Source organism: Acipenser ruthenus, chromosome 7, assembly GCF_902713425.1.
Source record: "Acipenser ruthenus chromosome 7, fAciRut3.2 maternal haplotype, whole genome shotgun sequence".
Classification (NCBI taxonomy): Eukaryota; Metazoa; Chordata; class Actinopteri; order Acipenseriformes; family Acipenseridae; genus Acipenser; species Acipenser ruthenus.
In genome coordinates this window covers 23,964,763-24,108,941 of record NC_081195.1, presented here as the reverse complement: position 1 = coordinate 24,108,941, position 144,179 = coordinate 23,964,763, and the positions used below count along the sequence as shown (strand labels likewise).

General features: G+C 38.9%; 1 protein-coding gene across 3 annotated transcripts; it reads left to right on the top strand.

The window, feature by feature from the left end:
• The first annotated feature begins 27,350 nt into the window (after positions 1–27,350).
• On the top strand, positions 27,351–96,690 carry LOC117415027 (leucine-rich repeat and fibronectin type III domain-containing protein 1-like protein). 3 transcript variants are annotated; one of them, XR_004546347.3, is made up of 8 exons: positions 27,352–29,381; positions 34,658–34,899; positions 53,472–53,638; positions 65,675–67,076; positions 80,237–80,880; positions 86,620–86,731; positions 89,296–89,569; positions 94,412–96,690. XR_004546347.3 is itself a non-coding variant. In XM_059026674.1 (7 exons), the coding sequence occupies exons 4-6, from the start codon at positions 65,695–65,697 to the stop codon at positions 86,685–86,687; spliced, it is 2,094 nt and encodes a 697-aa protein (XP_058882657.1). In that variant the 5' UTR covers positions 27,351–29,381; positions 34,655–34,899; positions 53,472–53,638; positions 65,675–65,694; the 3' UTR covers positions 86,688–86,731; positions 87,448–89,284. The 3 variants fall into 3 exon arrangements, 1 of the variants encoding a protein (XP_058882657.1); XR_004546346.3 differs by having other exon boundaries at positions 34,655–34,899; XM_059026674.1 differs by lacking the exons at positions 89,296–89,569; positions 94,412–96,690 and adding an exon at positions 87,448–89,284 and having other exon boundaries at positions 27,351–29,381; positions 34,655–34,899.
• Positions 96,691–144,179: the final 47,489 nt, after the last annotated feature.

The window sequence follows — 144,179 nt, the reverse complement described above, 5'->3', positions numbered from 1 at the left end:
CCATACTCTCCTCTACACTCAACCACGAGTGCAGAGAGCTGCAGGTTTATATACTCTGGCCGAGGGATTAACTAGTAGTTAATTATCTTATTATCCCTCGGCCAGAGTCTGCACACGTTTGGTAAGGATGCATGACTGTCAGCTAGTTAAATAATCAGTAGCTGATCAGCCATGCATCCTCACGGGGTTTTTAAATATAATAAAAGATGCAGCGCTTTTATCCGCGCCGCAAACAAAAATACAAATAATAATAAATAGGGGCGGGACACTCCGCCACAAGGTCCCTAAGCAAGTTGTGGGCCTTCTAAAACAAATACCATAAATGGTTTTCAGAGACCCACTGTACATGTAATTTGAATGGGTGAGTTGTTTATTGCTGATGTTGTCAATAAAAGAAAAAAAAAATAACACAATATGTTACTCATACTTTTATGAAAATTGGCTATGTGCCAAAATGAGTGCAATACAAATCATACTGCACTGTTGCTTACAGTATATAGTAAATATGGACTGAAGAGGAGGGCTATAGTAGAAAATTATTGACTCGAGGGAAGACCATTGTTACCGACAGGGGGCTGTAATCCCCGAAGTCACAGTCTTTCCGAGGGGCAGTTACATATTTAAAATGAATCAGTCAAGAAAAATAAGTGAGGCAAGGTTGGATAGTATATACTACTTTACATATTTTGTTTAAATATAGCTGATACAGCATATGTAAATAAATATCGACTTATATATTTTGTTTAAATATAGTTGATACAGCATAAGTAAATAAATACATAACAGAAATAAATAACAGAAAATGTTTTTGAAGTTTTTCTCTGTCTCCGTCTGGTTTGTGACTGCTGCATAATCCAGTTTATATTTTTGCATGATATACCCCTAATCCTAACACTAACCCTTGTCTGATACAATTGTGTACTAACATATATTGTGCAAAAAAGTACATTGTAACTATAGTCCCTTTCACATTGGCAGTTCTACGCGGGATCGGAACTGGGTTCTGGCTACCCGAGTCACAATCCCGCATAGTGTGAAACCACATACTTGGGTCGTACCCAGGTTAACCTGGATCCCAGAGACCCATCTCACGATGTGGGTCAACACGCTTTGACCCGGGTGGGGCGAGACAAAATGCATGACGGCCGTTCGTGAGCCACCAAAATAACAAACAGCCACGTCTGCGTGAAGGTTTCACTTCCGCAAGGAACATTTTTGTTCATCCTGTTTAGCCATATTTTTGTTGCTTGAGACACACCGTGAGCCAGATTGCAGCAGGGATGAAGAAACATTTTCTCTAATCAAAATTTGGTCCAACGGTTCAACCCAGAGAAGCTTGGACGGAAGCGTAAGTAACAAGCTGCTTCCGGGTCATTGATACACGTATTGTTTACTTGCGTCTGTCACCCAGGTCAACCCTGCTTTATCAAAAGCAGTGTGAAATCGCATAGCTGACCCGCATGGCACCGGGTAAGTTCTAACCCAGTGGGAAAGGGGCTTAAGTGTAATACCATTGTAGTTAAAGGGATTTTAATCATTGTCGAAACTTTTACATCAAAATAAATCATCTTTTACATTCCTTAATCCCTGTTGCTGTGTGAAAACATAATGTAAATCCAAGTGCCTTTTCTTGATAATTAATACAGACACAATTTGACCATCATGACACATTGGATATGGTGAACCACTCTGGGTGTCAAAATCAGCTGGCACTTTTAAAAGGCCTATCCCTGTCGCTTAACTTAAATTAAACCCTTTTAACCATTCTGATGGCAAGTTAATTAGAACTATATACTTTGTGGAGCCACAATAAAAAATGCAACTTTTCAATAATAGCAACTGTAAACTGTAGTATTACAAACTTTCATCCATAACTATAAAACAGTCAATAGCTTTAAATTAAAAACCACTGAAAGAACTAAAAGAAAAGTTATAAAATCCATGACAACCTTTTTGACTCGATGTCTTACTCAATCCCTTCAATTAAGAAACTATAAAATAACAATAAAAAAAAAAATCAATGACAATAATTTTGACTAGATGTCTTTCTTAACGACTTCAATGATGAAATTTGTTTTTTTTCAGTTACTTCTGACACTGGGTGATGTGCACTCCCCACACAATGGATAAAGTGTAAAGGAACCCCTAACAGGCTGGCTATTTTACCGGCAGGTAATGGTTTTAGATGTGATTTTCCGTCACAGATATTTACCAAGATATTTTATGTAACCATTTGTCAGAGGTATTGTGGCAAAGTGCCCCGCCCCTGTGTGCATTTGTGTGTTCTGTGTTGTATGTTGCGTGTGTAAATGTTGGTGTATAGTCATTGGTACACGGGATATAAACGGGTCTGTGTTTCACGTGTATTTAAAAAGTGTATATTTGTATTTAGGCACGGGATTGCACATCACTTCACGTGCTGGTTAAATGTAATATGTGAGCACGGGGTTGCACAGAATTAATTCACGTGCTGGGATTCAAGTGAATAATTAATTAGTAATTGAATCCCAGCACAACAGTATATATAGATGCACATTTTCACTCAGTCGGGGTTAGGTGTTCGGTGAGTGGAGAACGGGATTGGAGACGGAGGTAATAATAATAAGAAGAAGAATAATAGTTAAAGTGTTTTCACTCACCGTGTTTGTTCGTCTGTGTGTTGTGCACTGTCTAGTTCGTTTCGTTTGTCTATTTATTTTGGCGCAAGTGCCGTGTCCCGTGTTTTTGTCTGTTCCAACCTTTTATTTTCTGTTCTGTTTATTAAATGCTGAATGCGATCACGCGTTCAGCCTCACCAAAACCCCATCTCTCTGTCGTTTGTGTTCCTGTTTCTGGTCTGACGCCACCCACTCCGGCCGTCTTTGTGACAGGTATACAAATGAGAGTGCCGGTCCAACACCACAGTCTATTTTTGCATTGCACATTTCTATAATGAAGAGAGTTGCAGAGGAATTATGCTGCTTCAGTTCTGTTCTGTACACTTTAACTGTCTGGCAGCTACCCTTACTCATTTCTGGCGCAGTGATGGCATGAATAAAACCTTCAATGTATTGACCCGGCAAGTGTCGACGACTACTATTTTTTATTTTGATTTTTTTATTCATGGCTTTGTCAGCACAAATCAATGCCCTTCCTCTGCAAAAACTGTAAATTAGAGCGCGAGAAGATGCTCAATGAATATTTCATGGTCAATTAAATTCCAATTCATCAATATTTCAGCCTGCTAACCTCTAAAAGCTTTAATAGCAGCAGCGTATTTATTGAGAATATTGAATGCATACAATTAATATACGCCTGTTGAGTTTGTTTGTGTTGGGTTTTGGGTGTATGCATGTTAAAAACTAGTTTTTTTTAAGTCGTTTATTTACTGGTTTATATTGGTGAGAGTATGAGAACACTGTGGTGGAATTTTCTGCATACAACCGAGCAGGCACCGGTCCCGTACTGAGGGAATGATTGAGACAGAGACAAGTTGGAGCAACTCACACTTTATTAGTCTGCAGACTGGAGCATTCAACAAAGTAACACAGACTCTGCAAGCAACCGCAAAGAAAGCTCAAAATACACTAAGTCAAACAGTTCCTTATATAATCAGTTTTTGCACAGAGTTCATGACTTGTGGTAATTCTTATCTCCCTTAGTCAGCTCAAACCAACCTTGTGGTATTCTTGATACTGTTGTCTACCGACTTTTCTGATTGGCTGATTTTTCTAGTTGCTAGGGAGAGAGTGTCTGTCAGGTCTCACAAAGTTGATTCCCCTAATACAAGAATATTAGCTAAGTGACTGGGGAGAAAAGAGGAATTATCGCTGTCTCAAAATATTATCATTTGAGACAGTGTCCTATTCTCATGTCGCTGACTCATGCACTTCTCTGAAAACAGGGCTGCTGACCCTTGGCCACATTCCAGTGTGTTAGTTCAACATTGTAAATCTAATACTTTGTTAACATCAAACTTCATATAATATCATTATTCAGGTTATACAAATCACAGAGATCACCCAAACATATTAGATTAGAACTCTTCGTGCGATTATTCTATCATTCTTCTAATCACAACACCTCCAGGATCGTCTTTGGCAATTCAATGTGAAGCAACAATGGCATAATGCTGACAGTGGAAACCATTTCATATTTAGATTTCACAATGGAACAAAATGTTGGTGTCAGCAGCCTTGAAACAGAATGACTGGGAGAGGGACATTCATTGCACCTCTTATTAACTAAATATCTTGGTATCCCAGAACTTGCTAACCCACATTATCAATTTACTGTAATATGACGTGTTCTTCATTTTATTCCAAAAACACATGTTTCTGCAATGGTAACTCCCAAGGACGATACAACTTAGAATTGTGTAGCAGTCATGGCATTGCAGAACTATGCTTTGGAGTGAAATTATGACAAAATGTTCACACAGTCATTTTGCATTGATAGTAAAATGATAATATTTGGTTTACCAGTGCAAAGTTGGGACAGATTTTTAATTAAAATATTTTGCATGTATTTAAAGAGAAGGTAATTAGTAATTAAGGGGTCTGTAGGTGAAGAATGGGGATATCAGTTATCTGTTTCAAGGATGGCGAGACACCAATGCAATTTTTCAAACTTTCTGTAAGGGTATTAGCGACTGATAAAGGGATGCATGGCTGTTAGAATTCAAAAGGTCTTGTTTCAATAAAACTAAATATTGTGTTCCAGTAACCTTTTCTCAACTTAAATGGAATATATCAGATAGTCACAGTTACAAATTGCATGTTCTTCAATGTCATTTCGCCAAGGTTGCATAATTTATGCTTACTTGGCAAAGTATTTGTTGGAATAGGAACATTTACAATGAAAGTTATTGATAATCTTTGAAAAGCTAAAGAAACTTAGTCTGGAAGAAAGAAAAAAAACTTTTGTCTACTTATTTACTGAGATAAAGAACATTACAATTAATTATGCAACATCCAGACACTGCTCTTCTATGGAGATCAGCCTGTTATTAGCCAATGACGGAAAAGATGACACTAATTAACAACTCCTATTCTAAACAACTGCTTACTGATGAAAATAATGCATACGGCCTCCACTCCTGGACTTTACTGATTCAGGGGTTTCATTATTGCCTAATAACACACCACAGCAAGGCCATTATCTCTGAAATATAACCTGGCTTCTAATTATATTATACAATATCGAAGAAAGAAAGAAAGAAAGAAAGAAAGAAAGAAAGAAAGAAAGAAAGAAAGAAAGAAAGGCTACAACAGTGGTAACATGTTCATGTTTTGACAAAGCAGCAGTAATTTGCATTGCTATACAGCCTATGCTGGCTCCGATCTCTCCTGCATTATTCAGTGCCCATCTCAGGCTTGTTGACTGTGGATTCTGATACAGCCTGAAAGACACCCCCCCATCATTAAAATAAGCTGGAGTGAACTGGTGTTGTCTCTAAACGAAACCGACATGACCAGTGATCGCTCCACTTCATGGCACAAAGCATTAATCACTTTAATGATGGCTCTCAAATGTAGGTCACAAGATAGGTCACACAAAGTCCTGGGTTTCACACCTTGTTTAGGTGTATTACCAGGTGCCAGCAGTCTGAACAATCCTGCTAAATCTGCTCTGAATTGATCACTCTAATCAAACCATGAACAAGTCACACCTGAGTCAGAAGGTTTAATAATAGGATTTATTCATACTTAAGGACAAACAATGTATTTAACATGTTCTGACAACAGGATGAGTCTATGTATCCTCAAATTCTCGTACTCTCAATAACTTGTCCAAGTTTCATCACTTCTGAATTCAAGCTTCTCTAGAATACGTAAAACCTTAATTATGACGTGCGCAAGCCAGATATCCCAGATCCTGATACTCTTAACAACATTTGTTAAAGAATGATTAATCATAAGTAGATTGGTGGTTGGTTAACTATTTGACAACATTAGTAGTTCTGGATGCTGTTATTCAAGTGGCTCCAGTGTTGAGTTATTATCTTTGTTGTTCTTAAATCTGTTTTACTTGGCTTTGAGATTGTCTGCAGAATCCAAAGTTTGGGCACTAAACAACCTAAAGGGATTAGGTGTGGCTGGCAGAGTTGAAAGGTAATTTGGTCACATAATTAAAATGGAATAAGGAAGACTATTCACTGCTGGAATTTAAGATTATATATATATATATATATATATATATATATATATATATATATATATATATATAGACACACACACATTTAACATATAACATTTAGAGCTATTTACTATTTACCAAGATTTTGGAGCATAAATATATTATCAAATGCATACATCACTGTCTACACCACATTCACATCTCATTTCATCTTGCAATCTTTTTTTTTTTAACGCAAGAAGCTCAGTTGCACTTTTGTGTGAGTCAGTCCCCCACCACAACATCCACTTTTACAAGCTTGAAGAGGCTTTTACTCTTTGACTCAGATTCTTTGAAATTCTTGCCTTCCAGACATCCAAGAGAAAAAAAAACTTATTTGAAAAGGGCCATTAATACATCTTTCATTTTGTTTCCATATGCTGTGAGCGCTGATCCCTGTTGATAGCATGCTGTTGTCTGCTGGGCTTCTCATTACAGGTCTAAGCACCATGCTGTGTCTCTAAAACAGAGGCTTACAGTACAGAGGCGCTGAGAAAGTCAAAACCGTTTTACTTTTGTAAGGCAGTGCTTAAGCCACACACCTTTTTAGGTAACACTTTACATTGTTTCTAATTACTGTGTATTTACATGGTAGTTACTTAGTAAATACATGTGTACTTACACACAATTACACTGTTATTATGTATCGTTACACTGTACCAAAGGTGTAAATCTTTTTGCACAATAGATGCTAGTACACAATTGTATCAGAAAAGGGTTAGGTTTAGAGTTACCATTAGGGTTATATCTTGCAAAAAGATTGACACATTAAATACCTTGTACCTATGCTTAATAACATTGCAATTATGTGTAAGTACACATACATTTACTAAGTAACTATAATGTAACTATGCAGTAATTAGGGACACTTATGGTGGTAATGTCTGGCCAGTAAAAAAAATTACCTGGCAGTATTTAAAACTATGACAGCCAGTAATGGTTTTAGATGTGATTTTCCGAGATATTTTACCAAGATGTTTTATATAACCAATTGTCAAAGGCATACCAGTGAGCCATGTCCCCTACTTAAGGAGTCAATGACATACATCCTCTGTTTACACCATCACATTATAGCTCTGGAGACAGGCAGGTTGTCCGAAATAGAGATGTCAGTTTTAAAAATAATAATAATTACACACCAATTGTTGTATATCTTATATGCCTTCCTGAAAAACAACTGTAACTACCAGAAATGTAATGTGTTGTCACAGCGCATGATATTTTACTTTTAGTTGTGAAAAAAAAGACCCTCTCATGTTAGCACATTTTTCCTTTGCAGCACAGAAGGCAGAAGATCGTCAGCAAGCTCTGGTTATTATTCTCATAATATTATGTTTAAAACTTTCGTTTGAATGACACATGGCACATTAAGACAGCACCGCAGTTACATTAAAATAGAAGTAATAGTTAAATGGTAGAAAAATCGCCTGTGCTTTTATTTGTTACTGTATTCCCTCGGCTTGCAAATACCTACACAATTCATTCAAATGCAATACATACAATAATCTCAAATCTGTTTTTCATACAGTACACCTTACCACATAACATGATTCTTTTAAACTAAAAGAAATAAATAGAAAGAAATAGATTGCTATAAATAGAAAGAAAGATTGAAAATGCGCGTCAAATAACACTACTCGGTTTCACAGCGAAATTGGATTAGAAGACGCTACATATTTATTTGAATGTATTTGTAGTTACAGCTTCTTGCACTAACTAACAATCCCGTTTGACTCGAATATTTTCAAAATACAGTTCTGGACCAACGTTATGCATCACCTAGTATTATAGCATTGAGACCATTTAAAAATAAAAACAATAAAATCCATAATTGTAGTACAGTATTTCATGTTAGATTTCAAAGTGTCACATTGTTTGTCAGTTTTTCGTTAAGTATATGGAAAAATACAAAGCGGTGTGTAATTCAATATGTTAACGTAACATTATTCAGCAGGTTTCATTTGACTTTATGAAGCAAAATTATTTAATTCAATAGTGTGATGCAAAACATTTGGGCATAGCTGTAAATAGTAAACACACGTGTTAGGGGTTGTAAGAAAATATAATTTACTTTAAAATGACTTGAGCTGCCTCTATCGATAGATGGAATGCTATGAAAACTATGTAAAGCAAAGTAGCTTCCTAACTTCCTGTGCACGGTAGTGATGAATATACTGCAGGGACGAAAAATAAAACTGACCAATGAAAAATAAAACTCCCCAACATCAGAATTCTAATAATGCACTGAGTTAATACGCATCGATACGGGAACCGCCTTGTTTCTAGCAGTTTGAGTCTTCAGTACATGTTACTTCTCCAAAAAATTGAATAATTGTGCTCCTGTTACATCGATACCTGCTATGAATCACATCATCAGAGCAAGTCACACGTCAAATCTGTAGGGTCTTCTTACTCCTCTCGATGTACAGTCCATACAAGCACGCCGAAGCCTGGCCTCTTCTTAGAGCAAGTAGGCTTCAAACAAGACTGATGTTTTCCAACCAGTAAGCAACCTATCCTGTTCAGACGAGTTAGCAATGCGTTGCAAATAACAACATACTTAAATTACGTAATTCTGGGTTAATTAAACATTGACGTTTGTATTATTATTATTATTACTATTGGCTTGACTATATGTTCCAAAACGCAGAAATTATGCTAGGAAATGATACCGTTAAGACGCGACGCATCTCATTCATCGCCTGGTCTGAGGCACGTGTCAATTAGGATGCCGGTAAGGTTCAATTAAGGGCACAATACAGATTTATGAATCAGACGAATAATATGCTAAGGAGAAAACTGGTCTCTAAGTGCACGTTATTCTAACTAGTTTTTCTGACGGTAAATGGCGTTTAATACTGTCATGTTAAACACTGTCACTGGTACAATAAAGGAAAAGGTACGTTTTATGAATATGGGTCTTAATGTCGTTACCAATAGCAAGAGTTTTAAAGTCTACTGTAGACTACTAAACAAAAAGTGACCCCTATTTGTTTAAAAGCTCAATTCATAATTTCTCAGCAAAAAAAAAAAAAAAGGGGGGGGGGGGGGAGGGGGGTTATTTAAATTGGCTTCAGAACGCACTATTTTATACAGTGATACAGGAAATATAGATGTAACATTATAGTCTCCCTAGAGATGCATTAAAAATCATATTGGGGGAAGTAGATGAATGGGATACAATGAAATACCCTTAATAATGTAGAAATAGGTAGGATTTCAGTTGTAAAACTAGGAATACATATTACTTATGTTTAAAGCAACACTTCAAGTCTGATAAAGCCAATCCATTATACAACATGTCACTATGTAAGAGACCACAATACAATGGATCTCATTGTAATGGTTGCCTGAAACCAAAATTAGTAGTATCTTACCAAATGATTTAAGAACATGAGTGTGTATAGTTAGCACACCATTCTTCCTCTACTGCAGATCTGATTCAATACAAGAAAATCCAGACTAAGGGTTAAAAAGCGTTAGGTTTACACATTAAGTACGTTTTAATTATGCATAATAACATTGTAATTATGTGTAAGTACACATGTATTTACTAAGCAACTATTATATCAATACACAGTAATTAGAGACACAATGTAAAGTGTTACCTGCAGCAGTACCACTACAATGGAAATCGATCTGTACTAATTGGGAAGTCACTTTCTGATACAGGGGGCTAGACTGTCTTGGGTGGTATCATTCAATGGACACTAGCCTAAGCTTTCAGAAATGACCAGGTATGTCCGTTTATGGTACTGTTTCCTGTCAATAATAGCCATTTTTAATCAGCCCCCAGATGTCAAAATTTGGCATTAGGGGCCTGTGAGAAAAATGTCACTTTCTAACCAGAAACGGGGATGTTGTGGGTGTTATCATTCAATGGACAATAGCCTAAGCTTTCAGAATAGTATGAGGTTGACCATGGGACACCATAATGGTAACATTTTCATATGTTGCCTAACCAATCAATAATAGTATAATGTTATTATACCAGGATCACCTCTGTGCAATTAACTCACCAATATACTGGAATTATAATGCAATTATATTGAATGCTGCAATTCAATTGCAATTAGAATATAACTACAAGCATGGTATGCATACACCATTTATTTCCATCTCCAAGACAGATGGATGCTACATCTCTTATTTTTGCAATGAGGTGCACAAAACAGGGTTGAAAGGTTGGATTTGGTCGTCCTAATTGTCAGTTTCCTCCTCGTGATACTTGAGTCACTCTCCAATGTATTTCAAGGAGAAACTGTTTGAGCAGCAACCACTCAATTCCTTGTGTACCTTAAGAGGTTAACAAACTAAACAATGACAGCATTGAGATCCACCACTGTTCAGATCAAGTGAACAGCCTCCACTTTATGTCTATTCAGTTTGTATGACTGTGAAGTCTTTTTCCACACAATATTTTATTCAAAGCTGCCAAATTGAACAGCATTTTATGGATAGGGTTGTGAGATCCATACCATCTTCAACGGCTCAGTAAGTTTCACTGATGGCAGCCTGTTGCTTTTTTAAGTTTCCTTTGACAGCTGTTGACCTTGCACAACACAGCAGATCACTTTCATATCTTCTACTTCAGTTAGGACCTGACCTTCCCACTACCATGCAATATAAATCAAAGTCCTGTGTCTTGTAAGTGTGACTCTGGGTAGTGGTGGTTCTTAATGTGAATTGCAAGGTTCTGTCTTTAAATGCTCGCCACTCATTTGATAGCATTATAATTATGTAATGGCAGGTCTCCAGGGAGACAGCAACTAAGATAACATCAGAGCTTATCGCTGGCTTTCCTTTCCTTTAATTCCCTTCTGCAGTAATACAAAGAACCTGTACTCAGAGCGCCAGTTAATTATAGTAATGTATAGCCAACCTAAGATTCTACCTGAGCTTGTCACGCAAGAGAAATACAATTTTTACCATTTCTGTAGCAAAGTTTAAGATTCAATTCAATGAACTTGGCAAATTCAAAAACACACTTAAAAAATGCAGGTACAGTAGATTAGGAGCATTGTAGTTAACATGTGTATATGGTTATATTTAGTAAGACAATAGATCTATTGAATACACTGTATTTTAAAAAAGTAAGAAACAAAACAAAAAACATATACTCTTTGCAAAAGTCTTCAAATACAATTAAAATATGCACATGCTAGTAAAAAGGGACCAGGGCAATACATTGATCAATGCATGTTTATTTGAGCAATGCAAAATAAAACCCATGGCTTTTTTTAATGAACCATCTGTATCATCTCTATGGGTTAAGACTCCCTGTTTAGAAATAAAGAGCTTTGATCAAAAGTATTTTATTTTTTAAAGGAGAGAAACTAATGATAGATAAAACACTTTCAATTGTGGATACATTATTTCCTGCAAAGAGTTTGAAGATCATTTAAGGTCCTTGAATTTATTATGATCATTACACATTTTTTTCTGGTGTAGATAATTCAGTTTTAATAAAGCTTATTAACGTTTTACTGCGAACGTTGTTATGTACATGTTGTGTTTCTAATTTTTCTAATTATGATTTTTAATAAACTAGCTGCGGGTGTCCAGAATTAAAAACAAATCAAACCTGACAGACAGTGATGGAGGAAGGGGGTACGGGATGAGACGGGACGACAATGTTATTGTATATATGTATCTTCCAACACTCAATCATGAAACTTCCTTCCTTATCATAAGAGCGTTACAGACAAAACGGTTTTCTTTACTGGTCTGGGGTGCTCCTAGAATTTTTAGGTGCTTTAATGCAGTCTATCTATCTAGTCTAATAATAGACCCTTTCTTTAAACACAGCTTTAGAAGGGCTTTTGTCTGAAACGTCCTGCAATACACTTTTATAATTATTTAAACCTTTTTTGTACATAAAAAAATGATTTGTTTCTCTCTCACTCTATATACACACATACACATATATATTTTTATTCACAGGGGACAAAACTAAATTGATGATAATGAAATAGAACAGTAATTCTAAACAATTTGAGATGGGTTGCATGAAGTGAAATCGAAGTATTCATTGATCTATCTTCTAGTGGGCATCTCTTGTGATGAGTCCTATTCATTCCATGCATATTTACAATGTGTAAATTGTTTTGCATGATATAACACTAACTCTAACTCTAAACCTAACCCTTTTCTGATACAATTGTGTATTTACATATATCATGCAAAAAGTGTTACACATTAACATTGTAACTATGCCTAATAACATTGTAATTATGTGTAAGTACACATGTATTTACTAACTACCATGTAAAAGCACAGTAATTTGAGACACAATGTAAAGTGTTACACAAATATTTAACTTACATTAAAATGTAAAAACCTGAAAAGATATGAAACCTCCATTTACAAGTCGGAATCCATTTATTATGCGATTTTTTTGTTTGATTTCGACAAGTGCTTAAGATCTATCTGTATAAAACAAACAGCTAGATTAAGTTGTATAATTAAGAGATACACACACCACTTGAGGCTGACTCTGTTTAAAGATGACTAATTAATTAGCTGATTATTTCTGACCTCCCAGAAACAATTTCATTATCAGATAAACACTTATTAGGGTTTTAGCACTGGAGGTAAAAGAACATGTTGGAGTTAATCAGTTCTACTTCGTCTACAAGCATTATGGTTAATTTGTTTTACACTTAGTGTCACTGCGATATTAACAATACTATCTGTTTGCACCTTAGAGACCTGTGGAAACACATTCCATGTTTAAAACCATGTTTTGTACAGTGAAATAAAGTCTGGAGAATAGCAGTTAATGAATGTCTCTTAATGAAGACTGTGTGTAGTTACATTGATTTTCCTACCCCTCCCTCTACAAGAACTGGGCTCTTTCAGTTTTTAGTATGGAGATACTGTGTAGTACTGTCATCCAGCATAGGGTACCTATTTAAACATTTAATTCAATGGGTGAGATGTCAATCTATTACAACAGGCTGGCTCAAAACAAGGACCCTGTGATGGGGTGCAGCCTATTTTGTGGTGGTTCTGTGTTTTTTGTATTGTTTAGAGTGGATGTGAGGGAGTTTGGGGTGCGGTTCAGTGAGTATGTGTGGAATGTGTGGAATGTGCCTGGGCTAATGAGGTGCGAATTGCCCAATTAGCCCATGCACCTGTATAAAAGGGAGAGTGTTTGTTAGGGGGAGAGTGTTTGTTAGGAGGAGAGTTGTTTGTAACGAGGAGAGTGTTTGTAACAGAGAGAAGACGTGTGTTAGAGAGAGAGTGAGTGGGGTTTTTTTGGGGTTTGTTTAAAGCCTGTTTTGTGTTTGTCTTTTTGGTTGGCCATCGTGCCTTTTTATTTGTGTTTTGTTAATTAAAATATTTTGGTTTCACTGCACTTTTTGTCTCTGAGTCTTCCCTCTGCCGCTATCCTGCCACAGGTTGGTGTCAGAGTGGGATAGCGCCCCCTGGAGACTCAGAGCGGAAGTGCAGTTTTTTTGTTTTGTTTAAAAAAAAAAAAAAAAAGGAAGACAGGATGAGGTGGAGGGCTCGCGGCAGAGTTGTGCCCCGGCTGTGGGGCATATGGACACACAGTGGCCATCTGCCCCACCCAGTATGAGGAGGAGGAGCTGCCGCTGCAACAGCCCGAGTGGGAGGAGCCCGAACGTCCACAGCCCGAGTGGGAGGAGTCGGTGCGTCCACGGCCCGAGAGGGAGGAGTCGGTGCTTCCACGGCCCGAGAGGGAGGAGTCGGTGCGTCCACGGCCCGAGAGGGAGGAGTCGGTGCGTCTACGGCCCGAGAGGGAGGAGTCGGTGCGTCCACGGCCCGGAGGGGAGGAGCCGGTGCGTCCTAGGTCCGGAGGAGAGGAGCCAGTGCGTCCTGTGTCCGGAGGGGAGAAGCTGAAGGCCCAAACCCCTATTTTTTTTTGGGAGGGACGAGGGCGTGAAGCTCAGGGTCCACAGCAGCCACTGTTTTTGCTGCTGAAGGGAGCCCAGCGGAGACACCCGCCATCAGCCCTACCCCCGCTGTCGGAGGAGCCGGCAGCACCACCAGCCCTACCCCGCTGTCGGAGGAGCCGGCAGCGCCACCATCCCTACCCCCGCTGTCGGAGGAGCCGGCAGTGCCACCAGCCCTACCCCCGCTGTCGGAGGAGCCGGCAGCGCCAACAGCTCTAACCCCGCTGTCGGAGGAGCCAGCAGCGCCACCGGAGGGAGATGAGCTGCTGTTCCCGCCTCTGCCACCAGAGGGAGACGAGCTGCTGTTCCCACCACCACCACCCGAGGGAGAGGAGCAGGAGCTGCCTCTGCCTCCACCACCACCACCCGAGGGAGAGGGGCAGGAGCTGCCTCTGCCTCCACCACCACCCGAGGGAGAGGGGCAGGAGCTGCCTCTGCCTCCACCACCACCACCCGAGGGAGAGGAGCAGGAGCTGCCTCTGCCTCCACCACCACCACCACCCGAGGGAGAGGAGCAGGAGCTGCCTCTGCCTCCACCACCACCACGTGAGGGAGAGGGGAAGGAGCTGCCTCTGCCTCCACCACCCGAGGGAGAGGAGCAGGAGCTGCCTCTGCCTCCACCACCACCACCCGAGGGAGAGGAGCAGGAGCTGCCTCTGCCTCCACCACCACCACCCGAGGGAGAGGAGCAGGAGCTGCCTCTGCCTCCACCACCTGAGGGAGAGGAGCAGGAGCTGCCTCTGCCTCCACCACCACCACCCGAGGGAGAGGAGCAGGAGCTGCCTCTGCCTCCACCACCACCACCCGAGGGAGAGGAGCAGGAGCTGCCTCTGTCTCCACCACCTGAGGGAGAGGAGCAGGAGCTGCCTCTGCCTCCACCACCACCACCCGAGGGAGAGGAGCAGGAGCTGCCTCTGCCTCCACCTCCCGAGGGTCCGCTGCTGCTGCCGTCTCCTCCCGATGGTCCGCTGCTGCTGCCGTCTCCTCCCGAGGGTCCGCTGCTGCTGCCGTCGCCTCCCGAGGGTCCGCTGCTGCTGCCGTCGCCTGGGGTCTCCAGGGATCCTGCTTCGCCTGGGGTCGCCAGGGATCCTGCTTCGCCTGGGGTCGTTGAGGGTCCTGCTTCGCCTGGGGTCGCTACACTGTGGTCGGAGCCCCACGGAGGGGAAATGCCGGCCATGAAGAAGGGGGGGAAGGTCAGGAGACCAGCTCCCCCAGCTGTACTTTTGCGGCAGGATAGAGTGTGGTGGGAGCCCCGGAAGAGGGAGCTGCCGGCCACGAAGAATTGGGGGGTGCCGGACCTCCCACCATGGCCACCCCCATGGACACTGTGCTTCCCCCTCTTCCGGGACTTTGAGACTGAGGGGGGAGGTGGCCATTTAGGCCATGTTGTGCTGCACACACGGAGGGGAGGTGTGTGATGGGGTGCAGCCTATTTTGTGGTGGTTCTGTGTTTTTTGTATTGTTTAGAGTGGATGTGAGTGAGTTTGGGGTGTGGTTCAGTGAGTATGTGTGGAATGTGTGGAATGTGCCTGGGCTAATGAGGTGCGAATTGCCCAATTAGCCCAGGCACCTGTATAAAAGGGAGAGTGTTTGTTAGGGGGAGAGTGTTTGTTAGGAGGAGAGTGTTTGTTAGGAGGAGAGTGTTTGTAACAGAGAGAAGACGTGTGTTAGAGAGAGAGTGATTGGGGTTTTTTGGGGGTTTGTTTAAAGCCTGTTTTGTGTTTGTCTTTTTGGTTGGCCATCGTGCCTTTTTATTTGTGTTTTGTTAATTAAAATATTTTGGTTTCACTGCACTTTCTGTCTCTGAGTCTTCCCTCTGCCGCTATCCTGCCACAGACCCGTATTTGGGTCTGTAGGTCTTCTTTTGATGATTGATTTCTAATGAAATAAAGGTCTTGTTTGCTGCCTTCTGCTGTTGGGAAAAGCTTGATTGATAAGAAACTTGTTTTTATCATAGAATCTATGAAGTTATGGAAGAACTGCAGGTAGAAATGTAGCACAGCAGGTGGAAATGTTTTTTTGGGGGGGCTACGGTACATTAGATCATCTGCACACACTCAATATTGCGCCCCGTTAATGGAGTGATCATCACCAAGGCTTAAATGTACTTATCTTTCTTGTAGGAATCTTACCCTTGCTCCCCACTTGTGATAATGATTTTTTTTTGGTTCTTGTAGATTTTTTTAAATACAGCACTATTTGTTCTTTTTACCTAGCTGTTTCCTGTGCTGTAGGTCATGCGATCCGATCGCAGTAACACCAGTGGTAAATCTGACCTGCAACTCAGAAAATGATTAGGTACCAGGAAGCAACAGCAAACATGAGTCGTATTCTGGATGAAATTAATTTGAGCCATGAAAGCCTGCCTTCTTGACAAAGTACCGCCATTTATCCTCTTTATGGTTTTCATCCACATTGCCAGCAGATCGTTACCCGAACTTGTAAAGAATCTCATTGGTAGTGACTAATCAAAGGCTGGCAAATGTGTGTCCATGTATTATTTACACCTACACGTGGTGCACAGCTTGTTATGCAGAACACTTTCTTCATTCATTATTCACAACAGCTTTTATTCTGAAATAAAAAGTGAAGCCCCCTCAAGATTTCCCTTTTTTCTGCATATTTTTCACGTCATACTGCATGTTCAATGTGTCCTTGTGCTCGAAATATACAGTAGACTGTATTTCTGATTTAAAAAACAATACTGTTATAGTACTGTAATTGCTGCTAAAACCAGCTATAGAAATTGAATTTCCACAGGTGAAATATTACTGCAAAACAGAATGTAATAATATTAAAAGATAGAAAAGACTGTACTGAAGTTCCAAATAACATAATAAAATCAAACCGCTGCGACTGAAAATCTTGGAAAATTGTCAAAATCTGCAAATTAGTGATGGTCTAATTTAATTGATGACTTTAATAGTCCACACATGCATTTCATTTAAAATCAGAAGAGAAAACGAACACAGAGTCAGAAATGGGAAAACTCATTGGATTTTTTTAGAAGTTGTTTAAGATGCCTAATTAAAGAACAAAGCGGTCTAACATTTGCACATGCTTATTGTTTCTGTATCATTGATTACTGACTGAAAATTGAAATTCTCACACCCAGAGGTTTTCATGCAGGTAGGTACAGTATATAAAGGATATACATGACAAATCTTGAGGTGTTCTAATAAAAGTGCACACTACTGTATAGGTTTAAAAGGTGGCAATATTTAGGTCTGCCACTGTTTAGATAATGATAACAAATGACTTTGAGGTGTAGTGGCAGGGAATACTGGCATGCGTTCAATAAGCAGAGCAGGTGTCCCGTAACATATTCTATCAGTTATTGAACAGTGTGTTAGGAGCAAGGAGTTTCACAATAGCAGGCAATACATCACTGTGTAATACAAAACATCACTGTGTAATACAAAACAGTTACTTTAAGCCAGTTTTGCAATTTTTGTATTTTTTTAATGTAATTACTACTACAGTATTTTTGTAATAAAGTTACTGACACTTGTTTTGGTTTAACATCTTGAGGCGCGAGTCAGATTTCTCAAGTTATAAATAGTCCACGTTTCCTTTTCTAATACAATCGTAAAAAAAACCAAAAACATAATCAATTTTAAAAAACTAAAAATGACAACAAAAAATATTACTTGTCACACGTGTTGGTCATACAAATCAATATTTGAAAAAAATCAATTTTCAGCCACAGCACTGATAATTCAGTTGGGCCATTTTGAACCTCCAGCGAGGCAGCTCTGAGCTTGACTAGCTACTGTTATGTAGCGCTCTCTGTGTGCAGGTCGTTCATGTAACACTCTGGAACGCTCTGCCTATTTAACGCAACCTTGGCTTCATTTAATACTTCACACACATTCAATCATATATTCTAGAACTACATTTCTTGGCTCAAGGTCAGCCATAAAATTAGGCATCATGACCGCCCTCTTTTGACCATTTTATGCTTCTTAGAAACCTCCCCTCGACCCTTTTAATATACAGTACAGTGGCACAAAGTCTGAAGCATGTGTGAGAAAGCTTTTATGTTAAGTTTTTCATATGATAAAAAAATCTAATAAATAAATATAAAAACTTTAATTCCATTCCTTAGCTCACTTCCACCAGATCCTTGTCTTGTTAGTAGAGAATGAAATGCCAGTTAAATGTCATAGCTGGCTTTAAGAGGCACTGGACAAATAGTATCTTTGCTTCTTGCAATGCATTAAGAGCTTCATGACTAAAAGGAGTTCTGCAGTGATATACAGGGGATTATAAAGCCAGTCAGTCACTTTGCAATCGAGTTGTGGTAAAACAAAAACAAAAAAAAACATTCCTAACTAAATTTGATGCAGGCTGTCTGACTTGAGATGCATCCCAGGGTGCCTGCAGCAGTGTGCACATTTATAGAAACACCTCCAGATGTGTCATTTATGACCTTTATATACCTACCTGAATTAAAACCTCAGGGTGTGAGACTTTCAATTTTTCAGTCAGTAATCAGTGACATAGAAACACAAGGCACTAGTGTGTGAAAATGTTAGAGCGTTTTGTGCTTTAATTAGGCATCTTCAACATCATTTGTGGCTATGTGTTCCTTTTCTCTTACTATTTTAAATTAATTGCATGTGTGGCCTATTAAAGTCATCAATTCATTTAGACAATCACTAATTTGCCTATTTTGACAATTTGAATATTTTCAGTTTCACTGGTTGGATTAAATATGCACAACAAATCAGAACAACAGAAGCAATGGGGTGTTATAATACATTTGCACACTAATGAATATTATGTATATCATGCAATAGTATCAAGTGCCCATCAAGTGGTATCTTGACCTCTCCTAGGTGACTATAATAACCTCCCTGTAACAGTATCTGTATATCTGGAGTCGCATTGTCTCTGTACAATAGCATTGACTGGAAATAACTTTTCATCTATAACCTCAAAATGCTTCATCAGAATTTGAAGGTGAAAATGTAAGACACTAAGTTCAGTATTCAAACATTTTGATGAATGCCTTCTTCTGTATAGACTATGTGAACACTGAAGAACACACTAGTTGGCCTGTTTGTCTACTGCCCTTTTAGTTTTACCATGGTAATAATTGTTGTATAGAACATGTGGGACATTCCCTTTTAAAGTTTCCAGTAGTCACTGTGTACAGCAGTTCCTCTGCTTAAGCTGTGCATTTACCAAATGATTTATCATGGTTAAGGTAAGGATGTTCTAGGTTAGTGCTAAATCAGGCTCTGTGAAACTAGAAACACACAGATTAGTAATTAAGTCTCCATTCCAGTATTTTGCTCTTATGGTTTGTAGTCACGAGGACCTTGGTGGCCTTGCATCCTTATTGCATGCGGTTTGGTTTAAATATTAACTTTTTTTAAAAAAAATATTATTTTGATTTTTCACATCAGAGTCTCCTAAATAGTACACAAAATAAAATGCCTATTTCTTGTTAATTGAATCATATTTTTCTTTTCTCCTGTGCAGTCAATTTGTCCCTATTGTAAGTCAGGCATGAATTAATAAGGCTGTAGGCATTGACGTCACCTTAGAGATTGTGGTGGCCCTGGAAAACGCCTAAAATCATGCTCCTCAAACCATTCATGTACAAATCTGGCACCGTGCATGGGTGCATTTAGAAAGCAGGCATTGGCATCAGGGTACAAGTGCAGCATTATTGGGTGGGCCAGTTCCATACACATGCTTAAGTAAATCCAATCCCGGTAGACAGATCCTAATAAAGTGGTCGCCAGTGTATGTACAAACACTGCGTAAAGAGCAATTTAATTAGCTGCTGGTTTAGGCAAGCTGTCTCTTAACTAACTGAGTTCACCACTTTCGACACTTTTTAGGGAAGACAAAACTTTACCCTTGTGGGAGTAATGAGGGCTTGCCACTGAAAATTAAAAATAAACCTTCAATAATGAGCAATAATAACGTTATTGGAGAACCAGAACAGGTCTTCAGCACTCAATTAGTCTGCCCAACAGGTAACTGAATTGCATTTAGAGTTTGGTTATGTGAGCATAATTAACATGTCAACTGTGGTTTCAGAGCCCTAGTATATCTCTGACCTATAGTGTTTTAGCACTGATGAAACTCTCAAAAGACATTCTTTAGTTATTAAGAATATCATAATCTAGAGGTATATATGTCTGTTGTTGCTTACATACACTGGTAATCAAAATTACAGTGTCACGAGCCTTGAAACAGAATGAACGGTGGGACAGTATTATTTCCCCTTTTGTACCACTCAGACCTTTGCCAACTAAATATCGTGGTATCCCTGAACAGCTCTTTAAAATATGCAAAGGATTTTAGCGATCGAGCCATTTCACAAATGCAATGTTCTTCTTCTTAGATTCCCATCCATCAGTAGCGCCAATGGGTCTGAATGAAGTCCCTCCACTTCTTTCTGTTTTGCACCAACTCCAGGGCTTCGTTCATCTTTAATCCTTCCTGCTGCAGGTCATTATTAATGGTATCTATACAGTGAATTTTCTGTCTTCCCCTAGGTTTCATCCCATGTACCTGTGTGTGCATTGCCGTGAGGAGTATTCTATCAGTGACTAGGGGTGGGGATTTGTGCAGTTGCTAAAAGTGACTTTGGCATAAATAATGTTGCTAAGGTAACTTATGTTTAGAATAACTGAAGTGATAAAGCATGTGCAAGAATATATGGGAAAAGAGAAAATATAAATACATAAAATTAACCACAGTAACTTTGTAAAAGAGAGTAGTTAGTGGTTGGTTGCACTTGAATGGAGTAACAGTGGAATAACTCATTTCTATTATAATTAGTACGATAACAGAAAGAAAGTGTAGCCTAGCAGTCTTTGAGCCTACTAGAGTATAAATACCAGGCATAGAGGTGACACAGACATACAAACTTCCAGATCATCCGGACTATCGGTGCAGCTTCTGAAGGCTCTCCCCCAGGGAAGATTATCTGATTAATTGCTTATCTCTGTTAATACTAGTGACACGTATTGTATCTAAACTATAACGTTCAATTTATCAACGTTCAGGGCAGCAGTGTGGAGTAGTGGTTAGGGACTGTTGACCGGAGAGTTGTGGGTTCAATCCCAGGTGGGGGAACACTACTGCTGTACCCTTGAGCAAGGTACTTTACCTAGATTGCTTTAGTAAAAAACCCAACTGTATAAATGGGTAATTGTATGTAAAAATAATGTGATATCTTGTAACAATTGTAAGTCGCTCAGGATAAGGGCGTCGGCTAAGAAATAAATAATAATTTAGAATGTAATGTGGGTATTTAGAACTAATAAATGATAAACATCGTTAAGATTTGAAATATGGTCTGTTCCCATCCTTATAGTGTAACAAAGTAGCTAATTCCAAGTTTACCTGAATTCATAAAGTTTACAACTGAATAGATAATTGTATCTTCTTTAAATATATGCAACATATTTTAATTTAAAATTAGTTCCATGGGTGCAGCAACACCCCAGATATTTACTTCCCTTGCAGAATGGCTGTGTGGGACAATTGTTCTTATTTAACCTCAAAACATGTTTCTGCAATGGTGACTGCCAAGCATGATACCACACTGAATTTTATTCCTGTGTCTATCGAGAGAAATGCTTTTCCAATTGTAATTGAATCTGGCACTCACGAAACACAGAGATTCTCCTGCTAAATGCAATTACTGAAGGATTACAAACCCGGGCTCTCCCTCTATTTAAATTAATGCTGTTCTCTCTATGTCTGGAAGAAGCAAGGCCCTGTCTGTATTTACAAGGCATATAAATACCAAATAATCAAGTGGCTTTAATATCAGATAAAGCAAAAAAGAACTGTTGAACAGAACCGCAAAAAACAAGTGGGGAAAGAAGGGTAAAAGTAGAGCAGGGCTTGGTAATAGAGGTAGGCAAAATAGCAGAGATGCAATCAGCAATCAACAATGATAAATGTGTTGAGAGCACTTTAGTATTCAGAAGTAAGAAGCACACACACTGAAACCATGCATGTGCATTGAGAGAAGATATTATTAAAACGCTAGAAGGATATTCATGGAGTTCTGCCATTACTCATCACATAACAAATACTTTAATCCAGCAAAATGCAAGAAAAGCACATGTTTCTAAGAAGCTACCTGCAGCTCTGAAGATAGTGATTCATCGATTAATGTTTAATTGAGGCTAGTGGAATAAAAGACATGGTGTTCGAGTGTTTGACAACTCAACTGCAAGGAAGGTGCATCTCTCCATATACAGATTTTTCATTTAAAAACTAAGTAACTAAGTTGCAGAGGAGGCACAAATTACAGGGAAAAAAAGAAAAGACATGCTTGTGTTGCAGTATTTTGCAATATTTAATATATCCGCATCCATGCAACAATAGATACTAGAAAATAATCGAATCTTTAAATATATGCATTATATGATTTTAATGAACCGAAAATATTCCACATTTACTACCAATGAAGAACTAGGTTTCTGCAAGACTGGTATAATGTTATACTGCAGTTGTGAGAGGGATTGCTCTTTAAATCTTAGATTTGGAGATGATTATCAATTGAGGCGTACAATATTTTAGAAAACAAGGGGTCTGAAAATGACAAGACATACATTAAATGTGCACCCATACAATAAAACAGCCACATGTTTCCTTGTTCTTGAAAAGTACAATTATCAACGCTTTGTTTTGCTGCTGTTATTTGTCAGTGCGTCAAGGAATAACATCCAGTCCTCTGTGACATAAAACTTTAAAGAGAAGCAATACAAGCCTGGTATCTTCCACACAGGAAAAAAAAAACAATGAGGCTTACAATGACAAACAGGGTCAAACAAAACACCTTAATACTCAAGCCTGTACAACTCTTAAAAATCAATTTCTGACAGTACAGTGGTCTTCTAACTTCCAAGACGGCTGAAGCACAGCACACTACAGTGTTCAAACAGAGAAGGAAAGCACTGTTTCAACATTGAACAATGCATCATATGAAACATTTATTTGTGTTTGTCCAGTTGTTTCATTTTCATACCGATGATAAATGGAGCATTCAAGTGAAAATCCATTGTGTATAAAATATATATTAAATTCAGTCATTCCCATGTGTCTGTATACTGTATCTAATGCAGAAACCAGGTTCTAGGCAAACACTAGATCACTCTACTGTAGGAACTACAGAAGTACTGGAAGGCATCATTAGCACTAACAAAATAGGCAGCAATTTCAGCTCCATAGACAGCTCACCAGGAAGCAAATCCACCATATGAAATACATAAAACATTTACTTTATCTTGGAACATAAGAACATTTTCGGTCAAGGTTATTTGGCCCATAATGCTTGCACGGTTCCAAGTAGGTGATTGTTCCCAAAACTTTGTCAAACTGGGTCTTAAAGGATCCCAGTGATTCAGGATTAACAACATAGCCAGGTAACCCATTCCATACCTTTATTGCTCCTACCATCTGTCCTAAGTCTGTCTGTCTGTCTGTCTGTCTGGCTTGACATTTGACCAGGTGTATAGGCATACAAAACCAGTCATGAATGTTATTCATTTTTGTCCTCATTTAAAACTCAATGGCTTCAAGTCTGTCCCCAATGTGTGTGTGTGTGTGTGCTATTGTTAGTGAACAACTTCCAAGATGAGTTCTATCATGTATCTTTGTAGTACCATACAAACGCTCCCATACCATACAAGAAGAAACCTTGTCTTGTCTTTTCTTTTTTAAATAGCTTATGTTTCAATTGAGTTTTTTAGTATTACAGTTGGTTACATTTAATCAAAGAAAGAAAGAAACAGATAATACATCACATGACATTACACTGTACACTGGGAGCTGCAGATTGATGAATGGATTGTAGCACTGCATTTAATATTACAAATGAGGGAGGTAATCAAGACTGTCATGCCAATTATTTAGAACATGCATTCTGAGGATTCAATCAAAACACAGAAAACACTCAGGAATGTTTGGGTCCTCAAATAAATAAAATGTCCATCTGTATATCTGACTCAACATGTTAAATTGTTTTATTTTTGCACCAATCATCAACAAACCCTAGTCTCCTTGAAATGTCTTATTAATCTTTCCAAATGACCTTCAATTGCAATGCAGTGGCCATACAATGGTTCCTCACTAAGGTATGGAAAACCAATACATACTGCTGGTAATCCATTACTGTTTTAAAAAGCAAGCAACTGTAATTGCTTGCTTTTTAAAGTACTCCCTGCCCAATACTGGGGTACAAAGGAGTTGTAGTTCATCAGTAACTGTGATAGTTCAATAAAAACTGCTGTTGAGCAACAAATTAAATACACAACTGTTTAATTACACCAATTACCTTTTTATTTTGTTCCTAAAATCTCTAGTAGTTACAGGAATGTTTATTGAAAGGTTTTGAGCACCATTGGAGCCACTATGAACCTATATAACTAGAAGAGATTACAATAACATAAACAGTAGTGGTTTCTGTACGTTTGTGGTTCATCAGCACATCTTCCAACATTGACTGCACTCAAACAAATTCCCCAAAACTTGAGCCATTTATTAGTATAACTTCTAATTGTTATATTGACACTAAGATGATCAGTGCTGTATAGGGTAATGTTCTTTTGTAGGTCAGTTGTTTGTTTTGTCTGGGCTTTTCAAATATAGGAATCAGCAGCACTTATCAGCTATAAGTTTCTCCTTCAAAATAATAGTATTTCCCCTTAATGCAAGTGGAAAATTGCCATCTTAACCTCTCCCTTTTTCTGTGACCTTCTCATAAGGGGAAAAGGGAGAAAGGGAAAGCTTTACCGAGTGCAGACAGCTCCCTGAAGTAACCTTCATCTCAATGTAATCACTCAGTTCTGATGGTGTAGTTTCTGTCTGGAAGTTTTGTTTTTCCCACAGAGAGCTAAATTAACATCTCCCCACAGATCTGTAATAATATTCCTGTCATACACATACTTGCATGCCTTGTGGAGTGGATGGTTTGTGGGGGAGGATGCTGCTGAATTTATTCCAGAGCCGTGTGGCATAATTTACAATAATATGGTCTGGAACACAAAGGTGGCTTGACCCACCAGTGATAAAGTTGCAATGTTAATTGAAAATAAACACACTGTTGTGTTATAGACCATATGCTCTACAAGTCACTGGAACCCTATTACCAGGTGTTGGTCTACCTAAAAGGTTTGGATGCGGAACCTGATAGAAACAGCTAGAGAAATTACATTTGTAGTGATCAAAGACCATACCTCAGCAACTGTCCTTACAGAAAAGTTTACCACTGAGATACCATTATAATAAGAGTGCAATGGATGTGATGAGTTTAAAACAAGTATTGCTCAGTCAAAGTCCTGCAATGGTACTAGAATGCACTGCTATTCTTTTGCATTGTAATGAATTACCACAATGGCCAATTGGAGTACCCTGTCACTGGTTCTTGAGTGCATGTGTGCCTTTATTGAAGCAGCTGGGATATGCAACAGGAGATGTGTTGCTAGGCAACCAATTGAGCAGGTAGGCTTGCCCGGTGCTGAGCTGATTGGAAGGTCCTGATTGGTTGGGGGGGCATGTCCAGAGAGGCTGTGGGCAGCTCAATAGGTGTCTGTGCCACAGCTCAAGGCTACTGCGTGGCCATAGCCATACAGCTTGCTGTGTTGACATCGAGGAAGACAGGTTCTGCTCCATGGAGAGAACTACTACAAGAAACCCTTCCACCACTCCAAGATGGTGCTGGTGAAGGCATTGTCCAGCCGAGGCCATTTTAAGAGGCTGGAATCGCCGAGAGAATGCCAGGACTCCAGGAGTCCAGAAGTGGGCCAGTTTAGAGGATGTTTATCCCAAACAGTATAGAGAGGGTTTGCATAGTGTAGTAGGTTCCTGGAGCGGGACGTTCCTTTTAGTGGGACTAGCACTTGTCTTCTGTGGAAAACTTTTGTTTTTATATATATTGCCATAGTGGGAAACACAAATGCAATGAAATATGGAACAAAGTATAACACCTTACATACATTACTGTGTATTTACATTGTAGTTAGTAAATACATGCATACCAACACACAATTACAATGTGATTATGCATAGTTACAATGTACTTAATGTCTAAATCGTTTTGCATGATATCATTCTAATTCTAACTCTAACCCTTTTCTGATACAATTGTATACTTACATACATCGTACGAAAAGATTTACACATTAAGTACACTGTAAGTATGCATAACAGAATTGTAATTGTGTGTAAGTACAAGTCTCCAAAGTAAAATATTTTATAAAACAACCATAATTATATTAGTTAATTAACATCCATTATATATTGACAATATAATTAGGTACAATAGTGTGCTAAAAAGGGATCAACCTTAATAAGCCCAAACTTTGTTTGTTCTAAAAACTACTGTTCCTTAAAAAAGGCCTGTAACGTTTTGTGATTATAGCCCATTGAGCGTTAAAATAAAATATGGCCCCCTACTTAAGCACAGATTAGTCTTTTGTTCTGTTAATTGACCCTGGATTATGCATTATCAAAGAAAAAACATTTAAGCATGCTTTATATGGTGTTGGCTGGGTAATCCTGAGCATCACATTCATTTTTCCTCATAGCTTACGAATTATGAACAACCCTCCCCCCGCCCCCCAAAAGAAAGTTATGTATTCAACGGCACCTGCCTGGCTAATAACATGTTAGATATGTACAGTTATTTTAAAATCATAGAGTTAAGTACTTACATCTGTTTTATTCAAGCGTGTGTAAAGTTGGGTATGACCAGCTATATTCAATCTCTATTAAATGATATGACAAAGACTAATGCATTAATTCATTTGCTCAATGAAAACTGGTTGGCAGATTGCAGTCTCCACTCCTTTTTTTTTATAACATTTGATTAGGCGCTGTCTATGGTTCTGAAACTGTTTTATTTTAATGCCCACCACACCGCCTTTGCTTCGATAAGCTGGAGATAGGAGCTTCTCGCTTCGAAGCTTGAGATAGAGTTTTCTTACTTAGAACCAACCGCTTCCACTTTCCACTTTCTCAGCCCTGACTACAGAAATTTAAAGGGAAATTAGAGAAAGAAACAAAATACAAACAGTCATTCTTTAAAGCCTGTCCACCAAATCCTGCTCCTCTGTGCTATGGTGGAGGAGCAGTTTAACTATATAAATTGATAAAGTAGGAAGAGCAAGCCTTTCTTATGTTCTTTCTTATCTTCTGTCACGTCGTTTCAGACTGTATGCAGCATGGTTAGAGAGACGTGAAGCGGATCAACAGCGAAGTGCAACCAGACAAGAGACAGGCATCCGATGAACTCCAAACTGCTCTTACCTGGGTCGTCACAATGGCACAAGGAGGGTTGCCCTGTAATAGGTGATCGCTCGTTCTGCGTGTAAAACAGGCGTGCAGTTGTATTTTATTTAGCCGACACAAGGACTTCGCCCTCGTTTTGAAGATCAGAAGAGGAAACATGTTACTGTCTTGTTTTCTTTCAACTAGTCTGGTCCGTGTGGTTGTTTTGACTCTTTTACCAATTGCTGTAGCACGGTGAGATGGATTTATTTCTGATGGATGTTACGCTTTTGGTTGAGTTATTAAACATTTTTCAGTTTGTAATCTAAAAAGTAAAAAAGTAGATATTGTATATGCAAACACCTACAGTTATTTTGACTTTTTGACGTGGATTTATTTGATTTTTTTAAAAATTAAATGTAATCTTACCTGGATTAGAAAACGGTTCTGTGGTAATTTCAGTAATATAATTATAGTGTAAAAGCGTTGGCTCCTTTGTTTCTGAGCTAGTGTACAGCTTTATCACTTTAACAACATCATGTTGACTTGTATAAAGTGTATTTCATTAAACAGCAGAGAACTGAGGAGATCATGAGTGGTCATTGGATTTAGTTTCTCCCTTTTTTCTATTGGAAGTCTTGTCAATGCGTGTTCGTTTTGAGTTCACCTGAGAAAGAAGAGTGTCTTTTTCCCTCCTCAGTATTATATTTCAGGATCGAGTGCTTGCCATTTCTATTCTCCGTTGGACTTCCTTTGGATAACAGTTCACACCGAATTCTCTACATACCCGATGCACTGCAAAGTTATCGCGTTTATTTATTTTTTTCTGTGTGGATTTTTAATAGGCTGGAAATGACAACTGGAAAGGTGCGGTGCCTTCACGATTTGATATGAATGCGGACGTCCGGGGGTCGAATCGATGTTCCTCAGTGACTTTATTGGACAAAACAGAACAATGTTCCTCAATTCAGGAATTGAATATGTTATCCTATGGTTATTGATTTCGTATTGAGGAGTAAAAGGGCGATTGTCTGTAGTCGAAACACCACCGCCGCGTCGACTTGGCTGTTTTATTCTTTATCAAAAAAACGATACGTCAATAAAAGTTTAAGAATCGAATGCTGATAATTGGTTGACGGCGTCTGTTGGGATGAATCACAAACGCTATTTGATTTGTGTCTGAAGAAAAATAACGTTCGAAGAACCGATGGGGATATACAGTTTGTGTACAGAAGGAGATAAACTCAAGGTAGCGTTTACCTTCATAAATTAATGTTTACCACTCATCTCTAAGGAGAGCTGAAGGAGTTCATACCCTCTTGCAGTCGCTATACAGAACAAAACGGCTCTGCCGTGTAATATGGGAGCATCTACTACTGGGAATATATATTAAATGGCGATACCAGCATTAATGAAAATAATATAAATGCTGAAAGGTTAAGGGATACACCAACTGTGATCTCGTTACTAGTCATAGTATCCACATTTACGGGTAGTGGCCAGTGAATAATCTTCAACACACTTTACAACACGATTCTTTTGAGAAAGATAGGCGGTATCAAAAAAAAAAAGGAAGACAGTTCTAAAAAGCGAGCATCTTCTCCTATGCAACCTACACATGTACAATGCACCCCTGCCTTGCGCTGCCTTCTGTTGCGAGAGGTGAGCGCCAGCGCGTGATTCTTGCATTTCCTCTACCTTCTCTGTCGCTCTTGCCAAAGGCAAGGCGGCGTTCTGATGTGCTCAGGGGTAGTCGCCCTGCATCAGACTGACTGACAATCCACTCGAAGAACTCGTAATAATATTATCAGAGTGGAATCCATCAGGAGAGAGAGAGAGAGAGAGAGAGAGAGAGAGAGAGAGAGAGAGAGAGAGAGAGAGAGAGAGAGAGAGAGAGAGAGAGAGAGAGAGAGAGAGAGAGAGAGAGAGAGAGAGAGAGAGAGAGAGAGAGAGAGAAGCGGAAAGAGGGAGGGGAAAATAGCAACCTGCTCCTCTCCGTGAGACGAGTCGCTAAGAAATGCAACCACGTTCTTTAAATGCACCTCTTCTGCAAAGGTAAATGTCTGTTATGTGTAATTTTGCTAAGTGCCTGGAGCTGGGTGTGGTTATATATATATATATATATATATATATATATATATATATATATATATATATATATATATATATATATATATATATATATAATTGCACTATAAATGCAGATTGAAGATGACTATAATAATGGGGTACTGATATCTACTGAATTGGGGATACAGTACAGTAGCGCATTGGTCAGCAGTGCACTATAAAACAACACCATACCTAACCCATTTCCAAACGAGTAAGGAGGGGGGCGGTTTAATAAAAAATACGGTTGTACTGCACTAGGATGTGGTGTCCATAGCTTACAAATAACTGTAGTTATGTAAGTTGTTTTGTTGTTCTTCGCCGATATCATGAAATGAGTAGCAATAACGCTACATTTGTGTTATTTTCATCGTGGTTTTTATTTATGAACAAGGTCATCTTTGATCACTGGATGTCAAGGATTTGCATTCCAAATCTTCAGTCAATAATTTATTGCGAGGTCTGATCAATGCTGTCTGATACAGGAGAGCGTGGCAGTTTCGCTTTAGTCTTTTCTGTTGCAATGTTGTAGTGGTAAGTACATGCGTTTTTTTTGTTACTATCAGACTAAGGCGAAACGTAATGCCCTAACTGTTATTTAGACTATTTGTGTACGTGTAAGTTCGACAATCAATGCGGTAGGGTGCCGAGCTGTATTACTGGTCGCAAGAAAATGATACCAGTAGCTAATACAGCAGCTGGGTCTATCCTGCTAGTCAATTACATTCTAGTTTTTCTCTTTGAACAGAACGGGCGAATCATGATCGTACTTTACTCTAGAAGCGCTTTTCTTCACTTCGATTAAATGTTAATACCGCATTCCATTGAACACTGGATTAAATACAGATGTTTAGGCTATTGTAAGTGTTCTGCCGTGTTTCCTTTGATAGCTGGCAGTTTCTTTGCATATCTGTGTTGTACATAGCCCCTTGGTGCGCATAACTGAAATGGACGGGCATAATTGGTATTTAAGTACTTTCTAATGAACGGTTTACTTATATAATAAGTTATATAATGAGGGCAGCAGTGTGGAGTAGTGGTTAGGGCTCTGGACTCTTGACCAGAGGGTTGTGGGTTCAATCCCCAGTGGGGGACACTGCTGTTGTACCCTTGAGCAAGGTACTTTACCTAGATTGCTCCAGTAAAAACCCAACTGTATAAATGGGTAATTGTATGTAAAAATAAATAAATAATGTGATATCTGTATAATGTGAAATAATGTATAATGTGATATCTTGTAACAATTGTAAGTCGCCCTGGATAAGGGCGTCTGCTAAGAAATAAATAATAATAATAATAATAATAATATCACGGTGGCAAGCTTCGAAGCTAAGGGCACTGCATGACATTTTAAATGCGTATATCTGATACCAAACATAACAGTACTTTATGTGTGTGCATTACCATTACGTTGCAAAATTGAATCCAACATTTTCAACCTGATCTATGTGTGTCTGTGATTATATATATATATATATATATATATATATATATATATATATATATATATATATATATATCCCCGCTAATATTATTGAATTGTTACAGTGTGTATGGCTATAAATTATGATTTGAGTTTCCTGAATGTTCATGCATACTGACACACCTCTATGCCAAGACATACAGTGCCAAGGTATGAGCAAGAACAAAACAGAGGCCCAACATTGGGTGCAGCAAAACATTTAGTCTACCCATTTTAAAAAAAAGTTGTGTTTTTGAAAGGTTTTCTTGAGAGAATTGAATGTCATTTGTCTTTAAAACGTATTTAGCTGATGTGAAACACATTATTTCTTCTCAGGATTGTTAATTTATTACACTATGATGAGCAAAAAAAAAAGTATGCATGTATATATGTCCGTTTGTATGTATGTATGTATGTATGCTTGTCTGTATGTATGTACATTATGTACAGTGCATACAGTATGCATGTAGTCACTACTGCTATGAGCTAGAACAGCTACAGCAAGCTTGCCTTATCTATTGGAACAGGCAGGGGGCTGTGTGGTACTGTTCACTGCAATGGGATAAATGCATTGCCTGGCTTTCCATCAGACAGATATTCTTTATTCTGTTTTATTATTTTTTTATTTCTTAGCCGACATCCTTATCCAGGGTGACTTATGGTTGTTACAAAATATCACAATACAAAGTATCACATTGCAAAATATCACATTACAGATAAGAGCAGTTATAAAGAACAGTAAAATAAGCAGAAAGTAAGATCACATTTTAATAAGCGCAAAATAAAGAATACAGTAAATAATTACATTTAAGAACGAATTTGACTAAGAGCAGTTAACGTATATATAAAAATGTTTGCATATAAGAATTAATTCCAATAAGAGGCATATAAGTACTATAAATGGATAAGAACGATTTCAAATAAAAAAAAATGTGAATGCAGATAACTTTAAGAGTAAAATGAAGTACAAGACACTGAAAATAAGTATAATTAAGACTAGTAGTAGAATACGGCAAAATATGGAGCAGTTCAGTGCAAGTACAAGATGATGCAAGTACTGGTACAAATGAGTGACATAGTCCATTATAATATTGTGAGGTTTATAGATGCTGTTTGAGCAGTTTGTCTTGAGTGCCATATGCCTTCACTGTCCTTAAAGCAGCAGTGTCCTGTGCTGTCATTGTGTTTCATTTACATCATCACACTGTTTAACAATCCAGCACATTCTCTGCAATATACTTTATAAGAGAGCAAAACTTATTAATATCCCAAATATAGATACCAGTAGGGGCAAATGCTTCCCATTGCTTGAATGTTGCTTTCCACTGCACTTCAGTGAAGCAAATATACATATCTCTGCTACTTTTTACAGTTTGAAAGTTATAACATGAAAATATCAATGAGAATTTTAAAATTGCAAAACTTTTAAAAGGTAACAACCAGCATTTGAAAACATTATTAAGGTATAAACACTTTGAAGTACCCAATTCTAAAGCCAGCAGTCATATTACTAGGGATCCATTAGGCAGTACACGTGTTCAAACACAGTTCCTGACAGAATGACATAGTGCAGAGAGAGAGAGAGAGAGAGAGAGAGAGAGAGAGAGAGAGAGAGAGAGAGAGAGAGAGAGAGAGAGAGAGAGAATGAACAATCTCAATGTATTCAGTAGAATCTAGGGCATGGGGCCTCCCATTTTCTATTGCATAGATATGCAGTTACAAGACTATCCAATTGATTTTTACCACGTTTTTCTCCCAATTTGAAATAGCGAATCTATTATTTTTAAGCTCAGCTCACCGCTACCAGCCCCGTGCTTACTTGGGAGCAACAAAGACGAACACACGCTGTCCCCCGAAATGTGTGCCGTCAGCCGGCCACTTTTTTTTTCTCTTATACCTCAGAGCTACAGCATCCGAGGACAATGCAGCTCTGGGCAGCTTACAGTCAAGCCCGCATGCGCCCGGCCAGTCTACGAGTCACAGGTACGCGGTGAGCCGAGGACACTCTGGCTGACCTAAGCCCTCCCCACCCTGGCGACGCTCAGGCCAATTGTGCGCCGCTCCTTGGGAGCTCTCGTTCACGGTCGGCAGTGGAATAGTCTGGACTCGAACCGGCGACCTCCAGTCTATAGGGCACATCCTGCGCCACTCAGTTGCCCAATATTACTGCTGCTCTCAACCCTATATTGACAATGTTTTCTTCCACACGATTCTGTACATTGTACATTTGTTTTTACTATAGTATGTTCCAAACACTGCTCAACAGCTAAATCTGATTAGGCACAAACTGACTTATTCAGCATGCTACCTCAAAATAAATAATAAAAAAAACACAATAAAATGTAGCTTGAAAGGCAATATAAGGTTAAAGGTGTAGGCACTGATCTTTTAAATCTTTACAATATCCACTGCAAGTCTATTTCTCAGATTTCCAGTTATCTGGACCACTAACTAGTCCCTATGTTTTTATTGGGACCAGGTGTTAGATGTTTGTAGATGCACACCTGGCTTTTTGCAAGCTACAAAAGTTACACAACTGGCAGAGCCTCTTGCACAGTCTTTTTCAATAATATTTCTATTCAATTTTACTTTCAGCATATAGGTCAGTTATACTGAAAATAATTGAACCAAACTGCTTTCACCCCCATTAGTCCTGTTACTTAACATTGTTATGAGCTCTACTCTTCAATTCACCAGTACAGTACATTCACAGCTACAGCGTAACAGTTCGATTGAAGTGCCCATTTAGTTTGTAAGTACATTTATTCATGCCATCGCAAGTGCAAGCAGTTCAAAACATTGTTCAAATACCTGGTCTTATCAATAATATACCTAAACCAGATAAGTTCTGAAACCCAGGACTGGCTGCAGGGCTTACCCAAGTGAAGTCAATCCAGTCTAGCTACCCTCAGTTCTGGAAAGATATCCTCAACTACAAGGTGTGCGATTTTCTTCAGCTGTGACTGAATATATATTAGTTTGATCTCCCGATGGTCAAAACAGTATCTTACTCTGGCAGGAGCTGCAATAGCTATATCGAACCTGAAGAAAACTCATTGAGATGAATCATCTACTTTATAAGGGTGTCCAGGAAAGATCACATAAGGTAGCAAAGCATTTAATTTCACGTTACATTACTTATCCAACAATCCAGAAAATAATTGCAGAACACACATCTGCACTTTTGGGAATAACAATACAATCTAACTGTGACAATACCATATGACGCTCACATACATTTTGATCAGAGATTTAAACAAATGATGATTGAAGAGGTTTTTTTTTTGTGGTTATTTTAAGAAAAAAAGCTAGATTCTCTAAGACAGGAGTCTGCAACCCTGGTCCTGGAGAGCCACAGGGTCTTCTGGTTTTCATTTCATTCAATTACTTAATTACACCTATTATTGGTTTAATTAGTTAAAATTAACAGGTGTTCCAGATCTTTAGCCATTGATGACGTAAAGACACCTGTAAAACCTTCTGGATTGGGAAACTCCAGGATTGGAGATCCCCCTGCTCTAATCTCTACTCCAAATCATCATCAGCACATTTTATTTTCAGATAGTAAAAATGCACCTGAAGTTATCAACCCACCTTTCTCAAGTAAAGAGATGTATATAATGGGGGCCTGCTTAAAAACAAACTTTAAGCTGAGTTATTTATTAAAACATTGTGAAACCTGTTCATTTTGCAATAGGTTGCAAGGGCTTTGTTGGTTAATGCAATGCATTTCAATTTATTCTTTGCTTCTGACCAGCAGTTGACCAAATGCAGCTGGAGCAGAGATTTCCAAGCAAAGGAAAATCACAGCAAATGAAACAAGCGTCATTCATACCTGACACTTTCCTATTGTTGACTTTGGACACCAGTATCTCTGCAAACCACTCAATCTCATCTGATCAGAAACAACTCCTGAACTGAAAGTGGCAAAAACCTGTTGTACAATTAACAATTATCATGGCATTCTAATGAAGAACCCCAGTCAATGCATCCTTTAAAAAGGTGAGTGATTTATTACAATATTTTGTGAGTCCCTGAAAAACAAATGCTAACAAATTTAAATTTATAATCCAAATAGATTTTGAAAGGACAATTTCTCAATCCCTTAGAGTTTACAAAAAAAAAATCTAATAATTAATTAAAACAAAACTTGACCGAGAGGGATGTGGTAGTTTGTCTACTTAGTTTTATTATAGTTTTCCCTTAGAATTCTGACTGAACGTTTGGCTGTCCAAAACAGTACCATTGGCTGTCCAAAACATCCCAATCCCCTTGTATCTACCTTTATGCAACCATTGCCCCTAACTACAGAACTAATACACTGTCGTTGACGCTGCATTGAAGATAAATTCCTTGTTTGTTTAATGTGCCCGTGATTCCCCTCTGAAGACTGCTATGAATTGTGTGTAGTAAACGGTACATTTATCTCCCTAATTGACTGATCCATAATCTCTGAATGGAATACAATGCTGGCTGTGTTCTGTTCATAGGAATGACTGCAGTAGAAGGCTGTGGACAAAAGAACCATACCTGTTATCTCCATCCCATTTGCTTTGCATTAGCACATACAAACAGCTTTGTGTTGGTAGGAATTGGATCACATTTTACGAGTATTGTAACATTGGTAATCTCCACTGCTGTGCTCACAGCAAGCGTGGGGTGTGAGGGTCTCAGAACCCCTCTGTAAAATGTTGACCCCCACATACATTATTGACCACCCACACAATGATAAATGATACATATACATACCATTTTGTACTAAACCTTATGGGTACAATTTTGCCAAAGTGACAGCTAAAAATATTTGCTATGGAAGCTGTTTCTTCAAAGAAACTGGATGAGTTTGAGGATGGTCAAAATTAAATAAATTGGATGCAATTTATCTGATTGTGAAAACACAGCTTAACCTTATTTGGTCCCGCCTTATCTTCGCGCCGTATGTTAACACATGCCGTCGAAAAATCACGTTGGAACCTCACAGGACTCCTAGGTCCCAGTCTGAGGTGTTCTCATGTATATTCACTAAATAAGTCTACTCTTCAGCTAGGCAAAACTAACTCAGTTAAAACAGAAACAGTTAACACAACACTGCATATATTGGGAAGGAACAATTCCACAAATATTCTAATATGTGTTTAGTAAATGTGACACAGTGAATAGAGGATGGGGAAGACATTATTAGTCATGAGGGGTTGACAGGTTTTAAGGATACTGTGATAACCCAGGTATCAATAATACAAAAGCACCTTGAAGTTTATTGACACTTGGTACCGTGCCAAATCTGCAGGCAGCAATCCACCGACTGCCCTTCCCCTAGCATTCCTCTGACAACCTACCTCTGTGCAATGAAGGAATAGCAGGCAGAACAATCTTGGCTGTCTGTACATCTTTCATCAAAACCCTGTATGCCTTTTAATAAGCAACAGGTAAAGGGCAAAGACGTTTTGAAACCGCAGAGATAAACAGACACAATTAAAGAGTGGAAAGAAGGAAATAGTAAAGTAACCGATGATAAGTGGTGTTTGTGTATCATAGCTGGTTTTCACTTTGTTTTCTGTAGGAGCGCCTTCAGTTTCAAATTCAACTTTTGGTTTATTTGTATTTATTTATTTAGCTAAAGCTGCTGTAGTATAAACCCTTCTATAAGTTTACCACTGTAAACTTGCACAGTATTTTTGCATTTACCATAGTTTACTGTGATTTGCTATATTTTTTTTTTTTTAAATGCTTTTCCGGTAACACTTTACATTAAATGTCTCTAATTACTGTGTATTTATATAGTAGTTACTTATTAAATACATGTATACTTACACATAATTACAATGTTATTATACATAGTTACAATGTACTTAATGTGTAAATCTTTTTGCACAAAATAACACTAACCCTTTTCTGATACAATTGTGCACTTACATATATCGTGCAAAAAGATTTACACATCAAGTAATGTATTTATGGCGGTATAATTATGTTGGATATATATATATACAATGCCTTGCGAAAGTATTCGGCCCCCTTGAACTTTGCGACCTTTTGCCACATTTCAGGCTTCAAACATAAAGATATGAAACTGTAATTTTTTGTGAAGAATCAACAACAAGTGGGACACAATCATGAAGTGGAACGAAATTTATTGGATATTTCAAACTTTTTTAACAAATAAAAAACTGAAAAATTGGGCGTGCAAAATTATTCAGCCCCTTTACTTTCAGTGCAGCAAACTCTCTCCAGAAGTTCAGTGAGGATCTCTGAATGATCCAATGTTGACCTAAATGACTAATGATGATAAATAGAATCCACCTGTGTGTAATCAAGTCTCCGTATAAATGCACCTGCACTGTGATAGTCTCAGAGGTCCGTTTAAAGCGCAGAGAGCATCATGAAGAACAAGGAACACACCAGGCTGGTCCGAGATACTGTTGTGGAGAAGTTTAAAGCCGGATTTGGATACAAAAAGATTTCCCAAGCTTTAAACATCCCAAGGAGCACTGTGCAAGCGATAATATTGAAATGGAAGGAGTATCAGACCACTGCAAATCTACCAAGACCTGGCCGTCCCTCTAAACTTTCAGCTCATACAAGAAGAAGACTGATCAGAGATGCAGCCAAGAGGCCCATGATCACTCTGGATGAACTGCAGAGATCTACAGCTGAGGTGGGAGACTCTGTCCATAGGACAACAATCAGTCGTATACTGCACAAATCTGGCCTTTATGGAAGAGTGGCAAGAAGAAAGCCATTTCTTAAAGATATCCATAAAAAGTGTCGTTTACAGTTTGCCACAAGCCACCTGGGAGACACACCAAACATGTGGAAGAAGGTGCTCTGGTCAGATGGAACCCAAATCGAACTTTTTGGCAACAATGCAAAACGTTATGTTTGGCATAAAAGCAATACAGCTCATCACCCTGAACACACCATCCCCACTGTCAAACATGGTGGTGGCAGCATCATGGTTTGGGCCTGCTTTTCTTCAGCAGGGACAGGGAAGATGGTTAAAATTGATGGGAAGATGGATGGAGCCAAATACAGGACCATTCTGGAAGAAAACCTGATGGAGTCTGCAAAAGACCTGAGACTGGGACGAAGATTTGTCTTCCAACAAGACAATGATCCAAAACATAAAGCAAAATCTACAATGGAATGGTTCACAAATAAACATATCCAGGTGTTAGAATGGCCAAGTCAAAGTCCAGACCTGAATCCAATCGAGAATCTGTGGAAAGAACTGAAAACTGCTGTTCACAAATGCTCTCCATCCAACCTCACTGAGCTCGAGCTGTTTTGCAAGGAGGAATGGGCAAAAATTTCAGTCTCTCGATGTGCAAAACTGATAGAGACATACCCCAAGCGACTTACAGCTGTAATCACAGCAAAAGGTGGCGCTACAAAGTATTAACTTAAGGGGGCTGAATAATTTTGCATGCCCAATTTTTCAGTTTTTTATTTGTTAAAAAAGTTTGAAATACCCAATAAATTTCGTTCCACTTCATGATTGTGTCCCACTTGTTGTTGATTCTTCACAAAAAATTACAGTTTCATATCTTTATGTTTGAAGCCTGAAATGTGGCAAAAGGTCGCAAAGTTCAAGGGGGCCGAATACTTTCGCAAGGCACTGTATAATATATATATATATATATATATATATATATATATATATATATATATATATATATATATATATATATATATATATATATAAATCTTGTTTTTCCAACCTTAATTAAATTTTAAGGACACTGTACATGACCACACATTTTAATAGCAACTTGTACCTACCTAGTAAGGAGCAATGGTAGCACAATGGCTTTTTATTTTAAATAAATACTAAAAGAGACATTTGAATATGTGTTTTTAATGTTGAGCTAATTTCCCAACGTTTCTGTATGTTTCACATACCTTTGTCAAGGGAAAGTGTGTTTGAAAACAAACAGTGGAGGTACTTTTAGGCTTTTGATGCCATGGTAACTAAACTTACTTATTTCTACTTAAATCTCTTAACGTGATTCTGATTTACTATACAGCTCATGATGTAACAATCTTCTATTCCTTTCTATTTAAACCTTCAGCCATCATAGTATTGAGTATGTATCCATTTATTGTCCTTTATGCTTTTTATCTAATTGTACTTCTTCTTAAACTACAAATTATGTATATCATTAGGTGGTGAGGCAGTTGTTGATAGAATAGCAACAGAGACAGTGGTAACAGTATCACATTGCAATTGGTTGACCAATACATTGAGGCACCATGGTAGCATATTCGTATCAGACTGTACCAGGACCACTGCTTGTACGCTGGGATTTAAACAGGATCCCAATAGTTTTGTAACTCCTTTTTAAATTCACTTTGAATGGGCTAAGGACATCACATTGCTTCGTCTCTCTGAAATGGTGCTTGTTTTCCACTAGGGTCTTCACTTAGTTCCTCTATTCTGGACAAATTCTACTTGTGAGCTGTGAGTGTTTTATTTCCATATCATCTTGACAGTAAGCAGGAAAAAAACAGCAGAATTCTCTGCAGAGCAACTTGTGAAGCTGAGCTATTTTAAGCCTTTGAAAAACTAGCTGTGAAGACAGACAGGTCCTAATCTCCGCAGCGCATGATGTGAAGCAGTAAATGTGACTTTCTGCACTTAACTCGACTCACATTAGAGTAGTGAGATGGATATATACCAAATCCACTGCCAAGGAAATAACACAGGTACGTGTCTATACCTGTTTAACTGCTGCTACATAATCATGGCAATAGAAACTGCTACCTGTCCTGTAATTTCGAACTGTAATTGCTATCTGCACTTTATTTTCTGACAACTGTTAGTAAGTAAATGAAAACTCACATTGTAAAAGAAAAATAAAATACAATCTAAAACCAACTCTATTTAGAAATGAATCTGTTTCAGTGTTTGGTTCAGAGGTGGCCAATCCCGGTCATTCCACTTTTAACAGATAAAATAAGAGAATTAACCACTTTAGGGTTTGGATAGAGGTTAAATTGGTTCAGTTAAACACTTTAGACCAGGTTTGGAATAAAGACCAGGACTGGAAGGGCCAACTTTGTCCATCTCTGGTCTGGTTAATAACGATCTAAACCAGGGGTGTCTAAAGTTGGCATTTTGATTTTTAAAATGGAAAGCGCAAATGGGAGGAGATCGGCTATGAAACACAAGGCTCCAGCAGTTTCTATTTAGAAATGCTCATCTGAGTGGAACACCACTTTCTGTAGATCTCAATGTAAGATATATCCTTTCTGAAAGATATTAGTTTGTGGCAAGGGGACAAAATACATTATTCAAGTAAAAGCAACGAGAAATGCACCACTGGTTTTGCGCCTCCAGCTGTGCAAATTAAGTTTTTTTTGTCCCAGAATTCAACCTTTTTGACCATCATGCATAACTAAAAGAACACTCAATAATGGAAAATATATACTTAGTTAAATAAACTTTCTAAATGCAATAATTAGACATGTACCAATTGTATGTGTTCCATATTTTAAAACACATAAAACGACCCACGGTCAATCTTTGTGGATGCCACTCTGAATACGTCAGGGATGGAAATAAGACTCCTATGTCATTGCAGTTTCACCCATTTCAGGTTTTACTATGAGCTTGATTAGCATGTAGGTGACAAGCTCAGGTGTTTCTTAATAAAACTCATTGTAAAACCAGGAATGTATCAAAGTGCTATGTATATATATAATGTACAGAAATATGTTTGTTCACTGCTGTGGTACGAGACACACCTTGTGTTACTTGCAGACAGTATTATTTAATATTTATGATTACAGCAGTACAGTGTATCTTTCTTGTGTTTGTGATTTGCCTTAGTTTTCAGCTGGGGCTTCTTATTCAAAATTGGTCTAAAAAAAGTGATCCACCAAATAATAAAGATGATAACCTTTTTGTTAGAACTTAGGCTATTGGACTTGCTATCTCTATGTAACAGGGCGGAGACTGGGAGTGAACCGGCAACACTGTGCACCACAAGCGAGAGTCTTAACCACAATGCAAAAGAGCTAGGCACTCTACATTCATGGTTTTATCCCAACACCACCCGTTACATCAAAACACATATAAGGGGGGGAAGCATGTTATATACAATAGCAACAGTTACCTCTCATTACTTCGCAGTAGGACAGTAGTTACAATGACTGCTTTAGTTGTGTGGAAAACACAGCCAGCAACATTGACACATTGCAGCCTGCTGAAGCTCATAATGAATTAGAATGTTGTCCTTAGCCTGATAGGCACCCTATTATCATGGTAATTGTCAGGGCAACCGGAACACAAAACAGATGTATATTTATTGGACCTAATTAAAGCTATTCGTATATGCTGAATTACACATGTCAATGTAAGACAAAATAAGCTAAGCTTAAATGAAGATGGAAAGTAGTGTTATTAAATATAGTGCAGGTGTGGGTTGTAGCTGTGGAGTGTTTAAAGCAAACAACAGGCAACTAACAGTGTCTTTACCTTATTCACACTACCTGCAGAAACATATCAGGAACACATTTCCCCTGCCATGCCTGCCAATTCAAAATGAGAGGCACAGCATGTTGAAAACACTGATGGCATTTAGCAACAGTATGTACTGAATAGTAAATGAATAGTTTAATGAAAATTGTATAACTGGCATTTAAGATCCAGATGTCATAATGTAAGCCAATGAGGCGTTAGTATCATGGTAAATATATTAAAATGACTGATTTACAGTATGTGACAGAGCTTCTTCTGTTCTCTCTATACTTCTAGAATCTAATACCCTGAATAATCTTTGCTACATAATGTTAATACTAAGCTACATATATGGTACTTATGAACGCCTATTTTATATTCTTGACGCCAGGGATTTTCACCTCTGTAGGCGGTAATTATGCAAGATACACGTGTATTGAAAATATAATTGTTCTGAACAGTTCATGCTTTTATGTATTTATCTATCTATGTATATTAGTAGGGCTGTTCTGAATCGTGCATTAAACGCGCATTCTGGGTAGAGAGAGAAATGTGTGCTGCTACTCAGGGAAGTGCTGATTTGAAGCGAGCGCTCTCTCCCATGAAGTGGTAGGACATGTTGGTTTTACGCTTGTATAAAAAGGGGTTAAAATTGTGTAAAAATCATAATTGTCGTCTTGTTTTGTACAAAGGATTGCTGATAGTGTGCTACAGATGTACATATGCATTTAGAACTGGAATTTTTATCTGTGTTGATTTGAATGATTGCCAAACTGGGCCATCAGGGTATTTAATACATGTATTTAGGTATAAGGACAACTGCATAACTTTCAGACATGCAGAGTAATTTAAATTTGAAAACCTCAAACTGTCAAAATGACTGCCGTGGCGATTCTAGTGTTTAGCGCCTCCCATTATACATCTTCCAAGCTTTTTCTATTCATACTTCTATGACATTCTTTTTTGCATTTTACCAAATATTTATATTGTGATACAGCTGTGGCTGCATATATGCAACTACATTTATCATAAGATAGTGTGTAATAATTCTGAGTTCAGGAGCTGCTCTTCAGTTCTGGTGGCCTGGCATAAATACATGTAAGTCGATCAGCAAAAAAGTGTCCTTATAGAAGCAAATTTCCCTTTTGTATTTCTGCCAGTATAGCTGTGCTCTAGATGGTTCTGCGAAATAATAATGCTACCAATGGCAGCATAATTTGCAATTGTAATTTGAAGCTAACAAAAAAATTATATAAATATTATCCATAGCATTTATATCAGTTATATTTGCTATGTAGGTCTCAAATGACCAGTTGTTAAAGCTTGTTAAAGTAAACATATTGTGCTATACTAGGTTAACGAAATCTCTATTTGCAACCCACGCCCAGGAAGTGTATCTCATTTCCTGAGAATAAGGTATAGAAACTGAGAATTTTCTTTAACCTTCTTTTAAAAAACACATCAAATCAATAGGGATGCATCTGACTGGAAATAAGCCGTTGAAGTGATGGGAACAATTTCATCCTGCAAATGAAATGACAAAGGCAGTGCAACACTAAAAGCAGGGCATGCAAACAGAGATGCAGTTTTAAAATGAACATACATGTTTACTATAATATGTGTTTATTTAAATACTGCACATTTGAGACCTTTGTGGTTAAAGGAAGTGTAAAACAGATTTTTGGAATTATTCTGTGAGCTACAACTGCTTTAAGTAACATTAACAGTTGATTTTGCTTTTTAAAAATCACTGTAGTATCAATGATCCTTGTGCTTCATGAGATACAACGGTAAAAAAAAAAATCATGCCCATTTTTTCGGGCTTCAGCAATAAACCTGACCATATGGGAATTACAGTGTCAGCATGATCTCTGTATCCAACACATAAGTCCCTTTGATGGTTTTATGTTTGTGTTCTTCACTTGTGTTGCTCGGCTTTGATTGACTTGGATGTGGGCCCAGGAGAGATATAAACGAAAAGCGATTCCCAATTTTCCTTCAAAGTGTCTGTATCCTCAAATGGAACCTGCTCCAGGCTTAATGCATTGATTCCTGTTGAAACAACCTTTAGTTTCCTCCCAAATCTGTCTTTCTTAAAAACATCTACACTGTAATACCGGCATTAGCTGAAGGAAATGCATCCCGCCCCAAAACTAGAGCTGAAGGAATGGAGATACAAAATGTAATCCTAATTTCAAAGTAATTTCTGGTCAGATTAGGGGAATGCAGTACAAGAGAGATGTGCTGTATCAAATTAACCTCAATGGCACTAATACAATGTACTATGGGGTAATGGTTTCACATAGTGTTACTAGGCTGCCAGTGGTAAAACCAATGCATAGCAACACATTTCTTAAACAGCCCTTAAAGTCAGGTTAATTGGGCCCTGGACAGTACATTTCTATACAAAATGTAGCTCTCAATTTTCCATTTGACAACATTCACATGAGCAGATACACCCTAATGGCTTTGAGAACTAATGCGCTGGCATGGCTTTGTTAAAATCACTCAAGATCGTTGATGCAGATGCAGAGGGAGTTAACACATTATCACAGTTTTCGATGCAGATGTGGCTAAATACATCAGCAAAAGGCACACTAACAAGTTGCAGGTTTTCAAAGAGTTACTCAGGCATGGTTTCCTAGTTAGCTGGTGGCAATAGCTGACATCTGACACTACCATCTGTACACCTCTACATGGTGAAATTTCCTTCAGTTACAGATAGCCACATCATCCAGATCATGATGAGAATCACACTGTTAACATATGTGTTCAATCCCACAAGCCTGACTGTGATTCTGTGCATCCCAGACAACTTCACCCCAAGGTGACTTCCCTGTAGGTTTACACAGTAGAGTTGTTAAGCATGTTGTCTTATAAAAGCACATTTTTAATGGTGAGTGTAAAATGGGCTGATATCCGTCGCCAGTACCTGACCTGTTGAAATATTGGATCAGTTGCTTCTCAACTAGTATTTTGAATAGACTACTATTATATAACACGACTACTTATACAAGATCATAATGGTTTGATCCTCCTTTGTTTTATTATAAGTAAGAATCCATTGAAAACAAAACAGAGGTCTGGAACAGTTACATTAAAAAAATAAAAGCATCCTAGAACAATTATTATACTCTTTAAACTCTTTCCTTCCTGCATAGTTTAAAATGATAATGCTTAATTTACTGGAATTCAAAAACAGCACACAGCTCTATATCCAAGGCGAACCAGGATCCAACAGGATACTCATGAATCACTAGAAATACTTAATGAAGAAAAGTAATTAACTAATTGAAAACTCAGTTTAGATATTGTTTATAAGTCAAGGCATCTGCCAAATAAATACAATCTTGCATTCTGTTTGTGATTTCATCTCTGCTTTGCTCCGCGTAACATGTTGTGATTAAAATTATACCATCCTTCTGTATGTACAAACTTAAGAGAAACTCAATAGTCTTGGTTCAGATTTACTTAGAAACATTAATGGTTATGTTAAAGTGTGTACCTAATCCAATGCTGGCCGATCTGGCCAGTCGGTTATAATAGTGTTGCTATAATTACTTGTTTCATTTTTACAACTTGTCCTACTACATTCCATCTGCTAAGAAGTGCTTGCCTTGCTCCAGAAATCAGGATTATTGTTCCTAAACTCAAGATTGAGGGACCTTGACTTGACCACAATTGTTCAAAAACAGCTGAATTAACTTATTTTAAATCTGATTGAGCGGTGACCCTATAAGTTGTGCTGATTCGATTTTGGACATGATCTGATCAAAGGTGACTGACCGGTGGCTTTTTAGTTAGCCGGTAGGTTCACAATTATGTGCTGTATGTTTATTGTCTGAATGAATGTGAATTGTAGCTCACCTTTAATACCATGGCACACCCTCCAAAACAACATAATTCATTATGGGAAGTGTAGTCCTTCTGTGAAAGGTACTCGAGACAGGTAAAACGTACCACCATGCATTGTGATGAGAGTTGAAAAGCCTGAACTGTCCCAAACTGTCCTAGTGTACGTGGAGTCGTATGGTAACCCTACCAATGGTCTTTCCTGAACTGAAACATACATCAATAAATATAAACTCAGATTTAGGCTCTCTGTAATATTATAACATGAGAAAAGCCCCAAATCATTACACAGTACACAAGGGGTATTTGGAAGTGAGATTAGGATGACCTTCTAATCAATGTCTGTCATATTGGGATATTGACTTTTGTGGAGTCGTGGTAGGTTATTTTACAAGTCGTAAAGTTTAGTGGTTTAATGAAAGCATTGCATAAGATCCCAGCCCACTAGCGAATAAAATAACAGCCCTAAACACAGTGAGTTCTCAATTCTCTGTTTGAAAAGGCTAGTTCTCTGGTCTCTGCATGCAATACAGCCTTTGATATAGACCTATACTGTTGATATTGAAAATGTCAATTGTTCCCACTTTCAGGTACGGTTTTAAAATCCTTATCTCCATGCACCAGTCCTTGAAAGAATTCAGGCCAGGGTTGGAGTGACTTGCGATGTGATGTAGCCTGCAGGTGGGTGTCCAATTAGCTATGGAGGGAAGCTCATCCTTTATTAGAGGGTTACTGGAATCTCCATTTTAAATTCAGGTCACCTTGGTTTGGAGTGACAGAGATGGTTGAAGCTAAATTAGATTTAGAAACAATGAATTAAAGAGAAGACAGCTTCACAAAAGGAATGTGTGTTTCCGACCCAGGACCCCAGCGGTGAAAGGTTGTTAAATGAACATGTTCTGAATTGAATGAGGAAGGCTGCTCTGTCCTGTCAGTCCCTGGACTCAAGTACAAAGCAAGTTCAAAACCAGGTAAAGGCAGATTTAGGAAGAAAAAAAAAACTCAATATTGCAGTCAAACTATATTGCAACCTAGAACCATTGAGATTGATGGCAAACATAATAAAATAATAAGAAAGATGTCAAATGCAAACATTATTCTTTAAACCAGGGGTGTCCAAAGTTGGCTCTTCCACTCCACCTCCATCCAGATCCTGAAGCAGTTAATTATCTCATTTTACCTGTTAAAACTGGAGTGAAGTTTCCCTCCAGGACTGTAATTGGACATCCTTGATTTAAACATTTAATCAGAGTGGTCCTGAGTTATGCTTAAATATTGTACTTGAATCTTTTTCTATAGTCGTCTGCCAAGTAAATGCCTCTTGCTTTATTTCCTTTTCAAAAATGTTATGCTTTCATCTTGAATAATGTTGGCTCTGTATTTGCCTGTGTTTGTCTGGATTGGAAAAGAAAAAAGAAAAACTAGCCCACAAAATACCTGTTATTCATGAAAATGTTGTAAGTCACAGTAATTACGTTTCACTTAAACTTTAGGTAGGTTTATGTTATATGACAAAGTACGCTTAGTTCTGAATAATTCCTTCCACTGTCACACCTATGTTGACATATCCCATAGGACAACTGAAGTATGCATTAATTTATTTTTTTTATTCATTCAATTTTTCATAAATGATTCTGGGAAACATAGGTTAGTGGCTATGATGATTATATGCAATTAGAATTTCAGTGACTGTTTTTTTTTAATGTAGTGTGGGAGTTTTAGCAGACCATTAATTGATTGGATGTAGGTGACAGTGGTTTATAATACATTGTGTCCTTACCCTATGGGGTCAAAGAGCTCCTGAATATATTATGAATAGGGAGATTTATTTTGAAATATGTAAGTGTAACAGGGGAGATCTGGACTGACTGTCTGGCACATCCGTATTACTGCAGGTAGAGGTCAGCAGTCTCGTGGGATCCGCCTGTCGGTCATGGCGATGACACGGAGAGGTGGGGAAGAGGGTGTGTGTGCTTTCCCTCTCTCTGAGTGGCTGAGGGGCGGGCCTTGGGAGACTGCTCGGCCCATAAGATCTGGTTTGGTTGGGCGCTCGGGTGGCCGTGTTTGGGGAATACCCAGTGACACTGACGAAAGACGTCAGTTTTAAAATAAAACGAGGCAAAACTGGCTGAGAAAAACAGCCGGCCTTAAAATAATTGATCGGGAAAAGAAATAACAGAAATCACCACGTACCCGAGGGGACGTGCTTAATTGTACGGGGAACTCCGGCCATCCCAGTGTATAGAGGGTAATTGAGCGTAGGACGGAGGCCCGTTCTGACCGGCTTAGCGGCAGTGGGGGCACTGCGTAAGCAGCACTTTTTGTTTGTAGTTTTATTACTGTGTTTTATTTTCCCTTTTTCTTTCGCCTTTGGTTTTCATTATTATTTGCGAGCACTTGTTGTGCCTATACCTGTATTGGTAAACACCGTGATTCTGGTTACTGTTGTCAGTATCCAGAACACGGACAACAGCGCCATCTACTGCCTCAAATAAATCAGTACGCCTGAGCGGCGCTACAAATAAAGTACTGTCTCCTTGTGTCAGTGAATTGCCCACCACCCTTCCACACGTGGTGTCAGAAGTGGGATTCACTGGCACTGCCCACATAAAGCAAAACCAGGGAGCAGAATGGATCCCCAGCAGTTCACCACCTTAATGGATCTCCTGCGGGAAACCCTTACTGCGGTGGTGCAGGGGAGTGCAAGAGCTGCGGGGCCAGACCCATGGCTACAGCAGCCCACGAAAATGACGGCAGAGGACCGGCCAGAAGCATACCTGGAGGTATTTGAGGCGATGGCGATCTCTGCCGGGTGGGCCCGCGAGCAGTGAGCTAGCTACCTCCTGCCCCAGCTGACAGGGGAGGCACAGGTGGCGGCGAGGACCCTGGATCCGGCGGCAATGATGGAGTACCCCACGCTGAAAGCTGCCATCCTCAACCGCATGGGTGCGACTCCGGAGGGCTACCGCCGCAAGTTCAGGGAGGAGAACTTCTCGGCAGAGGAACACCCCAGGGTCATCGCGCATCGTTTGCAGGATTACGCACGGGGATGGTTGAACCCGGGAGCCACCACCACTGCCAGGTTGGTGGAGGTAGTGGTGGTCGAGTGGTTCCTGCAGTGCTTGCCTCCGGAACCGCGGGTGTGGGTGCAACGGCAGGCACCCGCCACCCTAGAGTTGGCGATCCAACTGGCAGAGCAATACCAGGCAGCGGAACCAAGCCCGCTAAACTGCCTGGAAACCGTGCTACACCAGCATCACCCCCTCTACTGGCCCCATGGAGGTCGAAGGGACTGGGGGGGAGTGGTAGCAAAGTCTTTGGATGGAGTGTGGCGGTGGGAGCTCCCGGCCCGAGAACTGGGGCAGAGTGGGGTCACCCACGGGCTGCTGCGGTGTTGGACCGGGGTCTCGCGCGGCCACCCTACCATCGATCTCCTTTGATGGGTCCTGTGTTTCGACCTCCTGCTGAAGCTTCATGGTGAGAAACCAGTTCACTGATGTGTGGAACAAGCTGGGAGGTGAGCCACATCGACCGGGATTGCCCCACTATGGGATGTGACGTCATTCGACCAGGTAAGACTGTTCCATTACATCAGTCACTCCAGCAGACGGGTTTTGTGATTCCTGTGTCAGTGGATGATACACAAACCCAGGCTCTCTTAGATTCAGGGTGTAGTCAGTCCCTGATACAAGAGAGCTTAATCTCACCGGGGCATAAGCAAATAACGGGACAGGTGCATATAAAATGTATTCATGGGGATGTGCGCACTTATCCTAAAATGTACGTAAATCTGAAAATTGGCCAGCAGGTGACGCGAGTGCAATTGGGTTTGTGTCCTCGATTGCCGGTACCGGTAGTTCTGGGACGGGACTGCGAGCAGTTTAAAAATTGGTTGGCTGCTGTGGCGGCCCCATCCTCCTTATTGGCTAAGAAAGAGGAAGTAATTGGCGAGATCTTTCCCTTTCGTGACCCGGATTGCTATTGCCACAGATTTAGACCCCGCAAAACTAAACGGGAACGCCGGGCCACTAAGAATGAGGGCTGGCAATGGAGGGAGTCCGAGAAGTTTCAGGTGGGGGCGATTGGTGAAGAGACTGGGGGGGAGGCCGCGGAGTCAGCGCAGGGGGCTGGCTCTGCTGCCTCCGCTCAGGACCGACCTGATCCCGAGCTGGAAGCCATGGGAGCTGATTTTCTAGCTCGTTCCCGTGACTTCCGACTCGAGCAAGGGCGTGACGACGTGCTGGGCAGGCTCTTTGACCAAGCAGCGGTGGTTAATGGTCGTGTGGTCGAGCCCAGACGCGCCGCCACGTACCCTCACTTTGAAATTGCCCAGGACGGGGGAAGTGCGTCACCAGTTGCTCATTCCTCAGCCCTTTAAGGAGGATTTGTTGCAGCTTGCCCACACTATTCCCCTGTCTGGTCATTTGGGAAGGGACAAGACTAAAGCGAGGCTTGTGACACGGTTCTATTGGGGCTGGATGGTGACGTCAGACGTTTTTGCGAACGCTGTGGGGAGTGTCAGAAAGCTAGCCCTAGAGCCGTCCCACGAGCTCCACTGGTGCCATTGCCCCTAGTGGAAGCTCCGTTTGAGCGTATTGGAGTAGATATAGTGGGACCGATAGAAAGGAGTGCGGCGGGATACACACACCTATTGGTCATTTTGGATTATGCTACGCGTTATCCAGAGGCCATTCCCCTCCGATCTGCGTCTGCTAAATCTGTTGCCAACGAGCTCGTGAAGGTTTTCTCCCGGGTGGGGATCCCCAAGGAAATACTGACCGACCAAGGCACCAACTTTATGTCCCGGCTAGTCCGCGGAACATGTAAACTTTGGGGGATTAAGACCATTAGGACCTCGGTTTTTCACCCCCAGACTGATGGTCTTGTGGAGCGCTTTAATAAGACCCTCAAAAACATGTTGCGCAGATTTATTAGTAGTGATGTGCGTTACTGGGACCAGCTGATTCCTCCCCTTCTCTTTGCTATCAGAGAGGTACCCCAGGCTTCCACTGGTTTTTCGCCATTCGAGTTGCTGTATGGTCGGAGACCCCGGGGTGTGCTCGATCTGGTCAGAGAGATGTGGGAGGAACAGCAAGACAATTCGACCAATACTGTCCGGTATGTGTTGGACCTGCGCAAACGTTTTGAGTCTGTGGGAAAATGGGCGCATGACAATTTGCAGCAGGCTCAGCACAGACAGGAGACCCAATATAACAGGGGGGCCCGGTTGCGCACGTTTCAGCCGGGGGATAAGGTGCTTCTATTATTACCCAGCTCTGAGTCCAAACTTCTGGCGACACCGACCTGGGACCTGATCTTTCTGTGTTGGCGAAACAAGGGTCGGTATAGATTGCAGATTATCTGACACCAACACAGAAATGTCAGGCGCGGGCGCTGGTGGCGGAATTTCCTGATGTGTTTTCTCCCATCCCGGGGCAGACTCGAGAAGCCCACCAACACATTGAGACTGAGCCGGGGGCGCTAGTTCGCCAGAGGCCGTACCGCATACCTGAGCGCAAAAGGCAGGTAGTAAAGGCGGAGATTGACGAGATGCTCAGACTGGGGGTAATAGAGGAGTCCCAAAGTGATTGGAACAGTCTGATTATTTTAGTGGATAAGCCGGACGGGTCAACTCGATGTTGCATTGACTTCAGGCAGGTTAATGAAAAATCGAAGTTTGACGCTTATCCCATGCCCCGGGTGGATGAGTTGCTGGAGCGTCTTGGCACGGCTCATTTTATGACGACACTGGATTTAACGAAGGGGTACTGGCAGATACCCCTGACCCCGGAATCCAGAGAGAGGACGGCGTTTTCGACTCCCTTCGGGTTGTACCAATTTAGGACCATGCCCTTTGGGTTGCACGGAGCACCAGCCACTTTCCAGCGGATGATGGATCACATTTTGCAGCCCCATCAGCAGTATGCCGCTGCTTACATAGATGACGTGGTTATCCACAGTGAGGACTGGCCGAGTCATCTGCGTAAGGTAGCGGCGGTGCTGCAATCCTTGCGGGAGGCTGGGCTCACTGCTAACCCAAAGAAATGTGCCATTGGGAAGAGTGAGTCGGAGTATTTGAGGTATCGAGTAGGGAGCGGCCAGATCAGACCGCTGATTGCTAAGGTGAAAGCCTTGGCTGACTGGCCAGTCCCTACGACCAAAACCCAGGTGCGCTCTTTCTTGGGACTAGTGGGCTATTACAGGAAGTTCATCCCGAGCTTCGCCACGCTCGCTGATCCCTTGACATACCTCACCCGGAAGGCTGCCCCAAATACGGTTCAGTGGACAGAGCTGTGCCAGAGGGCCTTTCTCGCTCTGAAGCGAAGGCTGTGTAGCAAGCCAGTGCTATGCAGTCCTGATTTTAGTAGGAGGTTCACTCTGCAGACGGATGCGTCAGAGACAGGTCTCGGGGCAGTGTTGTCTCAGGAGGTGCGGGGAAGCGAGCACCCGGTCCTGTACATCAGCAGGAAGCTCCTTCCCTGCGAGAAAAACTACAGTACCATCGAGAAGGAGTGTCTCGCAGTAAAATGGGCTGTCGAGTCACTCCGGTACTACCTCCTGGGGCGACACTTCACCCTGATTACGGATCATGCCCCCTTAGCATGGCTTCACCGGATGAAGGATAACAACGCCAGAATCACGCGGTGGTACTTGGCCCTGCAGCCCTATGCCTTCAGGGTAATCCACCGAGCAGGGAAACTGCATCAAAACGCAGATTTTTTCTCTCGGGAAGGCATGGGGTTGTAGGATTTTCGAATGGACCGGTGGTGCCATTCTGAGGGGGAGGATGTGTAACAGGGGAGATCTGGACTGACTGTCTGGCACATCCGTATTACTGCAGGTAGAGGTCAGCAGTCTCGTGGGATCCGCCTGTCGGTCATGGCGATGACACGGAGAGGTGGGGAAGAGGGTGTGTGTGCTTTCCCTCTCTCTGAGTGGCTGAGGGGCGGGCCTTGGGAGACTGCTCGGCCCATAAGATCTGGTTTGGTTGGGCGCTCGGGTGGCCGTGTTTGGGGAATACCCAGTGACACTGACGAAAGACGTCAGTTTTAAAATAAAACGAGGCAAAACTGGCTGAGAAAAACAGCCGGCCTTAAAATAATTGATCGGGAAAAGAAATAACAGAAATCACCACGTACCCGAGGGGACGTGCTTAGTTGTACGGGGAACTCCGGCCATCCCAGTGTATAGAGGGTAATTGAGCGTAGGACGGAGGCCCGTTCTGACCGGCTTAGCGGCAGTGGGGGCACTGCGTAAGCAGCACTTTTTGTTTGTAGTTTTATTACTGTGTTTTATTTTCCCTTTTTCTTTCGCCTTTGGTTTTCATTATTATTTGCGAGCACTTGTTGTGCCTATACCTGTATTGGTAAACGCCGTGATTCTGGTTACTGTTGTCAGTATCCAGAACACAGACAACAGCGCCATCTACTGCCTCAAATAAATCAGTACGCCTGAGCGGCGCTACAAATAAAGTACTGTCTCCTTGTGTCAGTGAATTGCCCACCACCCTTCCACAGTAAGCCTATAATTAAACACAAATCAACATGATCCACTCTGTCCGAATGCTTTTAATACGCGTGAAGGATTAACGAGGAGTTTGTGATGTTTAATAAGGCATGGAGATAAGGAATTAACAGGGCTGGCATTTTACAGTTTTATTTGATACTTAAACCCTGTGTATTACAGTACATCCAATACATACACAGAATGCATGCATTATTTATCAACTGGTTTAGCTCCACTATGTCGAAAAATCAAGTAAATGTCTGCACTCATATTTCTGGATTCAATCATCCATAAAGTTCCATAGGTGGTTCTTAAAAGCTTACTACAGTACATTCTCACTTTAATTTAGCATTTTTCCCATGGTTATACTGTTACCATAATTACATGTTTTTACTTTACCATGTTTTCACTTCGCTTAATTGGACCAATTAAGTAATTAAGGATACAGCTGGAACAAAAACCAGGAGGGACACCGGCCCTCCAGGACCGGAGTTGGGAACCCCTGCACTAGAAGATTATAAATAATCTTTTCAGTCCTGTGTAATAAATAAACATGGAATGAATATGGGTAATTAAATCCAAATGAATGAACAGTGGCAGAATTCAAAATTAATTACTTCAGAACTCAGAGGAATTGCATATGATATTCAAGGGTTATTGCTGTGGAATTCAGCTGGAATTAATTAGGAACGTGCAGGCATTATTTTAAAGTGTTATCGTTTTTCTCTATTCTGATTTTCCTTTTTTCCCCCCACAGACCCATGGAGAACACCTCACACTGCAAGATTTGCGCCTAGCTCCCCACAGAGTGAACACTAAACCCCACCCAAACCATCGCCACATCACCCCGACCCACAGTCTGTATGTAGCTGCCTGGACTCCAACCCCACTCGCCAGCCTCGGAGACTCAGCAAACAGATAGAGGTGAGAAGTGCCAACTGTTCTTTCACTAGTTTAGCCTATTTCAGTGAGATTAACTTAAATAGTTTATAACTAAATACCATGTATGGAAACAGATTAAATGTTATTCAACGCTGATAATTTATGTTTAAAAATCACTCTAATTGCTGTGTATTTACATAGTAGTTACTTAGTAAATACACGTGTACTTCAACAAAATTACAATGGTATTATTATGCATAGTTACAGTGTACTTAACGTGTGAATCTTTTTGCACGAGATATAAATACACAAATGTATCAGAAAAGGGTTAGAGTTAGAGTTAGGAGATTATGTTTAGATTAGGGTTAGTTAGGGTTATATCATCTAAAAAAATTCACATTAAGTACACTGGAACTATGCATAATAACACTGAGTGTTTCCTATCATTGTAGCTAACAAAACAATCATACATTACGTCTAAAATGTGCAGTTTTGAAAGAGACACGTGTTATGGAAGACATATTTTACCAATTTAAATATTATACCTTAGTCTACTTGCCTTCCTAGAAATCTGCTACTGTTACCTTCCTAGATCATTGTACCTGTATTTTGAGTATTGTTGTCAGTTTTTATTTATGGGAAGTACAGTAGCTGGTTGATCACAGACAGGAAAGATGGTGCTGGGGATTTTGGAAATAAATATATAACTATTCTGTATACATTTGAAATGGTAAGAGCCGTACTCTATTTCAGTTCCTCTGGTGTATTTCAGGGAGGGGGGAGGGCACTTAGAAAGCACAAATGAAGCATGTTATCCATGTGGGATCTTTGCTGCAGCAAAGCATTCCCTTCTCTGCAATTGAGTGCTGTTTGTGTGCTGTGTCTTGGGAGGGCCAGTCAACTTTAGAGAGATTCTTAGACTGTCTCATAGGGCAGCCTGGTAAAATCCTGCAGACTTTTCAAAGTGTTTTCTTTTATTTTATTTTTTTATATTGAAGTAGTTATTCTTCTTTCACCAGACAGCGCAATCCTCAGTCTTGAACTATTATGTCCACCCACAGATACCCAACTCCTGGGGCATAGATGGACATAGATGCCTGTGTCTGGCTATTTGAAATTGAATCATGGGTGCTAAAGGGTGTAACCATTTGATCACTTTGTAACTGATTTTCAGTATACAAGGGCATAAAAGTATGATAGTTACCGTTACCTTAAAAAGAACGAACATTTACCATGGTGCTGTAATCTTGAGTTTAAACCCCAACAGTTAAAGCAATGATACCCAAGTTTTTGCTGAGGGCTAATTCACAACATTTTTATTACTGGAGGTCTGAGACTGACCCAGCCATCAGTCGCTTTTAGTTCAGAACTTAATTTGGCGCAATGTTAAACTCTGCTTGAAAAAGGCCCTGAACTCAATTTCAGTAACTGTGTAAAAATGGACCACTGGAGCAAAATTGAACTACAGGAAGTGATTAGGTACCAGGAAGCAAAGGCAAGTTGCATTTAAAAAAGCATACATATTACTGGTGCTTATAAGAAAATAGATTTAAAAGCATTTGTCAGTATGGCTTTTCAGGGTTAAATGACTTAATTAGTACCACATTGGTGTACATTTATATTAAGAAATTAATATAAATGGTGCAGAAAAAGGTGAGCTGAGTTTTTGCTGCTCGACTAACTTTACATTACCAGTGAGGAGTGTAGACGGACAGCAACATTGCAGTATTTTTTTTTTTTTTTTGCATTTGACTTTGCAGATTCTATTTTTAGATGGAGCCGTGCTGAAATTCACTGGAAGGAGCTAATTGTGTTTTTTTTGCTTTGTCTCATTACATGGCTCTGTGTTGAGAAGTCTGCATATAAGAGTGCTTCTATTTATCATATCTATCTGCTAGTAAAATACTGGTATTTTAATGGTACACTAACAATAGTATTTAAGAGTCTTCACTGATCCTATTTCAGAACCATAGACAGCTTCCCATAGATAATTCACCATAAGAAAATAGACTTTCTATATAACATATGCATCATTTGCATGTATCCCAATAATGCATCCAAAACCATTGTGTCACACTGTATTTTTTTTTAAATGCTGCTGTTCTTCAGTCAAAACACCTCAGATCAACGTGAGTCTGTCTCTAGCTACATGCAGAAGTTTTGAGAACCTTATTAGAAAGTCTGTTTTCCAGTGTAAAGGTTTATCTCATTTTGCATAATTGAGTCTTTGGAGTAATGGATGCATTATCATTTTCAGCACTGTAAAATGATAAAAAATGTGACTCCATTTTCAGTGTGAATGGAATTGTCAATGGTATTCATTGCAAGCAATTATAAAGGCAATTTGATTAAAAGGGGCAGATGTTAAGTTGGTTATGTCCAAAGTGACTGGAAAAATGCTTCGGATTAGAATTACAGAGAAGGCTGGGTCTGCTGGGTTTCCATTAACGTAGATCTGAAATGCATTTTAGATAATACTAATAAAACAGACTCTAGAAGCCTGTAGTTTATCTCTACAGTAACCCACTACTATCCCATAATCTTTAACAGCTACTCCTGCTGCAAAAAAAACAAAACATTATGTTTGTAGTTTATTATAACTAGTACAATAATAATAATGCTTTCCTTTGAATGAAAAAAGTGCACTGTAATAATATATTTTAGGATGCGATAATTAAGGCATTTTTTTATAATCCAAAACTAGCATTCTTAGTCACTTCTATGCCTCCGATTAGTTGGCACGCCACAGGTATTGTTCAAACAATAAGGTACAAAAACTCAACTCACACGCAGATGATAACTTCAACGGGAGCTTCTCTAAATCAAGCACTGTACTTTCAGTCTAGAAACGGTCACTATACAATGAATGAATAACATGCAAATCCAGTGTACAATTGAGTATAAAATCCCCTTTTTTCCTTTGTCTATCCAAAAGGTTTTCTGTGAACCATCTTGTGTAAGGGCTAAAAGCACCTAAGAAATCCAATCCATTTGCTGATCAGATTAACACACGAGGAAGCTATCTGGATTATTTCTCTGAAACGCAATAAGTGCTCAGGAGCACTTTGATCATGCAGTACACAACTCCTCTTTCATTGCAATGGAACAGAGATACTGCAACATCCTGAATAATAGAAAACTAGCCGCACTATCTATCTATCTATCTATATGAGCAACCTCCTTCAAATCAGTTCAATTTAAACTAAAAGTCCCAGTCTAGCAGTGAATTTCACAATAATCTAAGAGACACTATGAAGCAGAAAGGGCCTTGAGTGTTTTTGTTTCACCAAGAGATTAGTTGCAGACTGGTATGAAATCAAATCTTTCGACTACCAAGCTAAAAGGAAAATTACAGTTTGGAAGTAATCTTTTTTTTATTTATATATATATATATATATATATATATATATATATATATATATATATATGCGTAAGGGTGTTCCAAAGCGTACTTGTGTTTTCATATTTCAGTGGGCAGCTTCAGTCATACCGGCTTCGCCAAGCACTTAATTCAGAAATGCCAATGCTTAATCCATAAACACAAAATAAAATTACCGGATTGCTTTTCTCCTCATAAGTAAATGGTCAGTTAAAGCGTGTTTACAGATAAATCAGGACTTTATCCATTGATGTTTACGTCTTCCTCTCTTTCTTATGTGTTTATTTATTTTTAGCTTAAATCATTATTTATCAGGCTTACTATCAAATGTCCTTGACTGCAAGTTAGTAAATGGAAAATCTCTATATGAAACCAGAACTGCAACTATAAGGTTTAAAAGGGGCATTTATTTGCTGGGATACTGAGTAACACACACACACACACACGCACACGCACACACACACACAATAGGATATTAAACATGTAAAAAGATAAATCTTATAGAGACGGTAGCTTCACTTATTTTTCTTACTTAGTTGTACTATTGTGTTACAGTGTTTCCCCCTTGTTCTGGTTGCCGGTCACAGATGTATGTAACATAGCCCAAGTCAATGTTGTTACAGTGATCTGCCACTTCGACTGAAGTTTCCTTTAGTTTTGCTGACAATATAACACAATGCTCTAGACTTACAAAATTAAAGACTGTTTGGCTGATCTAGCCTATGCTCCATATGTCAGTGGAACTGAAGAGTAGCTATATATATATATATATATATATATATATATATATATATATATATATATATATATATATATGTATATATATATATATATATATATATACACACTACCGGTTAAAAGTTTTAGAACACCTCCATTTTTCCAGTTTTTATTGAAATTTACGCAGTTTAATGTCTCAATGTACTCTGAAATTAAAGCATAGAACAAATAAACAATTGGAGATAAAAAAAGAAATCATGGAATCGTTTTGTTTAACAAAATTTAATCTAAATTTTTGACTCATCAAAGTAGCCACCTTTTGCAGATATAACAGCCGAACACACTCGTGGCATTCTTTCTACAATGGAAATCAAATATTGTTCGGAAAGTTCTTCTCAACACTGTTGCAGATGCTCCCACAAATGTGTTGCACTTGTAGGTTGCTTTGCTTTCACCCTTCTGTCCAGTTCATCCCAAACCAGCTCGATGGGGTTTAAGTCTGGAGACTGTGCTGGCCATTCCATGATTTGAAGCCTACCGTCTTGTTCTTTTCTTCTAAGGTAGTTCTGACATAGCCTGGAGATATGTTTTGGGTCATTATCTTGCTGTAGGATGAACCCCTGACCAATTAGGCGTATACCAGAGGGTATTGCATGGCGCTGCAAAATGCTGTGGTAGCAGTTTTGGTTCAGGATGCCACTCACTCTGTGCAAGTCGCCGACTCTGGATCCAGCAAAAGAGCCCCAGACCATCACGCTTCCTCCTCCATGTTTGACAGTTGGTGTCACACACCGAGGAACCATCCTTTCGCCTACTCGACGGCGTACAAAATCCCTGCGTGATGAACCGAAGATTTCAAATTTTGATTCATCGGTCCATAAGACCTCCTTCCAGTCTTCAGTAGTCCACTGGCGGTGCTTCATGGCCCAGGCAAGCCTCTTTTTCTTATTTTGCCATCTTAGCAATGGCTTTCTTACTGCCACTCGACCTGTCAAACCTGCAGCTCGAAGTCTTCTCTTCACAGTTGAAACTGAGACTTGCTTACTTCGACCAGTGTTAAGCTGTGCTTGAAGTTGTTGTCCTGTGAGCCGCCTATCACGCAAGCTGTCGACTCTCAGAAACTTGTCTTCTGATTCTGTTGTGGCTTTGGGTCTGCCAGATCTCTTCCTGTCAGAGTTTCCTCCAGTTTCCAAGTGCCTTTTGATGGTGTAGGAAACTGTACTCACTGACACCTTGACTTTCTTTGCAATTTCTCTAAAGTAAAGACCTACACTTTTAAGGGTTATAATGGTCTGTCTGTCTTCCTTTGTTAATTGCCTTTTTCTCGCCATTATGAGAGCAATATACTACTTCCTGCAGTACAATACTGTCCAAATAATGCTTACGAGGGTGTAGTAACACAGTCTGTTCCAACACTGCTTTTATACAGACAGAGGGTTTGTAAGTAATCAACAAAAGTTGGGACACCTGTAGGAATTGTTAGCATCAACTTTCAAGGCTTAATTTACTTCCACTGCTGCAGAACAGCTGTAAGTTGTTAATCCATTACTTGTTCCCTGAAAAAGGTCTTTTTGTATAACTCTGAAATGTACATTATTTTTCAGTTTTTGGTAACCTAAACTTTTTTTTTTAACCTCTGGCAGTTTACCGCTTACCTTTGTACCATTTCAGGTTATTCACTGGACTTGAACTGCTTAAATTTCAATAAAAACTGGAAAAATGGGAGTGTTCTAAAACTTTTGACCGGTAGTGTATATCTATATAGCATTTCAGTAATTGCAGTTAGAGCCACTCAACATGTCTGCAAACACCATAACAAGGTAGAGAATATGAGAATACAAGTAGTCTTATTCTCTTCAAGTCCGATTCTTGGCCTCTGCTTTTGAGACTGCTTACAAACGTTTATTATGCAGTTTGAATTCCATTCCTGCACACTGAAAGGTGAGCTCAACAAACTCATTGAGAGAGTGCCATAACTCCAATGCGATCAAAGGCCTCCAAAGGTGCAACTGTTGTGCATTTATCTGTTTCACCATTTCTTTATTTTATTAAAGGGAAAAATAAAATCGAAATCTCTGCAAACCTAGGCTTGTATTGTGGCCAGTGGGAATTGAATCAAGCTGCTTGGGCACAATGCTGGGTTTAAAATTGCCCTAAACTAAACTACTATCAATAAAGTGGTAATGCAATGGCAGTATTTTAGAAGCAGAGGCATTAAAATGGTTCCATGTTTACTGCCCAGTTTTGACAGAGCTGTTTGTCAGTGGTATTATTCTAGGCTTGTAATAAATAACTGGATCGTAATAACAACTGTAGACTGGAGCACTGGTAGCACAACTTTTAAAGTGAAAGCTATGGAATTTTCCAAACACATTGCAGTACCATATACTGTAGCCTACTGTAACATGTTAATGATCTAGAAACCAGTGCTTTGTATTTGACTGAGCAGCTGTAATGATGGCATCATTTTAACCTATTTTTAAACCAGTGCATGCACGTAGAGAGGATCTTCATAATCATGAAATTATCGCTCCATGTAAAGTTGAATGTTTATCGGATTACAGCTAAATGCAATCCACAACGTCTATTGGAGGCTGGGAGTTTAAGATAAAGCTTGGTGAAGACTGTTGCACTTATCGTGTTTACCATGTGGTTTTGTGAGACAGACAGACAGACATATGATCTGGACCAAGAACCCTGCATATGGCAATTAACAAACATGATTATGTTTGCTATGTTGTTCTGTACTTTTAAAACACCATCTGATCAACCTATACATTAATAGTTGACCTTTTTTTACCTTCCCCACATCTACTGCCCTCCAATCAGGATTTAATTGCTCAAGTAATGACATTATGAGGCAAACACAGAATTTTAAACATACCTTCCAGACCTGGGTGTCAATGATGATTCTAATTACAATTACAGCAGAATTTGAATTCCATTTTCTGAGACCAATGCTTCCTCTGTTCCTACCTAAGGACCTTTTTTTAAAAATACTGGTAGATAACTGGGTCCTTTCAGCAGTGCAACACATATAAATGCCAGCAGTACCATAGAGAGCTCACAGCTCTTATTAATTACACACTTTACTCTCTAGGGTGCACCCAACGCCCCAGCCTCATTGCGCTGCATTGAAAACAGAAGACTGTGTCCTGAGTCCAGCCTGATTGATCTGATTGCGTGTTGTTTGCTTGTGGTCACATTGCTGGCTGCTCAACTTGGCAGCTCTCAATCTGTGAGACTAAACTGCCTCTAAGGGCTTCAGTTTCTAATCCAGCAGCCCCCATTCCAGTGTTTCTAATTGCTGCGTATTTGCATAGTAGTTACTTACTTAATACATGTGTACTTACACAATTTAAATATTATTATGCATAGTTATAATGTACTTAATGCGCAAATCTTTTTGCATGATATAACCCTAACTCTAAACCCAATACTAACCCTCGCTCTTTTTTGATACACTTGTGTAGTTGCATATATCATGCAGAAAGATTTACACATTAAGTACATTGTAACTCTGCATAATAACATTCCTCTGGAAAGCAACCTTTGGAAAGCAAGAGCACCACATTATAAATCCCTTGACGAATCCTCCTATTTTGGATCTCAATGCTTTCCTCTCCTCTTGTTTGAGACCAGAGGTTTTTATCTAATGGGGTGTCTCAGGATTGCAGATTTGGTTGAAGCTTCACAGAAACGGCCAAACTTAAGCCTCACTGAATGCATCAGCAAGTCAATGCTGCAGTGCTATTTATAGGCTCATTATGGGTTTTAGGGATATCATAATGCACCCCTGGCAGACTTGGATTAAACTAATGGATCCTCTGAGAACTAGGAACATGGATCTATAAGAACCCGACTAGCAGGAAACCTCCTTCACCACAAAAGCATTACAGAGTACTCAACAGGTTTTAAAACGTCACTAGTAACACTTTAAAATTATGACTGCAAATTCATAAAAAAAAATAAAATCTGGCTGTATACCACAGAAATAACACCTGCATATCTAAATTAATTCCTTCTTCATTGGTAACAAATGATGTTGATCACATGTATAAGGCTTGCATTCAAGCATGAATTAACTCTTCACACAATCCCCTGCTGGATGAGTAAGAGGGTATGAACTAGTAAAGAATAAATAGTGAATTCATTAGGAATGGATGGAGAAAACTAAAAGAGGAAACTAAATGTTTTAAAATCATGATGAACTAACAGGGCTGAATTCAAAATGAATTACTTCAGAACAAAGTGCATAAGATATGCAGGTGTTATTCCTGTGGTATTCAGCCAGAATTCATTATGCATTTGCGGTCATTATTTTAAAATGTCACCACGTCACTGATTTGATTTGAAGGTTATGGAGATTATTAAAAAGGAAAAGGGAAGTCAAACAATGTAAAGCCCACAGCCCCCTTGGGTGGTCCCTACCCTTTAATTCAGGAGGTGTTTTCACAATCGATTTACAATCAACAGGGAACTTGTGTTGATTTCTTCCTTATTAATGTGGGGAGTTTAACTCCCTGCTCTAATAGGTAGGTGGGGCAGAATGTGAAAGGAAATCTGAAAGACATCTAAACGAACGAGATAATTAGCAGTAGCAGGGCTAATAATAGCGATGCAGAGTCATGTGATTAAAAAAGGCAATGCTGAAGATCTATAGAATAGAAGGAGAAATATGAAAAGACTGTAACCAATCAAAAAAAAAGTTATCAGAATGCATTGCGATGAGAGTTGAAAAGCCTGAACTGTCCCAAACTGTCCTGGTGTACATGAGTCATATGGTAACCTTATTTGTGTTACACTGCCTACTATAGCATTATAGTTAACTCCAGTTTATGTTTTACTTATACGTTTACAGAGTGTTTGTGTTTTCTTCTAAAAGCCTCAAGCACGGCTGCATTATACATACTTCCACTACTACTACTACTAACAGTATATGTTGTGTTTTGTATAAACTAAAGCTGTATGATTTTAGAATTAAAATACTGTGAAGTGTCCTCTGTATGACTTTAGTTTCAGAAAAGCTTTTACTAAGTGATCCTCTGTGGACACTCAGTAACAAGTGCGATTGGAGATTTGGATCTAGTTTCTACATATTTCTTCCCTGCAATGTCTGTGTGGAGTAGTCGTTTGGGGCTGCAGTGAGGTGTATTGTACAAATTTTCAATCTTCTGATCAGCGGGCTTTGGTTCTCCATTATTCGAGGTTGAAGGTCCATGCTTAACATATAGAGCAGAAAGAAAAATGATAGCCGGTGCAAAGCGGCATTGTCTTTTTTGTCATTTTTTAACCAGGAGCACAGATAGAGCCATCGCTCTCCCTTTAAGACTCTGTGTGTTCTTGTCACAAGACGACAGTCTAATCCATCATTAAATCGAGCTTCTGGCTAGCTGGGGACCCCTGCTTAGAGATGAGACATGAAGTGAGGCCCTGGTTCATTTGAGATAAATTGGGTTGAGGGCTAACTGTAAATTTCTAATTTATTGGCAGCCACAAGGGGCCAGGTGTCCTTCCCTTTAAAGTTTGAAAGTGACTTTCTCTAGTAGCCGGTTCATCTCTCCAAGTTTTGTTCAGCCATTGGATTGGACGCTACTCAATCTCAACCAATCACAATATAAGAAGCTCCCAGGTGCACGCGATAGGCAGCACATTTGATACCTGCATCCAACTCTAGCCAATAGCCATAGTTGGTAGATGCTATTATAGTGTAGGTGTGCTTAATGTTTAGCAGAAAACAGTACACTATTATGGTCACTAAAACTCACTAAAATACCAGTAAAGTCTAAAACTCCACCAGTAAATTACTGCTACAGTAAGAACATAAGAAAGGTTACAAACGAGAGGAGGCCATTCAGCCCATCTTGCTCGTTTGGTTGTTAGTAGCTTATTGATCCCAGAATCTCATCAAACAGCATCTTGAAGGATCCCAGGGTGCCAGCTTCAACAACATTACTGGGGAGTTGCTTCCAGACTCCCACAATTCTCTGTGTAAAAAAGTACCTCCTATTTTCTTTTCTGAATACCCCTTTATCTAATCTCCATTTGTGACCCCTGGTCCTTGCTTCTTTTTTCAGGTCGAAAAAGTCCCCTGGGTCGACATTGTCAATACCTTTTAGAATTTTGAATGCTTGAATCAGATCGCCGCATAGTCTTCTTTGTTCAAGACTAAATAGATTCAATTCTTTTAGCCTTTCTGTATATGACATGCCTTTTAAACCAGGAATAATTCTGGTCGCTCTTCTTTGCACTCTTTCTAGAGCAGCAATATCCTTTTTGTAGCGAGGTGACCACAACTGAACACAATACTAGAGATAAAAAAGTGACAGTGAATCAGACTTTTCAGAGGTGCATAGGTGTTTTAAATGCAAGTCAAATTTCATTTAAATTGATATTCTACAATTTCCTTACTACCTTAGGATGGTTGTATGTATTCTAAGCGGTTTTGGGTTCCCTTGCTCCAATGAGTGTAACCTTTAACCTGATGTGAAAGATCACAGGTGTTTTATTTGAATGGAATGAGGAATCAGTGCCGGCACTCCAGACAGTTCAATATCAGATAGAGAAAATGATAATCACTCATTATTGGAGCAACAAACCCAGAACGATTCAGGTTTGCAAATATTTGAAGCTACTTACTCTTAAAGAGCTTAAAGAGTGTTAATACAAGTTGTTGACTTTTTATTGAATCCATGCCTTTGTTATAAAACTGGAAAAGTGTAAGTGTTATTAGCAGCAAAACCATGCCATTATAAGTACATACATTACACGGTACAGTAATGTGAAATCATCATTTCTGGAGCTTCTTTGAATCTCTCTCCCTGTCTTTCTCTGTGCATAAAAATAGAACAACGAAATTACCTTTAATGCTCTGGGCCAGTCTGCAAAACAGTGCATTAAGTAATATAATTGATAATTGATAAACGTAGCCTTGTGCATAAAAAAAAGCACCTGTCTTCAAAATGTTAGACTTAATGGCCCTTTGTGTGGTTGATTTATGAGCTGAGCCACACGGGTGTTTTGATTTGATTTGCTAAATAAACAAGGCAGGCAAGGGTTTGAGGAAAGAAAACATGAAAAAAAGATTGTTTTGTGGAGGAAGTCATTTGAAGAAACTTTTGTTTGCTATGCTCCATGGATCTGCAGCATCTGGTTTTCCTGTCACACAGGGCACTAGTTTACAGCCCCCTCTGCCGAAAACATCCTGAGCAGGTGTTCTGCTAAAAAAGAGCATGACAGGTGTCTACATTTTTTATAAGATTTAAACACATTCAGTATGACATGCTGAAACATTGGCCCCAATTCAAAGCTTTTAATTCCAGATTATGTTTTATAAAAATAACTTAGGTGGACCTCTGAAATCGTTTGTTGAAGTGCCAGTTATTTTTTTTTAAACATGAAATGGAGGTGGATGGCTCATATTTACCTTCCTGATACAACATGGCATAAACTCCATAAGGAAGGTGACAGCTTTCCCTTTGCTTTGCCATTGTTGATTCACTCATGAGGACTAATGTCTTGGCGATGCCTACTAATATGACTGCCCTTGCTGCTGTGACATCTGCTTGATGTGCAGCCACTAGCCTGCCTCTTTCAAATGCCGTCAGATCTTTGCCTTTACCCATTTCTGATAGACTGCCTGAATAAAAGCTTACCGTAGTAAATTTGCATGGTAATTTTGCAGTTATCCCATGGATACAATGCATTATAATAGTTCACCATAGTTTGCCATGCTTTTAATATGCTTTACTAAACCTTGCAATGCTTTATCATGCTTTGCAATACTTTTACTATGGTAAACTTTTATAAGGGTGTTTGCAATTGTGCCCCTCAAACAACATATGATTAACCTAATTTGAATCTCTAATTCAGGGAAATGTAACATCCAACTATCATTAACATACACCCCCTTGACTATTATAGACAATAATTTTCATTAACCACAATGTTGCTAATATTTTGTCTTTTTCCTCCTTCAGTTTCACAGACTGGCTGTACCATGGAGAGGCTGATCCTGTACCTGCTGATGCTCAGCATATCAGTGAAGGCGCAGGTGTGCCCCAAGCGGTGCATGTGCCAGAACCTTTCCCCCTCCCTCGCCATCCTCTGTGCCCGGACTGGGCTTCTCTTCGTGCCCACAGTCATCGACAGACGGACAGTAGAGCTGAGACTCACCGACAACTTCATAACGGTGATCCGGAGGAAAGACTTTGCCAATATGACTAGCCTGCTGCACTTGACACTCTCCAGGAATACCATTAGCCTGATTATGCCTTATACCTTCTCCGACCTAAAAGGGCTTCGGGCTCTCCACTTGGACAGCAACCGGATAACCGTTGTTGGAGATGACCACTTCCGAGGACTGACCAATTTGAGGCACCTGATCCTCAGCAACAACCAGCTGGTTGACATCTCGCCCAATGCCTTTGATGATTTCCTAGGTACTTTAGAAGACCTGGACCTTTCCTACAACAATCTGGTCCACATCCCTTGGGAAACCATCGGGAGGCTTAACAATGTCAATACCCTAAACATGGACCACAATTTGATAGACTATGTGCCCGAGGGGATCTTCGCCAACTTGCACAAGCTTGCCCGGTTGGATATGACCTCCAACAAACTAAAAAAAATCCCTCCAGATCCTCTCTTCCTGAGGATCCCTGTCTATGCCAAATCTAAAGGTTCTCCTTTTACATCTTTGGTTCTCAGTTTCGGTGGGAACCCACTGCACTGTAACTGTGAACTCCTCTGGCTCCGAAGACTAACTAGGGAGGACGATTTGGAGACGTGTGCGTCCCCTCCTGATCTGATGGCTAAATACTTCTGGACCATCCCCGAAGAGGAGTTCATTTGTGACCCTCCGGTGATCACAAGGAAATCCCCCAAAACCTTTGTCATGGAAGGGCAGGCTATCAGCCTGAAGTGCAAAGCCAACGGAGACCCCGATCCCTCCATCCACTGGGTGTCCCCTGAAGGTAAACTCATTTCCAATACCTCCAGGACGGTTTCCTATGATAACGGGAGTTTGGATATCAATATCGCCACTGTGAAGGACACTGGAGTTTTCACCTGCATCGCTTCCAATGCTGCTGGGGAATCAACAGCCCCTGTGGAGCTAGTTGTGAACCCTCTTCCTCATCTCGCCAATAGTACTAGCCGGGTTCGGGAGACAGAACCAGGGCCTTCGGATATTCTCACCTCGGCCAAGTCCACCTCCACCTCCAGCAATGACACCAAGATTCAGCAGGACCGGAAGGTAGTGCTGGTGGAACTTACCACCAACTCAGCACTCATAAAATGGCCCTCACAGCGCCAGGTCCCAGGGATAAGGATGTACCAGGTTCAGTACAACAGCTCCACGGACGACGCCCTTGTATACAGGTAAGAGCAATCAGGTTTATCAGGATATTTCTGAAGGTGTGATATGGTCCTGGCAGGATGACCTGTTAAAGAAAATTCCTCAGAATCCTTGACAGGAAACACAGGCAAGGACATACACATGGTCGGTTCTTTACACTGATCGATATCAGGCTAATGGAACCATTAATTTGGTGCTGGGTATTGCAGGTCAGATTGTGAAAAAGGGCTTGTAAGTAATCTGATACAGATGACCCATTGGAGTGGCCCATTCATTATTAGGGCTCTAAACCCCCAGCACTGTATTTTCATGTATAGTATAACTGAATAGTTGAATAAGAACAATTAACCAGTACAGTGTAGCAAATTTTATTGTGATGTAATTTCCATCTGATTTGAAGAAATGTCAGGGTCTACTATGCATCATAAACCATTCTATCAAACGTGCATTTCAAATTACTTTGTGCTTCTCCCTTGAACAACCCTTTCTAGCTAATATACACACTATTTGTGTGTGTGTGTGTGTGTGTGTATATATATATATATATATATATATATATATATATATAAAGCATGTATGGTTCTTTCATGTGAGATTGTGCGCTTTCATCTAACCTTCATTGCACAGCAGCCCCCCCCCACCCATAGACCTGAACTATATAGATGTTTTCTTGCTGCAGTGTTTTGAGCAATTCCTTTGCGTAATATCACATCAGCATTTGTCGTCCCACCCCTCCCTCCTGTGTGCAGACATAACAATGCAGTCCTATAAAAATGACAGATCCTTATATCAGTGTGTTACAGCAGCAAGTTAAAATGAGTTCCCATTCCCTGGCACTGGCTATATCAACCTCTACATTAACCCAAGAGCATTGTGATCAATATCATTGATGCAGTCTTACAGTGTGCCACACTATATCATTCCAAGTGGCGAGGCCAGCGCTTTTCACTTTAACTTACTCTAGGGATTTGGCAAAGGCTGGTTTTATAACAGGAAAGAAGCCGTTGAAGGGGTGGGGGAAATTTCACCCTCCAAGTGAAATGATCAAGGACATGCAACACTATCTAAAATGATAGCATGGGAACAGAGATGTCTCTAATCATGTTAGATATATATATATATATATATATATATATATATATATATATATATATATATATATATATATATATATATATATATAGAGTGTACTGTAACGTGTTTCTTTCAAAACTGCACATTTGAGACCTATATAACGTAAGTGCTAAACATGATTTAGGGAATTGTTATGTTAATAACAAATCACTTTTAGCAGTTGTCAAAGGATATAGGAAACGAAGTTTACCAATGCAGTAACCTAAAAATCTCAACTTGACTGCCACCTGCTGGAGCAAGGCAGTATAGCAATGAGTTAAGTAGATTTGAGTGGCTGTTTTTATATTAAATTGATGAGGGAGGGGCGGATAAGCAACCCATTTCAAATTGAAATCGCCTTTGCAGAATGCATCCCCTGTCCAGTCCTCATATCCCAACACAGTCGCTTACATCACAAGTAATTGGCTCCTATACTGAAGGCATACCTTTCTAATAAGCAAGAGGCATGCCTAAGTGGCTTAGCGAAAGCAGATTGGAAATTGGATTGGCTCGGACTGCCGTTTCCCTTCGAAGCCAGGGGAGGGATTTAGAGTGTGTAGACAACAGATATCTGGCTGTGTTTTGAAGCTGTAGATTAGCCCTAAGAGGACAGTTGTCCACAACAAACCTCTCAGATCAGTGCTACAATAGGCAGGCCGGTATCACAAGATAGTCTTCCCTGTTTTCTGAGACGTTCTGTCCTTCAGACAGCTTAGGTATGTCACACAGGCTCCTTGTTTTCAGCTCTGACGTTTTCCTCCCGTTTCCAAGCGCTTTCAAAGTTCACACAGCAGGTAGGGATGGCATCAACCTGCTAGCCCTTTGAAACTGACAAACGCATCAGAGCCAAGACCACTGGGAGGATATCCAAGCTCAGCAGGGATGGAAGCCTTGTTATACAACAAGTGTTTAATGATCTAGACTTTATTACGTTTTGTTTTTTTTCGTATTCCGTGCTGCTGAGTGAATATTATTGCTCTCTCCTTTTGGAATCTGTCTTGCATTCACTGTTGCAAATTACGTCACGGGGCTAGGCATCTGCAGAGCTTGATCTTAGGAAAGTGATTCTCTGAATTCAGCTGTTCACTGTAGCAAAAACATAGCAAAGTTTAACAAAGCATGGTACAGCAGCACTGTAAAGCCCTGGGAGGTATGGTAAAGAACATGGAAGATGATACATGATGGTAAATGCATAGTATAATCATGGGAAAAGCATGGCAAAACTGCCTAATTACCACACAGGGGTAAATTAGGCTTAAACACTTTTTATTGCTCCTGTTATTTCATTGCTCCTGTTATTTAAACAGAATACTCCATGGAAGTTTACAGATTGCAGTGGTTATTTCACTCATGAAGAACTACCAGAACAAAATGTATAGCAGCGCTGTGACAGAGAACCAACAGCGTGTACTGGTTCATAGAATTGTGACACAATGTAGGACCATTCTACCAATGACATACTTTTGTAGCTTTGCATCCTATGATCTGCTTATGTTCCTAGTGGGTCTTATAAGATATATATCTATAGTAGGGTACACAATCATGGAAAAGCTAAGGATAGTGACCATTCATATCACCAATGATAAGGTCACGTCCAACATCAAATCAGCATAATACAGTCGTTTGCAAATGTATTAGAACACCTTATTGCTGATGCTTGTCTTGAATCAAACCACTGGAACAGAAAATATTGGATTGTCAAAATCATTGTCAAAATAGGCAAATTAGTGATTGTCTAATGTAATTGATGACTTTAATTGGCCACCCATGCAATTCATTTTAAACAGTAAGAGAAAAGGAACACATAGCCACACATGTTAAAGGCAGGAGACTTTTTAGAAGTTTTTTAAGAAGCCTAAATAACTTTTTCTTGCATGAGTGCCTATTGTTTCTACATCACTGAGTGATTACTGAGTGAAAATTGACACTCTTACACCCAGAGGTTTTCATACAGGTAGGCATATAAAGGATATACATGACAAAATTTGAGGTGTTGTAATAGGTTTGCACACTACTGCATACAAGGTCATTTCTTGATTCAATTTCAAATAAATATATTCAGCTATTTTGGATTCAACCTCTGCTAGTACTGCTTTGGCGTTATTGTGTTTCCTTTTAACTGAAAACTTTTTAGATTCATGAGTCTGGTACCTTAGATTCTGGTAAGTCAAATAAGGTCGATCTTGTATGAATGACTATTCATGTATAACCACCTACTGCTGGAAGTAATGGCAAGAGTTTGGGTCACAGAAAGAAAAAAGCATGTCCCTAAAAAAATATTGGGTAATGTAGACCATCTGGAATGCTTTGTTTGTGCATAGAGGACTGCTGAAATGTGTACTACACATATGCGAAATAGTTAGATTTGAGAGTATACTAAGAGAACACAGAGATGAACTTCAGTTCAGTAAAAGTCAAATAGTTCCATTTTTGACATTGAGGTCATTCTTGTTAATGTCAGGATAATGCAAGATGCAATACTAACAGTCAAGTTTGCTGGCTGTGTATTGTCAGGCTCCTCTAACAGTACTAGACAGGTTTCCCCAGGTTGTTTAAGTGCACAGAAATATGCTTTCTGTACTATGTCAGGTTTGATTTGGCAACAAACATCTAAGTTTGTATTATTCTATTGTTGTATGCAGTGAAACAATTAAGCTGACAAATGTTTTTTTTTTTTATATACAAGAAAGGTATACCTTCAATACAGTCATATAAGCATGAGGTTCAAACTGACTTTGGACAAGGCGTCAGTACAGTTCAGTGCATATGTTTGTATCAGAAACCATGGATATCCATGGACTCTAATCGAAAGAGATGAAAAGACTGACAAAACGTGTCTGAATGTTTGATATTTATACCTTTGTAAACAATTGTTGACTCCCCTTCAACCCGGCTGGTTTCTGTCCAATAATTGAGGTAGTCGTTCTCTCATCACACACAGAGAACCTATCACATACTTCCTCTGTGGGAAAGGGGCGGTGCTGTCTGACCTTATGGTTCACCATGTGCTACATTGAGCAGGGCGCATCCATTTTGTCTTTTAATGCACCTTCCCCCTGTCTCAGGGTCAGCCACGTGTAATGTTATATGGTACGTACAACATATCTTTGCTAGTCACCTGCCTTTTGGTGTTTAGCTCAGACAACTATCTGTGACTTTGAGTCATGTTAGAGTATCTGTGACTTTGAGTCATGTTTGAGTACATGTATACTGTACAAGATAAGAACAGTATGAGGCAGCAGTGTGGAGTAGTGGTTAGGGCTCTGGACTCTTGACCGGAGGGTCGTGGGTTCAATCCCAGGTGGGGGACACTGCTGCTGTACCCTTGAGCAAGGTACTTTACCTAGATTGCTCCAGTAAAAACCCAACTGTATAAATGGATTATTGTATGTAAAAATAATGTGATATCTTGTAACAATTGTAAGTCGCCCTGGATAAGGGCGTCTGCTAAGAAATAAATAATAATAATAATAATAATAATAATAATAATAATAATAATAATAATAATAATAATAATAATAATGTTAGGCTGTGCAAAACTGCATGTATCTGGCTTTGCCAATGGGAAATGAACTCAAAACTTACACAATACTGTATAGAAACTTAATATAAAAGGATATTAAAGCAACTGAATAAATAAGCACATTAAAACAACTCAACAACACATTCACACACAATTTAAACATAATGATTAGAAATGTAACTATAAAAAGACACGCACATACACATAATGCAGAACTTATAATTAATAACATAATTAATACCTCATGCAGAAAGCCATTACTACATTGTATTCTCAATCACTACATCAATACACTTGGAACAATTCAAATTGGTAATCTATGGTGTGTAAAGCTAAGGGAACACAAAACCACTTTTTTTGGCTTGGAACTTGTTTCAGGAGACTAGGTTAGGGTTTTATACAGCAATGTTGCACCAAACTAGGTCTCCCAGTCTCTTGGAACCTGGTTTCAAGCTACTGTTCCTGAAAAAGTGGCTTTGTGTTCCCAGGGCTTTAAATTCTGGAAACATGACTTTCAAACAGAGATTTATTTCACCTAATGTAGTACCAGATATGTTTTAAAATGAAAGAAAAAGTTATTTTTTTCTTTCATAACCTATGTAGATAATGGAAGTGCAAAACAAGATTTATGGTATTATTTTGTTAGCTACAAATCGCTTTCAAAAAGCTGACACACATTTTCTTACATGCGACCCACCAAGGCCATGTTCCCATTATTCAGTACCTTGCCTCATTTTAGCGGACTAGTGGCTTCTCTTAACAGATGCCAGATGAAGATTGCCAGCACACTCGGCTTTAATTAAATCAATTCTCAAAGAGGTTGCTGTAGCAGCTTAATTATCGTTCTTCCTTCACAATTAAGCAAATGATCAATATGCCTGTACCTATGCCAGTACTTGAATTTCTGAAGAGGCAGCCATGCTTGTTTAGAGCCTAACATGGGGTGGAGGGAGTTATAGACTGCCCAGCTCTCCTCACAAATGTAAAGGATGCAATATTTGAAGCACCTGTCTTATATAGCAAATACTGTTTAATATTCACTGTGCTCTGTCACTATAAGAGTATATTCATAAGCACACTGCATCCCTTTGGTTTTAACAGTATGCCTCTTACCCAGTCCTAACCGATGCTAGGGGTTATATACAAAGTGCATCTCCCTACTGCAAGGCTGTTTCTTTCAAGGTACAATTTAACCAGTGCACACATGTGCCTTAATGTACATGTAAACAAAACTAATATATCTATCTATCTATCTATCTATCTATATCTATCTACACACACCTATGAAGTCAGCCGTTTATTAGATTATTTATTGGCAAAGGTGTTCACCATAGAGACAGTGACAGACAGACAGACACAATCAATGCATAACAGTCCACATTTGAAATCAGTAACCTACAAAAAGGCCCCACTTTTGTAACACATTTTCTCAACAATATTATTTGAGGAGAACGGATGCAACAATAGTTATGTACAGCAAGAAATTGTCTCAGAAATCTGGGGATCTAAAAACTGAAAGAATGAAGAGGGTGAAAGGAAATTAAAAGGTACAGAGACAACAGCCCTGCAGCAATAATGTTCCCCCAATAACTGGATCTTTGACCTGCTATCTGCAGAACTGTGAATCAACATTCTTGTTTGCCACGTTTGTATCCCTTTCAATACCTCCAAGGACTTTTTATCGATCGACTTTTACAATGTTTATTGACTTCTGTAGGCTGCATTTGCTATTGGTTATACTGCACATAAAGTGAGCGTTAGGCACCATTAGAAACTATTTGATCATGTGACAGGCAAGGGGTGGCAAGAGTCAGTCCTGTCTTATGCAGGTCTCAAAGTTAAATAACATCTATAGCATACTGACATTTAAAATAGATTATGCAAACGTACACAAACAGTAATTAAAAATACTAACAATGTACAGTAGCAATTATTTTGAAAATGCAAATGTTACGAAATGTATCTACAACATACTTTTAGATAACCAGGTGTATAACATGCAAACAATACCCTTTTGGCTTTCTTATTTAGCAGAAGTGCAGCTTTTTTGCCGTACTTCACATGTTTACTCAGTTTAACACCAAGGTACTTAGAGTAAGTAGCGGGGTTCTGAAAAATATAACATTATACATCCCCACATGTTTAAATAATGTACCTGTCATTTTATTAACAACTTTTTCCACTTATAACTTTAAACTGTGTTTCAAAGCTCTTTTCAAAATGGCCGCTCTAGTGCACTGATAGTGTAAGGATTATTGTCCACATTGTCATGTAAGTAGCACAGCAATAATGATCCATGATACGGAACAGAAAAGCCAGAGCACTTATGTGTTTTTTTTTTTTTTTTGCTCTTCCTGCAGTGATCTGGAGGCCATTTTAAAAAGAGCTTTGAAACAGAGTTTAAAGTGGTAAGGGTAAAAAGTTGTCAGGATGTTAAAACAGTTGTAGCAACACGCGGGATGTACAACGCTATGTTATTTGGAACCCCGCTACTTACTCTTTAAGTACAGTATGAATGTTTAATTAAACACCCCTCCTGGACATAGATCTGAAAAACTCAGCAGGAACACTGGCTATCTCTTTCACTGCTGTGACAGTATTTCAACATGATCAATATCATTAAAGCACTGCCTGGACTAGAATGGGGTATTTCATTAAAAGCTGATAATGCTGACCACTGAAACCCTAGCTGCTTGGGCAATTCTGGAATAGGACCACTTGATCGCTTGTAGCATTTGTTCACGGAGTTAGAACCCAAACTAATTTGATGCGCAAGAGGAAATTACTTTTACTTCGTGAACCGATGCTGTAAAATCAGTACGCCCCAACTTGCTAAAAAAATAAAATAAAAAGATTTGTATACATTTAGTTACATACTAAAAGGGCACACCTGTATTTAAACAGCAAAACTGGATATGCACATTTTGGTTGCCTTTAGGTTTTCTTACCTGTCATTTCTATCTGTATTGCTGTTGTTCTGGCGTCCTCATCATCTAAATTAAAACAGAAACAAACATTTATTAAACCTTAAGTAAGCACTTCAAACGATTGCCCTTTCAGAGGTTTACCATAGTAAAAGCATAATGTAATGAAACACAGTGAACACATGGTACGGGATTGGTTAGCACTGTAAAGCACAGAGAGGTGGGGTAAATCACATTTAAAACCATAGCAAACAATGGTACACTATGGTAAATGCATAGTACATTCATTGAAAGCATGGGAAAACTGCAAGTTTACTATGGTAAACTTTTATATGGGAAGCAGTAGCAACATTCCCCTCCCTTTCCTTGTGTTGAAAATTCAGTAATACTTTACATTAAGAGTCTCTAATTACTGTGTATTTATGTAGTAGTTACTTAGTAAATGCATGTGTACTTACACATAATGACAATGTTATTATGCATAGTTACAGTACACCAAATGTGTATTACTTTGTAATCAACAATCTCAGCTCAAACATAATTACCAACCTTAAACTACAGATGGTCTGGGCTCAGGAAAGGGGGAAGGGAAAAACACCTTTAAAATGGCTTTTGAAGCTTAGTAGACAGTTTAAGATATCAGAGCCAGTACTTGATTCTACATTTAAACCCATGTTGTTCAGGAGCCTGTTCAGCTATAGAAGGAGTTCTGGTCTATGAGTATGTGGGACGCACAGCAGGAAGTACGACTGAAGATCACAAGCTTGGATGCTGCTGGAGGAAATTTAAACATGCATTGAAACTGTGGCATGGAGAGTGGGGGGCACAGTGTGGTAATTTGAAAAGCATCATTCTGTGTAGAGTATGGATGGTGCAGAGCCTAAAGGAGCAGTGTGGATAATCTTGCTCTGTTACACAGCTTTGCAGATAATTTTGCATTTAATTAATTCACAGTAGAACGATTCCCTTTTACCATCAACTGTGCAGGGGGTAGTATAATTCCAGTTGATTTTGAAACTAATTGAAACACAGTGGAGGGACTGTTTCAAGGTAACAGTTTTGTACTCATGAAATAACTGCTCTGTGAGACTGGGTGCCAGCATGCTAAATCCGTATTCCCATTTACGACCACATGGCATGAAACAGGGCTGTACAACACATGACTCGATGTTCTGCCTATTGATGTTCCCCACGATCAGCGGTGAGGAGTCTTTTCAGAAGCACTGCTGTAGTGCAGGAGTAAGCACGGCAAAAATGAGAAACCATAGAGAATGATGCACAACACACATAAGATATTAAACATGTACAGTAATTGATTACATATTAGGGAACGTCGATTGTAGAATATATGAACAGATTTATTGATATTTTCGTTCCATGCATTTTGTTTCAGTTCACTATCTGACACTGAAGCTATTAGGTTGCCAGGTTTTGCACGTATGATGCCATGTGCTTCTTTCAGTTCCAGATCATATCATTTTGATATGTGCTACTATTGTGGCTTAATGTTTGCCCCCTGGAAAATGTAGTGCATTCTTTTCATACAGATTTAATGCTGTGACTGAAATGTATTGAAGTGGCAGTGACTCTTTCCAACACTAAATCCCCAAAAAAAGACAACACAATTTGGCATCAGAATAGAAGCACTCAATGTATTGCATGACATATTTACCCCATCCCATAGTATCAATCCCATTCAGCCCCAGTATAACTATATAATTTATAATTTAAAGCTGTGGGTTAGATTAAATAAACCAAAATTGCAGCAACAGCATGTTTTCAATAACTGTAGCCTATGCGTGATATCATATAGAAAATGTGATTAAATATAATAACTTCTATAGACAGCCTGTTGGTGTTCTCTTTGTGCTTTTGTTTAGACTAGACTGCAGTTCAAGCAATAGGGATGTTTGTAGATTTTGTGTTGATGAAAAGTGATGTACAATGGCACTAACAGCAGTTGGGTAAGGTGTTGCCAGACATTATGACACCTTCAACTCACATCTCTGCAAGAGAGAGCACCTCAGTCCTGACCTGAACACCCTCTGCTTGCCTGCTATTCAGCACCGGACCACTCTCAAGAAGAGACTGACAATTGAGGGGTGTCCTGGGAAAACTTTCATATCAGTTAATTTCCAATTCCAGTCTGCAGTAATGTAGAAATACAGCTCTTGTCTAAAGTTTTGTATCACCTAAAATTTTAGGAGTGCGACATAATAATAAAAAACATATATATATGAACATAATTTAGATTTTTTGTTTAACATCATGTCATCAACGAAACTACAAAATGATATCTACCAGAAGCCATAATAGTATTACAGTATTTCATATCAGATTTCGGAATGGCACATTTTTTGTTTGTTTTCAGTTTTTCGTCAAGTATATGGAAAACTATAAAGCGGTATGTAATTCAATATGTTAACGTAACATTGTTCAGCAGGTTTCATTCGATTTTATGAAGCAAAATTAGTTAATTCTATAGGGTGCTGCAAAACATTTGGCCAGAGATGTATACTCAATAAAGGACTTTATTCTACACCTCGTCAAAAATAATTCAGGACTGAAAGGGTTAAATAGTAAAAGCAATGTACAAAAAAAAATTAAAATGACATTCAGTCTGAACACTGGGACAGAATTATCAGTTAACGGGAAAATAAAAACCTTCATTTATCCTTTAATGTCAACTTAACAGTACAGGAACGGTTCAGCTCGCGTTTCTGTTATGATGACACAGTGGCTGTATCTCCAGGTGTCCCCTGGTTATTTTAACTTCTGTATTTGAAATGCAAATTCCCCTTTTCCCAGGTGCTTGCTATACATCATTCTGCCACGGAGATGCCCTACGCTTGATCGATATCAATAATGCAGAGTTTCTTCGCTCACCGCACTACATCACCAGGGTGGTGTTGCTCCCAGTTTGCTGGCTGATTAGCCTCAGAGCTGTGTTTTTTCAAAACCGTGAGGAGAATACATAATGCCATTTCAGTGGCAAAGCACAGCCTTTATGGTTCTGTGCGCCTTTAGCTTTTAGAACACAAGCGTTTCATTATTCATGGGAAGCAACAGTGATTGCCTTACTGGACAAGTCAATTGGGAAACCCTCTATATATAAGTTCAAAAAGCTTATATATACAGTTTGTACTGATGTGGCTATTAGTGTAATACTTAAATATCAGGATCCATGCAATTGATTTAAAAATCACCACCCTTTAAATCAGAGCAAGTGCAAGGTATGGCTCATGTGTCATATACATGTATGGATCATTAAGCTCCACATTATTGCTTTTTTGAAGTACCCCCAATAAATTGCACATTTTGTTGTAACTATAAAATTATAGATGCAGAGATGCACGGAGATGCAGAATGTCAATTATATGCAATTTAAAATTACAAGGAAACATATCATTAAAGATAAGAGATATGTAAAACAGTCTGAATGAGCGTGAACCACGTGTAGTTCAGCTGTGCTCGGACAAAATGCACGGCTGTCATTCAAGCTTAGTCTTAAAGTCCACAGCGCTCTCTCCTGCTCTTTTGCCACCTGTTGGCAGGACTAATGAAGTGCAGCTGATTCAATGCCAGTCAGAAAAAACAGGATTGCAAAGCCGATACATTTTTTAATTACTGCATTGCAACACTCTTGCGACAGGTGAATAGCTGGCTTTGGCTAGCACTATATGTACAATGGCAGTTTTGTATTATGTTGAGAATTTATTCAAGTGTTCATATGCCAGTTTTCTGAAATACACCTACACAGAATGTATAAAAAAATGGTCTTACATATACAGAGCTGAGTTTGAAACTGACAAATGCCAACCAGTAACCCTACAAACACATTCTGAATTTGAGTCATGTACAAAATACCACTAATATCCTTGGGCTAGTGACTTTTACCTGTTGCCATGCTCAACTACCAAGCAGTTCTACAGAATTTCTGCACTGTTCATTACATTTACGTTAATCTCTGTTATTAATTTTAGCATAACTAATATACCTACGTTTCTTCAAGGTATGAAGACCAATCATCCGATTCTTAATGGAAATATGATTCACGTTTAATTGAATCCACATTCACCCAAATTAAGGGCAATGATCACATTTGCATATTTGAAAAGAGCTCGTTCTCATTAGTTTACATTACAATGCAAATGCCTTCCCAGATTGTACAGCATAGCTGCAGGCCTTTAATACATGAGAAAATAACCCATAATGCCGCAGCTTGAAAAAAAAAGTTATAAAAAACAGTAATAAGTACAATCTTGACTAAAAACAGAAAAAGGGAACATATCACCCCAGCTTCTTTACACTGGCTTCCTGTAAATTTTAGAGCTGATTTTAAAATACTGTTATTAACTTATAAGGCCCTAAATAACTTGGCACCAATCTATTTAGGAGAACTGCTTACCCCAGATATTTCGAATCGTAACCTTAGATCCCTAAATATGGGATTGCTGGTAATCCCTAAAATTTAGTATGTTAAAAGTGGAGGAAGGGCTTTTTGTTATAGAGCCCCCACACTTTAGAATGAGCTACCTACACATGTGAGGGAAGCTGAGACTCTATCTGTTTTTAAATCCAGACTAAAAACATAATTGTTTGGGCTGGCATTTTTATAATTATATATATATATATATATATATATATATATATATATATATATATATATATATATATATATATATATATATATATATTTGTCCTGTAAAGTGCTTTGAGATACACCTGTATGAAGGGCACTATATAAATTAACTTTGATTGATTGATTGATTGATTGACAGTATACCATGTGCTACACACATCCATGTGTTATGCAAAAGCTCTGACATGTATAATGCATATCACATAAAACTAATGAAGGCCCCAGCCCATATATCACCTCTTGATTCTGAGTGTGAATTTATGATTGTGATTTATGATTCAAGTTAATATAAATGAAGTAGGGGAGCATAGCATGTATCCAACTTGGAAACTTCTTTATAGACTGTTCTAATCCATCTCTAGGATGTAACAATAAAATGAAGTTATTATAAAACCACTTATCATGTGTGGGTTAATAAATGTATTCTAAAATACATTTGTCATATTGGGAAATGCTGAAAATGAAATGTGTCTCCTCATGTCCAGCTCTTGTTGTCACTGACACAGAGCACTATTCAATTACTTCCTGCATGAAATCAGTAATATTTTATTATCAATGGTTAGTATAACGGTTTTAAAACTATCAAGTCAGTAACGCGTTACTTGTGATCTTATTACAGTCATACTTTTAAAAAAAAATATATATAATATTGACAAGTAATCAGATTACTTTTCAGGGCCAAAAGTAACAGAGATTACTTTTCATTACTTTTAAAAGGTGAAGTTGATTAAAAGATTGAACAGTAATTAATCATTTGTGCATTTGAAGCAGAATTTAAAAATGATGCCATTTGTAATCAATAACAAAATGTCCATATAGCATAAGTGATATATCAAAAAAGTGATACTTCTATAAGAAAATAATCAGTAATATGTAACAGATTACATTTTGGAACCATAAATCAGTAGTATTGTACTTTTTCAAAGTAAGATTCATGTCCCTGATCCCAATTTCCCACAATTTCCATTGGTTTCATTCCAGAATGATCCCTTCTACGAGCAAAGACTTCCTAGTGAAGGACCTCATCTCGGGACGAGAGTACGAATTGTGTGTGTTGGCAGTCTACGACGACGGGATAACGACACTGACAGCCACGCGAGTCGTGGGCTGCCTGCAGTTCACCACAGAACAGGAATACAGCCATTGCCAGTCCATACACACTCAGTTTCTTGGTGGGACCATGATCATCATCATTGGAGGCATCATAGTGGCTTCCGTCTTGGTCTTCATCATCATCCTGATGATCCGATACAAGGTGTACAACAACAATGGGGAACCCACAAAGGCTGGAGTCAATAACGTCTGCTCCCAGACCAACGGAGGCCAAGCAGGGCAGGTCACCAGGTCTACCTCCAAAGGGACAGAGAGCCAGGACGAGCAAGTCCAAGCCTCCTCTGGAAATGTCAGTGGGGGAGTTGGAGGATGTGTCAGCGGTTCCACAGTGCGGGACTCAAATACCGTGGCCCTGGTAGTGGAATGCGAAAAGGTCACCCAAATCTCAGAAATGACCGCCGAGGACATAATAGTGCCTGCACAGAGACGCAAATCGAGGACTAGTGCAGAGCTAATTCGCCATACCTCTTTGTCTTCAAAGGAAGTGAGGGGTACCAGTGAAGGATCAGGAGGTAAGTTTTACTAAATCTTATGTGTGTGTTTTCCCCACAGTTACGATGGTGATAAAGTGTGCCTCACAACACTGTACATGCAATCTTGCAGAAGCAAATGTGGGTTTTGTATTGTAAATTGAGATGGTTAGCGGTAGGCAGTAACGCAAAGGGATTTGTAAAAGAATGATGGTTGAATATTGTTTAGGGGGAATCGGAAACACTTTACATTAAACGTCTCTAATTACTTAGTATTTACATAGTAATTAGTAAATACATGTGCAGCAGTAATATATGGGCAGCAGTGTGGAGTTGTGGTTAGGGCACTGGACTCTTGACCGGAGGGTTGTGGGTTCAATCCCCAGTGGGGGACACTGCTGTTGTACTCTTGAGCAAGGTACTTTACCTAGATTGCTCCAGTAAAAACCCAACTGTATAAATGGGCAATTGTATGTAAAAATAATGTGATAACTGTATAATGTGAAATAATGTATAATGTGATATCTTGTAACAATTGTAAGTCGCCCTGGATAAGGGCGTCTGCTAAGAAATGAATAATAATAATGTGCACTTACACATAATTACAATGTTATTATGCATAGTTTATGGATAGTTACATGTACTTAATGTGTACATTTTTGGACTAATATAACCCTAATCCTTGCTTTATTTGATTTACAAAAGAGATACACACAATATCTATTCTTTCTAAAGCAGCACAGCTAGAAGAAACCATATTTTAATGAAATAATCATTTACTAATGCTGGCTGTGTAAATATTGGTACCCAGGCATTGCTACTTAGTTATTTCAAATGTATTGTGGATATCCATATTAGAAGTAACAGAGAAAAACACAAGACTATATATATGGGGTTAAAGAAAAATCAATGTGTGGTTATCATGGCATCAAAAAGCCTATAAATACCTCCAATGCTTGTTTTCAAAAACACTTGCCCTTGACACAGGCACATACATACTGAAATGCTGGGAAGTTGGCTCTTTGAGAAAAATATATATATATAAAAGTTACCCTACCAATACCCTATCAACAGAAAGATACAAACAATTGTGCAATGAAATTTTACAACAAGACCTACAGCGCCTATTTTCAAGACTCCCCCCCTTGATGTCTGTGGCAAAGTGGTTGCAGTGCGGAGGTGTAGAGGTGATGCAGTGCTCAAGAGAAAGACAGCAACAATGGTACGGGTAAATAATAATGTTAACTTGCAATACACAATGATGCATATTGCTCAGTAAAAAACACAGGGTTCAGTCCTGAAACAATAAACATGGTCTTTATGCAATATGCAAACAGGGTCACATGTCCAATGTGCGTGCTGTAGTGCTCGTGGTGCAAATACAATTAATCGTGATACAAGTGTAGTGATGTTTGTGTTTTGTGCTGGCCTGTAGTGACAGCTCCAGATCGTGTCAGCCGTCTAATAACAACAAACAAGTATAATTAAACACGACAAAACAAACAAAACACGCACAATTCACAATACGGTTCACCTTCCGGGTTAGTGTTAACCATAACAAAGGAACAGATCACTTTGCTACGTCCCCTTCACCATCAGTCATGACCCCTTGGTTAATGATTGCAACCGCTCCTCCAATCCGCGGCTGCCACATTGTTTCCCTTCCGGGTCATTGATTTAGTGTACCGTAGCTCCGCCCCCTTTCTAGATGGCCGACTTCCGCCTAACCCTGGGAATTAATTGTCTGGCCATCCAGTCCAGGGCACTCTGTTCTCTTTACACAGCGCCCTCACAGGTCGGGAGGGAGATCTATCACTAAAAATCATTCTGTCTGTCACAATGTCATATAGAAGAGACAAGAATATAAGACAACATGTGGTACACAGTGATATTCGTCCTTCTGGGGAACATTTGAAAGGCACATTTACAGGTCTATCCATTTAATAGACCTGTAAATACATTCATTCTGAAGCAAAGATTAGAGGCATTAAATCTTCATTCAACATTCATGAACATTTTACATGTACCTCTAAAGGCATTGTCTACTGCATTATCTGCAAGAAATGCAACAAATTGTATATTTGGGAAACAAAGGCTTTTAGCAGACCGGTTTGTAAAACAAATAATTCTAAGGGCATATTTCAGGGATTATATCCATTGAAGTATTATATATATATATATATATATATATATATATATATATATATATATATATATATATATATATATATATATACAGACGTTCTCAAATTTGTTGGTACCCTTACAGTAATGCTTCATTCCTCCTGAAAAGTGATGAAATTAAAAGCTATTTTATCATGTATACTTGCATGCCTTTGGTATGTCAGAGAATAAAGCAAAGAAGCTGTGAAAAGAGATGAATTATTGCTTATTCTACAAAGATATTCTAAAATGACCTGGACACATTTGTTGGTACCCCTTAGAAAAGATAATAAATAATTGGATTATAGTGATATTTCAAACTAATTCGTTTCTTTAATTAGTATCACACATGTCTCCAATCTTGTAATCAGTCATTCAGCCTATTTAAATGGAGAAAAGTAGTCACTGTGCTGTTTGGTATCATTGTGTGCACCACACTGAACATGGACCAGAGAAAGCAAAGGAGAGAGTTGTCTGAGGAGATCAGAAAGAAAATAATAGACAAGCATGGTAAAGGTAAAGGCTACATGACCATCTCAAAGCAGCTTGATGTTCCTGTGACAACAGTTGCAAATATTATTAAGAAGTTTAAGGTCCATGGAACTGTAGCCAACCTCCCTGGGCGCTGCCGCAAGAGGAAAATCAACCCCAGATTGAACAGAAGGATAGTGTGAATGGTAGAAAAAAAATCAAGGATAACTGCCAAAGAGATACAAGCTAAACTCCAAGGTGAAGGTACGTCAGTTTCTGATCGCACCATCCGTCGCTTTTTGAGCGAAAGTGGGCTCCATGGAAGAAGACCCAGGAGGACTCCACTTTTGAAAGAAAAACATAAAAAAGCCAGATTGGAATTTGCTAAAATGCATATTGACAAGCCACAATCCCTCTGGGAGAATGTCCTTTGGACAGATGAGTCAAAACTGGAGCTTTTTGGCAAGTCACATCAGCTCTATGTTCACAGACGAAAAAATGAAGCTTTCAAAGAAAAGAACACCATACGTACAGTGAAACATGGAGGAGGCTCGGTTATGTTTTGGGGCTGCTTTGCTGCGCCTGGCACAGGGTGCCTTGAATCTGTGCAGGGCACCATGAAATCTCAAGACTATCAAGGCATTCTGGAGCGAAACGTACTGCCCAATGTCAGAAAGCTCTGTCTCAGTCGCAGGTCATGGGTCCTCCAACAGGATAATGACCCAAAACACACAGCTAAAAGCACCCAAGAATGGATAAGAACAAAACATTGGACTATTCTGAAATGGCCTTCTATGAGTCCTGATCTGAATCCTATCGAACATCTATGGAAAGAGCTGAAACTTGCAGTCGGGAGAAGGCACCCACCAAACCTGAGACAGCTGGAACAGTTTGCTCAGGAAGAGTGGGCCAAACTACCTGTTAACAGGTGCAGAAGTCTCATTGAGAGCTACAGAAAACGTTTGATTGCAGTGATTGCCTCTAAAGGTTGTGCAACAAAATATTAGGTTAGTGGTCCCATCATTTTTGTCCATGCCATTTTCATTTGTTTTATTATTTACAATATTATGTTGAATAAAAAATCAAAAGCAAAGTCTGATTTCTATTAAATATGGAATAAACAATGGTGGATGCCAATTACTTTTGTCAGTTTCAAGTTATTTCAGACAAAATTGTGCATTCTTCGTTTTTTGTGGAGGGGTACCAACAAATTTGAGCACGTCTGTATATATATATATATATACAGTATATATGACACACACACACACACACACACACACACACTGAGCATCAAAAGAAACTTATCACTTATATTTGGATAACATTTTTAGAACAGGTACAGTGACTTTTTATTGTGCTGATTAACAATTGACATCCTGAAGATGCTGCAGAATGATCTGTCGATCCTGGGCAGGTGTTGTGACTCTTGGTCTCCGTTCGTGGCCTGTCACTGACAGTGTGTGTCTGGTTATACCGTCTCGCCAAGTTTGAAATTGCTGGCTGTGAGCACCCAAGACTACAAGCTACAGTATGCTTCCCCTAGTCCAGCTCTCTTGACAGATGTGGCATATTGTTTTTTTCCTGTGATTTTCTTTATAGTTTTTATTCAAGCTTGCAATTTAACAGCTGAAATCACTCCATATCCAGTGTCCAATCAACTGTCTCACTAATTAGGTGATTAAGTGCATATGCTTCAGTCATAGTCACTCAAGCGTGTCATGGCCAAGGATGGATTTGTGCTACCAGGGGCCTGGAAGTGCGGTTATTCTAGCACAAACAGCACCCTGGAATGTCTTATTGTGCTTATAAAATGGGTTACTAGTTTTTAGAAATAAAGATAGACACATTTTTATTTAAAAATTAATATAGATTTATTTTTTCCTAAATATATTACTATGCTAGGAAAAATAGTTCCAATAAATGTAATAGTTCCAATGAATTTAATAGATAAATAAATTATTTTTAATAATAAATTAAATAAATTCAAATACATTCAATAAATTATCAGAATATTTTCAGTATTTGTCTCATGAAGTTGACTGTACCAGGGAATGTAGTTTTATAAATTAAATGGCTGGTTATAGAGTTGGATTGTGCAGTAGGTGGCACTGTTTGGTGAGTTGGAGAGATTGTTTCTTCGTTTTGTTTATGAGTTGACAACGGTACTCCAGAGAGGATGTAACTCCAGGACTTCCTGTCTTTCTCAGCTGGTGCCCAATAGCTTCTTAAACAACCTTATAAAATGGGTTGGGAGATATCTGCGTCCAGAGTACCAATGACTTAAGTTTGTTTAAGTCTGTTTGGGATACAGCAGGGTGATGTTGTGACTTGTCTTTTTGTTGTCGCATGTAAATGAAGACACTGTTTGCTGTTTTAAAGTGGGCATCTGAAATTGAACTGAATACTGTGTGACAGCTGATGTTCTCACTTCAGCAAAGAAACTTCTTAAAACTGTGTTTATTTCAGTCTTAGATGCAATTTTCCAGTCCATATTTTTTGTTTGTGCTGACCAATCACTAAAAACTGATACAGCCCAAGCAGTTACTTTTTTATTGGCTTAAATTGTATTCATGTCAGCAGTACTGAGAGAGAGGTGTCTTGTAGTACTCACGGTTTCATTTTTTCCTGATTTATTTTGTTAATTATTACTGTCGGTTCTGTTACTGAACTGTTGCGGTCTAAATCCTCCAGGAATGTGTGGACATTGGAGTCACCAAACAAGTTAGAATTTACATGGAGGAAGTCTGATGTATTATTATTTTGTTTTTATTGGGGGGAAAAAATGACGGCCAATTCAAAATTATTTTTGTAAACATTCTTAAAATGCTCGACACAATATCTGTTTGTAAAAAGTCTTAGATGCTAGGACTTGTTTTTTCCCGTTGGTTGTACTGTAATAATTCAATGGGTTGGAATGCCTATCAGCCAATCAGGACGCAGATACCTCCCAACCCATTATATATATATATATATATATATATATATATATATATATAATTAATATACATATTTCACTATAATAAAAGCCATATTCAACATGTAAACCGGTTGGGCATGGCTATAGGACTCTGCAGATCTAACACAACAGGCATGACTTTTTAAAATAGATCTTTAATTTGTATTTCATGGACTTTTGGTCTCCCACAGATCCCCAGACGGCTCAGGTCGGGGAAGAAACGAAGAGTCCTCGGGACTGGAGTGATTTTAAAATTTGATGACTTCTTCTGCAACACCAGGAAAACAGCCATCGCTATAAAGAGTAATGTGCAATTTTTGTTTCCCTGTTTAGTTATTTTCGAGATGTTGATCAGAGAAAAAGCTTCTGTGATGACTGCTTATGAATCCAACCAGATAAACAGCTAGTAAAACACAGTGGATTAATTGATCCACAGTAGATAGGGCTATTGAGCAGGACAGCAACACACACTCACACAAAGGTTTTGTTACTGAGGCTATGCTCATAAACATTAGAGTTTGGAATAGCATCCTTTGTCTTCTATCACAAGTTACTTAAAGAAAACATTTACAAGTCAGCAGTTAAATTAACTAAAAGTTAAGGCCGGACCAAATCAAACCCTGATCGCTTTTGCGAAAGGGTGTTTATGTGATAATATCGCTAGTTTCCATATCGCATTTTCTTTATTCCAAAACCAAAACTAGCCATTTCCAATCCGTGAAAGGGTCGGAGACGGATATCGCTTGTTTGAGAAGCAAAAGTAGGACCAATCACAGCTCACATTCCAGACCTTCCAAAAGAGGCGGTGTGATGGGGAGAGATCTGTACTGACTCTGCTGGTGTGTTCACAGTGCTGCAGGAGGGGGGCAGCAGTCATCCAACAACCGCCTGTCAGTCATGGCCTTGACACGGGGAGGTGGGAGAGTGTGTGTGTGGACTTTCCCTCTCTCTGAATGGCTGGGAGGCGGGTCTTGGGGAGATTGTTGGCCCTATAAGATAATGCTCTGCTGTTTCCTCAGGTCTGCCTTTTTAGACGCGCTGGATGTGCGGAAAGTGCTGGTCGGGAGCGAGGATCAGCGGAGAGAAAGAAGCCTCCTGATAGAAACAGGGAGAGCGGGGAAACTTTGGGCAGAACCCCAAGTATTGAATAGGCAAGCATAGCGAGTCGGGAGAGTAGGACGGAGATCCGGGTCGTGCGGGTAGCAGCGACCGGGATTTCGTTGCCAAGGGCAGCACCTTTTTCTTTGTAGGTTTATTACTGTGTTTTATTTTCTCTTTTTCTTTTGCCTTCTGTTTTCATTGTTTTTGTTTGAAGCACCTGCGAGTGCTACTGCCCAATAACTGGTTTACCAGACTTCTGGTATTCTCCGTGGTTCTGTTTACCATCGCTGGTAAGCAGACCACGGACACACAGCGCCATCTGCGGGCTAAAGAAAACAACTACACCGTCAAAACGAAAATAAAACTGGGCACCTGTGTGGTGGCTCCAAATACACCTGTCTGTCTCTGAGTCAGTGAATTACCCACCACCCTTCCACAGGCGGAAACAGGAAAAACGCTACCAAAAACAAAACGCTATTTTTTTTTTGATAGCCTATTTCAAAGTGCAATGTAAGGCTTAGGACATGTTGGAATGCGGGAATATACAGTATCATTTAATAATTATTCTTGCACAGTTTGTGCATAACATATATTTGTATACCTACCTACATAGAACCTGGGAATAGGCTCCCACATCCTCCTCACCCTCAGACCCATCACCTCCTGCTCCCTCATCACCGGGATCATGCCGTTCCTCAGCAACTGGCTGTTCTTTTTGCTGGGGAATGTTGGCCTCTTGTGGCAGCATTACATCACGGGAGAATTGTGAAGTACACAAAATGCAATGATGATGCAAGCACACTTTGAGGGCTCCACTCGTGGACTTAAAAATAAATAGTTTGTCGTGGACACCACAAAGACACAAAATAAAAGAAAATATATCTGAAATGCTTTACCATCACTGAGAGACATTGCTCCGTGCAAAGCTATCCGTGAGTAGAAAAGAGTTTATTGTTTGTAGGTATTAAAGAAACAATACACATTGCTTTATTAAACATTTAACTCAAACTGGTACAAAAAAAGAGGTATCGAACAAAACAGTCTTGTGCGTGTTTCGTTTAATGGTGCAACAAACATAACATATATTATGATAATAATAGGCCTAATACATATAATAATATTTGATACTGTAAATTATTAATTTTAAGTTATTCGGTGTTGTGTGTTCGAGGCATGTCCCTTTTTTTTGCAAATATCAGGATGTTTAGTGATATTTTTTTACTATTTGCTTAATATGTGATAGTTTCGACAACTTCGAAGTTGACTATAAAATCCAGTCCTGCGAAAGTCTTGCGATGTGATTTATAGCTGGAATTGAGTCGATTTGGTCGGGCGATAGCAAACCACTCCCCCCCTTCTCAACCCACTTGTAGTCAACAAGCGATAGCTGCTTTTTGAAGGGTGAAAAGTGCTTGTTTTGGTTCTGCGAGATTTCATTTGGAATTTTTCTTGTGTTTTATTACCACCAACGCTTTCATGTCCTTGTTCGCTACGTGCTAACTTTGATTTGATCCGGCCCTTAGTTAGATATCCAGATTGGTTGCATAAACCAGGGGTGGCCAACCCTGGTCCCGTAGGGCCAAAATCCTGCAGGTTTTCTGGGTATCTTTAAATCCTCAATGGACCTGGACATTAATTTTATTGTTGACCCATTAAGAAATGAATTGGTTCAATTAAGTAATTGAGAACTCCGGTGGAATGAAAACCAGAAGACCTTCTTTGATACATCTTCTAATGTGGCTTATTTTTCTCTGTTTCCCTTCCAGAACATTCCAAGTCGTCTTGTACTACTGGAATCAGCAAGCTGACTCGTAGGGAACGTTTTTATACCTCCATCTGGACTTTCCATTCCTTTTCCCATATCCAAGAATTTTCCCAACCTTGACTGAGAACTTCTTAAACGACTGCTTTCCCACGTAACTCATCTATCCTTTTTGTCATCACTGACCTTTAAAAACCAACAGGCTTTTACATTCGCTATAAAGGGTTCTGACTTGCTGTATACCCCACACTGCACAAGTGAAGAAGTTACTGCAGCCGGTGAGTCAACCAGGTTATTAAAGAAAATTGAACTAACCAGCTGTCCACACCACACATTGTTTTTATTAGCAAGGGACTCCTGTAGATCACATTCCGCGGAGGTCTTTTCTCCATTTGTGGTTGATGAAACCAGTGTAAGTAACTTTGGTTTCGAAAGTTTGGGTCGGGGTGCGGGTGGGGGCAGTTTCTGTAGCTGGGGCAAGTAGTAATACAATTAAAAATAAACATTCATTTCATTCAGATTGGCGTCTCTTTGCAGTCGTGAACTCCGTCTTCATATATAACCCTAACACTTGTCTGATACAACTGTGTACTTGTGTATACTGTTCAAAAAGATGTTTACATTAAGTACATTGTAACTTTGCATAATAACATACTACTTATGTGTAAGTACATATGTATTACCTAAGTAAGTACTATGAAAATACACAGTAATTAAAGACACTTAATATAAAGTGTTACTCTGTTTTGTTGTAAGCGAGTCTTGCTATTTAACAAGGGGGTTGTCATTGGAGGAAATCTGCTCTTTGCTATTGGTGGCCTATATTTGAGTCTAATTTCGAAACGGAGGGCAAAGGAATGAGAGTGGACTGCATGTATTTTATATCTTAGTTGCATATTTATCTCCCTGCTTGTATCCTGAGACAGGGTGTGTTAGCAGAGAAGAATTACAGTGTGTAAGCTCGGATGGTCGGGACAATAATACATGGATACAATGTGTTGAATAAGGGGATTACAAGTTGATCGGGCATGACTACACAATATCATTGTTCATGCTGTCTGCTTTAAAACAGAGTCATGGGTCTATTAATAATGTATAATTACTGTAGCACTATAGTTTGTCTCAGGCATATTTCATACAGCAGGACTGTCTGAGCACACTTCTGTTCCTCAAAGCCTTCACAAGTCAGAATTAAGGTCAAGGTCTACTTTGAAAATGCACCAATCAGCATTGGTTTAAAACTCCCAAATAGCCAATCAGGGGTTCAAAATATAGTAGTAGAACCAGAGCAGAAAAGAGTGAAAAATCACATTCTCACATGGTTTGAGTGGAATAAGAGGTAACGTGATGCTAAATTCGATAGAAACATATTCCAATTCAAAATTGGAGCAATCTGATGCTTAAATATTCAGTTATTCGACCTTTCCCCTATAGTATCAGTCTTAGCCTGGCTTAGAGCTTATCTGGGGAATTATACGTGCCAACACTGTATACTTCTTAATTCCATTCAAGTCATGAGACAAGGTGACCTTTCAACCCTGCTGGCCAATATATACAGTATATATACAGTGCCTTGCAAAAGTATTCAGACCCCTGAATTCTCTCATATCACTGAATTACAAATGGTACACTGAAATTTCGTTCTGTTTGATATTTTATTTTAAAACACTGAAACTCAAAATCAATTATTGTAAGGTGACATTGGTTTTATGTTGAGAAATATTTTTAAGAAAAATAAAAAAACTGAAATATCTCGCTTGCATAAGTATTCAACCCCTGTGCTGTGGAAGCTCCCAGTTTACAGCGATGAAACAAATTGCCCTAACGAGGACACAATTACCTTACCATTGGCCTCCACCTGTGAACCATTAAAGTTGCTGTCACATTTTCTGGATAAAAACCCCACTGTTGAAGGATCATTGGTCAGGCTGTGAATCTGAAGGAAAATGAAGACCAAAGAGCATTCTACAGAAGTTAGAGATAAAGTAATACAAATGCATAGATTAGGGAAAGGGTACAAAATAATATCCAAGTGTTTGGATATCCCAGTGAGCACAGTTGGATCAATAATCAGGAAGTGGAAGCTACATCACACTACCCAGGCACTGCCAAGAAAAGGCCGTCCCTCAAAACTCAGCACTCAAACAAGAAGGAGACTTGTGAGAGAAGCCACAGAGAGGCCAACAATCACTTTGAAGGAGCTACAGAGATCAGTGGCTGGGAGTGGAGTAATGGTACAACGGTCAACCATATCAAGAGCTCTGCATAACACTGGCCTGTATGGGAGGGTGGCAAGAAAGAAGCCGTTACTCAAAAAGTACCATCTGAAAGCACGTCTGGAGTTTGCAAGAAAGCATGAGAGTGACCCAGCTACGATGTGGGAAAAGGTTTTGAGGTCAGATGAGACCAAGATAGAGCTTTTTGGTCAAAACTCAAAGTGCTATGTGTGGCGCAAACCTAACACTGCCCATGCCTCAAGACACACCATCCCTATAGTGAAGTATGGTGGTGGCAGCATCATGCTGTGTGGATGGTTCTCATCAGCAGGGACTGGACATCTTGTTAAAATTGAAGGAAGAATGGATGGAGCAAAATACAGGGAAATACTGCAAGAGAACCTGCTTCAGTCCACTGAAAAACTGAAGCTTGGGAGGAAATTCACCTTTCAGCAGGACAATAATCCCAAGCACAAGGCCAAAGCAACATTGGAGTGGCTCAAGAACAAAAAGGTGAATGTCCTACAGTGGCCCAGTCAAAGTCTTGATCTCAATCCAATTGAGAATCTGTGGCACTATTTGAAAATTGCGGTCCACAAGCGTCGTCCAACCAACCTGAACAACCTGGAGCAAATCTGCCAAGAAGAATGGGCCAAAATCACTCCGACACTGTGTGCAAAGCTGGTACATACTTACCCCAAAAGACTTAAAGCTGTTATTGCAGTGAAAGGTGGCTCTACCAAATATTAATGTGGGGGTTGAATATTATGCAAGCAAGATATTTCAGTTTTTTTATTTTTCTTAAAAATATTTCCCAACATAAAACCAATGTCACCTTACAATAATTGATTTTCAGTTTCAGTGTTTTAAAATAAAATATCAAACAGAACGAAATTTCAAAGTACCATTTGTAATTCAATAATATGAGAGAATTGGTCAGGGGTCTGAATACTTTTGCAAGGCACTGTGTATATATATATATATATATATATATATATATATATATATATATATATATATATATATATATATAAACAGGACCCAGAACTTCACAGTATAAGTGCTGAGGCAATACAAGAGACACACATTTAAAATAAAATGACTTTTGAAAAAAAAAAACAGCTTTGTGAATAACAATGGTGTGCCATTTGTGCAGTTAATAGTTAAACAAAACAATCTATCTTTCTAATTGTGCTGTGTATGTAGCTATAGATTGCTAACAACCCTTCTGGGTTCATGTAATCCAATACCCCTGCAAGACAGTAGGATTTATCCTCTTCACATTCTCAACCTAATGATACTTAATCAGTTACAGTATATTGTCATTTATAAATCATATCTAATAAGCCGACCGCGTGAACGTGCGATAAGAATTGTGTATTTATCCAAAGCGCACATGTGTTTTTCACCGGGCTTGTTTATATGGAAACTCAGCCTGATATTAAACAGCTGCTGCCAAATCTCACTAACCCTGCAGAAGTATTTAAAGCTCCTGGACCTCAATATCCCCTTCCAATTTAATTAACTTTATCCATCAGTTGAAATGCCACAAGGGGGGTTTCTTTCACAGCAAATCCCATTGCTTTAATATAAATAATACAAGGTTTATTTTTAGAGCTATACAGTACGTGAATGCTGCTCTTTTTCACAATTAGGAATTCAAAAGGGAACGCTAGCAGTCAGAAGCCCCAGCCCAAGTACTGAGAAAAAGTTCAAGAAGCACTAATTACAGTATTGCATTGAGATGGCTTGGTGAGAAACTTCCTAATTAGGATCTCTGAACCTTGTACTGCTCCACATATAACCAAGGCTTTAAAACCCACCTCCTTACCTAAGGGATATATAGGTTTTCCACCAGATTTATACATTACTTCCTGTGTAGGTTAGGTTAGTCTCACTCCCATACTCTATGATTGCAATCAGACCACAGGAAACAGCAGTTTGGTAGATCTAAACACTAAATCAGTTTAGGACTCCCACTGTGTATTCCCTTAAATGTGTGGGGTGTGTGTGTGTGTGTGTGTAACCATTAGCTGCTGGATGCTAATTTCAGCAGCCTAAATGTTCCTTAAATGGGCACTCATAACAGCATATTACAGTATATGGAAAAGCAAACAAGAACGTCTTTTTCACTTTGCCTACATTTTTCCTTTGCTTCCCTGAGCTAAAATAGCTTATAAACAGAATTCATATCACACCCCCCTGCTGCTGCAGGCAGTGCTTGAAAGAGGATTATTTAATCTCCAGTTTTGAAGACAATGTAGTTTTGAAGCCTTGCTTTGAGATTTTTGTCCATTCCTTGCATACAAGTAAAAATATAAAACACTTCAAATAATCCGAATCTGTTCACACTGGTGACATACAACACCTTTGTCTATTATTTTGTTTACTGTTTTTAATACTTACACTTTTGTCAAAATCAGTAACAACCTCAAATTAATTAGCTCTACACAAGTATATCATTTTGATGATTTTAGCTGCTACCAGCCTGCATTTCATTATGATTTTGGGGTAACAATTTACATTGTGTCTCTAATTACTGCGTATTTAACAAATACATGTGCATCTATACATAAGTACAATGTTATTATGCATAGTTATAATGTACTTAATATGTACATCTTTTTGTACGATATATGTAAGTATACAATTGTATCAGGAAAGAGTTATACCATGCAAAATAATTACACATTAAGTACATTGTAAACATGTATAAGAACATTGAAATTATGTGGAAGCAAAACATATCTTTACTAAATAACTACTATGCAAATATAGAGTAATTAGAGACACTTAATGTAAAGTGTTACCCAATTTGGATGGGGATAAGATTTGTGAGATTTAGCAATTTTTGTAGAATTGTCTCTAGATAGTAACTATGGAATTTTCTTATTTTGGTTTCAGGTATGCTTCTTGCTTCATGAAAACAGAAAACATGGGTGCCAAATCTCTTCAAACACAAAATGGACATTATTGCCACTGCATCACTCTGCTATCTTGACCCATGAAGAACTGATTCAAAGTGTGGACTGATTCCCACTGCACACAGACTAAAGCTCTCAGTAACCACTTCATTTCCCTCTTTAGCTTGCCCAAGTCATGATTTTTGTATCTGTACATACCTGTGTTTCAAATCTTATAGTTTTGTACATGTGATTTTTTATGGTGTGTGAATTTTTTTTTATAATAAAAAAGTGGTCTAATAAATTCACAATGCCTCTAAAGTTACAATGTACTTCTGGTGTTTTTGGCGGTGCTACCTGAGGTGAATGAAGACATTCAACTTAAGGGCAGACGGGGGGAGGGGGTTCAGGTCAGGATTGAGGAGAGCTTGATTGCATCAGAGCTGTTAGGACACTGTGCCAAACTGTAAGAAGCAACATGTCCACAAACACCAACATTTAAATTAAAAATTGGCCACGGATATACAAATGAGTATTTCAGATTAGTTTACTGGTCTTCTGTTTTGAGTGGTTTCCATTTTCGTTGTAAGAATTAATAGTTTATAAAATTTGGTAACAGGAACACATTTGATACCTGTTTTAAACCAAATTCCCTTCCATCAGCTCACACTAGATAGCAGTAACCAACATTATGCCTCCTTGAAGTCTATGAGTGTAGTTACCATGACATCAAACGCCTATAAGTATCTCCTCTGTTTGTTTTCAAACATACTTTTCTTTGACAGCGGTATGTTAAACTCTGTAGAGCAAAACCTTATATATATATATATATAAAAAAAGTTTGTTTAATCAAAAATAATGCGAGGAATTGCTTCAGCAACACAAGCTTGAACCAATTTCCCAGTGTTAGAAAAGGCAGATCAGGGATATCGCTGATGTCAGCACAACGATAACACCAATCTACTCATGTACTTAATGTGCTGTTACATATAATTGATTATCGGTCCCTTGCGAGCTGCTGTCACTGAATTATTACATTTGTAAACGACCCTACCTCGGGCTAATTCTTTTCAGCAGATAATTTGATTACCAAAACTTGTACAGCCATTATGTACAGCCCCTTAATGAATATCTTCCCAACCTCATTCAGAAGTCAGATCATTCAATCATCATTTTCTTTGGCTGTCAAACAGTACCCCTGACTGCACTTATTTCACCTGTCTTTGTCCTTGATGTAATACCAAATAATATTCAGTGACAGTTCCTCTGCAAAATTACAACATCCATCTACATATTGCTGTAGAATTAAATTAAACCAGGGCTTTTATTACTTCAATCTGGGGAAAAGGGGGCTATATTTGTAAATCTAGGTTATTTTTTCATCATTTTCCCATATTATGAATTATAATAACCCAATTACAATTGCTCACGCGCAAGCAATGCTTTGTAATGGTTCAATTGGTATCTACATACAACACAATCATAGGCGTAATTTACACGGGGGGACACAGGGGACGTGTCCCCCCTCACTTTTTCATTGTTTCAGATAGAATAATCTTTACGCATGCATCAGCTACAGAAACTCTCTGTCCCCCCACCCACTTTTGAAACCAAAGTTACGCCACTGAACACAATACCAGAAGTATTATTAGTATTATTAGAATTGTTGGTCTGTGGGAAAGAATACAAATCAAACAAAAAATACACCCAATAAATCAGGTTAAAAGGACGGCTGGAGCCAGTGAAACATCCCCTATAATCCTCTGTATGGCTCTAATGTGGTGGAACATGTAATTGATTAGTTGTCAGTTGTGATGTATAGTTAGCAAAATCATTCCATTAGTAACTGTACCTTCCGAAAATAGTGCTTTTCTGGGTAAGATCGGATTATTTCTTCTTCAATCAGTTACTAAAGCCCCCCACCCCCTATTTTGAAAGAACAACAGCAAAAATCTGATCCAAACAGCTCAGATACCCAGTTTGTACATGCAAAGTACAATGCCAAGTGCAGTCATAGTGTAAAGAGATATATCAAACACTGATGTGTTAATGTATTATTTTCATGTTAACTGGTGGTTTTTTATGCCTTTTTCTGGAAGATTTCACAACAGTGAACAGATTTGTCTCAACTGGATTTTTTTGGTTATACATTAAAGTAAGTGTTTCAAAGAATCACAGAACACCCAGTAACTTTTAACATTTACCTTCTTCCTATGTACTGGGTATTGTTGCAAATATATATATATATTTTTAACCCTTTCAGTCATTACATTTGCTGAAGAATAAACACCTTTATTGAGTTTCCAGTAGTAAGCAAATTTATTACAACGCCTCAAGATTTATCATTTATATCCTTCATATTCGTACCTGCACGAAAACCTCTGGGTGCGAGAATTTCAATTTTCGGTCAGTAATCAGTGATATAGAAACCAATAGGCACTCATGTATGAATGTTAGACCGCTTTGTGCTTTAATTAGACACCTTAAACAACTTCTAAAAAGTTTCATGCATTTTACCATTTGTGGCTGTGTGTTCCTTTTCTCTTACTATTTTAAATGAATTACACGTGTGGCCTATTCAAATCATCAATTAAATTGACTATTTTGACAATTTTCCAATATTTTCAGCTCCAGTGGTTTGATTTAATATGCACAACTAATCAAAACAGAAGCACTGTGGTGTTCTAAAATGTGCACACTACTGTACATGAGAAAAGGACAAAAAAACAACAACATATATTTATACACCTCAGACTGGGTTCCAGCATGACTGCTGACAGCATATGTTAACAAACGACGTAAGGTAAGGCCTTGAGGTCCCACCAGGACTGAAAAGGGTTAAACACAATGGAAACCATGGATCTGTCCTTGGTAAGTCTTGCTTTTTGGCCCCCAAGACAGCTTTGTGTGATTGTAAAAGGGTTTAACTATGCCAAGACCTGCAACAGATTGAATTAATAAACACAGCAACTGTGGTAATTCCCTGCTCAATAGCAGAATGCAATCAAGCTTTCTAGAAATGTGTTTTCAATGAAGTGCAAAAAGATTATAAGTTGATGTTGTTTGTTGTGCTAAGAGGTGTCCTCCTAAGACTGTAAAGATAAATAAATCGTACCATAAAATGGCACTGAATGACACAGGTTATAAAATAGCAGTCTTAGCGCAGGGACAAAGGGATGAGAGTGCAGATTTTGAATCAGTAAACGTCAGTTCTGTGATTACCAATTAAGCTGATAATATGTAAAATAGTTTGATACAAACAATACTGACACTCATTTGGGAAAAATATCCAGATTAAAAAAAAACAACAAAAAAACTAAATGGAAAGCCTATACAGCATGTAATATTCATGAATCGGCAGTTCAACTTGAAAACTGTTGCTCTGCGTGTTGGGATTTCAAAGCTCACCCACCCAATTTAGAATATACAATTATCTATCCTGCTGCAGCAATTCCACACAGCAGCTCAGGAGAACTGAAGGTCAGAGGCCGTCTTACGATCCAATGATTTTGCCTCCCTAACCCACAGGAGCACCAGACCCAATGCTCCCTGAGGAATCCCCAGTGATGACAGGCAACTTTGCACAGCCAGGAACTTGCACTCCTGTGGCAGTGCCTTTACCAGGAGAGCCATTCTGGGACTACAGGAATTTAGATGTTCTGTTAAGCTCTGCTGAGCCAATGCCTAGCGTGAGTGGTTTACAATTCAAGGAGCTTCTAGGTGCAATATGTAAAACAGCATTTATCACATCCCACCTCGTATTAGTGTTACAACACAAGCAGACTGGATGGCAGCCAGGGAAACCTCATCAATAACTTCAAAAGCACTCAACAGTAAGACATGTAGTAATATTCAAATGTTTTACTAGATGCCTTTAGTTTAACTACATGCTACCTGCCTTTATATGGATAGATAGCAAGATCACGTTTGCATCAGCCTGGTTTTTATCTATGTGAATGCTCTGTGATGGAAGATTGGCAAGCTAAATAAAAAAAGAAGATTCAATCTCAGATTAAATCAAGATGAAACCCAAGCTGAGCTGCTGCGTGACCTCACCACTTCGAGACAATTTTCCTGACATGCCACGCACAGGCTGTCATCGATGTGGGAAGCTGTGTTCTCTGTTTAGCATTCATTTCCAGTAAAGGTATGATGCCAGGCCTGCTATTTACTGGCAATGCAGCCTAATAAATTCAGAGCTGTCAATGAATAATTTAACAGCCGATCAGTTCCAATTCCATCCTCTATCCACCCTTTACTGAATTTGCTCGAGTGTGCTAAAATAGTTTTTTTTTTCCCAAACTCATGTTCATCACATTTTAATAAAGATCCCCCCACCCTTTCCCCTACTGTGGATCAGTATCATAGCAGATGACAACAGCAACTCAGGGGTAGATTCAATCATAAAATAATGTGCTTTACGACCCACATTATTTCCCTATTCAACTTCCAGGCATAGAAGGACATAAGCAAATACACCTCTGCCTTAGCAAAAGAGTCAAAACGTATGCTCATTCTCTCACCTCTAGATTTAAATCCCCCTTTAATTCAATTTGATAGAACAAAGAAAAAGCATCATGTATAAATGGACTAAATCTACCTTTAAAGTGGTTGTAGGTAACATAGTAATTATTAATCTTATCTGTCATAGACTGCTTAAATATGCAGTCAATGACATTTGGTACTACACTTGGTTAAAGAAATCCTGCCTTCTAGAACTTCATTCCCAAGTTAATTTAACTTCAGCAGTGTCCTCAGGGTCAAAGCTGGGTCTTGCAGGATATAGTGTGTCAAGTCAGTAATGGAAGCATGAATGAATGCCCCCACCATTTCAGGGCCATTTCACTCCCCAGGCAAAATGACCACGGCTTGCAAAAAGTGTAGTGTAGTAAACAATATAATGCTTTAAAATGAAAATACATGTTTGCTAAAACATAGTTCTTATATAGTGAATTACTAAGTATGGGGTGGAAAATCAATGGGATTATTTAGTTAGCCTCAACCACTAAAAGTATAAACCTATTGCATTGCTACTGAAGATGGAAGAAAGCCAAAAATGTTTGTTCAATTCACTATGTAAAAATAACCAACATTGACCTTAGCTTGTGGTCCTTATCTTGTTTCCTACTCAAAAGCCTTCAGGTTACAAATTAAGAATGATGGGCTGTAGATTTAGCACCAAAAGAGTGAAGTTAAAAAAAAAAAAACTGGGTTTCAAAACTCCTTGAGAACCCTGAACTTATCAACTTTTATCAAGAAGCTGTTATTTTGTATCTTTCTGTGGAAACAAGCCAAGCTGGCTAAATACAATGAAATACAATTATTTTGCAGGATATTTGACAGGAGGCAAGGTGAAGATTGTTGAGTCATGCAATTGTAGTGTGCCCTGCATGCAATCAAATGAATGAGCCTGTCAGGAAGCTGAAGACTCTTGTCTACAGGGGCCTCAAGCCTTGCAAAAACACCAGCGTTTCTGCTCCTCTATAGTCAATGGCAAGGCAACCATTGTGGAGGCTTTAGGCTTGGGTCAATTATTTTTTTATCAATTCCCAATTCCTATTCCAATTCCTTGTTTATCAGTTCCAACACATCATTGATCAAAATTGCAACAAATAACTTAAATTGAAGTCAATGTTAGTCAATTAAATTGGCTTCAAATGAAAGCAGCCATTGAACAATTGCAGCAATTATTATGTCTCAAATATAAATTCCAATTACTTGGAAGGAACTGATTTTAAAAAGGAATTGGAAATGGAATTAGAATGGAAAAACAGGCATCATCACAGACCCCAACCCTGCAAAGGATTACTGTATTAAATCACACACACACTGGGCCATAGACAAACAATGGAATAACCAAACGGTTTCCCTTACATAACGTAATAGGTTGAAAAATATATTTATGATGGAAACAGCACAACAGACAGTAAATAACACATTTGTTCAAAACTATCCACAGTGGTTGGTAGAGAAATTGAATCACCCTTGATTTAAAACTGCATGCTTCCATTGCATACTCGTGCATGGCATATCTATCGATTGTTTATTAACACATAACTAAACTTTAGCAAATACTTAATTGTATATTTGTTAAATACATATTGATAACTCAAAATAAAGTTTGACAATGAACCAAATGCTAACTACACCCATATCACAAACTACTGCGGTAAACTTAACCGAGGGACTTAACTGCATTCTAGCTCACAATTTATAATATAAAACTAAAACCACCACAGTGAAACTCCTGCATTTCATTTCCTTGCAAAATGACAGTGGGGCTGTTTTGCTTCTCATTGATTTATAGCAGCTCCATACAAACACATTAATCAGCTCAACACTAATTCTAATTAGGTCCTAAGTGGCCATACAGATCCCATGAATACATCAATAGAAGGGCAGTTATACTTTTTCAGATTATTCATTAGATATAATTACCTCGCTTCAGCCTCCAAGCAAGATACTGCTGACGACTAGCCATTTTGTTTTGTGCCTAGAGTGTTTATTGAAGGAGAGATCCTAGATGAACAATAGCTATTTGCTGTAGTCCTGTAGTTTTTTTTTTTTAAATACTTGACAGAAATCTAATAGCAGGAGAAGGTTACTGCAGCACTGTATTCTGTGCAAGCTAATGCTTTTACAAACCTTTTCAGCATATCCATCGCTTCAGGAACCACATTGCATACATGCCCATATGTTTTAATATTTTGATCCATTTTCACCCTGAAATCTGGTCCCAAAACTTTCTCATTTATAACAGTCTATGACTTTGTTATTTATGTTTATAATGAATTATTGGTAACACTTTAGATAAAGTGTCTCGAATTACTGTGTATTTACATAGTAGTTACTTATGTACTTACACATACAGCAATCTCGAGTATAGGCACACTTAAGAGAACACTTCACCCAAGAGAACACCATCAAGCAATTTGGTGTTTCCCGCACCATGCTGTTAAACAATGTGCATGTCTTGTATATTGCTGCTGCATTTTGTAACATGTGTAGGGGTGTTGTGTTATTTTAGTTTGACAGTTAGTTTATTAACGTTAAGTTAACCATAAGTAATTTTTGCCTCTGCCATTGTGATAGCCCGAAACATATCTGCCAGCTAATTTCATAGTACATAGCGATTTAAGTGTCTAGACCATGTTGTTTTGCTTTAGTTTTATTAACATTAGTTTGTCTGTTACTTTATTATTACACTATGTAACACAATTTTTGTTCCTGGGTAGTAAGTGTTATTTCCTAATTGCTTATGCCTCAAAAGTATAGAAAATGGCTATTATTCCCCACAAACTTTGCTTTTGTGACCAGGACAGTGATATTTTGAAATTTATCTATTTCCAATGAGAAAACGGGCGAATGTGTCTTTTCGTTCACATAAAGTCAGAAAAAAACAACATATGAATCCAAATTAACATGTATTTATACTAAAGTAATACAAAAATGACTACAAAAGATTTAGAAGTGAGTAGTTTTTCGAGATTTACGATTATACTGTAAATCACTTTCATGAATCAGCCCCCAAATGTAGTCTCCCATCATGTTCTCGTTATACTGTCCTTGGTAGCGGCGTTCAAAGTCCAGTATATCCTGGTGGAAGCGCTCGCCTTGCTCCTCTGAGTACGCTCCCATGTTCTCCTTGAATTTATCAAGATGAGCATCAAGGATATGGACTTTGAGGGACATCCTACAGCCCATTGTGCCGTAGTTCTTCACCAGAGTCTCAACCAGCGCCACATAGTTTTCGGCCTTGTGATTGCCCAGGAAGCCCCGAACCACTGCGACAAAGCTGTTCCAAGCCGCTTTCTCCTTACTAGTGAGCTTCTTGGGGAATTCATTGCACTCCAGGATCTTCTTTATCTGTGGTCCGACGAAGACACCGGCTTTGACCTTTGCCTCAGACAGCTTAGGGAAGAAGTCTTGAAGGTACTTGAAGGCTGCAGACTCCTTATCTAGAGCTCTGACAAATTGTTTCGTAAGGCCCAATGTGATGTGCAGTGGTGGCATCAGCACCTTCCGGGAGTCCACCAGTGGCTCCCACTTGACGTTGTTCCTCCCCACAGAGAACTCGGTCCGCTGTGGCCAGTCCCGCCTGTGGTAGTGCGCCTTGGTGTCCCTGCTGTCCCAAAGGCAAAGATAGCAGGGAAACTTGGTAAAACCGCCTTGGAGACCCATCAGGAATGCCACCATTTTGAAGTCTCCTATGACCTCCCAGCCATACTCATCATACTTCAAGGCGTCCAGCAAGGTCTTGATGCATATGTAATCCTCTTTGAGGTGCACCGAGTGAGCCAGGGGAAGAGACGGGTACTTGTTACCATTATAGAGCAGCACGGCTTTGAGGCTCCTGGATGAGCTGTCAATGAAGAGGCGCCACTCATTCTGGTTACAGACGATTCCGGTTGCCTCGAACAGACTGGTCACATTGTGGCAGAAGCAGAGCCCATCTTGACAGGTGAAGAAGCTGGAAAAAGGTTGGTGACGCTTCCTCTGATCTGCGACTTGCACACTTTCATCCAACAAGTTCCACTGCTTGAGCCTAGACGTCAAAAGCTTGGCATTGGACTTGGTGAGACCAAGATCTCTAATCAAGTCGTTGAGGTCTTTTTGGTTGGGGTAGTATGGGTTTCTCTCCTCAGCTCCACCTCTGAAATTGTCATCTGGATCTACAACGTCTTCCTCACTCTCTGACTTGCTGCTCTCTTCTAAAGACAGCTGCTCTTTCTCCGGAGGAGTGGGTACGGGGAGCTCATGGCAGTGTGGCACCGGGGCGATGGATGAAGGAAGGTCCGGATACGTGATAGCAGGTACATTCTTGCCAGTCCGACGTTTGGAAGGGTCCACCATGCAGAAGTAGCAGTTGCTTGAGTGGTCAGTGGGTTTACGCCAAATTCTTGGGATAGCGAACTTCATGGCTCTCTTTTCCCCTCTGTACCATCCTACAAAAATACATTTATTTCTCCCATGACTAATGTGTAAGAGATTCTCGCAACATTTTTCATATATGATATATTTTTTCAATAACATTGAAAATTGTAAAACATTTTAAAATTAAAAACTTTTACAATTTTAAAAATTTTAACAAATTTTATAACATAAAACTCCGAGCAACAATTGTCTATCTTACCTTCCAGAGTTTTTTTGCAGTGCTTGCAGGTGAAATGAGGTGCCCAGGGTTTGTCTTGATCCCCGACAGGCATGCCGAAATATGCCTTGTAGGCTTGACACATCTTAGCAGATGCTTCCACGGAGTAATTTTTCGCTCTTGTCTTGATAAATTGGCCGCAGACATTGCAAAATGCGTCTGCCGGATGCTTGCAGCCTCTTGATGCCATCTCAGAAAAATGCAGATATGTATCCACTTAGGCAGCTGGAACTAAACTGAACTGGTGGGCTTAAGGCCCCTGTATTTATACTACTATTTATATTACTGGAAAGTTCTAGAAGTTACTCCAAGTTTACTCAGCACTGAATCTATCTGGAATGTTCTGGAAAATAGGTAAATTTCAAAATATCACTGTCCTGGTCACAAAAGCAAAGTTTGTGGGGAATAATAGCCATTTTCTATACTTTTGATGCATAAGCAATTAGGAAATAACACTTACTACCCAGGTACAAAAAAAAAAAAAAAATGTTACACGGTGTTATTATAGTTTATGAACATAGAGTAGCTTATTGTTTTGGTTTTACTTACTCAGTTCATTTCATATGTTGATGCACGTGCATAATGACAAGTAATATATAGGTATTTATTTATTTATTGATGCATATTGTGTCTGGTGGCTAACTCCGTCTTAGAGAACACTTCAGCTATAAGAACACTTTGCTTGCTTCCCGAGGGGTGTTCTTAGGCAGAGACTACTGTACCTACAGTGTTATTAAACATATTTACAATGTACTTAATGTGTAAATCTTTTTGCATGATCTAACGCTAAACCTAACCCTAAATCACACCAAGGACTGCAGGTCTTACTTCATTGCTAAAAGTTATGGTATTTCTTGAAAAACTATACTGCAAAGGGGTTGACAGTAATTAAGACTCAGTAAAGGCAAAACACAAACTCCAAGGTGATACAGACGTGCTCAAATTTGTTGGTACCCCTCCACAAAAAACAAAGAATGCACAATTTTCTCTGAAATAACTTGAAACTGACAAAAGTAATTGGCATGCACCATTGTTTATTCCATATTTAATAGAAATCAGACTTTGCTTTTGATTTTTTATTCAACATAATATTGTAAATAATAAAACAAATGAAAATGGCATGGACAAAAATGATGGGACCACTAACCTAATATTTTGTTGCACAACCTTTAGAGGCAATCACTGCAATCAAACGTTTTCTGTAGCTCTCAATGAGACTTCTGTACCTGTTAACAGGTAGTTTGGCCCACTCTTCCTGAGCAAACTGCTCCAGCTGTCAGGTTTGATGGGTGCCTTCTCCAGACTGCAAGTTTCAGCTCTTTCCATAGATGTTCGATAGGATTCAGATCAGGACTCATAGAAGGCCACTTCAGAATAGTCCAATGTTTTGTTCTTATCCATTCTTGGGTGCTTTTAGCTGTGTGTTTTGGGTCATTATCCTGTTGGAGGACCCATGACCTGCGACTGAGACAGAGCTTTCTGACACTGGGCAGTACGTTTCGCTCCAGAATGCCTTGATAGTCTCGAGATTTCATTGTGCCCTGCACAGATTCAAGGCACCCTGTGCCAGGCGCAGCAAAGCAGCCCCAAAACATAACCGAGCCTCCTCCATGTTTCACTGTAGGTATGGTGTTCTTTTCTTTGAAAGCTTCATTTTTTCGCCTGTGAACATAGAGCTGATGTGACTTGCCAAAAAGCTCCAGTTTTGACTCATCTGTCCAAAGGACATTCTCCCAGAAGGATTGTGGCTTGTCAATATGCATTTTAGCAAATTCCAGTCTGGCTTTATGTTTTTCTGTCAAAAGTGGAGTCCTCCTGGGTCTTCCTGCATGGAGCCCACTTTCGCTCAAAAAGCGGCGGATGGTGTGATCAGAAACTGGCGTACCTTCACCTTGGAGTTCAGCTTGTATCTCTTTGGCAGTTATCCTTGGTTCTTTTTCTACCATTCGCACTATCCTTCTGTTCAATCTGGGGTTGATTTTCCTCTTGTGGCCGCGCCCAGGGAGGTTGGCTACAGTTCCATGGACCTTAAACTTCTTAATAATATTTGCAACTGTTGTCACAGGAACATCAAGCTGCTTGGAGATGGTCATGTAGCCTTTACCTTTACCATGCTTGTCTATTATTTTCTTTCTGATCTCCTCAGACAACTCTCTCCTTTGCTTTCTATGGTCCATGTTCAGTGTGGTGCACACAATGATACCAAACAGCACAGTGACTACTTTTCTCCATTTAAATAGGCTGAATGACTGATTACAAGATTGGAGACATGTGTGATACTAATTAAAGAAACTAATTAGTTTGAAATATCACTATAATCCAATTATTTATTATCTTTTCTAGGGGTACTGTGGCAATGTGCCCCGTCCCTGTGTGCATATGTATGTATGTATGGGTGCGTATGTTAATGTTGGTGTATAGATTGGTACACGGGATATAAACGGGTCTGTGTTTCACGTGTGTTTAAAGTGTATAATTATATTTAGGCACGAGGATGGCACATCACTTCACGTGCAGATAAAATGTGTATAATGTGTGGCACGGGGTTGCACGTAATGAATTCACGTGCTGGGATTCAAGTGAGTAATTAATTAGTAATTGAATCCCAGCACAACAGTATATATAGATGCACGTTTTAGTCACTTGTGGTTGGGTGTTCGAGAGTGGAGAACGGGTGAGGAGAAGTAGGAAAGTAAAGTGAAAGAGATCGTAAATATAAGTGTTTGTACTCACCGTGTTTGTTTGTCTCCGTGCACCGTTTGTTAAGTGTTTAGTCCGTTTTGTCTGTCTGTTTTATTTTGGCGTGTAGTGCCGTCTCCCGTGTTTATGTGTTTAAAACCTTTTATTTTCTGTTGATTAAATGCTGAGCGCGATCACGCGCCCAGCTTATACCAAACCACATCTCTCTGTCGTTTGTGTTCCTGTTTCTGGTCTGACGCCACCCACTCCGGCAGTCTTTGTGACACGTGGTGTCCTGCGTGGGATCGACAGCGCCTCCAGGACTCAGGCCGGAGCAGGAACCGCAGTTTGGATTTAAAAAAAGAAAAAAAAAAAAAAAAAAAAATGGCAGAAGACGCCATCAAAGTGCGGGACTGGATGCTGGAAAATGCTGGGCTGGAGGCCCAGTCTATCCCAGTAGTCGTCCAGTTCCTGCGGTTTATGGACAGAGAGCGATGGGAGGCATATGCGAGGGAACAGACCGTAAGCACCTGGGAGGAAGGTGTGGGGTTGGTCCTCAGCTACCTGGAGGCAGTTATAAGTGGAACAGCAGCCCAGGTAGCAGGTCCACCAGCAGAGGAAGAATGCCTGCTGTCCCCGTCTCCACCAGCAGAGGAAGAATGCCTGCTGGTTTTGCCTCCACAGCCCAAGCGGGAGGAGCCCGAACGTCCTACGCCTGAGTGGGAGGAGCCCGAACGTCCTACGCCTGAGTGGGAGGAGCCCGAATGTCCTACGCCTGAGTGGGAGGAGCCCGAACGTCCACAGCCCAAAAGGGAGGAGTCGGTGCGTCCACGGCCCAACAGGGAGGAGTCGGTGCGTCCACAGCCCAACAGGGAGGAGTCGGTGCGTCCACGGCCCAACAGGGAGGAGTCGGGGCGTCCACAGCCCAAAAGGGAGGAGTCGGTGCGTCCACAGCCCGAAGAGAGGGAAGTCGGGGCTTCCACAGCCCTAGGACCCAAGCTGCCAGCAGAGGGTGAATACCTGCTGGTCCCACCTCCACCAGCAGAGGGTGAATGCCTGCTGGTTCCACCTCCACCGCAGTGGGAGGACTGCTTGCCCCTCCCACCTCCACCAGCAGAGGGTGAATACCTGCTGGTTCCACCTTCACCGCAGTGGGAGGACTGCTGGCCCCTCCCACCTCCACCAGCAGAGGGTGAATACCTGCTGGTTCCACCACCGCCAGGAGCAGAGGAGCTGGAGCTGCCTCTGCCTCCACCACCGCCAGGAGCAGAGGAGCTGGAGCTGCCTCTGCCTCCACCACCGCCAGGAGCAGAGGAGCTGGAGCTGCCTCTGCCTCCGCCACCGCCCGGAGCAGAGGAGCAGGAGCTGCCTCTGCTGCCCGTACCTCCGCAGGGAGTACGGTGGCCGGAGCCCCAGAAAGGGGAGCTGCCGGCCACGAAGAAGGGGGAGGAGGTCTGGAGACCACCAACCCCAGCAGCAGTTTCGCTGCCGGAGATAGTGGGGGAGGTCAGGAGACCTGCTCCCACTGCAGCAGTTTCGCTGCCGGAGATCGTGGGGGAGGTCTGGAGACCTGCTCCCACTGCAGCAGTTTCGCTGCCGGAGATCGTGGGGGAGGTCCGGAGACCTGCTCCCACTGCAGCTTCTTCGCTGCCGGCAGCACTGTGGTCGGAGCCCCACCAAAGGGAGCTACCGGCTACAAAGACAGGGGGAGAGGTCAGGAGACCACTTTCCCCAGCAGCAGTTTCGCTGCAGGAGTTCTTGTGGCCGGAGCCCCACAGGAGGGAGCTGCCGGCTACGAAGAAGGGGGAGGTCGGGGGACCACCTGCCCCCGCAGCTTTTTCGCTGCAGGACGCGACCAGCATGCTGTCAGCCGTGCCACTACCGGCAGGGGAGCTGACAGCATTGCCAGCCATGGGCCTACTGAAGCCTCCCTTCCCAGCCCGAGACTTTGTCCTGGACTGCTGGATTTTTAAGGGGGGAGGTGGCCGTTGAGGCCATGTGTGCTGCGCACAAGGGGGGGTATATGTGGCAATGTGCCCCGTCCCTGTGTGCATATGTATGTATGTATGGGTGCGTATGTTAATGTTGGTGTATAGATTGGTACACGGGATATAAACGGGTCTGTGTTTCACGTGTGTTTAAAGTGTATAATTATATTTAGGCACGAGGATGGCACATCACTTCACGTGCAGATAAAATGTGTATAATGTGTGGCACGGGGTTGCACGTAATGAATTCACGTGCTGGGATTCAAGTGAGTAATTAATTAGTAATTGAATCCCAGCACAACAGTATATATAGATGCACGTTTTAGTCACTTGTGGTTGGGTGTTCGAGAGTGGAGAACGGGTGAGGAGAAGTAGGAAAGTAAAGTGAAAGAGATCGTAAATATAAGTGTTTGTACTCACCGTGTTTGTTTGTCTCCGTGCACCGTTTGTTAAGTGTTTAGTCCGTTTTGTCTGTCTGTTTTATTTTGGCGTGTAGTGCCGTCTCCCGTGTTTATGTGTTTAAAACCTTTTATTTTCTGTTGATTAAATGCTGAGCGCGATCACGCGCCCAGCTTATACCAAACCACATCTCTCTGTCGTTTGTGTTCCTGTTTCTGGTCTGACGCCACCCACTCCGGCAGTCTTTGTGACAGGTACCAACAAATGTGTCCAGGCTATTTCAGAATATCTTTGTAGAATAAGCAATAATTCATCTCTTTTCACAGCTTCTTTGCTTTATTCTATGACATACCAAAGGCATGCAAGTATACATGATAAAATAGCTTTTAATTTCATCACTTTTCAGGAGGAATGAAGCATTATTTCAATGATCTGTAAGGGTACCAACAAATTTGAGCACGTCTTTATATGCAAGCTTTCATCATACACCATATGGGCTGTGCAGCATTTGATTAATGGCACAAAACAATGCTTCAGCCCCAAAAAAGCAGAGATCCAGCATTTCTTGATTCAACGGAGAACAACGGAGAACATTGATTCATTGCTTAACCTATGGAGTGGAAGGACATGCTCTTTGAAATCACCGGTTATCAATAAGTAAAATCCCCAGGGTATAAAATTATCACTACAAGCAAAATAAAAAAGAGACATGCATGATAAAATATACAATATAGCAAAAAACAATAAAAGACTGCATCTTTCATCTATAAAAAATAGAACTATGGATACTGAAACTGTTTGAGTATTGGTTTTGTCAGTGTATGTCTCCAACTATAAATACAAGGACTTAAAAATAAAATATCATCTTGTTTTTCCTTTATGGCACAAAGCCCAGTCGATACACAACTTGTAGGATTTTTTTTTCTTTTTTTTTTATAGTGGAGGAGTTCATACTCGGTGGCTGAATAGAAAACACAAGAGTGTATATTCCCTTGGGTTATTAAAGATACATGTTTTCAGTTAGGAAAGTAACAGAAGCTACATCGAGCAATTAGCACATTACAAACTATAAAAATCAAGTATTGAGCATACTGACTGCACCATTCAGCACATCAAAACAATTTGCTTCATTATAAGCCTTTCATGCATGAAATATTGAAAATAGCAGAGACAATGGCATCCTCATATGAGCTCATCATGCATTTGGCATCTTACATATGTTCCCATATAAATAAATGACTAGATTTTTTTATGCCCTCAGTTGATGTTTCCATGCATGAAAGTGTTAATTAGTCTTTTTTATTGTGATGAAAATCTTTTAGTTCTTTCGGTTACCTTTCAGTAAAACCATGCCACCTGCCACCTCAGTAATAAAGCCACTGTTTACAGTCCCAGTTTAATTACAAGATGTTAAACTATTCCTGTGAATGTAAAGTCACCTTCAGTATTCAGGCTACCCGTGTATTCAGTATTGAGGCCACAATCTAAACACCCCAGTGTAATAAACCTCTTAAATTACCTCTGTGATTTGACCAACATGCTGTAACCTGAATAATTAATCTTAGGCTAGGTAGTTGTTATCTTAGTATGTTTTTATTCTCTATTAATGAAATTATATTCATTGAAAAAGACAAGATCCAGATAGTTATTATTTTTATTGCTTTGGTTTAATATAATAGCAGGCTAATGTTCCTATTGAAATAGGCCACAAGCATTTTTGTCACTGTTCTTTGTTAAAATTAATGTTCAGCTTTCATATTTTGTTGAGTACTACTCATTTAATCAAACCAAGTAGTGTAAGAAGTTGCTTGTATCGTTCATGATGTTTTTCGAATTAAGTAAGCTTATTTGTGTATAAATAATGACAACAGAGTTGCAGCCAGTGTCATCTTACCAAAAGGCACTCAAGCTGAAATCGTGAAGTAATTTAAAGTAGGTTACAAACGTGGCAGAGGACTGTGTCTCTTTAGCATGCACGCAAGAACTTGCAGACTTAATATAGACTTAAAATGCAATGTGCTTCTGTATGAGGAGGGTATCACAATGATATGATGCTGCCATTGGAAGACAGTTACCAAATTGGAATGTTGCATATGTTGGAATGTCTTTTTGCGAGACGATGCCAAAGAAAAGAGCCATCTATTTTCCATGAATGCTCTGGAGACAACACACATGTTGCCTTCTTCGTGAGCGGCACACCATTTATAGGAGAGCCTATCTGGTGGCATTGCATGCATGGTTGAATGATTGCATACTTCCAGCTAAAAGTGGGGTATTCAGTCGACCGGTCAGCTCGTAAATTTGGTGTTTGCAACTCTGAGGTTCTGCTGTATATAATTTTATGAAGCAGGATTTAACATTGGTGCATAATAAAACTAGGATCTGCAGTTGATTTTTTTCCTCTATACAGAAAAAAAAGTATTTTATTCACTGTAAAACTTAAGTGTGTTTGTTAGACATACATTTTGGCAATGCCGTCACGGTTTCTTCTAACCCCATTGCATGCATTATGCTGGGGATTTTTCTTTCTGAATATACTGTTGTGTATTACAAGGAAATAGAACTGATATAACTAAATACAACTGGAGTTCTTATTGTATCACACTATGGGGGCTCACAGTTCTGCTTATAAGGCCACCGAGAAGGATTAAAAGGTCTGGCAATAGCTCAAAGAAGAGTAGTTCTACATTTAAGGAATGTCTTTGTAGTATTAGCGGATTGAACAGTGATTACAAGCTGGATGACAGCCCTAGCTTGCAGTAATTGAGAAACTTGAATAATCTCATTAAAGAAAACAGCAGAACATTATTGCTCTAATCCTTTGTTAATGGCATTTACACAGACTCTGCCCACACAGCAGCCACGTCTTGGAGCACATTGGCGTACAATTAGGTTTCAGACTTTTTTGAAGCCTGCTTTCTTCCTACAATTCAGTGATGATGGGGTCATTCCAGCACAAAAGACTTGCATCAATTAATTACTTTTGGGTAGGGAAGCCCTCGAAACAAACTTTGAAAACACCACAGATGTTTATCGTCAACCATATAAGAAAAACCTCCAGAGAATTTTATCTACTTGAGCTGAAATGACTGTGGAAAAACAGAACATTGAAATGCTTCATATAGATTTTAATGTTCTCTTGCTCTATGTTGTCAGATGTCCGGTATTTTACAAATAGAATCGCAAATCAACAATTAAGGAAAGGGTTTTAAACTGACTAATCGTATTGAGCAAATCATTCTGGGTTGGTGGCTACTGTTGCTTCCGATAATCCTAACAATTCTTTGGGGCTTTTTTTTGTAACAAAAACATTACGAGAATATTAAAGCACAGAGAAACCTGCTTACCCTGGATGTGGATTATGCCCACTCGTCACTTGATTGGTCAGTGTTGTGACGTACTTCCACCCATCCCTCTTTGGCCCACTTTGGGAAAGGATCCGAAAAAAAATCAGGGGCAGCTCTGATTGAAAGCCAATGCGGGTCGGCTAAATTAACAAGGAAACGTAGTATCAGGGTTTTCAACCTGGGTTGAGTGCTGCATGGAAATGAGGGATAAGACTCACACCAGTGAGTCAGTTAATATGCTTGACCTAGGGAGTGCAGGCATAACAGATCTCCTCAAAGACAAAATAAGCAAACTTGCTTTTACTAAGCTTAGTATCAGATGTCATGTTTTAAAATGAAAATATATGTTTGACATATATGTTCTTTCAAAAATGCACATTTCATTCTTTTGTAGTGCATGGAGGTTCATTCTAGATAACATTTATAAATGTATTTTGCTAGTTACAACCTCTTTCGATAATTATTCTTTATAATCCTGGACACTGGATATGTCAGTTTGATCCAGGGACTGTCAATATTTTTTCAGGGTCATATTCTGGTATTATATTGTTATCCTGATTATCAATTTCAAACATTTCTGCAAGGGTAGTGGGTTTGTCCGTCTTACCGTTGATGCATTCATTTGCTAATGGCTTTTCTTGTGTCTTAATGGTAATACAGTATTTTTTTTTTATATAATGGAATCACAATCGATAACATGTTCTAATACAACACTTGCTATTAAGGTCATTTAAAATGCCTGGCAATTCCTCAAAGGGGCAGGAGCATCTTTGTAGTATTAGTGGATCTGAACAGTGATTACATGCTAGATGACAGACCTAGTTTACAGTTATTGAGAGGTGTGATTAATCCCATTACAGAAAACAGCGGAACATCATTGCTCTAACACACAGACTCAACCCACACACCAGCCATGCATTAAAGGACACTTACATGTGCTCTAACTCCACAGTATTACCAGCAATGGCAAAATGGTTCAGCAAAACCAGATAAAAGCCTAACATTGGTGACCTTCTTAACCCATGTACTGTATGTTACATACTGCATTGGCTCTGGTGCTCCCGCAGGTTAGGAAAGCAAAGGCAGCGGGGACTGTTGCTCCTCATTGTGCTACAGCTGACCCTAATGGACCTCTATTGGACCCTAATGGGCAGTGACCTCTAGAGGACCAGGCTGGCCTTTGTTCTCCAGAGGCTGGTAGCTCGCCTACATACACTCTCAAGCTCCAAGGTAGAAAGAGGCAATCAAGTGAAGACTGGGGTAGAATTGAGAATTGTCTCAGTCACTGTGTTCCTCAACAACATTAAAACAATCATAAAAACAGTAATACAAAAAAAAACAATTCCAATTTACGTGATCCTGGTATTTACAGCCCTGATCAGATTTAATATATATATATATATATATATATATATATATATATATATATATATATATATATATATATATATATATATAATTGATTGATTGAAAAAGGTTTTGTAAAGGGGCTGTTTTTATGTCAAAGGCACTGAATTCCAAAGACGAGATGCTTGATATAGAAAGGCACATTGGCCCATATTACATCTCAGTTTAGGGATTTTAAAAGTAGGCACATCATTTAATCTTAGGGGAATAGGTAGAGTTACATGTCTCTAACAGAGGTAACATGGAACATTTCCAGTGTACAGAGCCTTCTATTCTCCAGACCTCCCTAATGTTGCTTAGAGAGTACTGTGATGCTGATTTTAATCTGCATTTAGTCTCAATCTTGCAGCACTATTATAGATGGGGACCAACTTTATCAGCCCTCTATTAGATCTGCCCACTGTGACAAACGGATTTGGAACAGGGAGATGCAGCTTTTATATATTACAGAACACATCTCTGGGATGGCCCATATCCAAAAACGTTTTATTTTGTCCAACTACTGTATACAATAACTGGATACATAATACATATATATTTGCCATTTAAACTTTCATGTTTTAGTTTTACTAACAGCTAATTAAGGATCTATTCGGGAAACATGTATTCTAATGTATGACAAAACATATTGCAGAGGCATTAGATTTTAAATATGTCTTATTATTCATAGTCATATCCAATTGCATCTCTTTTTAAATTTGTATTTACAGTATTATTTTGCTCATTCAGCAATATGGTCTTTAATACAAGACCAATAAATATAACATTCGGGTATATATTATTATTCCACAAAATTAGCCGCTTTTTATAATATTAATAAAACATTAAAAAACATCTATCATATTAAATATATACAGTACTACACATGTTGTATGTATAGATACTGTAGTGAAATACAGTACACAACCATAAGATATATCATGTATAAACAATAATTCAGTATTCCAATTTAACATGGAATTCTCTTTTTTCTTGGCGTTCTATATTTAGTTTTCTCAAGTTCACCCTTGCGATGTGCTCACAGCTGTGTCTTTTTACTTGGTCTATAGATGTCCATAGTGCGATCAAAAAGGAACACTAGTAAACCTTCAAAGGACAGTAGCATGACATGACTGCTCTTTCGCTTCAGTGAATTTCCATCACTTCAAGCTGTGGTCTGGAGTACTCTGCACTCCCAAAAATACATTTGGAGAGATTTGTTCAGAAGGGCATAGTTGACCTACAATTCAAAAGACTCAACTCACCTTGTTCCTGAAGAAGCAGCTGTAACCCACTTACCAATTCAGGAGTAATATGTTCTCTGTGTCCAATGTCACTCTCCCTATGGATCAACAAGCTTGCATGACTGAACTTTACAAGGCGAAACCCCAATGCTGTATTTTGTTTCCTCAAAAATTAACCCTGAAAAGCGGTTGTAGCTAACATAACAATTTAATAAATCTTACCTGTCTGGCCCTTCCATTCAATACAATGAACATGAAATCTCTGTTTGTTAGAATTGCTTTCGTGTAGTGTTGCACTTCTTTGTTTATTAATCACATGGAGAGTGTATGTCCTGTAACACTTTCCATTGAAGCACCTCTGATGACTGTGTACTTACATGGTATTTACTTTGTAAATACATGTATAATTACACATAATTACAATGCTATTATGCATAGCTACAATGCACTTAACATCTTTTTGCATGATATGCAAGTACGCAATTGTGTCAGGAAAGGTTTAAGTTTACGGTTATGGTTATACTGTGCCAAAAAAAAATAAAAATAAAGAAAATGCACATTAAGTACATTGTAACCATGCATAATAACATTGTAATTATATGTAAGTACACATGTATTTACTAAGTAACTAATATGTAAATACACAGTAATTAGAGACACTTAATGCAAAGTGTTACAGAATGCACCTACTTAGTCAACATCATCTTTTTCATCATTAACCAACCAGATGCTTCCTCTATTGACTGACAGTAAGATGCTGCAGCCTTGAAGACTCTGAGTTGAAATGACCTAGGAAGTAAAAGAGAAGCAGACTTCCTGTGATGCAAGGAAACTAAGAGCTTTCCTTAAAGTAGTGTTATAGAAGGTTCTTTACAAGATGAATAATTATTTTATGTGTTCCAATATATACAGTGTTTTTTATATGCGGCTTACCTGAAAAATGAGTGCAATATTGAGGCCAGCAAATTAAGTAAAGTTTTCTTAGTGTCTAATACATGCACAATTTCCGGTCAATGCGTAGTAACTGGGAATGAACCATAATCCATGAATTACAGAATTTTGAAATAACGAGGCAACTGTATTTTTGAATAGATCACAAAATATGAAGGTTATACTCTTAACCACATAACTCCCCATGGAATGTATTTCTAGCATTACCGCAGGCTAAAAGGAAGCAAAGAAAACAAGCACAACATAACCAATGATAAGGACCTTAAGTGGGAAGAAAATATATTTTAAAGCCTTGCTTATCACACCTTTAAGACTATGTAGATTCAAATGTAATTCTCCGTTCTTAGTTGCATTTCTTTTTATTTCTTCTGTTAGCAACAATTCCGAGTAGTTCTGGGTTCTGTTGCTCTTATACTAATTTCTTATCCCTGTTCTCCAAATCTGCCTTTGCCTGCTTAGAACGTGTCTGGAGAAAACCAAGTGTTGGTGTAACTGGCAGTGTTGTGCGATACACGGCTGATATGGATTCTGTCCTGTCCCGTTGGTGAGATGAGATGAGGTTAAAAGCTCTAAAACCACAAATGCAGACTAGGCCGGCTCTTTTACATTGTGGTTAAGGTGCTTATTTGTGGTGAGCGGGAACGCTTGGTCACGCCCAGCCTCCGAACTGTTAATCAAGGACTGAAAGGCCGTCTTCATTCCATTGACGTTACGTGACACTGATCTTTCAGCTTTGCCATCCCAGTCTCCTGCAAGCAACTGTTCATGAAAAAGCAGCTTTGTGTTCCCTCAGCTTTAGAAGTCTTGTTCCAATTCCACAGTGAGAGCGACACAATGTAAATGATTCAAGTTTCTTGATTAAAAGCATAGATTTTTCTTGACAGTAGCAAATTAATTACATCTTTTGTTAGACACTATTATGACTTCAAGTGCTGTTCATTTACAGAACTAGGAATCATTTTATCAGTGGCAGGGCTATCTACAGTATTTCTCATAAAAAAGACCATTAACTTTTATTAATAGCAAAGAAAATGCATATAAATCAGATTTAATTGCTTTATCTACATTATGTAAATGCTTGCATTGGTGTCACGAAGGATAATTTGATTAAAAAAAATAATATTGTCTTCAAAGTTTCGCACTATAAATTAGTGTATCACACCTACTCTTCTCTTCTCATCTCATACACAGACAGATTCCTCAAGGCTTTAAAGCTAAACTGTAAAGAAAAGGGCTTGTAACCAGGAGGTCCTCGGTTCAAATCCCACCTCAGCCACTGACTCATTGTGTGACCTTGAGCAAGTCACTTAACCTCCTTGTGCTCCGTCTTTCGGGTGAGACATAATTGTAATTGACTCTGCAGCTGATGCATAGTTCACACACCCTAGTCTCTGTAAGTCGCCTTGGATAAAGGCATTTGCTAAATAAACAAATAATAGTAGGTCACAAATGCATCCTGGGCAATTTTCACATGTCCAGAAGTCGTTGTTGATATGAACAAACCTGAGGCATAACCCGTTAAGTACCAAGTTATTTTTCTTTGGCATTTTTTTTTTTAATATATATTCTAAATCAATATTGCTTCACGGGGAAAAACAAACAAAAAAAAAAACTACAAACTAGTTACAAACTGCTGCATCCTTAGATGTGCCCGTAATTAGACCAGTGAAATATCACACCAGCTATGATGTTCAACACATGGAAAATGTGCCTCTATCTTCACCTTGGGTAGGAAAACACCAAGAAATGTATCAGTTTGTAATTTTTTTATTGAGGCATCATAAAAGCATCTGAAGGACTGTATTTGCAGAATTAACAGTTACATTTAGACTTAACTTTTGCGGGTAATAGAATCAGAGTAAGTTAACAATATAGTTAAAGAGAAAATTTAAATAACAGGTAGATGCCAGTTAAAAATGCTCCACAAATTACTGGTGTTAGAATAGGTGGACGGGCAGACACACAAACATAGTATAAATGGGATCTCCTTCACTCTCCATCTCCAGTGTCATTGATCGACTCCTACAAGGACAACAGAGTTTTGCATCTCAGTTACTTGCCTATGTTGTAGGTTAGTGAATTGGTTGTTCATGACATAACCCTGTTTGAAGCCAACAGAGATTATCATACCCAATGTGGATAAGTCAAACTTATTGTTGCTCAGGGACGAACCACAGATGGTCCTTGGTAAATTGGTCACTCTCCCTGCATTGTAAATCATAGTAATGGTTGTATCATTTTCCGATTACTTCTAAATTACATCTAAATCTGGAACAGTTTCTGGACTGTGCATAGCCATTTCAAGAACTAATGGAGAAGCTAGTCCAATGGTATACCCATATACATGTTACTTCAGAATAGTAGTGTAACCACATACCAGACGGAAATGCTTTTTCTGTGATTCTTGCAACCTTACCTGACCATGGTCATGCATGGTTCATGACAGACCGTGCACAAAATGACTATCCATATATGTGTTTGATTTCCTTTGAATTAAATGACAAGTAAAGGGTGTCATTAAGGTTTCAGAAGAAAAGACAACACCAATGTGAGGCAGAGATATCCACTGTTTCACTGCAAATTCAATTATTAATGAACAGACTTGAAACCTAAGAATGCATCTTTACAAAGATGCTTCTGAAAATATCAATAGCTGGTGCATCATTAAAGACTGATGTGTGATGTGTTGCTCCTCAAAAGCAGGCCTTGACTATCTCTTAAGGGGATCCATAAGCAATTAAAAAAGGCTAACAAAGGCTGAATGTGCTAACAGTTTTTTTTCTTTCTTTCTGTGATTTTATTTAATGATCTTATTTAAAATGCCAGACTTGCAGTATTCAAAAGCTCTTTGAAATACTGGAAGCAACATATTTCATCAAAATTTCTACAAAGGCAGTTTCTTATATAAATGAGTGGCTAGTCAGTGTCACTTGATTTGGTACTATTGGGAAATAAACTAAGCCTACTGTATTGTGATGATGCAAAGGAGCTGGCCTAAGTTACATGGAATGAAGAGTAGTTTTGCTGTTAGTTTCTGTTCTTAAAACAGGTACATTCTGTATGTAGGAACATCTGTACCACAGCCTGCAACCTGGGAAAGAAGCACTGAGTCACACATTTTAAGTTGTCATCTGATCTCGTCTAAGCTTGGTTATCTACCCCATGAAGAGGAGAGGTATGTTTTTTATCTTCCCTTACTAATGCTGTATTTGACATGACAAATGCACTAGTTGATAATGTGCTTTTGGGGATATAGGCACGCATTGATTTTAAGGTTCATAGTCCCAATGGGAAGGTCAGGATATTGTATCACTGTATTAATTATGTAACAGCTAGTTGCAGCAAGCAGCAACACAGCTGTCTACTCGCTAACAGTACTCCAAGCACTGATCTGTTTTGAGGGGTGTGACGACAGGGTTATCACTTACAATGTTGCATATAACTGCAAAGCCGCTTCATGCAATTGCTATGAAAGTTGGTATTGATATTGTTCAGCTATTATTGTTATTGAGAGAGATTCTGAGAATATATGGGTGTATATCTATAAATTCAATTTTTGCATATATCTGAAGAATCCCTTCTGACATTTGTAATGTGTTAACATTTCATTGCTAACTCTTATTCTACAGTATTCTGTACATACTGATGATACATGGTCATCTGCTTTTCCATCACTCTGATAGCTCGCATTTTGAATTTACAACAGTGGTAGGGCACTGGCTAGGTTTCACATTCTTATTTTGACTTATTTTGCAAATCAACTAGGCTGTTGCATTCCTTACAGGGATCAGAGGAAATTGAAGACATCTCTGTGCGTCTCTCTCATCCTCATGGGCTTTGAAATATTCCTTGTTTTGTGTACGCCAGTGGGAAATAGATTAATTATTGATTCACAAAGCATTCTGGAAGCATTGTGCCAGACAGTTTCACTTGTGGATACGGATGAAGAATCCAAACTTGGCGATGTTAGTAATGTAACATGTATAGGTTATATTTAAACGGCAAATGAAGCGTAATAGTAACATTTATACATCATAACAGAAAATGAAATATGTTCTCTAGATATAAAAGTAATGGGGATGTTTCAAAGGAATATTTAAATTAATCATCATGGAAAGCTAGTCACAGATGTAGACTGCATTACATATGTCTATTTCAGGCACCAAGAAGCTACAGAGCAGTTCTTAAACTCATAGTAAAAGCAACTTCGCAAAGACATATGTCTTTTTTGCATTGCGAGGACCAACATTGTCTACTGTGTGTGTAAGTTAGTACAGTTATGTGTCAGGGGTACACCCCGCCCCTATGTTTATTTTTGTATCATTGTTATTATTTAAATGTATTTTGTGTTAAAAACCATTATTGTTGTTTTGTTTGGGAAGGAGTTAAAAACCTTCTCTGCCAATAGTAGAATGTGGCTGTTGTCAAACTGGCTAATTTATTGCCCATTTAAGGACAGCCACAGCAATATAAACAGCAGCTGTGTGCTGGAAAGGGGATAGTTAGTTTTGGTCTTGTGTGTACAGTGAAGTTACGTATCGTGTTGAAAGGAGAAGAACTGTCGGGAGTTAGGTGCAATCTTTCTTTGCCCGCGTACCTTTTGTGTGTATCCAAACCGCTGTTGCCAGTAAGCAAACCTGGACTCCCCAGCACTACAAGCACCTGCACAGCAACCCAGCACGTCCCTTCTGACCCTGTCTGTGCACTGCAGATAGCTAGCTGCATCTCGGTAACTTTCACTATTAAGCCAGTACCCAAACCCGGGAAGCAGCACTATCAACTGCACCCGAGCACTGCACTCCGTTTCTCAAGCTGGAATTCACTGGACTGTACATTGTGTTTTTTGGGCTTTTTTTATTTTGGCCAACGTACCTTTTGTTTTGGGTTTTGCGTTTTAGCAGTTCTGTGCCTGTATTTCCTGGTCTGCCACAGGTCACTAGTGCATTTTACAGCCTCATTATAACCTCCATTCATGTGTACTCTGCAATATAACTAAGCTTTCTGTATTGACTATTTTAATTGCTTCAAGGCATTGTCTGATTGTTTACAGCAATTATCTATTTTTCATTGTGAGCCTATTCCAGTTCTATACCACCCATAACCCCCAGCCCCCTGCATTAAACAAATAGTGGGAGTTGAGTTGTGGTTTGCTGCAGCAGAGGATGCCAACACAGGACACCTATGAAGAAGGGACGCAGAAACGTGCTCAAGTGATACGATATATATATATATATATACAGTGCCTTGCGAAAGTATTCGGCCCCCTTGAACTTTGCGACCTTTTGCCACATTTCAGGCTTCAAACAAAGATATGAAACTGTAATTTTTTGTGAAGAATCAACAACAAGTGGGACACAATCATGAAGTGGAACGAAATTTATTGGATATTTCAAACTTTTTTAACAAATAAAAAACTGAGAAATTGGGCGTGCAAAATTATTCAGCCCCCTTAAGTTAATACTTTGTAGCACCACCTTTTGCTGCGATTACATCTTTAAGTCGCTTGGGGTATGTCTCTATCAGTTTTGCACATCGAGAGACTGAAATTTTTGCCCATTCCTCCTTGCAAAACAGCTCGAGCTCAGTGAGGTTGGATGGAGAGCATTTGTGAACAGCAGTTTTCAGTTCTTTCCACAGATTCTCGATTGGATTCAGGTCTGGACTTTGACTTGGCCATTCTAACACCTGGATATGTTTATTTGTGAACCATTCCATTGTAGATTTTGCTTTATGTTTTGGATCATTGTCTTGTTGGAAGACAAATCTCCGTCCCAGTCTCAGGTCTTTTGCAGACTCCATCAGGTTTTCTTCCAGAATGGTCCTGTATTTGGCTCCATCCATCTTCCCATCAATTTTAACCATCTTCCCTGTCCCTGCTGAAGAAAAGCAGGCCCAAACCATGATGCTGCCACCACCATGTTTGACAGTGGGGATGGTGTGTTCAGGGTGATGAGCTGTGTTGCTTTTACGCCAAACATAACGTTTTGCATTGTTGCCAAAAAGTTCGATTTTGGTTTCATCTGACCAGAGCACCTTCTTCCACATGTTTGGTGTGTCTCCCAGGTGGCTTGTGGCAAACTGTAAACGACACTTTTTATGGATATCTTTAAGAAATGGCTTTCTTCTTGCCACTCTTCCATAAAGGCCAGATTTGTGCAGTATACGACTGATTGTTGTCCTATGGACAGAGTCTCCCACCTCAGCTGTAGATCTCTGCAGTTCATCCAGAGTGATCATGGGCCTCTTGGCTGCATCTCTGATCAGTCTTCTCCTTGTATGAGCTGAAAGTTTAGAGGGACGGCCAGGTCTTGGTAGATTTGCAGTGGTCTGATACTCCTTCCATTTCAATATTATCGCTTGCACAGTGCTCCTTGGGATGTTCAAAGCTTGGGAAATCTTTTTGTATCCAAATCCAGCTTTAAACTTCTCCACAACAGTATCTCGGACCTGCCTGGTGTGTTCCTTGTTCTTCATGATGCTCTCTGCGCTTTAAACAGACCTCTGAGACTATCACAGTGCAGGTGCATTTATACGGAGACTTGATTACACACAGGTGGATTCTATTTATCATCATTAGTCATTTAGGTCAACATTGGATCATTCAGAGATCCTCACTGAACTTCTGGAGAGAGTTTGCTGCACTGAAAGTAAAGGGGCTGAATAATTTTGCACGCCCAATTTTTCAGTTTTTTATTTGTTAAAAAAGTTTGAAATATCCAATAAATTTCGTTCCACTTCATGATTGTGTCCCACTTCTTGTTGATTCTTCACAAAAAATTACAGTTTCATATCTTTATGTTTGAAGCCTGAAATGTGGCAAAAGGTCGCAAAGTTCAAGGGGGCCGAATACTTTCGCAAGGCACTGTATATATATATATATATATATATATATATATATATATATATATATATATATATAAACAGTGATGTTTAATTAACTGTTAGCCTGCTTATAAGTCAAACAATGATGTATGACTTGAGCACGTCTCTGCCTCCCTTCTTCATAGCTGTCCTCTGCTGGGTGTGGTGGTACAGGTGGCTCTGAATCAATCCCCTCTATGATATCCACAGGTTTGTTGTTTGGTCTGTACTGGAGCGCTCCTCCACTGCGGTCCAGGCAGCGAAATCTGCTTTTAAGCACTCCAAAGGTGCACTCAATCCCAACCCTGGTCCGTATATGTGCCTCGTTATAGTGCTCTTCTGCGGTGAGGTTAAATTTAGTACAGGCATCAGTATCCACACCTTTAAGGGGTAGCTTCTGTCTCCTTAAAATAAACTGTATTTGAATGTTCCGAACAAGAAAGGTGAACTCATATATACAGTCAGACGTGTTTAATATCAACCCAGTTAATATCACACCCCACTTATTATCAAATTGAAATGTCCCGACCTCAATATAATGGTTCAATGCAAACAACCTTCTGATAACATCACTACAGTCTTTTATATCAAGGAAATCTAAAAGTCATGCAATTCTACCCCACCTAATATCACTTCAAAATGCCTGCGTCAGCTGTCCTGTATTTTGACTCTGTATACACTGTACACGGAAGCCTTGTGGTCACATGATTACCCAGCTTGACTCGTGGAGATTAGACACGTGTGTTCAGTATTCTTTGTCCGTTGCAATATATAAATGAAAAAGTCTTGGAAATGAAAAGATGTAAAGATTTAGGTTATGGATGAACTGATATTGTATGCTCAGTCCCTTTGAAGTGAGTTTGACTGTATCTATATTTAACTTTATAGGTTTCCAGAACTGTGAAATGTGTATGTATTCATCAGGGAGAAATACTGTAACTTCTCCTTTGATGTACTGTGTTGCTGTTGAAAGCTGATGTGATGTAGTTGCACAAGGTTTCAGTTTCTGTGTAGCTGTCAGTAATGGGACTGTCACTGCTGATAAGATTAAAGCTGAATTTTCTTGCCCCTCACAGCAAATGGCTTCAGTTTATGATAGGTGATGGATGGGATGGTTTGTGTGTCATTGTTAACCATCTTCAATCTGGATTCAAAAGGCTCATACGTAGATTTAAAAGGAGCTGCTGAGTAGAGGTCTTCACGGATCTACCCGGACCCGAGGACCCGAAACCCAACCCATAATTAATGGGTTTTGGGGTTCATTCTTGTATCTTTTACACAAACATATTATATATATAATTTTACAGTGCTCTGTGTAGGTTCATGATGGAATAAACACTGTCAGTAGTTCAGCCAGATTTTCAGGATGACTGGAAAAAAACACTGCTTTAATACTGTATCTAGTCTAGTCTATAATAAGCTGAGGAAAGGAAATGTGTTGTCTAATAATAAGAATTTTACATCGGGTCGGGTAAATAATTGTCATTTCGTGGTCGGGTCGGGTTGATTAATTTGGACCTGTGAAAACCTCTACTGCTGAGCCATCAATGCATGTATAAGGAACAAGAGAATGTAACGCAGTTTCTGGGTAACCCTTTGCATGAAGTGTCTCTAAATTACTGTGTATTTACATAGTAGTTACTCAGAAAACACATGTGTATTTGCACATCATTACAATAGTACGATGCATTGTTACAATGTACTCAATGTGTAAATCTTTTTGCACACAATGACCCTAATCCTTTCCCTAACCTAAACCTTTTTCTGATACAATCTTGTAACTACATACAGTATATCCTTTGTCTCTTCTAGACTTGATCACTGCAACGCTCTAAGAGGGTTCTCAACAGGCTGCAGCATGTTCAGAATTTGGCTGCTCGGGTTTTAACAAAATTGAAATCCTGCCAACATATAACTCCTGTTTTGGCATCCTTGCATTGGCTGCCTGTCAAGTTTAAGATCGATTTAAAAATTCTGCTGGTGACCTATAAGGCCCCAAATGGATTAACTCCATGCTATTTAAAAGATTTGGTGCACAACTATATTCCATCACGGAATTTGCGGTCAATGGACTCTGGTCTTCTAATTATTCCAAAAACAAGGCTGTTTTCAATGGATGATCGTGCATTTTGCAGTTGTGGAATGCTCTTCCTGAGGTGATCAAAGACTGAGACTCTGGGTATTTTTAAATCACGTCTTAAAACGTACTTTTTTACATCTGCATTGCCTAACGTTTACATTTTCCAATTGCAACGTCTGTTATTGTCTCTTATTGAACTGCACAGTTCTTTGTGATGCTTGTACATGAAAGGCGCTATATAAAATTATTATTTGTTATTATTATAAAGATGTGCTCCTGTACTATAATACTCCTCCATCACTAAACAGCTATGAAGACAAAGGAAAAGAACAAAGTAAAAGCAAAATGTCTACATGTTTTCAAGTGTCAGAGAATAAAAGGGCAAAAGATAAATCAAGAAACAGAAGAACGAAACACAATTTTTGTTTTCTGCAAAGTAATGATGTCTGATTTATCTGTAGATGCTGTGAACTTGGAGATGAACTTTCAGGTTCAATAATAAGGTAAAATGTATTTTAGTTCTAACACCTGCTCGCTCACTGCAAACAGATGGGTTAGATTTAATATGGAGTCTTACCACGCCAGTTCAGTGTGATAAAGCACCGAACAATATTAGATCATTGATCAGGTTCTTTTTATTTCGATACAGAGCTAAATTACGGGGAACAGTGCCTAAAGAAAAAAAAAAAAAACACCCTTCCGTTTTTTTTAGCTGGAAAGTGGGCTGGATGACTTCTCAAGTAATTAAATAGTAATTACTTGTAACGTCTTTTGAGACACCTGTACTGTGCTTTGATTTGTCAGAAGCAACGGATTGTTGAGATTTACAGTTTTAGCTTTTTTCAGAGCTGTGTCATATGCAAGCTGTGTCATATGCAAGACTTTCCTACAGGTCGTTCCAGATAGGGGGGTTGCATGAATGACTTATGTCAATTCAAAATGATACTACAGCTATGGCCAAAAGAGTCAGCCTATAACTAATTTCACTTCATGAAGTTGAATGAAACCTGCTGAATAATCTTACACTAACATATTGAATCACATACCATTTTGTAATGTTCCATATACTTAATGAAAAACTAAACACAAATTGAAAAACATGACATTTTGAAATCTAACATGAAATACTGCACTGCTATATTTAGATATTTTATTTAGCATCATCTAATCAAAGAAACTACAAAATGATTTCGCAAAAAAGTCTACTGGAAGCCATAATAGTAGTACAGTAGTATTTCATGTTAGATTTTGAAATGTCAATTTTTTTTTTCAGTTTTTCATTAGGTATATGGGAAAACTACACAGCGGCAATATTTGTTAATTCTAGGTTGACGCAACACTTGTGGCCATAGCTTTAGCTAGAAACTGATATGCACTAATGAGCTGAATGGCCTTTTTTTCCTGGTTCTTTCTACTCGCTATTGCCCTCAAGCACACCTCTGGAGTTGTGATGTGTTGACATTAACATTAAATTAACAGGCCAGAACTGCGCGCACACACACACACCGCAATGAACAAAAAATAACGATGTGATAGGCCAGTCAAAATACCCAGTTCCTATGGAAACGAAAACTGCTGATTGCATAATAGAAAAAGACAATAACAAAAAAAGGCGTAAAAAAATCAATTGGAAGATCAGGTTGAGAAATGCAAATGACAAACTCTCTCAAGACAGCTTAATAAATAGAGATGTCAACTTGACAGAAATCTATTCCCGTTTTTGCATCCTGATCTAAAACAGAGCTTGCAAATGACATGCATAACTACAGAAACCGATTAACTTTTGGAACAACAAATTTGAAAGAAAACCAGGGTCCCTGTGACTGCCATTGGGGAATGTAGTGCACAGAAAGCTAAACAAAGAATGTAGTAAAACAGACACCACCAAACAATTATATTTTAGTATAAAATAACAAATTATATCGGTATATAAAGTGGGCGAAAATATACAGTATGCTGGACATGAATAACAAACTGCTGCCTCACCCCCTAAGAGAAAGGGTGGTTCATCCAGTACAGGGCAGACTTGAGGCTTGGAGGCTGAACTTTTCCCTTCCTCACCCCCTTAAGAGAAAGGGTGCTCCTTCCAGTCCAGGGCAGGCATGCAAGCAGGTTACTCTAAATGGAAGTGACCGATACCACTGTTTTTAAAATGTCAAATACACCAAGTTTTACCAAAATTGATTAACAGGTTCTCTTGATGTATGTTACACACACACTCTAAAGCGTGACATTTATACGGGTGCCTCTGAATAAGGCTGTCACCGGGAATATAATTAGCAAATTCTATTATATCCATCAAAATAGACCCAACAAAGGAACATATTATTAATGACCTTTTGTATGACCTGCGGCATCTCACAAAAGGTTCCGTGAAACTGCATGATTATAGTAACTTCCAAAGCACTTGCATGTACAGCATGGTGGCTGGTTTGTGAGAAGAGGCTTTACCACTTCCCAAATGAGCCACTGCATTGCGACTCCTTTAACAGGAAGCCATCCTAAAGCTCTTGATGGCTCTAAACCCTTCTGCAGCTTTGGTTTTTGTGAGCTTGTCCACTGAAAGGTAATTCTCACTCATTGATGTGCTAGAACTTGTATGGGCTGCAACGCAGTGCGTTAATTGGATTTAGCAGGATTTTGCAGAACACATTGAGGAGCTCTTCAATGGAGCCAAATGTTATCTGGCTCTAACAGCCCCCCGTTCTAGCTAGAACTCCTGCTGTTTTTGTAACTCTGTGTTTAATTCTTTACATGCTGGGTAACAGCACTGGTTTTCTTTAAAGCATGTTCATGTAAGCTTAAACAGGATGTATACTTTGTAAAATGCTGTATGGTTTATTCTTAGACACTTAGTGATTGTGCCAAATTCATAAAGAAACAACGTTTAGGGATCATCCATGACAATCATTTCATCAGAATCCACCTGTAAACGTATTAGAATTGGAAGCCAAGTAGAGAAATGATTTACCTTTTTCACTGCAGATAATCTCACAGAATGATCTCAGTCATTCAGAACACAGAATAATTAAACTTTACTTCACAAAAGGTTAAGCTTTTAAAAAAAGAAGATGGAGATGAAGATGGAGATGAAGATGAAGATGAAGAAGAAAATCAACATTTAACAAGTGTTACGTGTGTGACCAAATTCAGAGAGTACATTTCATGGTTCTCATTATCTGTAAAGAATGTAACTAATCCATATGAATCAAAGATTTTACGTTTCAAAACCATTATATTTTCTCTTAAAACCAATTGATGAAATTGTATCTTATTGTCATTGAGACCTAAACCTTAGCTTTACAGCAATTCAGCAGGAAGCCCTGCAGTGCCCAAGTGCCTTCAACAGAACTTATTTTGATCTTTCTATTCCCTCCCTGTTCCAATTTAACAATGTGTACAAAGGCTCCTTTCCATTATCTTAAACATACTTTAATATCCACCAGTTAGGGTGATGTATTGCTTTCATTGCCAGCCCTTTGGAAATGGCACTTTTTGGAATTAGATCAGAGTTACAGAACATTGCTTTCACCTCGGCCCACCTGTTCAATACAGGAATCCTGCATAACTAAATTAAAAGACGGGGGAGATAAAAAGATTGAACACACAGATTTCTAAACACAGAATAAACCTCAGTTTTGAGATTAGTTCACCATTGCGTAAAAAATTAGCTATATTTGATTTATTTACTTATTAGCGTGATTTTTTGTTTTGTTTTTATTCATTTGACTATTTCACGACCAGACTGCCCTATACAAACAGAAGGCTTTAATCTTTTATATTTTTCAAATTCAGATGTATCTATTTAACCAGGATAGAACTCTTGAGATATGCATCTCTTTTCCAAGAGTAGATGTCAAGAAATATCATTATAAAATCAAGTGCAAGACGAGACAAATCATTCAAATAGGGCAAAAACAGTTATTCTCCATTCCATTTCTGCTGTATTTACCAGGCTTACTAACTAACAACATTCTCAAACTTCTGAATTTCTGAAAGAAAAGGAGGACAGAAAAAGAAAGAGGAAGGAAGGAATGAAAAAAGGAAGAAAGAATGGCAAAAAGGAAGAAGAAAGGAATGACAATGAAAGGAAGTACGTCACTTTTACTTGGGATGAAATTGAGTAGCTTCAAGCAGAAGGCCTCTTCAGTTCATTACTCAATTCATCACAGTGTTTGACCATGCAGTTGAGTTTAATAAGAACTGTCTGATAATACCCAATAACATTTATTTGAACCCTTTCAGAAAGAGCAGAAGCACAAAGTATGCCAGAGACACTGAAGAGGAAAAAGGGTATCTCTAGTTTGGCCTAAACATGGAGTCTTCTTTCCTCAGTCCTCAGATTTGGACCATGGTTCTCCTACATGACAAGAACACTTTACATTAAGTGTCTCTAATTACTGTGTATTTACATAGGAGTTACTTAGTAAATACATGTGTACTTAGACATAATGTTATTATGCACAGTTACAATGTACTTTACACAGTGTAAATCTTTTTGCACGATATATGTAAATGCAGAAAACAGAAAACAATAACACTATCCCTAACAGTTATCCGATACAATTGTGTACTTATGTATACTGTGCAAAAAGATTTACACATTAAGTATACTGTCAAACAGATAACAATCCACGATGTGGTACGGAACTGAAAAGCCAGAGCACTTCTTGTGGTGTTTTCTTTTTTGGTAAATCCCTCTCTTCCTGCAGTGATTTAGAAGACAGATCTCAATCCCCATGGCACTAGAACAGACATTTTGAAAAGAGCTTTGAAACAGAATTTAAAGTTATAAGTCTAAAAAGTTGTCAGGATGTTAACGATGTAAAAAATAAAAAAAATTACAGGTACTTAAACAGTTGTAGCAACACGTGGGGATGTATAACGCTATATTTCTTGGAACCCCTCAACTTACTCTTTGAGCTCATCCTGTTTATATAAGGATAACGTCATCATTTTTTATACAAAACTAAACAATACAGTACATTTTTATAGTGACCGCATACATTCAAAGTATATAAAAACATAAAAATTACAAACGAAAGGAGTTGATCAAGTCTGGTCCTAAAGGATCAAATGATTCAGTATCAACAACACGGCTAGGTAACTCAGTCCACACCCTCACCCCTCTCTATGTAAAGAAGTGTCTCCTGCCCTCTGTCCTAAGTCTCTGCCTAATTCTTGTCCTCTGCTCCTGGTTTCTGCACTTGAAATATTGGCTAATGATAAGCAGGTTACACTTTGTTTTAAAATGTTGAAGACTTTTAAAGATTTTTAAAGACTTCAGTCAAGTACTCCCCCACCCCTACCCCTATAGTTTTGTATTTTAGTTTCGTTCTGTTCTCCTCTCTCGCTCCCGTTCCTCCTTCATGAACCTCCACCCCAAGACAGGGAAAATGGCAGGTGGCCATCTCCCGATTAGCAACTAATTAATCAATTAATAAAATCGGAAGATGGTCACCTTGTGGGATGGGTCTTCCCCAATAAACAAACACACAGCTTTTCACCGTCATACTTATAAACAATACATCACAACAGTAACACAAATACAAAATAATACAAACTATGCACAGGGGCAGGTGTACCCCATTCTAAAACAAACAAACAAACAAACAAACAAACAAACATTTAAAATCAGCAGGGACCTTCCACACACACAAAGATAGTACTGCCAGTTAGATGTTTACAGGACTCCTACAAAAGAAATAATGGTCTCCCGCATTCTATTACATTTTACAACATTGTTAATAAATTTATTAACAAGAACAGAGTGAACAAATGTACCATAAAACTGTTTTTCAGGAATAAAATACATTAATAAATAAACCAGCACACTTCTCTGTGCTATTTAGGGAATTGATTTCAAGCGAAGAAAAAAAAATGGAAGCTACAACAAACAACCTTGTAACAAGCAAATGCTGTTTTGTATACAACTTTAATGTGTCTTGATACTCACAACTGAAATTACTTGCTGAAATTTCATCCAAGGGGAGCAACTTCCTACATTCCAGCAATGAGCTATCTCTTAAAAAGTGACTTCTAATCCTCCAACACACTGATAGGACTTTTTGATTGGAGTGTAACAGCTCTTAGCTAGATTGCCTGTTTCAGAACGCTTGTTATCAGGTTGGGAGCAGACTTGTACATGTCTGGCAGGGCAATTCCAACCAGACCTTTCCAATCCTTCTCATTACATCCTTTAATTCTTGGTAATTAACTTTTTTTATTTTATGCAAGGGATCACTTAGGATGAGTCTTCAGATATTGTAGGTTGAAATTGCTGAATCTTTTATATGAGATTTCAAGCTGGGTAAAATGTCATTGCCTCCCGTAGGTGGTTAAAAAAAAGACAAAAAACAAACAAAAAAAACCCCTCAGAATACATGTGTTATAAATACATGGGAATACATTTTATGACTCTCCAGTCCAGGGCAGAACTGAGACATGGAGACTGAATTGCTCCCTCACTGCCCAAGAGAAAGGATGGTCCCTCCAGTTCATGGCAGCCTTGAGACATGAAGACTGAACTGCTCCCTCACCCCCTAAGAGAAAGGGTGCTACCCCTTTGGTTTAAAACAGAGCCTACACATATGTGTTTCTGTCTAAAACGTCTAATATATTTATGAGCTGTTTAAAAAATAACCAGTATTTTCCTTCTCTTGTTCAGATTAAAGACTCAAATCAGCCGGCGGGCATCAACTGACTGCAAAAAAAAAAAAATCTTGGTTTTGATGGAGCTTATTTTATGTTTTATACAGTTGTGAGAATTTCAATAATTCAGTGATTTCTAGGGTGGATTGCTTGATAAGCTGCCTCTGTCCAATGGAGATCTATTACACTGTATGTAGGGGGTGTGGGACAAAATACCATTTCTGTAATTAAATTAAATGAAAAATGGATCTCGTGCTAAACCGTGAAAATGATAAGTAGCCGGAAATCATTATTTTCTATATTTATAGGCTCTTTAATGCAGGGGCACACGTGGGAATGGCAGAAGTAAAATACCTATAAAACATAATGACTGCCAAAACTCACATTGCTTTGACAGGAACCTTTCGTTCTGTTATCCTCACAGTTAGAAAGTCACCTTTCTTGTAAATTAGCCTGATATTTTTATCTGGTGACTGCAAACACTGAACTGAGCTGTTCACTCAAGCCATTGGGTGTTGTGTATTTTATCCATACTGGGTTGTAAAGCGGGACACCTAGGGTGTTAAACTAAAGGGTATTACTGACTGGGTATCATGACTGTAACCCAAAAGTTACTGCGCTTTACATGAATATATCCAACACATGTATAGCACAGGTGTGTAGGTCTCAATAAATAGATAGAAAGCAGGTAGAACCAGATGTCTGAAAAGCGGAAAAGCCATTAATGAAAAAGCATAACAGTTATTTTTCATTGAATGTTCAGCAGGACAAGGTGCAATTGCAGTTAAAAGAGCAAAGTACAATTAAGTGCAAACATTGTAAATACAATTAATAAGAGACGCTTACTGTAAAGTGTTACCACTGTTTCACCTCACAATGCTCAGACACCCCCTACTGGGCAGGTAAGCTTGAGTGCACACCTAAACTCTAGTTCTTAGGGTTAGAGGATGGATCAGTCATGCCCACTGTTGTGGTGTTGCTGCAGTGAGGGAACATTTTAAATTAGGTCAAACTATGTCAAATTTTCTGGTTTATTCCATTGCATATCTTTCACATCTCTTCAAATCGTTTGTGTGCTGTGCAGGGGAATTGCACTCTTCCATAAAGTAGTATTGCAGCCAATAACTAAAAAATAAATAAATACGTGATTCCAAATGAAAAGATTATCTGTTGCCGCTGATGCAAAAAAATAAATGGACGAGAAGCTATGCTAAATCTACACTTTCCGCTTTTTGGAAAGGTTATAAATAAGCGAAATATACATTTGTCCCACAAGAAAAAAAAAAAAAACAGTCCTGTCTATTCTGTACTTTCTTTATAAAAAAAAAAATGATGGTAGCGTACTGTGGTGTCTGTGAGATGCATGCTGCTGTCAATACAGGGGCCAAAGGGCTGACCCAGGGCCATCTACATTTAAACAGGGATTCAGACAAAAAAAAAACTTAACTATCCAACTGTATCTGTCATCTCAGACTGCTGAGGTCAGGTAAGGAGTATCAATGTCAAACTACACTTCTTCAATCTATTTTGTATTATTATTATTATTATTATTATTATTATTGCCATTTGTAGAAATGAATGCCATTGCTTTTGATATTCTGCACACCCGATAAAACGAGGGAGTGGTTGTACAGTATTTGTTAGCCTATTTGTTTTTCTATGTGTCTCTCGCTATACCTCGGCCCTCGATATATAGCAGATTTATATTGAACCCCACGATATATCGAGTGGGTGGTGTACTTTGTAAATTCAAATTACAATATTAAATAGTAATTAGAGCTACTTAATGCTACAAAGAGGTAAGAACATTTTGTTTTGACTCCTTTAAAAGTGTGCTAAAAAAGAGAGCAAGAAATTAACAAATCCCAGAGCTAAAACAGTCAAATTTTCAATAAAATCTACTTTTAAAACATTATTTCAAGGCAACATGATATAATTCTTAACTCGACGATTAGTGTGAACTATTAATCAGCTGACAACTTCCAAAGATCCATCTTAATTCAATAGCACAGTTACTTTTTCAGTTAGCTTCATCATTGGTTTTCTTTCCCTTTTCAATCAAAACATTGAAAAAGCTGTGTGCAGTCCCATTAAAACCCAGGCACTCTTTCTAAGAACAAAGCTCCCTGTAAATGGAGTCAGCCATGAGAGCTTCATCACACAAGCCAGCTGCTAGTTATTAGATCCTAATCAGTTTCCTCTGATGCCCTGCTGTCTTTTATTATTGGCTGGATTTATCACAAATGGGTCTAAATAACATAACAATATAGATCTCTCTCAATTTCAATTTTCAATTTCAAGTGCTTTATTGGCATGACTGATTATTACAAGTATTGCCAAAGCAATGATGGGTAAATTCCATCTTCACAATTAACATTTAAAACATATGTAAATGTTACATTAAGTAAATAAAACAAAAACACAGTATACTTAAAACAAATCACAACAATCATAAAAAATCATATATATATATATATATATATATATATATATATATATATATATATATATGTTTTGATGGCTTTCTGCATGAGGTATGTTATTAATTATAAGTTTTAGTAATTCAGTTGCTTTAATATGCTTTTATATTAAGTTTCTATACAGTATTGTGTAAGTTTCGAGTTCTTTCATTTCCCATCGGCAAAACCAGCTACATGCAGTTTGGCACAGCCTAACATGACTGAAAGTCACAGATAAGTGTTGGAGCTAAACGCCAAAAGGCAGGATATTAGCAGAGATAGTGTGAGATGGGGGAGGGGAACTGAAAGACAAGATGGATGCGCCCTGCTAGGTACAATGTGGTATGTAACCCCCCTTTTCCCTCGCAGAGGGAATGTGCAATGATAGAGTGGAAACCCCTATCATTGGACAGAAGTAAGACAAATGAGAGAGGAGTCAACAATTGCTTACAAAGGTATAAATGCCAAACATTGTAAAGTTTTGTCAGTCTTTTCACCTCTTTTGAATTGACTCCATGGATATCCGTGCTTTCTAATACAAACATATGCACTGAGCTGTACTGAGTCAGTTTTAATCTCATGCTTATATGATTGTATTGGAGGTATACCTTTCTTATACATAGTGTTTTTGAATCAAAAACCATTTGTCAGCTTAATTTCTTCACTACATATATATATATATATATATATATATATATATATATATATATATATATATATATATATATATATTCTATAACATTTATTTATTTATTTATTCATTCATTCATTTTTTCTTCTTTTCCTCCATCCTCCTCCCTTTGTGAGGATCATCAGTGCTTGTGAATTGGGCTCCCTCTTTAATGCAGCTTGTTTTCTCTCCTAAGAGGATGGAGAGTTTTTCATGTTCTGGCAGGTCTGGGAATTGTTTGCAGAGATGTTCTATTTTTGGGAAGAAGGCTTCCCTTAACCTGTCAAAACCCCAGCCCCTCACTGACAATTTCCGCCTGGGGGGCTGTGCCCTTAAATAAATCACAATATCTTCCAAAGTATAGACAGCACAGGCATGGTTCAGGGATTGAATTCAAGGTAACTTCTTGGGCATCAAGACTAAAACCTCAGGTGTGATAAAAGTCTTACTCAGTACCACACTGGAAGGAGATATCCAGAAAAAATACATAAAAAAACAACAAACGCTTTTCATTTTTTTATGTTCTATAGTCATTTTTTCAACTTGTAGCATATGAAAAGAGCCAGATTTCACCAACATGTCTAATATACTGGGTAAAAATTTGGAACTGTTTGAACAAAGGGATCAAATTCTACAGGAGTTTTTACAAAGCTAAGCCCAAGGGTCCCCAAACCTCTCCAAAAATAAACATTGTGTAAATCTTTATGTCAATTGATATACTAAGTTCTAAAAGGGATGTTATCTTCTTGCACCTCACAGGCTAGCCATTGCCACATGCATTTGCCTTTGAAAGGCTTTTTTTTTTTCCCTTATCTCATTCAAGAGGTGGGCGTGTTTGTTTGAACATCGATTACTCTGTGATGGATTGGGTTACAAACAAAGTTTAAAGGTATGAATGGAAAGCTTGTGACCTCCCCTACAACGTGATCAGGGAGACTTTACCGTCATCAAGGTTGTAAGACCAGAGCAGCAAAACGCAAGCTAGTCGATTGCTTTTGTTTTGAATGCAAGGGGGTACTAGACACATTGTGAATGGGATATCTCAGCGGTGAAATGACGGATTCGAAAAATCCTTTCGCTGTTTGACGGTAGGAAAACAACGATTTTGATATTGAGTCAGCTTTTTTTCTCTTTTGCTTTTGTAATAATATTAAAAATGAGTTATGAAACATAATATTTACGTGCAGTTCCGTGTTCCGCCCGCGGGACTAGAGGGCGTAAGAGGTTTTAATGGATTATATTTGGAGCACTGCACTAGAAAGTGTAACTCTGTCTTGACCTGGTTGAGAGGACAGTGATCACACAGCCTGTACTCTTTGGGCAGCCATGTCTACCTGTATCGGTGGGTCTCGATGGCCAGGCTGTGGTCACTGAGCCTGTACTTTAAGGTCTGTCTCTGTTTGTTGTCTTTCACCCTGGTCAGGTAATCAGCCAGGGTGTAGTGTATTTTTAGGGCCTGATAGCATTATTTTTTTTTCTTTCTTTCTTTCTTTCTCTCTCTCTCTCTCTCTCTCTCTAAATAGCAGTAGCTTGATACAAGCTTTGTTTGGGGATATCTAATGCAGGGGGCACATTTCCCAGCCTCTAGTGTAGAGATATGGCCACATGTTTTGCATCACCCTGTAGAATTCACAGATTTTGCTTGATAAAGTTCGAATGAAACCTGCCAAATAATGTTATGTTTACATACTGGATTGCATACCACTTTGTAGTTCCCCATATGTTTAAACTATTATGGCTTCCAATAGACTTTTGCAATATTGTTTTGTAGTTTCTACATAATGTTAAATAAAAGATAAAAATGATGGTGTCACAAAGACGGCCGGAGTGGGTGGCGTCAGACCAGAAACAGGAACACAATAAACAGAGAGATGTGGTTTGGTATAAGCTGGGCGCGTGATCGCGCTCAGCATTTAATAAACAGAAAATAAAAGGTTTGAACAGACAAAAACACGGGACACGGCACTTGCGCCAAAATAAACAGACAAACAAAACGGACTAACACTAAACAAACGGTGCACGGACAGACAGACAGACACGGTGAGTACAAACAAACTTATCTTTACGTTTTCGATTTTACACTATTTAGTTCTCCTCTCTCTCACCCGTTCTCCTCTTCCGAACACCCAACCACCAGTGACTAAAACGTGCATCTATATATACTGTTGTGCTGGGATTCAATTACTAATTATTTACTCACTTGAATCCCAGCACGTGAATTCATTACGTGCAACACATTATACACATTTTATCTGCACGTGAAGTGATGTGCCATCCTCGTGCCTAAATATAATTATACACTTTAAACACACGTGAAACACAGACCCGTTTATATCCCGTGTACCAATCTATACACCAACATTAACATACGCACGCATACATACACATAGATCACACAAATGCACACAGGGGCGGGGCACTTTGCCACAGATGGTCATAGTTTTTTTTTTTTTTTTTAAATTTATGTCTCAATCCTAAAATCTTAGGTGATGCAAAACTTTTGGCCTTAGCTGTATATACCTCTAATCTGGTTCAAGTTCTTAATTTTGCCCCTAGTTCATACCACAAAGTCAACAACACAATTCAAGGCAACTGCCTCTTTGTAACAGAGATCCAGGACTGAATGGCAGGCAGCAGGTATTCAGGTCAAAGTTAAGGTCCCCTCTCTTGCTTACAGAGCTGTCAGGGGAAACTCTCATGGTGACTGACTTCAGCCATTCTCAGTGTCTCTTCTTTTCATTCTGATCTCATACTTCGTTATGTTCCTAGTCGGGTGCTGCAGTCTGCAGAGGCTGACCTACTTAGTGTACCGTCTGTTCGAAGTGCCACGTATGGATCGCATTCTTTTAGCCATTTAGCACACTATGGAACTCCCTACCTATGGACATTAAAAACATCTACTCTCTTTCCCTTTTTAAAACACATAAAACATTTTTGTTTGATCAGGTTTTTAGTTAAAATTCCTATTGTAGTATATATATATATATATATATATATATATATATATATATATATATATATATATATATATATATATATTGGTTTTTTTGCAGATTTTGTAGACAAGTGTTTTTTTTCTTTTTCCTTTGTTGACTATGTAAAGCGCCCTGAGACGCTCCCTGTGTATATTTGATTTGATTCAAAAGCATGAAGTTCACATAATGAATAAATAAATACATTAAAAAAGAGGTCATGAACAACACAAATAGATTTACTGTTGTAATGCACACAATTGCAAGCACATAGACATCACAACTACGTAGAAATGTGCTTAAAGACAACAAGTTAGCAGACTATGCTAGAATCTGAAAGGCATAGGGAAAAAAGTAAAGTGATACAACTGCCTCTGTTATATAAACATTTGATTCAAAATGGATTTCTGTGGTCCAGCCTTGTCATGGAAACCTTTCAAGTACACTACATCTTTGCATCACTTTGAGCCCATTTCCTCTGAATTGCCCTGTCACTCTGGACTGCACATAGACCAGTCTGTAGTTGCCTGCAGGGACATTAAAAGTGCTAAACACATTGATTCCTCATTTCCCACAGTTGCTGTCATGCTGTGGTAATAATTAGGTTTGCCAGAGAAACAGTTAAGTCTGTATTTGTTTTTAGTCTTATAGAGAATCATGTAACCCAAAAAATTAGTCATTCCAAATCTATTTTTATCTAGCGAGAGAACATTAATGGAGTAAAAAATATTCAAAGTTCCTCTGTATTTTAATAATATTTTCCACACTCTTGGTGCTTTAGAAAGAGCTTTGCCTAAAATAAGGTCACTGCCTCAACCATGATTATGCACACACAGAAGTGAGCTTTTGCTGTTAATTTGAATATTATTTAGAAAGTTTGAAATAAAGTGGTATATAATTTAATGGAGCTAATTTAAATGTTTGCTTTTGGGTTCTGAAGACCCTGCAATAACATAACAAACGTCACTCTAAATATAGTCAAATGGAGGTGGTACTAAATACTGCATTTGAAGTTACTTTCCCTTCAAGGCATAACACAAGGGTAAAATCATTAAATGTTACCGTCTGCATTGTACAAGCGCTAACCAGTTTAATGTATCTATTAACATAGAGTGATGCATGACTGTGTAACAAATCTCGCTGCTTTACATACAACCTCTAAGGAGGAAAACCGCAGACATTTACTACTTGATACCATTAGCATAATTTCCAGCAAAAGAAGAAAAAAAAAACACACATTAATGTTAAAAAGTGTGAAATAAAACATCCTGAATCCTAATTTTAGGGCTCCAAGTTGTTTATTTCTAGTTTTGTAACATTACAACATCAGAGGACATGACAGACTGTAGTAAATCACTTAATGCCTTCTCAGAGCCAGATAATAAAATCTAATGTACTGCTAGTTAGCACTGGAGACATTATCCCTGCTCCCCAAATAAATGTGCTGAATATCTGACTGAAAACAGTCTGGACAAGAAAAGACTGGGGGGCTCTATATATGTGGGCTGCTCCAGAGTTTTACTTTCAAAATGATTTAGCTATGGGAAGCCCCGTCACATAATAAGAGCATCAGTTTAAAATGTACTGGCTTCAAAAGGGCAATTGCATTCCTAATAGCTCTCGGCTGAAAATGGGAAAAACAAAATCAAGCAGAAAGGTGTGTTCAATTATTCACAGGTATAAAGTTCATTCACCTAAAGCACTAGAGTGATCTGCGTTAACTTTATAATCTATAGGCTTTTCAATATGAAGCACAGATCCAACATACTTTGTTTGAGAGATCCTTGTGCTTCCATATCCCCTTCAGTCACTGTGCACACCTGTACCATGCTAAGTTCTCTATGTATCTATTTTCTAATGCGTATGTTATTTTCAACTTCACAAAATCCATAGAGTTCACACAAACTGTTTTAAAATGTAATTTAAAAAAAAAAAAATCACAAGCGAAGAGGATATTTAAAAGACCACAGACACAAAGCTATGACTATTTTGGAAAACTGGTTTTGTTTCCCCCACACACACACACAACTTCTCTGAAGCTGCAGAGCAATTGAAACTTTTTGCAGACTTTGAATCAGCCCTAAGTGCCCGTGGTGGCCATAGACCCTGTTAGCAGTTATTGTTATTTATATATAAGTAAGTAGCATCAAATGTCCTTTGAATTGCTTTCATGTTGTTTACATATCATTACTATTCAAGGAGGTTTGCAACCATTCTGAGTGGTTCTGGGCTCTATTGATCCAATATTGAGTTCTTATCATTTGTCTAAATCTGCCTTTACCTGGCTTTGAACTTGTCTGCAGAGTCATTATTATCAATTGTTATCATGCTATTCCTGTTATGTAATAATTATCACTGAAGGCATGGGTGTTGGTTGTGGGTTTAGATTTAGACATGTGTGTATGTTAAAGTTATATATCTGAGAAAAGATTTAATGTATTATTTGAATGCAAATATTTATATATATAAAAAAAATCAGATTCACTCAAGATGATTGCAAACACCATACAACTGGGTCAGAAAAATCGCTTGGGTTAGAGTTAGGTTTGGGATAGGGTCAGTGTCAGGATTGAAAAATGTATACATTAAGTACATTGTAACAATGCATAATAACATTGTAATTATGTGTAAGTGCACATATATTTACCAAGTAACTACTATGTAAATACACAGTAATTAGAGACACAATGTAAAGTCTTGCCTCATTTTTTGTTTTCAATTCCAGCGAAAGGGGTTTTGGAGTTTTTCTACAGATGATGGTGCTGTAATTTGAGCTTTTAATATCATAACCACAGTATTCCAGGGCTGTGTCTTATGAAAGCTCTGAATAATTAAAGAGGCCTGATTTAAGAAATCATAAATATTTTACAACCAAGGCTTACAGTATGTGTTTATTCCATTCAGCCACACTCCGAGAGAGAGAGAGAGAGAGAGAGAGAGAGAGAGAGAGAGAGAGAGAGAGAGAGAGAGAGAGAGAGAGAGAGAGAGAGAGAGAGAGAGAGAGAGAGAGAGAGAGAGAGAGAGAGAGAGAGAGAGAGAGAGAGAGAGAGAGAGAGAGAGAGAGAGAGAGAGAGAGAGGAAACGAGAAAACAATCACAGGGACATGCCATGTTATTTCTAGTCGTGATGCTGCATCAGATTTGTAGATCTTATGGATGCAGAAATGCTTTACCAGGTCATGTGAATGGAAAAAAAAAACTGTAAACCTTACCTTAAGGACATCTTAAACCTGGAGTCAGACAAAACACCTTAACACTGTCAATTGAGACTGTGAAACATCCATATTAATCACTGTTCATGAACTGACTTTGTGCTTTTACTGTATAGATCATAGAATACATTTCACACCTCCGAACCTTCATTCACCAATCAGGAATCTGCTTGCAAGGCACTAACACACGGTAACTGACCACAAGACTTATACAGATATAACAGGTTTAAGCTATAATGTCTAGCTTTAAAAAAGCCAAAAAGGAAAGTAAAACACGGGAAAGGGAAATAAACCTGTAAATTAGAGATTTAAAATGTTTAAAACAACAATGAAGGCACCTGTGGCAGTCTGGCTCGCAGTGGTGACGTCACAGACCAGGAAGTAGAAACCAAAACAATGGATGGGCGGTTGAAGCTGAGTGCAACGGCACTCAGCGTATTTATTAATAAACAAAACAAAAGATTTAAACAAAACAACAAAACACAAAACAAAAAGGCACAAGGGCCAAACGAATAAACAAATACTGTTTAGCAGTCGTTTTTAACTGTCGTTATTTTTTCGCTCTCTCTCTCTCTTCGCTCCCCGTACTCTCCTCTGTACACTCCACCCCGAGTGCAGAGAGCTGCAGGTTTATATACTCTGGCCGAGGGATTAACTAGTTGTTAATTATCTTATTACCCAGAGTCTTCACGCGTTTGGTAAGGATGCATGACTGTCAGCTAGTTAAATAATCAGTAGCTGATCAGCCATGCATCCTCACAGGGTTTTAAAATATAATAATAAAAGACGCGGCTCTTTTATCCGTGCCGCAAACAAAAATACAAATAATAATACATAGGGGCGGGACACTCCGCCACAGCACCATTTACCAATTTCTAATTGCAATACAACCCTGATTATTGAGCATTGTCATTGTAGTTGACCAGTTCTGTACAGTATTGCCCTGACCTTCCCAATGTGGTCATCTACCAGAATCTCTTATATTACTTTATCAATATATATTATTCTGTAAGGAGAGTGTCAGCTGATTTTCACACAAGTATGGTCTCTACGCAATGCTACCGTTTCCATTGTTTGTTTGTGAGTCTCTGGGGTGACACGTTACTAGATCATTGTGGTCTAGTTATTCTGTCTAAGCTGTAAATTGATAGTAATATAGATACTAACCACAGGAGCACATTTACTTGATTGGAAAAAATAGGCTCCTATTTGGTATTGATCCTGTTTGGGAGCTAAGAGTTACTGCATGCATGTTTGTATATGTTTGCTAACCCAAAGTTGTAACACAGAAACCAAATGCATTTTAAATGGCAGCTCCAGAGACACAGCAGCAAACTGCTAATGTTGGATTCAATAATGTGTTTGGAATGTATTATATGCTACCAAACCCTATTGTATATACTATGAGCTCAAATGTTTGTTGATCATTAGAGTGCAGTGTGCAGTTCTATGTAGAATCATATGGTTCCTTTAGCTTTTTTTTTTTAACCCTTGTTGTGTTTTGGTGATACAGAACTGTATATCACACGTTCAAAATAGAACTATTTGATTAAATACAACCAAAAGAACAAGGGGATATAAAATTGAATTTTTGCCTTTCAGTGATGGCAACAAATGAAATATTTGAAACATCTGCATTTTATTCCATAGGTTTTGAACCTTTTTAGTCCCATTTGTTATTTTTTTTTATGATTCTTATTTAAAGGTCTCACATTTCTTCCATCTTATATGTTTTAATGTAGGTGCCATCTTTAACAGTTTCAGTCTTCAGTGAGTTGCTTAGCATTGCAAAATATGGTAAATATTAAAAGACATCAATCTTTAAAGATGACGCTCACCTAAAACAAAAAATTGATACAAGGAACTACTTTCCCCTAGCAGAAGAACACAAAACCTAAAATCTACCAACTTTAAATAAAATAGAAATAAAAATGTATACTGCAGCTGATAGCTATCTCCCAGTTTTAATAACCGCTTCTAGTGTTCACAAGATTTAATCGCCCAGAGACATGCCCTGTGTCATCAACAACAACAAAAAAAGCAGGAAGTCACCAGTGACTTATGTATTATTCATCAACATCTCTTGCGAAACTAATTAAGCTTATTTTAAAAGTATTATCTTACCTCGGCCCCCCTCGATGAAGCTTGTCGGTAATTGGAAGCTGATTAACAAAACTAACCTCTGTTGTCAAGCTGCAAGGGAATTAAATGGACAAACCACAACCAGGTAGAAAAAGAAAAAGCATTGACCTACCAGCAGACTTACTCTATAGCACTGCTTGTCAAGGGCACCTGGGACCGTATAGGCTGTTGAGAAAGTGGGCTGTAATTACTTGAAAACGATGAAGACCCAATCAGGCTTGACCCAAACTGCATAAGGATTCACTTCTATTAGTTTAAACCTTTGGGATACTATAACTATGTAAATTACATTTGAATGACATTAGCAAGGTAGTCTTTTAGCGTATATTAGTGTTGCTAATAAACAATCCTTTTCTACGGCTGCTGGAATGATACTAAAGCATCTAACAATTTTGTTTGAGCTGGAGATTCAGTCCACTTTACTGAATTATTTATTCAGACAAAACTAATGCTTGGGTGAGAACTGGAATGTGCTGGCTTCTTTTGTTCATTTTGAAAAGTCCCATTACAACAACTGCTGCGAGTCAGCAGGGATTTGGAAATGGCGTCACTGCTACAGTGAAGCTTGACAGCATTTGATGTGGTACCTGACAGACAAGTTTTCGTGCTCCAGATAGCTATACTTGTATGGAACAACACTGTAGCAGGTCTGGTCTTACCTGGTTCATAGGGTGGGGTTCTGGAAGCCAAAACACGCACTGTAAGATTATGCATAAAGACACCCAGCACAGCAGCTTAGTTTGATAGATTTGAATGTGTGATATCCTTTAGGGAGCTGCATGATACAAGCCAATATACGCTCCAACAGAGGTATATCAGGGATGGAAAAAAGACTCCTATTGCATAGCAGTTTCACACATTTCAGGTTTTATTATGAGCTTGATTAGCCACAGTGTATAGGTAACAAGCTAAGGTGTGCCTTTTAAACTCATAGTAAAACCAGGCATGGATCAAACTGCTATGCAATAGGGGCCTTATTTCCATCCCTGTATATCTATATCTATCTATATATATACATACATACATATACACACACAAACAGGTACATATACAGGGGGATTTATATGGTAAACTTACTTTCTAATCACCCTGTATATAGTTTTAAATCTACCGTTATATAGGACACTACACCTTATGGCATTAGACAGTTTTTAGGGTGTTAGCAGGTTAATGAATCCAACAGTAAGTTCTAAAAGTTCAATAAAACATCCCATAGCTATCGAACTGCACGTATTCCATAATATCAGTAACGGAATGAGGCAAACACATGCAAGCCACAAGGAAATGGAGAAAGACCATTTAATGCCAGAGATGCTTGAAAAAAAAATCCTCACAGCTTCACTAAGGCTAATGCGCAAAGAGTTTTGAATGCAATTATCGCTCCACACAATCATATTTACTGAACCCAGGACGGGAAGTGGATCTGATTATACCGTATTACCCCAAGCTGACAGAGAAATGTTTACAATAACAATATATTGTAGTTGCCTGAACTGTACTGTATTAATGCTATAGTGTGAAGCCACTGTCTTTCTGCTACCCAGTGGTATTGTATTCCTGTGACATTCCTACTAAGTA

Excerpts from the sequence above, each read along its gene's own strand:
- LOC117415027 (XM_059026674.1), top strand. The coding sequence starts at position 65,695 with ATGGAGAGGCTGATCCTGTACCTGCTGATGCTCAGCATATCAGTGAAG. Across the intron at positions 67,077-80,236 it reads GACGACGCCCTTGTATACAG|AATGATCCCTTCTACGAGCA; the intron begins GTAAGAGCAATC and ends GTTTCATTCCAG. Across the intron at positions 80,881-86,619 it reads TACCAGTGAAGGATCAGGAG|ATCCCCAGACGGCTCAGGTC; the intron begins GTAAGTTTTACT and ends GGTCTCCCACAG.